At 27.2% G+C, this 144,179-nt stretch overlaps 4 protein-coding genes and 2 long non-coding RNA genes across 14 annotated transcripts; 2 read left to right on the top strand and 4 right to left on the bottom strand.

Annotated features, from left to right (window-relative positions):
- Nucleotides 1-10,627: 10,627 nt before the first annotated feature.
- Nucleotides 10,628-11,964, bottom strand: LOC135924788 (uncharacterized). The gene is made up of 3 exons (XR_010571405.1): nucleotides 11,804-11,964; nucleotides 11,621-11,760; nucleotides 10,628-11,580 (listed from the first exon to the last, which is right to left on the bottom strand). It is a non-coding gene; the product is annotated as an uncharacterized LOC135924788 (long non-coding RNA).
- A 32,401-nt stretch (nucleotides 11,965-44,365) lies between these two features.
- Nucleotides 44,366-55,362, top strand: LOC135923179 (hydroxyacyl-coenzyme A dehydrogenase, mitochondrial-like). Of its 8 annotated transcripts, none has more exons than XR_010571151.1 (9): nucleotides 44,366-44,490; nucleotides 44,532-44,657; nucleotides 44,700-44,860; nucleotides 44,902-45,028; nucleotides 45,070-45,159; nucleotides 45,240-45,312; nucleotides 45,355-45,471; nucleotides 45,824-46,524; nucleotides 46,570-46,937. XR_010571151.1 is itself a non-coding variant. In XM_065457782.1 (9 exons), exons 1-9 carry the CDS (start codon nucleotides 44,377-44,379, stop codon nucleotides 46,432-46,434), a joined length of 885 nt encoding a protein of 294 aa, XP_065313854.1. In that variant the 5' UTR covers nucleotides 44,366-44,376; the 3' UTR covers nucleotides 46,435-46,579. The 8 variants fall into 8 exon arrangements, 7 of the variants coding, with proteins under 7 accessions (XP_065313854.1, XP_065313852.1, XP_065313853.1 ...); XM_065457782.1 differs by having other exon boundaries at nucleotides 45,824-45,863; nucleotides 46,398-46,579; XM_065457780.1 differs by lacking the exons at nucleotides 45,824-46,524; nucleotides 46,570-46,937 and adding an exon at nucleotides 55,094-55,362.
- Nucleotides 55,363-62,964: 7,602 nt separating this feature from the next.
- On the bottom strand, nucleotides 62,965-127,872 carry LOC135924294 (uncharacterized). The gene is made up of 3 exons (XM_065459349.1): nucleotides 127,839-127,872; nucleotides 127,620-127,788; nucleotides 62,965-63,339 (listed from the first exon to the last, which is right to left on the bottom strand). The coding sequence occupies exons 2-3, from the start codon at nucleotides 127,635-127,637 to the stop codon at nucleotides 62,965-62,967; spliced, it is 393 nt and encodes a 130-aa protein (XP_065315421.1). The 5' UTR covers nucleotides 127,638-127,788; nucleotides 127,839-127,872.
- LOC135924720 (UDP-N-acetylglucosamine transferase subunit ALG14 homolog) lies at nucleotides 99,480-100,356 on the top strand. The gene has a single exon (XM_065459827.1). The coding sequence runs from the start codon at nucleotides 99,492-99,494 to the stop codon at nucleotides 100,245-100,247; it is 756 nt and encodes a 251-aa protein (XP_065315899.1). The 5' UTR covers nucleotides 99,480-99,491; the 3' UTR covers nucleotides 100,248-100,356.
- LOC135924787 (uncharacterized) lies at nucleotides 124,886-126,789 on the bottom strand. 2 transcript variants are annotated; one of them, XR_010571404.1, is made up of 3 exons: nucleotides 126,772-126,789; nucleotides 125,559-125,718; nucleotides 124,886-125,498 (listed from the first exon to the last, which is right to left on the bottom strand). It is a non-coding gene; the product is annotated as an uncharacterized LOC135924787 (long non-coding RNA). The 2 variants fall into 2 exon arrangements; XR_010571403.1 differs by lacking the exon at nucleotides 126,772-126,789 and adding an exon at nucleotides 126,267-126,355.
- Nucleotides 127,873-142,964: 15,092 nt separating the features above from the next.
- Nucleotides 142,965-143,516, bottom strand: LOC135924775 (protein SYS1 homolog). The gene has a single exon (XM_065459883.1). The coding sequence runs from the start codon at nucleotides 143,510-143,512 to the stop codon at nucleotides 143,042-143,044; it is 471 nt and encodes a 156-aa protein (XP_065315955.1). The 5' UTR covers nucleotides 143,513-143,516; the 3' UTR covers nucleotides 142,965-143,041.
- Between the last annotated feature and the right edge of the window lie 663 nt (nucleotides 143,517-144,179).

Genomic DNA, 144,179 nt, shown 5'->3' with positions numbered 1-144,179 from the left:
ATAAAACACGTTAGTAGATTTTAACTTTTATACTAGGAATTATATTATTTATAATTGTTTTGAGACAAGTTTTGTCTACATCCCCTAATACTTAAACACTTTGAAACCTTCAATCTTAACATATAATCATAGCAACAATATAAAACACAAATTTAGGATCAGTTTACCATGCACCTGACTAATTTCTAGTCTTTCCTTAGGCAATAAACCCAAACATAAATTTAATTCTCTGGTCAACCTTCATAAAATCTTGAATTTTTATAAATCTCCTTTTACTTAGGTTATTTTCTTATTGACTATTAAATATTTTTTATCCCCCTTATCCTTTAATACTTTTCTATAATTTATCGTCCATCTTTTAATAATTTGTTTCTTACCCCTTGGATAACTTATTATTCTTCCACCTCCATTTTGAAATTTTTCCCTCCCTTTTTATGACTTATTTTTTATTTTATTTATTTCTAGTTTCTCACATGGTTTTTGTTTTTCCCTTTCAAAATAAACTTTTTACATTTTACGCCCTCCATCTTTTAATAATTTTTGTTTTACCCCTTCTTGCATAACTTTTATTCTTTTCGTCACCATTTTGGATTTTTCCCTCCCTTTATTATTTATAGTTATTTATTTATTTTTCCCCTTTATTTTTTATTTTTGTCTCCTTCTAGTTTCCCATATGGGTTTAGCTTTTCCTTTAAAATAAATATGTAAATTTGTAAACAATTTTAAATAATACGAAATAGGATTTAATTGTTTTTTGGAAAATAAATTAGTATTGTTAAGATTTATAAACATGTATATCTCTCATGTTTCTAATTATTTTCATTGTGTTTATTATAAACAAATTAAAAAATCATTAAAAAAAACTTTAATAATTTTCTGCAAAAATTTTATTTCGCTAATTTTACTGTTATAATAATTTTTGCCTTATCTTGTTGCTTACCCAATTGAGTCGGATCCAAACTTACACATCGAAACAGGTTAATTTCTTTTTACTACTTTACTTCCCTTAATATAATTCCTTCGTATTTTCTTCCCCTGTTTTTGGCCCTATTAATTTTTTTTCTAGTTTATCTTAGAATCCATTATAATTGGTATCAAGTTATATTATGACGTTTCCCTATGACCTTTTATTAGTTCTTATGTGACGTTTCCAAAGGACTACACCCTTTATTGATGACTTTTTACAAGGTGACCCAATTTTTCTCTAAGCTTGAATGTATAGCTACACTATTTGCTCCTCGACAAATTTCTTTTATCCCCTACAAAATATTTACTTGTATTCTAGTGTATACATTAGAATAGAGGTTTCGTAATCACGTTAGAAGAGGCAGCCTGAATCTGGGTCAAAATTTTTTTTTTTTTACTTAGCTAGGTAATGGCATTTAATGTACTTCCGTTCGTATTTTTTTCTACCCCTGTCTGCCCCTCTCAAATTTTTCTTTAATGCCTGTCTTTTCTTCTGAATTTATTGATCTTCAATCTGTTATGATTTCTATATAGTTCATGTACTTTACTCTCTGCATTGGTGCCTTTATATGTGATCCAATTTCACAGCTATCCTATCAGCTCCTCAATTTTCTATCCCCTAAAAGACAAACTCTGCTCGGTCCAAACGTATACCTTTGAATAGAGGGCAATATAATATAATATTACTTTTGCCACATTACTATAAAAGGCCTCTATCTTCTCAAATCTGCATTTTGTAAAAGTTTTACTTTTATTTTTCCCTTCAAATTTTAAATCTTTTTCTACTAATATGTCTGTCAATTCGATCTTTTTCAAAGAGCAGTAATTGGATAATCTTGGGCGACTTGAACATTAGGATTGGGAAGTAGGAGTCCTACCTTTAAATATTATTTGACAGTATTTTGGGAAGTTTCTCTTATTATAAAACTTAAACTATTTATGAAATGTTATATACCTTCAAACTACAGTTATACAGGATTTCTCATTTATTACTTTAAATAGGTAGTTGTTTAGGTTGTTAATAATATATTTCAGTCTTTCTAATCTTAGTTTCTCCGTATTGTATAATAAAAAATAAACTTACAAATTAAATAATTTCTTTTTAATTCTTCTAAGGTATTTAATATGAACAAACTACAGTTATACAAGATTTTTCATTTATTACTTTAAATGGGTAGTTGTTTAGGTTGATAATATATTTCAGTCATTTTAATCTTAGCTTCTCCGTATTGTATATTAAAAATTAACTTACAAAAATGGATGACATCAATTATACTAAACTTCCCTAAAAATAAGTCCCCAAACTGCCTTAAAGATTACAGAGGTATTGCACTAATTCCAGTCACACTAAAAATGTTCACATACATCATATCAGTCAGGATTAAATCAATCATTAACAGATTCCTTTCTAATGCTATCACATCATACAGGAAGGGCAGAAATACTACGGAGTTGACCATGGCACTTAAGGTCATTCTGGAAAAGGCCAGAATGCATAAATCCCCCATCTTTGCCCTGATCATTGATTTAAGTCAAGCCTTTGACTCCATAATTCAGAATAAGATATGGCCCTTGCTGGAAAACATTGGAATAGATAAACATCTGATAGCGCTAATTAAGATAATTTACGACAATCATAGCGTAGTTCCTCAGCATTTAAATATGAAGTCGCAACCTTTTATGGCAAATAGAGGCCTCAAACAAGGATGCATCCTTTCACCGATTATTTTTAATGTAATAATGAATGATATCCTAAATAAATCCTTTAAACAGGAATATGCACTCAACACATATTACAGTGAGCAACAACACCTCAATGGTATGCACAACTCTTTAAACTTTCTATGTTATGCTGACGACATATGTATTCTAGCCAACTCAGAATACAAATTAAGAAATATTTTATCATTATTTGTCAACAACTGTGATGGATATGGTCTAAGAGTAAACTACACAAAAACCAAACTAATCACCTCAAATACTGATGCGAGTCACTTAAACCCCTATAACTTTGAGGGTAATACGATAGAATTAGTGTCAGATTTTAAATACCTAGGAACCAGGATAACGTCATTAGGCCTCACCTTTTTAGATACGAAATCGAGAACGAATAATGCTAGACTCCGCTATCATCAACTGTCGAAATTATGGTCATCCAACCAAATATCAACTAATTTAAAAATAAGACTCTCCAAGTCCCTAATTGTACCCATTTTTAAACCTCTATAGGCTTAAATTTAAAAGGAGTGGGACAAAGAAAAAGCCTATACCCGAGAACTACAGTATAATTTAATTACTTTAAAGGTGGGTGATGGCTGATTTTCAGCTTAATTTCTTTAATGTAAGTTATATCTGTAAATAAATATGATTAAAATAAAATAATATTTACCACCAATTACCATTTTTTCCATTAGATAAAAAAAATACGTAAAAAAATTTATTAAAAATAATACGTAAAAAAATTTATTAAAAAAAATAATAAACAACTTTTTTTTAATATTTGTTTGTAAAACAAGCGTGTTGAATAAAAAAATAAAATAACTTTATATGACACCATTTATTGCTGTTAAATAAAGGCGTTCCAATTATACGTGATACGTGATATTAAGCGCACTAGCCCTAAGATGTCATATATATATCAAAGATATATATATGAGATATATATATAACAGAGCAACGCTTGGTCTCTTATAAGAGCCCATCTAACTGGGATAAAAAGGGGAAATATTTAACTAAATAAGAGAAAACCATCCACGTTTTTTGGGCAGGCCGCAGTTACCTGTGCGCGCAAGAGGCAAAGCCCCTTACTTAAAAGCCCATGGAAGTAAAAGGAGAGGTCAAAAGGCCCATGCCCGATTAAATAAAAGTTTATTTATGGAAGGGCTATATTGGCTATGTTAATTTTACTTTCAATTTGCATTGTAAAAAACCTAGAAATAATAACCTAGAAATAAGAACCTAGAAATAAGAAATGATTATAATAATCATCTATCGTAAATAAAAACCCATGCCCGATTAAAATAAAACTAGATTATAGAAGGATAATATTGGCTATATTGATTTTATTTGAAATAATATAGAGAAATAAATAATAACTCAGCTTAAATAAATATAATAACATAATGTTAGAGTAGTATGCTAAAACTAAGGTTAAAGAAAACTTACGTTGAGCAATAATAAATCGAATAACCATCCAATGAGTGTACAGTATTAGGTTAAGGAATATAAAGGTTATGTAAAAAAATTTTGGAATGGGCTTGAAAATGGTAAAGAGGAGAATGAAATTTTTAAAACCCCCTAGAGGGATTGAATGAATACATAGGAAAAAACTATCGATCTATAAGGTAGTTGGTTTTCATTTTAAGAAGTTTATTGATTGAACTTTTATTATTATTCAGATATGTAAATTGAGTTAGGCTTATGTTCAAATTCAGAATGTCAAATATAGTTTTATTTAACCAGTATGTTTTATAATTACAGTATCTTTTGTTTTTGTAGATAGGTAGCCAGTCCAATGCTTCATAGGCCAAATTATTTCCCGCATTTCTCAGAATATGCGCAAATAATTGAATTCTTCTTTTCTTTAGCTGTACTGTGACTGGAATGTGTTTGGATAGTTTCCATAGACTAATATTTGTAATGACTCTAGGATATATATAACCATTTATAAGTCTTAGGCATCTATTGATAAAGACTTGAAGTTTTTTTAGTTTGAGTTTTATTTACATCCCAAATATCGCTTCCGTATAGAAGAATGGGGATGATCAACGAATTGAACAGCTGTAGTCTGCTTTTGACTGATATTTCCCTTGTTATCCATAGTTTAAAATATTTGTAGAATATCGATTTTGCATGTTTGAGTCTTAATTCTATTTCGTTCTTTATATGTCCTTTGTTGTCTAGATTTACTCCAAGATATTTGAATTCCTCAACTAAATTAATCCCTAATCTTTCAGCAGTATAGTTTGGATTTATCTCTACCCATGGAGAGGGCATTATAACTGTTTTTTTAAAGTTAATCATAAGTCCGATTTCGCTGCTATATGATTTAAGAATATCGAGGATACATATAACTTCCCCCATAGATTTCGTAATGATTACAAAATCATCAGCATAGGATATGATACGGTGTTTTAAGTACAGGTTATCTTGGTGAGATAGATTTAGTAAGTTAAACGCTCCTAATGTATCTGCGATAATTTTATTCATAACAATATTAAATAGGATAGGAGACAGAACACATCCTTGTTTAACTCCTTTACGTACCATAAAGGAAGGAGATTGGACATTCTCTACTTTAAAGGTAGACATCAGTGAGCCATAATGATTTCTGAGGATTCTTATTATGTTTAAGTCCACACCACTATCTGTTAAGATATTCCATAGAACTTCATGCTTGATGCAATCTAATGCTTTTTTAAAATCTACAAAGATGAAGAAAAAAGGTAGTTTATATCTGAAGCATTTTTGTAAGGTAATTTTTAGCGCTAAAATGGGTTGAAGGATGTTTCTACCTGGTCTGTAAGCACAAATATTGTTTGATAATAAATGGCTAGTAGAGTTTACTATTCTATCTTTTAGAAGTACTATGAAGACCTTAGATGCTATAGACGTCAGCACAATCGCCCTATAGTCATCAAAAGTGGATGGATTGGAAACTTTTGGGAAATTGCAAATAAAGGATATGTTCCTTTCTTTTGGAGTAACACCGGAAACCCAAATTTTATTAAACAACATCAGTAAAAACACTGATATATAATCTGGAGCGACTTTTAAGTGTTTCGCTCTAATGCAATCAAGTCCGGCCGCCTTGTTATTTTTCAGTTTTAGTATAGCCTTCTGACGTAGTAAAATTTGAGTTGGCTGGGAGTAGGTCATTCTCCGTAGGAAGTATCACATGATTGGAGTTGAACATCTCAGAATAATGTTCTAACCATAATTTCATTTGTACTTCAGGGTCTCGAATGTTATTATCACCAATTTTTAATCTGGGAAGACATTTAAAATTTGAAAGTTTTCCGAACATTTTCAATTTCTTATAAGCATCAAATAATCTGTTGCATCTCATATCTGCCTCAATTTCATTTGCTCTATTGACCACATATTTCCTTCTATCTGACCTTAGAAGTCTCTGTATAGTTTTCCATAGATCCACATCTCTAAAGCTTTTGGTTTTTAGTTCCTTTATTTTGTATTCTGTGGTCGGGGATATCCATTCTTTAGGGGGAGGGCCTCTAATTTTTGTAAAATTCTTACAGTTCAGTAATAGGATGTTTTTGAAATCACTCCAGCAGCTTTCCAGGGTTGAATTCCGATTAGTTTGCATGAAACGATTTATTTCTAGAGAGAGCTTAATCGAAATTTCATCTTTGACTAATGGACATTTTAAATTATTATAGTTTTCCCGACAGCTTAGTTGGCGGGGAGCTACTCTCTTAGATGCACTCAGTGGCGTAGCTAGGGATTTTCCTTAGAGGGGATCCATACATATAAAAACTGGGGGGCTTCGCCCCCCCCCCCAGACCCCCTTTAACGGCCCTTCGGCCCTTTTGCCCGGCCTTCGGCCGGGTTTATCTTTCAAATCATAACCATATCTTCGATAATATAGAATATATATTTTTTAAATGCATCAATAATATGTTATTGTAATTTAGTAGATTATTCTCAATGACTTTATAATAATACTATCCAGAATAATTTCAATAGTAATATAATATCCTTCCACAAACATCAAAACCAGAAAAATAAAATTCATATAAAATCACTTTTAAGTGTTTTGAACGTATAATCTAAAAAAAATTTTTGCTCTGGGAGGGGTCCAAACCCGAAAACCACCCCCGTAGCTACGCTACTGGATGCACATAAAGTATTTTTGTTTCTCCACAATTCACTATTGATCATTAAATGTTCTTTCACCATTTTGTGGTCAGAGATGTTGACTGTAGTAATCGCTCTCACATCCAGAAATCAGTTATATGAATGTTTGACAAAATAAAATCAATTTGTGAGGAATATTTATTTCTATAGAAAGTAAAAGTGTGTTGAATCTTATGTTGAAAAAAAGTATTTTCTATTTTAAGGCCCTTACCTTTACATAGTTCTAATAAAGACAAGTTGTCAGAATTATTTTGGCAAGATAGCGTAGCATTGCCAATAGTGTTGTTTGTTAAGTAAGACTCCATTTTACCGATTTTAGTATTGAAATCGCCAAGAATAATCAGGTTGTATCTCTTGGGTAGTGAATCAATAATGTTGTTTAACTCATCAAAAAAAAGCATCCTTTCCCTCAGGGCTGGGGGCGAGTAAATATTTATGATGATAGTAGGTTTGAAGGCTGTATTAATGTAAAGGGCTGCCATTCTTTCCGAAATAGGGATAAACTTCCTGATATATTGGCAGATATTATTTTTAATTAAAAATGCCACTCCGGACCATTTATTCATATTAGTTCCAGAACTTAACAATGTAAAATCTTTAAATACAGCTTTTAAGTCATTGCACATATGGGTTTCTTGTATGGCGATTATGTCCATATTCTCATTAGAGAGTAATTTAGTAAGGATAGAGATTTTATTATAAAGACCGTTTATATTATAAGTGGATATATATAATTGTCCCTTAATTTCGAACATGATATAAATATTATAACTTCTTTAAAAATCAAGAGGGAGGAAATTCTAAAAGAAAGGAAATCGAAATAAAATGGAAGTATACTTCAGAAGGGGATTTGTAAGGATAGCTATAATAATAAAAGATACTTCAGGTAAATCGGCCAGTAAAAGAATTACAACTGAAAGGAAATGTAAGACATCAAGGTTGATATATGAAAGTTATACCAACCGAAAGTTACACCAACCATGGCCAGTTTAAAGATTTTAGGCCCAAATTTAATTCAGCCAACCTATAGTGTAGTAGAAAAAGATGCACAGGCTTTGCTCACTTATCATTGAAAGTATAGCCATATTTTACTTTATTTATTATACTAAATTTTATATTTTAAGTGGAAATTCATTGCAATCTACAAACAACTCTCTAATAACTCAAGCATTCACTGTTGAGAGTATAAAAATTTTTACCAATTGATTTTAGTAATTTTAATGATTTTAGGCCCAAATTTAATTCAGCCACCTAAAATGTAGAAGAAGATGCTGAGGTCATGCTCACTTCTGCTGAAGGTATCGATTTATTTTATTTTACTTTATTGATTATATTAAATTTTTTAAGTGCAAATTCAATTCAGCTTGCAAATGATAATAAATCAGCAGGAGGAGCAGCTATTGAAAGATTTTAATCCTTTGAATAAACATAATTAATAAATCTATTTTAGATGATAGTGATTTTCCAATAGATTTAGAAATGCTCTAATTGATTTACATCAATATTGTTTATATATATATATATTTATTATACAATATAGATATGAATCATATCTATTCAGTGTTAATACCTTATATGAATGCATATTGTATTATGATTGTTATTACAATATTATATATTATTCAGTACAAATATAAATGGTCAATCTGTCTATGCAATGTATAAATACTTAAAATAAATCATTTATTAATATATAAAGAAGACTTTAACACTAAAAATAAAAAATCTAAAGCCTGTTAATTTAATAGGGACATTTATCAAAGAAGTGAATGTAAAAGTTATTATTTAAAATATAAAAAATTTAAATAACCCTTCATTTACTATGAATAAATTTTTATAAGAAAGAGAGATATATTGTTTGCCATGCTTTTAAATTATTAGAAAAAATCAGATTGAAAATATATAAATACCATGTTTAGGATTTAAAAATGATTCATATTATATTAGGCACATTAGGCAATAACAATTGTGAAAAAATTAATAACATATTTATTGCTCATAAGTAAGTATGTATAAACATTTTTATAACATATATTTAAAAAATTATAATTAAACATTATATTTAATTAAAATTCACTAAATAAAGAAAATATTAGTATTTTATTGATAATATTTAAAGATAGAGTTTATCTAATGGCCATATATATTAATGTAATATACAAAAAATTAGTATTTATAAATTGACAATAATTTATTTGGAAAAAATTAACATATTTATTAATATACTAAATATATTTATAATATATATAATATTTATATTTATGACTTTTTAGTAGTGCTGTAAAAATTTTAAAAAATTCGAACGCGTTCAACGTTCATTGACAAAAATCGAACGCGTTCACGTTCAAATTCAAAAAAAGGAACGCGTTCAAGTTCATGAACGCGTTCATACGTTCAAAATTTTATGATAAATTTTTTTTAAAATTTAATTTAATATAAATAAATGCCTTATATTTTTCAACACAATATATTAGCCATGATAAAAAATAAGTTTTATTTTGATAATATAATTATAAATACAATATAATAGAGCGATAAAAAAAATAAATTTATAAAAAAATTTTCTTATTAATTTTTAATAATAATTGCTTTTCAAAATTTTCATCTGATGATAGGCATGAACGCTTGTCAGTTAATACAGCGTTAGCTATACTAAAAACTCGTTCAACAGGGGCGGATGAAGGGATTGCGGTGTTATACTTGATTAACAATTCTTTTAAAAGGGGGAATTTATTAAAAACATTTAATGTTTTATCCATTGTTTCAAAAAATTGAGCTATGTTATCATCCTCCAATCTGCCCTCTTCTTCCTCGTCAAATAAAAAGGATATCTCGGAATTGATTTTAAAACAGTGAAATATTTTTGATATTTGGGCCATGGTAATTCTAATTCATCTAATATTGAATTTTGATTTTCAGAATCTGATTATGAAATATTTATATCCATGCAAATGCTAATCTATTAAATTAAAATATAAAATATTCAAATTAATAAACTTTAATCTTATCTTCTCTAGCAGTAGCACTATGGTACGTTAATTGCAATATGAAAAAGGAAAAAGTAAAAACAGCTGATTAAAAAATATAAGACTTTTTTGTTAAAAAATTGGATTAAATATTAATTTTTCAAATAAATAAAAATATAAGACTTTTTTGTTAAAAAATGCGGATTAATATTAATTTTTCAAATAAATAAAAATAAAAAGTGTTTTTAAAATTGAACGAACGTAAAATTGAACGCGTTCATCAAAGAAAAGGAACGCGTTCACGTTCAAAGTTCGTCAAAAAAAAGGAACGCCGTTCATCACCTTTTTTCAAAAAAACGAACTTCGTTCATACAACACTACTTTTTAGTGGAGTAATACATTATGGGAACATTTACTTATTTTTTTATTTTTTGCTATTCTGATTTTCGCTGTTTCGTACTGAATTCGATGTTTATTTACCATTTTTAAAAAAAAAATTGGATTGAGTTAATTTTTTGTGATTATTTAATGATTGTATATTAGAGATCTGCAAAGGCCAGCCAGCTGAAAGACTCCCCAGGAAAATTAAAATAGGCTAGGCAAGTCATACATAAAAAATTTTGGGCCAGGCCTGACAATTTATATATAAAAATCAAGCAGAGTATCACAAATCTCTGATTTTTTGTAAAATTTTAATATAGCCTTGGCATTAAAATTTTGATATATTTTTTTTGAATTTCAAGCATATATTTTGATTTACTATTTGAAAATAAATTATATGTTAATCTTTATATTTTAAGAGCTGTCTAAAAAGAATATTTAATCTATTGATAATAAAGTAAATTAACAATAAATTAAACAATTTATTTGTGATATGATCCAATTACAAATGCTCAATACAGAATCATAATAAAAAGGTCTTGTAAAAATAGATAGCAATGGAGGAGAGATACTAGGGCCTTAAATGGCATTGGGGAAAAATACGATATATATATTAAAAATGTTATGGGCAGAAAATATGTATAAAATTGGGCCATTTCTAATAAAATTGGGCCATTTATAAATTTTGACTTTTTGAAAAAGACAAATTTTAATGGGCCAGGCAAGTTGCACAAAATTATTATTGGGCTGGAAAACTTGTGCAAAATATTTTAATGAGCTCTCATATATACTAAAATTATGACTTTTTATTTTATACATAATTTCCTAATATTAAGAAATAAAATTCAGTTCACTTGTAATGTATAAAAAATTTATATGAATTGAAAGAAGGGATAGATAAAAATGTGATATTATATTATATGGAACAAGAAAGGGATTCAAATTTTAGCAAGTTATATCCAGCCATAAACATTGCCAACATTATATTTCATTTTGGGGAATAAAAAAATACTATATCATTTGTGACAATGCACCAAATATTGCCTCACGAGAAACAAAAAATTTCAAAATGTTTTTTGCTTTGCCCATAGTTTATAGTTAACTTTTTTGTAAAGAAAATATGAATTTTTTTATATAACATTGTTTAAAGATGTAAATAAAATCAATCTAAGTATTGAATAAGTTTTGTATAAATTTCAGAAAAATATCAATATAAATTGCAATTCTTTTTATTCTACTAGCAAAAAAATAATTATACATAATTAATAATCTTTTTAATAAAAGAATTAAAGCATAATTTTAAAAATTGTTAAATAAAATTTTCAAATGGTTGACAATTTTCCCATTATGCTAAATTATTTCTCCATATCAATAAGCTCTAATTTTGGATCTAAAGATTTATCAAAATTATAGAAACCAAAAAATAATACCTTCAAATGTAAATTCAGGAAATTTATCCAAATCTTTATCCTTTTGCCCTTGTGAATATAGATTGGTTAGTTTTGTAAGAGCATCACTTATCCTTTTTTCTAATTCGGGAGATGCATCATACAACATCTTACTCGATTTTCTTGTTAATGAAGATTAATATTTAGATTTTTTTATTTATTAACTGTTTGTTTTGAGTATATTCTCTAATTTTTTCGAGAAATAATCTCTGAATAGGATCGGATTCTGTGATATTTTTAGTTTTTTGAAAATGATAAATAGATGTCGATATGCACCGTTTGATAATCATATTGCAATTAGTTAATTCGACATAATATCGAAATATTAATAGATTTATAAATGCTGTAACCCTGAATTCATAGGGGCGCGATTGTTATTTAAACGCGACAAATAAAAAAAACAGTAAATATCAATGACATATAATAATACCTAGACTGACAATTCATTCATTAAAATGCATTTTAAGCATGTATCAATTGAAATCAGCTGGAACACCATGTTGAATACAACGGTGATAATTTGTTTTAAAACCAATTCTTAATATAAGTAATACTATAGTTATATTTATAATAATTATTTTACCCTTAGTAGCTAGTTCTTAATATCATGAGTTCATTATTTATTTTTATTTTATATTTAATTTGCTACTGATACAATTTTATTAATCAAACATTATATTTTATCAAAAGCATTTATTTTTTATTTTCTTAATTATTAATATTTACATAAATTATAATAATATGGTGATATCTTCTAAAATAAGTTTAAGCTCTTTGCTTGTAATATGCAGGTTAGCAATATCAGCAATTATTATTATATGTCATTGGTAAATATTATATCGCATTTATAGTTACCGATCGCGTGATTTGAGTCGCAAGTCACCCGACCCATTTTGTATTTGTCGCGAAATTTTGAAATATTCATTTATTCATTACCACGCCTAGAAATTGCACGAAGTACAATTTCATCACCCACCAGGAGTTGGGCGTGCACCAAGTATATTCACTAGTATATAGATCCTATACATGATGTATATCCGTTTTATTATAGTGGAGGGTACCACTATGTAGCCAGCTAGCAAAATGAAGAAGGGAGAAGTACGAAAGTGGGGATGTATTAGTTCCGTTACCAGCAGAATGGTGTTAAGAAATATAATGTCATGTAATAATGTACCTGAATCCTGATATGATTATTTATTGAGGCAACAAAAAAACAATAATAACTCTTATACCTTGGTGAGTATTGAGAGTTTAAGTTAGGTTTGCATGATGAGTCCCTTCTTTGTTTGTTGTTCTTGGAGTCGATAGCGCGTGTCATGTAGACCTTGTACGCGCTGTGCAAATGATATTTGGGTTCGTCGGTGTTATTGCGTTATCATCATAACCAATGTTCGTTATCATTATCTATTATTCTATTTGTTGTTGTTGTAGCTGTTGTCGTTATTGTCGCCGATATCGTATGTCCAGAAGAAGAAGTCTTGGGTTCATATGAGGAAAGTTGCGTTGTCCAGATTATTATCATCATCAAACATGCTTTGTTCTAGCCATTGCAAGAAAAGAAAAAGAAGAGAACGGTTCCTATTTTAATTTAGGCCATATTTTAGATGTTCTTTTAGGTGTTTCTTGTTTTTGCTGAGTGCCATGAAATCTGCAAGCGAGAGGTTGTTCAGGTCCATATCCATAGTATTTAGGGGTACTTTTCTTCCTACCGTCAGGGGACCATTTCATGGACGAGAATATCATATTTTCCTGCGAGTGTCTTAAGCTATGGCCTAGTAATTCTAATCTCCCCATGGGAATGAGTCGATTGATTGGTAGGATGTCGCATCTATTTCAGAGCGTTGAATTTGAGGTGTTGTATGGGTAATATGTTTTGGTGATTCTTCTTAGGCATTTGTTTATAAATGTTTGAGTTGCGTTGATGTTGCTTTTAGTGTCCTGCCAAGTCTCCAGTCCGTAGGTAAGAATGGGTACAATTAGGGACTTGTAGAGTCTTATTTTTAAATTAATTGATATTTGGTTGGATGACCATAATTTCGACAGTTGATGGTACTGGAGTCTAGCATTATTAGTTCTCGATTTCGTATCTAATATTGTGAAGCCTAATGATGTTATCTCGTTTCCTAGGTATTTGAAATCTGACACTAATTCTTTCGTATTACCCTCAAAGTTAAAGGGTATAAGTTACTCGCATATGTATTTGAGGTGATAAGCTTGGTTTTTGTGTAGTTAGCTCTTAATCCATATTCATAAGAGTTGTTGACAAATAATCATAAAATATTTATTATCTTGTATTCTGAGTTAGCTAATATACACATAGAAAATTCAGAGAGTTATGCATGTGGTTGAGTGCATATTCTTGTTTAAAGGATTTATTTAGGATATCATTCATTATTACATTAAAAATAATTGGGGAGAGAATGCATCTTTATTTAAGGCCCCTATTTGCTTTAAAAGGTTGTGATTTTATATTTAGATGTTGAGGTATTACGCTATGATTGTCATAAATTATCTTAATTAGCGATATCAGATGCTTATCTATTCCTATGTTTTCCAGCAAGGGCCATATCTTGTGCTGTATAATGGAATCGAAGGCTTGACTTAAATCAATCATTAGGGCAAAGATGGGGGATTTATGCATTCTAGCCTTTTCCAGAATAACTTCAAGTGCCAAAGTCAACTCCGTAGTATTTCTACCCTTCCTGTATGATGTGATAGTGTTAGAGAGGAACCTGTTAATGATTGGTTTAATCCTAACAAATATAATGTATGTGAACATTTTTAGGGTAACTGGAATCAGTGCAATACCTTTGTAATCCTTAAGGCTGTTTGGAGTCTTGTTTTTATGGAAGTTTAGTATTATTGATGTCATCCATTCTTCAGGAAATTTACCCGTATTCCATATCTCCCTAAAGAGGGGAAGTATTAAACAGGCACTTAGGTCTACATCTATCTTCCATAGTTCTGCAAAGATCCCATCGACTCCAGCATGCATTTTCAGTCGTTTAATGGCACCGATTATATCCAACTTGTTCAGGTTCTGACTGGGTGATTAGAAAGGGTAGTCACATATAGGTCTGGGCCACCTCGTTCTGTAGAGCTTCATGTAATGGTCTATCCATATGTCTAATTGTTCCTTTGGGTCAATTATAATTTTATTGTTATTTAAGTGTAGTCTTGGTAAAGGATTGGTCTTGAAGGTGGTGAGTAGTTTAAGAGATTGGAAAGCCTTTTAAATGTTATTGTTATCAAAATTGAATTGGATAGATTTAGATAAATTAGCAATAAACAGCCTTTTGTCGGCCCTTATGCGGTGAGTAATGTACCTCCTGTGATGTTTAGCGTATTGGTAATGGGATATATTTATTGTTAGATTTTTAATTATTTGTATAGTTGAAGGGGTGAGCCACTCTCTGCGTTTAATGCGTGGTCTTAAACATGATGTAATACTAACTAATAAATTCAGCTTAATGTCCTTCCAGGTCAGATTTGGGTTAATCATGCCATTTAATGTATTCCTCCACGTTGCTAATTTAGTGACGAACTCTTACTTCACCTCTATGTCATTGAGCTGTGCCAAGTCTTTTCTGGCTATAAATCTTACACTGGTGAGACAGTTCTGTTTAATGTGATTTGGGAAAATGCTATTGTTGATTCTGAGTTCACAGCCCAGTGGGTAATGGTCTGTAAAAAGTATAAGGTTTAGTTTACTGATTACTCTGATGTCTCTTACCCACTTGAAGATCTTTGTGGAAATTACAAAGTAATCTATTTGTGAGGTAGTACCAAAGGAAGGACTCTTGTAAGTCATGATGTGATGAATAGGATGCTTGAAGAACGTATTTCCAATTTTCATGTTGAAGAGTTCACAGATTTCTATTAACCTTTTACCTTTGGGGCTCGTACTTATTTATCGCTGTCGGAGAAGTATTTAGGGCGACGAAATTAGATTTTATTGGACGCGTTGAGACCACGGAAGGAAAGGGAAGGGGAGAAAACGGAACAGGAAAGTGAGAGAAAGTTTGAGGTGGTCATACCGTTTGGGCCAGGTTGTACGGAAGTGAAAAAAATGGAAATCAGCAGTGGTCGTCGGAAAAATGGGTATAATGTCGTACCGTATAAAGTTCTAGGATAGGAGAGTGGTTGTCTGACATGCTGACCAGTTAAGAAGGGGAATGGAAACAGGGAAGTATCGGTCAGGAATTTTTATTTTAGCTAAGTAAAAATATAGGGTAAAAAAAAATTATTTGCCCATTGTGTTTTGAAGGCGGTTGAGAAAAATGGCCCAATGGTTTTTGCGGACCGGTTGAGAAGTTCAATGGGTGTTGGGGAGCGGTTAAAATGGTTTCATTTCAATTCAGCGAAACCTTTATCGCGAAACACTTTTTAGCGAAACTTTTATCGCGAATGTTGTTTATCGCGAATGTATTTTATAGCGAAACTTTTATCGCGAATCCATAATAGCGAATACTATTCCACGAATGCAATATCGCGAAACAAATATCGCAAATTTTTTATAGCGAAACCTTTATCGCTAAACTTTATAGCGAATACATTACCACGAATACAATATAGCGAAACAAATATCGCAAATTTTTTATAGCGAAACTTTTATCGCGAAACCTTTAATGCGAATACATTACCGCGAAACTTTTATCGCGAATCAATATTCGCGAAACTTTTATCGCGAATCAATAATCGCGAAACATTTGAAACGAATACATTACCGCGAAACTTTTATCGCGAATCAATAATCGCGAAAATTTTATAGCGAAACCTTTATCGCGAAACCTTTAAAGCGAATGCATCACCGCGAAACTTTAATCGCGAATCAATAATCGCGAAAAATTTATAGCGAAGTTATTATCGCGAAACTCAAATCGCGAAACCCAAATCGCGAAACCCAAATCGCGAAACCCAAATCGCGAAGACAATGTAGCGACAATTATTTCGCGAAACATATATCGCGAAGATATTATAGAGAATTTAATATCGCGATAATTGCTAATAATGACTAATTTATTTTGAATCATTTTTTTATAATTATATTATTTGAATAATATTTTTTTAATTCACATAGTTTGTAATTTTCTTTTAACCTTAAAAAATATATATAATGATTAATTAACTTAGATCTGGTTTATGAAATTTGTTATTGAAATACACTTTTTTCCCTATCCTATCCTTTCCTTCGAAGTTCTTATTTTATAATAATCGCGCACAAGGAACTCAGCTTTATCAATATATTAATCATTGAGTTTATTAGTTAAATCTTGATATTTATTGGCGAAATTGATACCTGGGTAGCATTCCTATTTATTGTCTGATGACTTAATATTTATAAATTTATCAATCAATTTTGGCCAGGGTTAACAAGTCAGTCAAATGACTAGATTTTGACGGGTCAATTGAACTGGAGAATATTTGACCTGGTCAAGTGGTCATATAATATATAAGATCTGAATATAAAAATATGTTTGAAAAAGAAAAAACGATATAAATACATGTGAAATGTGATCACAATGCTTATTGAGTTCCTAATATTAAGGAGAGCATTTTAATCATAGTGAATTTAATGAAATATGTAATATAATAAAAGAATTAGGCATACAAGGTGGTGATCAAAATATTTCAAGCTATATCATAAATTTCAGAAATAAAAGCGGCTTGTTCAATAGAAAATCATGGGGATAGCAGTAACTTCCATAAGAAACAATCAGATTTCAAACTCAAGCAGTGGAATTAGCTTTGACCACCATGGCCATTAAGAGAAGTGACATTACTAACAATTTCTAGATCTACTTCTTCTTCAGAAAGAAATTGGTCGATTTGTGTCAATAATCTTACTAAAACAGAAATCGATTGAAGATTTAGACAAAAAGAAAATTGATTAAAAAATATTAAAGAAAATGATGATATTCAATATAAAATAATATTTATTTGATTTTAACTATATTTGATCTGTTAAATGCACAACCGTGGTTTTGGCAGTCTATTCTTAAACAGTGTAGATGAATAAAGTCTACAACATTACTGTTTAGAATATCAATTTTGAATGGCAATTCAAAAATAAATTACATCTAAGTGAAATAAGGGATTTCCCCAATTTAAAATATTTATTAATTTTATTATTTTCGATCTTTATAGATATCTTTTTATCTTTTCTGTTTATTTGAAGGGGGGGGGGGAGGGGGGTGATTAAATTTTTAGATAATAACTCGGCATTAATTTCAATTAATTAAAATATAATATTTTGATATGGGTTCTTATTGAATCTTAAATAATTTTAAAATATAAAAAAAATAAATAGCTACACTAAAAATTAACAAATAATTAATGACATATTTGATAAATTTTAACTATTTTAAAAAAAAATTATTGCCGAAATTTAAAAAAAAAAATTTCTCGTCTGGCTGGTGCCATTCCTTTGGTTATAAATAAATATTTTCGCCATTCTTTCCTCTTTATTTATGAGTCTTATAAAATATGTTATCAAGCAAAAATAAGGAGATCTTAACCTTTAAAAATTATTTGTTCCGCCTGGATAAAGTAGTCTCAGATACTAATTATTATAGATGCATTAATCAGGATATTTTTAAATGTCCCGTACGACTTACAAAAAAAAATGGTAAGATAAAAGATAATAAAGAAATACACAATCATCCAGAAAATCCAATCGAAATGGAAACCAAGAAAATAATCAATTCAATTAAGAATGAAGCTTTGAATAATACTATGGAAACTCCAAACTTTATTGTGGCGAAACACGTATCTCAATTAAGTGATTCCATATCAATGGCACTACCATCACCGAATCTTATGAAACGTATAATTCACCGAACGGAGTTCAAACAGTTTTGCACCTCCAAATCCTAGCAGCCTTATTGAGCTGGTAATTCCGCATGAATATTCAATTACAGATAAATATGAGGATTTCATACTTCATGATGATGGTCCGGTAAGATTTTCTATAAATTTTTTGAACAAATATAACTAAATCCTTCATATTTATTGCCATAAGCTGCCCGATAAGAAACACTTTATTATAATTGCTTATTTATTTATCATGTGTGTCAGGTTCCCGACCGTGTTATCATATTTGGAACAAGAAAAAATTTGGACTTCTTAGCTTCATGCGAACATTGGTTTTCTGATGGTACATTTAAATCGTCGCCACCTTTATTTACGAAAATTTATACAATTCATGGGATTAGAAATAATAATGTTTTATATATATATATTGACCAATAGAAAGGATTATGAAACTTATAAAAGAATATTTACTATTATAGGTGACAACTTAATATCAACTCCAAAAAAAATTATGACGGATTTTGAAATGGCTAGTGTAAAAGCTTTCAATGAAGTGTTTCCCAATTCGCAACACAAATGTTATTTCCATTTTGGCCAATCCTTTTGGCGAAACATTCAAAAATATCCAGAAATATCGCATAAATATAAAACAGATGTAGAATTTAATATACAACTTAGAATGATGGTTTGTTTGGCGTTTGTGCCACCAAATGTAGTTGAAACATTTGAATTACTAATAATCTCCGAATTTTATTCTAATAATCAATTGTTACTTCAGCCTCTAATTGAAACTTTTGAAAAAGCTTATATTGGTAAAACGTTTGGAAGAGGCAGACTACCTGCTTTGTTTAATATTGAACTCTGGAATTGTTACCAATCAACACTGAACGGGGAAGCGAAAACCAATAACGCGGTTGAAGGGTGGCATAGATGCTTCAGTTCCCTCCTAACAAGTTACCATTCAAACATGTGGAAATTTATATCAAGTTATCTATATATCTATTATTTTAAAATGATTTAAAAACTATAAAGATTTACTAATAAACTATATAATTTTTTCAAGGCTTAAAAAAACAACAAGGGTTGACAGAGTTAAAAATTGCTCAATATAATTCTGGTGAAACACCCTCTACCCCAAGAAAAAAATATCGAAATCTACATGCGAGAATAGTAACAATTATTTCTGACTTCGAAAATCGATCAAGATTAGATTATCTTAAAGGAATCGCTATTAATGTAACATTGAATGTTTAATTTTTTAAATTCTTATCTACAATAATAAAAATTTTGTTTGTTTTTATATAATAGACTCAAAATTTTTATATTTTCATTATTTTTTTGCGACAAAAATATAGGAAGGTCTACTTTGGTATAAAATTTAGCTAGTTACATAAGACTCATTCATCAAGAAACAGATTTTATGAGGGTATTTACAAATTCTTTTATATGTGACACAATCTTTCTCTACCACATCAATCCCACGATTAATATTTCAAAAATAACTACCTTTCGTCATGCATTATAAAATTATTTTAAAATTCATATTCCTAGCCCTTGAGTCATATAATTGTTTCCCCTTACAAATATGATCATTTTTGATGAGCAATATTATTAGAAAAGTAATATTATAAAATAATACTCAAGTATTACACTAAAGGGCAAAGTTTAAAACGAGGATTACAATTTCCTTTTATTAAAGCATATAAAATTATATCGGGGTGTTTTTGTCAGATGTTTTTTTTCCATGGTTATTTTTAACCAGTCTTTGTTCAAATCAGTGATTCTTTTAAAATTTTACACTTCAGTTATATATTAACCTATTGGTTTAGACGATATGATATGGCAAATGCTCTACTTTTTCCTTTACATATTCAATAAATAAAAAAATCATTTTTTCAAAAACTTTTTATAATGAAATTTATTATTTAAGGATATTTATTCTATATGTAAATTAGATATAAAAAAATATGACCTAAAGGGATCTATTAAAATAAGATAATACTTGCTATACCATTTCCTATTTTAACTTAAGAAAAGGACTGCGGAGAATATAATCAGGGGCTTGTATACATATCTATAAATAATATCAACCCTCTCAAAACTTTTAACCTCCTACCAAATATAAATAATTTTAAAAAAAAATACCTTTCATCCCTTTCCAATTTTTCAAATAATGATAATTATTTCATAACTAACTATCCCCCCTCTAATTTCAATGATGCTCCTCTAATGAGTTCGCAGTTCAAGTTACGATATTGATATTGCTATAAAAATTTGGAAAAAAATTGGGTTGTATTAATTTTGTTATATAGCTTTAAAATTCCTTAAGGTTATTAATTATTTAAATATTGGAATTTGGTTAACTTTTTTTTTCTCATTTGATTTGAAAACAATGTAAATGAGCTTGGGTGGCTTTATGTCATGTCATAAATAATAAAAATAAAATTAAAATACATCATTTTTTTTGGTTATATTTTTTTGAAAATTATTTTTATTTTTTTTACGGCATTAAAATAATCTAAATTTTTTTTATTAAACAATAGCTCAACCTATTCGCGGCTTGATGAAAATAATTAGCTATCCTATTTGTTTTAAATTTTACCATAACCAATCCATCTCATTTTGATATAACATTTTTCAAAGTTGCCGCAAGTTATGTCATCTGTCGGAAAAGTTTCCAAGCTTAATTTTCTTTTGGCTAAAATGACGAGTTAGCCTTTTATCTTTGTCCTCATATTTTGAAATAAGGAGAAAAGTTGATTTTATAAATAATGATAATTTCATTTAATTTTTTTATTATAATTGCTTTCTTTAGATTCTTTGTTCAATCTAAATTTGATAATTTATGAAATTCTAATAACTTTTGGTTCATACTCAGGGTTGCCAGGTAATTTTCAAATTGAAGGAGATGTGGGAGAAACATGAAAATTGCGGTAGAAATATTAAAATTGCTAAAAAAAAAAAATTTGCGGGCGGCCTTTGGCCGGGATTTTGAATTGATTTAATTATCCGGCTATTATTTTTTATAATTAGTTATATAAATACAAAGTCGGTAACTATTTTTCAAAAAACAATAAAATCTTGATTTATTAAATTATATTAATTTATAAAAAAAACCAACGATCTTTTTTAAATATAAAAAACGATTTTAATTTTACAATTAAAAATATATTTTAAGCGAATGTCCCTCAAAACGACCGCAATTGGAAATCTACCGTGTGTATAACATTATAGGGATATGCTCTTAATTATCACGTATCACGTTTTAATACATAATAAGGTACTCCAAAATAAGATATAATACAGATGCATCTACAGTTGCGTCAATTGTATTTTTCTTGTAATTCACAGAGATACTTATCATCACAATGTTGGTAGAATCTTTTTTTATAATATTTAACGACTCTAATATAAATTAAAATTATACTTGTAGAACAAATAAGCAAGGCTATCATTAATGTTTTAAGACCTAAATCCAGGAGGTCAATTTTTAACGATTTGAAAGATGGGCATATATATGCAATTCTAACAGATGCATCTAATAAGGGATTTCCCTTGATCTTCCGCTATTTCAATAAAATTAAGGTCATTTCAATAAAACTATTAAATTTTTTCCCCTCGAATAGTGAAAAATTCAAAGACATAGCTAACCATATAATATCAGATTCGAGATGATCAATAAATTGCATGTCAGCTTTCTGATCTGATAATGCCTCAGTGAATTTGGAAAAAACAGAGTGTATTTACAGAAGTGAGTCAGCACAATGTTGGTTGCGATATGTTCCTAATACCGGCCATCGATAGAATTTTAAAATTTTATAAACCTTTAAAAAATATTTCTTATAATGAATGGCAGTGGTATATTTAGGAATGATTTCACATGTAGAATGTGCAGTTGCAATCAGAAGAATCTTTTAAAGATTCACAAAATTATGCTGCAGATGTGTCCATCTTTACAATTAAAAATTGACAATAAATTTTATGGCGCCCTTGCTAAAACATAATTATATTTTATTTGAGATTTAATTAATAGAACTAAATGTTTACCGTCGTTATTGAGATTATAAAATTCCTGGCATGACATATTATACAGTATTTAACCATTAGCTCGTTCTCTAATGTTGTTAAATCCGATTTCTCTCCTTTTTTCAGGCAGTCCTCTTCAGGCTAAAAATACGCTCGGATGAGGCATTAGAATGAGGTAAGGAGAAGTTTTGGCGAATCATAAAAAATAGAGAGAATTAAAATCTCCTCAAACAAGACATCAATGTCTTTCGCTATTTTTAATATATTTATTAAATTACAAAAACCTTAATTGATAGTTTCTGTTCCAAGGTTATAATATTTATACAATTGTAAATAGAGTTATTAAAATCAAATTTTGATCGTAAATATTTTAAAATTGTCTTAATAAAAATATCTGCTTCATTTAAATATGTATTAATTAGAGTATTATTTGAACATTATAATATTTTTAGCAATAGCGCCATAAAATTTATTATCAATTTTTAACTATAGAGATGAACAGAGCTGTAGCATGATTTTGTAAATCATTTTTAATAAAGAATATTCTGATTGCAACTGAATATTAACTACATGCAGTAGATTTCCTACATGTGAAAAGAATCCCAAACATACTTCTGCCATTTCATACTAGAAAAATTTTTTCAAATTTTAGGACAGCCTTTAAAATCTTTATTTAAGAAGTATTTTTTTAAGGGTTTGTAAAATTTTAAAATTCTATCGATGGCAGGTATTAATGACAACCACCTGATAGGTATATATCGCAACAACTCACACCATTCCAAGTCAGACCCCTTCACCAACTCTTTTAATTCATTAACTCTTTTAGTTGAACTAAATTCGTTAAAACATTTCATCACAATTATTTCGACATCCACAGACAGTATTCATTGCCTTCTTGCAAGAATTATGTAGTATATATGGCATATACAGCTAATTGGTATTAATTCATTTGTGCTGCCTCAATTCGGTATTTAGTTTTGCCTTACAAAGGCGTTATCAGCGCAGAAATCTGGCATGCAAATCATTGATATCTTGAATCAGCTATATTTACCCTTATGTGGCTAGCTACATCGTTGGATTTTTCACTATTTGTGTAGTATGACACTCAACTATAATTAGATAGTAGCATAGTTAGAACCACATACGGTTTTCCACCGAGGTAAACCATAGGAGGGGGGGTTTCAGGTTATGCCAAAACACCTACCTGGCTATAATTCCATCCCAAACTTCTTAATAGGGATAAAACTTTAAATTCCAGCTGCATATATTAGATAGTCTCTCACCCTTTCTTGAATATATGTTCTAAGATAAACAATTTTAAATTTAAGGGAATGAATTATAAAAATAAAATAATTAATCTTGCTTCATTAACCTTAAAAACTAGCAAAGTCCTAAACCCGTACTACCTATTAGTTGATGAATGGTTTGATATATCTTGTATTCTAATAAAAATTAAGTTTATATTGAATATAATTTCTTCAAAATATATCGGGTTAAAAATTTTTTTTTTCCCTTTATACTATTAAATATAACATATAACGAGTAAATCAATATTTCACTCTAATGTTTATGTTTTCTAAATACCTTATAATATAAGATAATAACCTGATCGGATGGCTCTGCCCTCCCCTTTTACAATATTTGAAACCAAAGTATATCATCCGGAATACATCTTATGAGTAGCACAAAAAAATGAAAATGAATATATAGTTTGGTCTCTTTATCTCCGATAAGGATTATCACTCGAAATATATCTTGTGGGTAGCACACAAATAAGTAATGAAACCTTATAAACTATATTTACATCAGAATGACATAATTGAAATGAATATATATATATATTACTTTTTTTCTCTTTCCCTTTCTCTCTGTTACAGAATTGGCACGGTAATCATCAATATATATTTTTTTTAAATTTTTCCAATGAAGGACCAGAGTATTAAAATGATCTCTAAATATAAGATCCCTGAATGACAGATTAACTATATTTAGGCAAGTCGTGAATGATCAACATTACGATATTCTCCTTTTACAAGAAACCTACCTTAAAGTAACTGAAGTAAGGAACCTCTTAGATTATACCTTATATTGCAGCTCGAACGCTGAACACGTATCGGCTGGGGTGGCGATTCTGATACATAATAAATTAATAAAATTAGTAAGCTTCAACCCAATCTCCAGTCGAATATGCTATCTTACCTTAAACTTAGGATACAAAAAAGTTCATTTGTTTAACGTATACGCACCTCACAATTAGAATATCTTAAAGGAACTACCGCGTCGGGATGGTATCATTTTAGCAGGCGATTTCAATGCTTCGGTAAGCAAACCTAATAATTCATCCTGCCTTGGAAACGCCGCATTAGTACAAAGTACGAAAACCAACGGTAAAAGGTTAATAGAAATCTGTGAACTCTTCAACATGAAAATTGGAAATACGTTTTTCAAGCATCCTATTCATCACATCATGACTTACAAGAGTCCTTCCTTTGGTACTACCTTACAGATAAATTACTTTGTAATTTCCACAAAGATCTTCAAGTGGGTAAGAGACATCAGAGTAATCAGTAAACTAAACCTTATACTTTTTACAGACCATTACCCACTGGGCTGTGAACTCAGAATCAACAATAGCATTTTCCCAAATCACATTAAACAGAACTGTCTCACCAGTGTAAGATTTATAGCCAGAAAAGACTTGGCACAGCTCAATGACATAGAGGTGAAGTAAGAGTTCGTCACTAAATTAGCAACGTGGAGGAATACATTAAATGGCATGATTAACCCAAATCTGACCTGGAAGGACATTAAGCTGAATTTATTAGTTAGTATTACATCATGTTTAAGACCACGCATTAAACGCAGAGAGTGGCTCACCCCTTCAACTATACAAATAATTAAAAATCTAACAATAAATATATCCCATTACCAATACGCTAAACATCACAGGAGGTACATTACTCACCGCATAAGGGCCGACAAAAGGCTGTTTATTGCTAATTTATCTAAATCTATCCAATTCAATTTTGATAACAATAACATTTAAAAGGCTTTCCAATCTCTTAAACTACTCACCACCTTCAAGACCAATCCTTTACCAAGACTACACTTAAATAACAATAAAATTATAATTGACCCAAAGGAACAATTAGACATATGGATAGACCATTACATGAAGCTCTACAGAACGAGGTGGCCCAGACCTATATGTGACTACCCTTTCTAATCACCCAGTCAGAACCTGAACAAGTTGGATATAATCGGTGCCATTAAACGACTGAAAATGCATGCTGGAGTCGATGGGATCTTTGCAGAACTATGGAAGATAGATGTAGACCTAAGTGCCTGTTTAATACTTCCCCTCTTTAGGGAGATATGGAATACGGGTAAATTTCCTGAAGAATGGATGACATCAATAATACTAAACTTCCATAAAAACAAGACTCCAAACAGCCTTAAGGATTACAAAGGTATTGCACTGATTCCAGTTACCCTAAAAATGTTCACATACATTATATCTGTTAGGATTAAACCAATCATTAACAGGTTCCTCTCTAACACTATCACATCATACAGGAAGGGTAGAAATACTACAAAGTTGACTTTGGCACTTGAAGTTATTCTGGAAAAGGCTAGAATGCATAAATTCCCCATCTTTGCCCTAATGATTGATTTAAGTCAAGCCTTCGATTCCATTATACAGCACAAGATATGGCCCTTGCTGGAAAACATAGGAATAGATAAGCATCTGATATCGCTAATTAAGATAATTTATGACAATCATAGCGTAATACCTCAACATCTAAATATAAAATCACAACCTTTTAAAGCAAATAGGGGCCTTAAATAAAGATGCATTCTCTCCCCAATTATTTTTAATGTAATAATGAATGATATCCTAAATAAATCCTTTAAACAAGAATATGCACTCAACCCACATTACAGGGATCAACAGCACCACAATGGCATGCATAACTCTCTGAATTTTCTATGTGTATATTAGCTAACTCAGAATACAAGATAATAAATATTTTATGATTATTTGTCAACAACTCTTATGAATATGGATTAAGAGTTAACTACACAAAAACCAAGCTTATCACCTCAAATACATATGCGAGTAACTTATACCCTTTAACTTTGAGGGTAATACGAAAGAATTAGTGTCAGATTTCAAATACCTAGGAAACGAGATAACATCATTAGGCTTCACAATATTAGATACGAAATCGAGAACTAATAATGCTAGACTCCAGTACCATCAACTGTCGAAATTATGGTCATCCAACCAAATATCAATTAATTTAAAAATAAGACTCTACAAGTCCCTAATTGTACCCATTCTTACCTACGGACTGGAGACTTGGCAGGACACTAAAAGCAACATCAACGCAACTCAAACATTTATAAACAAATGCCTAAGAAGAATCACCAAAACATATTACCCATACAACACCTCAAATTCAACGCTCTGAAATAGATGCGACATCCTACCAATCAATCGACTCATTCCCATGGGGAGATTAGAATTACTAGGCCATAGCTTAAGACACTCGCAGGAAAATATGATATTCTCGTCCATGAAATGGTCCCCTGACGGTAGGAAGAGTACCCCTAAATACTATGGATATGGACCTGAACAACCTCTCGCTTGCAGATTTCATGGCACTCAGCAAAAACAAGAAACTCATAAAAGAACATCTAAAATATGGCCTAAATTAAAATAGGAACCGTTCTCTTCTTTTTCTTTTCTTGCAATGGCTAGAACAAAGCATGTTTGATGATGATAATAATCTGGACAACGCAACTTTCCTCATATGAACCCAAGACTTCTTCTTCTGGACATACGATATCGGCGACAATAACGACAACAGCTACAACAACAACAAATAGAATAATAGATAATGATAACGAACATTGGTTATGATGATAACGCAATAACACCGACGAACCCAAATATCATTTGCACAGCGCGTACAAGGTCTACATGACACGCGCTATCGACTCCAAGAACAACAAACAAAGAAGGGACTCATCATGCAAACCTAACTTAAACTCTCAATACTCACCAAGGTATAAGAGTTATTATTGTTTTTTTGTTGCCTCAATAAATAATCATATCAGGATTCAGGTACATTATTACATGACATTATATTTCTTAACACCATTCTGCTGGTAACGGAACTAATACATCCCCACTTTCGTACTTCTCCCTTCTTCATTTTGCTAGCTGGCTACATAGTGGTACCCTCCACTATAATAAAACGGATATACATCATGTATAGGATCTATATACTAGTGAATATACTTGGTGCACGCCCAACTCCTGGTGGGTGATGAAATTGTACTTCGTGCAATTTCTAGGCGTGGTAATGAATAAATGAATATTTCAAAATTTCGCGACAAATACAAAATGGGTCGGGTGACTTGCGACTCAAATCACGCGATCGGTAACTATAAATGCGATATAATATTTACCAATGACATATAATAATAATTGCTGATATTGCTAACCTGCATATTACAAGCAAAGAGCTTAAACTTATTTTAGAAGATATCACCATATTATTATAATTTATGTAAATATTAATAATTAAGAAAATAAAAAATAAATGCTTTTGATAAAATATAATGTTTGATTAATAAAATTGTATCAGTAGCAAATTAAATATAAAATAAAAATAAATAATGAACTCATGATATTAAGAACTAGCTACTAAGGGTAAAATAATTATTATAAATATAACTATAGTATTACTTATATTAAGAATTGGTTTTAAAACAAATTATCACCGTTGTATTCAACATGGTGTTCCAGCTGATTTCAATTGATACATGCTTAAAATGCATTTTAATGAATGAATTGTCAGTCTAGGTATTATTATATGTCATTGATATTTACTGTTTTTTTTATTTGTCGCGTTTAAATAACAATCGCGCCCCTATGAATTCAGGGTTACAGCATTTATAAATCTATTAATATTTCGATATTATGTCGAATTAACTAATTGCAATATGATTATCAAACGGTGCATATCGACATCTATTTATCATTTTCAAAAAACTAAAAATATCACAGAATCCGATCCTATTCAGAGATTATTTCTCGAAAAAATTAGAGAATATACTCAAAACAAACAGTTAATAAATAAAAAAATCTAAATATTAATCTTCATTAACAAGAAAATCGAGTAAGATGTTGTATGATGCATCTCCCGAATTAGAAAAAAGGATGAGTGATGCTCTTACAAAACTAACCAATCTATATTCACAAGGGCAAAAGGATAAAGATTTGGATAAATTTCCTGAATTTACATTTGAAGGTATTATTTTTTGGTTTCTATAATTTTGATAAATCTTTAGATCCAAAATTAGAGCTTATTGATATGGAGAAATAATTTAGCATAATGGGAAAATTGTCAACCATTTGAAAATTTTATTTAACAATTTTTAAAATTATGCTTTAATTCTTTTATTAAAAAGATTATTAATTATGTATAATTATTTTTTTGCTAGTAGAATAAAAAGAATTGCAATTTATATTGATATTTTTCTGAAATTTATACAAAACTTATTCAATACTTAGATTGATTTTATTTACATCTTTAAACAATGTTATATAAAAAAATTCATATTTTCTTTACAAAAAAGTTAACTATAAACTATGGGCAAAGCAAAAAACATTTTGAAATTTTTTGTTTCTCGTGAGGCAATATTTGGTGCATTGTCACAAATGATATAGTATTTTTTTATTCCCCAAAATGAAATATAATGTTGGCAATGTTTATGGCTGGATATAACTTGCTAAAATTTGAATCCCTTTCTTGTTCCATATAATATAATATCACATTTTTATCTATCCCTTCTTTCAATTCATATAAATTTTTTATACATTACAAGTGAACTGAATTTTATTTCTTAATATTAGGAAATTATGTATAAAATAAAAAGGCATAATTTTAGTGTATATGAGAGCTCATTAAAATATTTTGCACAAGTTTTCCAGCCCAATAATAATTTTGTGCAACTTGCCTGGCCCATTAAAATTTGTCTTTTTCAAAAAGTCAAAATTTATAATTGCCCCAATTTTATTAGAAATGGCCCAATTTTATACATATTTTCTGCCCATAACATTTTTAATATATATATCGTATTTTTCCCCAATGCCATTTAAGGCCCTAGTATCTCTCCTCCATTGCTATCTATTTTTACAAGACCTTTTTATTATGATTCTGTATTGAGCATTTGTAATTGGATCATATCACAAATAAATTGTTTAATTTATTGTTAATTTACTTTATTATCAATAGATTAAATATTCTTTTTAGACAGCTCTTAAAATATAAAGATTAACATATAATTAATTTTCAAATAGTAAATCAAAATATATGCTTATATTAAAATTTTACAAAAAATCAGAGATTTGTGATACTCTGCTTGATTTTTATATATAAATTGTCAGGCCTGGCCCAAAATTTTTTATGTATGACTTGCCTAGCCTATTTTAATTTTCCTGGGGAGTCTTTCAGCTGGCTGGCCTTTGCAGATCTCTAATATACAATCATTAAATAATCACAAAAAATTAACTCAATCCAATTTTTTTTTTAAAAATGGTAAATAAACATTGAATTCAGTACGAAACAGTGAAAATCAGAATAGCAAAAAATAAAAAAATAAGTAAATGTTCCCATAATGTATTACTCCACTAAAAAGTCATAAATATAAATATTATATATATTATAAATATATTTAGTATATTAATAAATATGTTAATTTTTTCCAAATAAATTATTGTCAATTTATAAATACTAATTTTTTGTATATTACATTAATATATATGGCCATTAGATAAACTCTATCTTTAAATAATATCAATAAAATACTAATATTTTGTTTATTTAGTGAATTTTAATTAAATATAATGTTTAATTTTAATTTTTTAAATATATGTTATAAAAATGATTTATACATACTTATGAGCAATAAATATGTTATTAATTTTTTCACAATTGTTATTGCCTAATGTGCCTAATATAATATGAATCATTTTTAAATCCTAAACATGGTATTTATATATTTTCAATCTGATTTTTTCTAATAATTTAAAAGCATGGCAAACAATATATCTCTCTTTCTTATAAAAATTTATTCATAGTAAATGAAGGGTTAATTATTTATATTTTAAATAATAACTTTTACATTCACTTCTTTGATAAATGTCCCTATTAAATTAACAGGCTTTAGATTTTTTATTTTTAGTGTTAAAGTCTTCTTTATATATTAATAAATGATTTATTTTAAGTATTTATACATTGCATAGACAGATTGACCATTTATATTTGCACTGAATAATATATAATATTGTAATAACAATCATAATACAATATGCATTCATATAAGATATTAACACCAAATAGACATGATTCATATCTATATTGTATACTAAATATATATATATATAAACTATATTGATGTAAATCAATTAGAGCATTTCTAAATCTATTGGAAAATCACCATCATCTAAAATAGATTTATTAATTATGTTTATTCAAAGGATTAAAATCTCTCAATATCTGCTCCTCTTGCTGATTTATTATCATTTGCAAGCTGAATTGAATTTGCACTTAAAAAATTTAATATAATCAATAAAGTAAAATAAAATAAATCGATACCTTCAGCAGAAGTGAGCATGGCCTCAGCATCTTCTTCTACATTTTAGGTGGCTGAATTAAATTTGGACCTAAAATCATTAAAATTACTAAAATCAATTGGTAAAAAATTTTATACTTTCAACAGTGAAGGCTTGAGTTATTAGAGAGTTGTTTGTAGATTGCATTAGTATAATAAATAAAGTAAAATATGGCTATACTTTCAATGGTAAGTGAACAAAGCCTGTGCATCTTTTTCTACTACACTATAGGTTGGCTGAATTAAATTTGGGCCTAAAATCTTTAAACAGGCCATGACTAAAATACACGCCCCCTATCAAAGAAGCTTAATTTAAATTATATTAATACAGAGTCGTATATAGCTTTATAAGATGAGTTAGAAAGTGTTTTTTTTATTTTTAAAAATCTCAATAAGTTATAAATAATTTATAAACTTAGTATTAACATTTTTTGATTCCTTTTAATAAGTTATATATTATTCTGAGATCATTTTTTTATATATTAACCTTCTTTGATAGGGGGCGCATAGTTTAGTCATGTAAAAAAATATTTTTTAAAAATTTTACTATGTTGCCATTTTTTTTAAATAAAGAAAACATTTTCTAACTCATCTTATGAAGCTTAATACGATTCTGTAATAATATAATTTAAATTAAGCTTCTTTGATAGAGGGCGCGTAGTTTTCGGGGGCGCGTATTTTAGTCATGCCCCTTTAAACATAATAAAGACAATTGGTAAAAAATTTATACTTTCAATAGGAAAGGATTGATTATCTCTAATGAGAGGAATGAATTGAATTTGCCCCTAAATTATTATATTTAATTACTCTATCACATTAAATTTATGTACCTTGATTTAATTTGCAAGTTATATCATGTTTCATATTAATGATAAATTTGTAATCGGCCATCAATTTTCCTCGGCCTCCACACCTTTTTCTACAGGTAAAATAAGTTGCATTCTTACCTTTCTTATGGTAGATATATTCATAACCTTTATAGATTATGAAATTATTTCCTTTTTGAGTTTTCTAATTAATCTTTTATTTACAAATAAAAGTTTATATAAAGTTATTATACTTGAATATCTAATTCCCTACGTCTAATAATTGTTTTTAAATTTTCAGAGACTGTTGGGATTTTCATTGTAAAATCAATTATATACTTTTCTCATATCAAAAATTTTCGCCATACTGGGAACATTAAAAATGTTCCCTGATTTTCGCTGTTTCGGTCTTCGCTATATCGTGACCAGGCCATTGAACCCCACTACAATATTTAATATCGGCATAGCCTTACCTGATAGAATTCAATACGAGAACTATAAAATATTTAATATATAGAAATAAAATCTTTTTAAATTTATTAATATATCTATAAAATAATAGAATAAATATAATCGATTGTTAATATTTAATATTTTATTTATCTAGAGATTAAAAATTTATTTTAATAGAACTGTCAGTGTTAATATTTAATATTTTATTCATCTAGAGATTAAAAATTTATTTTAATAGAACTGTCAAAGCTAACCTGATCCAAATAGGGAAGGTCTGGTAATGGAACCTGAATTTGGTAAGCCCTACTTTATATAATCTGGCTTTGGACCTTATTTCGGTTTTATTATTAGCTATACTCATAAATTTAATTATAAGCTTCAATCAATCACTGGAAAGGAAGGGGGAGGGGTTGCTCATGGACTTGAGCTCCCCAAAGAATTTGAAGGGTCCCTTTAAATTTTTATATAATATTTAGAAATTTACTTAAAAAAGGTAATTTTATATTTAACACATTTCCTCCCTAGAGGTCGTAAAGGTTAGTTATTCCACTGATTTCAATTCTTAGTCTTTTAGTGGCCCTTATCCAGGTTTACCTTGATAGACCATTTTCCCTTTTCATCCCCTTTCTCCATTTTCTTGGTCATGGGTATCACCTCAGGTCAAATCTAGCATTTTCATGTTATCGACCACTTTCATCCAGCTTGTCTTTGGTCACCACTTCCAACCAAAGGCATTAATTCAATCAATCGTCCTCTGCTTTTTGTTCAACGTATCTAGATTCCGCTCATTTCTTCTCACATCACCTATTGCTTTTATTCCAATCCTTTCTCAGTTATTTGCTCTCTATCAGATACACCCCACATATCCATCTAACCATCCTCGTCTATGTTCTTTCGAACTTGGCTTGGTGAGTTGCCTTAATTGCCTGTGTATCACTGCCATATTTCATAACTTCTCGCATAGCTTGCATAAAATTTTCCCTTCAAAGCTAGAAAAACATATTTTCAATTAAAAAGTCATCTCAGAATTTCTTCCAAGTATACCTTATCCTTGCTACGACTATCAAACTAACGTCTCCGCGCTACGTGATGAACTCTTACTTTTTTTAAACTTGTCCCTTTTCCAATATAGAAGCTAGTCATATTGCAACCCTTTCACACACATTCTACGAACAAACGTCACGCTTGCCTTCAGCACGCTTCCCTTTATACTTGAAACTATATTAATCTTTAAAAAAGTTGACATCAAATAGAAAAAATTGCGAAAATTACCATTACTTGGCTTTTCAACAAATATGAATCGATTGGTGATATCAACGGATTGAATAATTTATATCTATATCAATAATAAAATTTACAGCTTACTACAATCAACTAATTTTTTGTAACATCAATATCAATTTTTACAATTATACCAAAATCAACACATTTTAATATGTTGATTTTTGATAAAAAATTTTGTTACACTTATTTTATTTAATTTACATCATTAAAATGAACTGTTGCCCTAAAAAGGGAAACTGAATTTTGCTGTTCCAAATATATGATGATAAAGTAATCGGATTATTATTTTAGTATATTATGTTCATTAGCAACTTATCTTTTTTTGCAAATGTTAAATATATTATGCATATGCAAGTTGATAATGTTGGAGTATATTGTTTATTGTCTTTACCAGTGAATCAATATCACAGAAATATTTAAAATTATTTGAATTTACCGTTTTAAAGTATATATATTGATTATTATTTATGCCTAGTTTTTATAAATATAAAAAAGTTGCTTTTATCTAAATTTCTATTAGTCTATAATCACCTGACATGCCAGATATTTTTGGACATCTACCCCCTATTTTCCCCAATTCTCAATAATTAAACTGAAGAATATCATTATACTCTCGTGTCACGCTCTGTAATTTTTTATCTCAAGCACAATGTCACTCAGCAACTCTCCAATCTTCGTTCCTTAGTATTGGATAAAATTGGCCACCAAAGTTTTCTATCAGTAAATTAAACCAATTTCTTTAAACAAATGACAAATCTCGGTATGCATTGCCAGTGTCTGCATGATACCAGAAATTTTGATTAGATATAGAAAAAGATAGAAGAGAATAATGGATTAAGAGATATATAGTTAATAGAGGTAACTCCAGTCAAAATCAACAAACATATAATTGAGAATAAAGTAGAACAGGAAGAGGCTATTGAAAGGAAATTCAACCATAAATAAATATTATTTCAGATCAGTACAAGGAAGTTTTTAAAGAGGAATTTGGAACTCTAAAAAACGTTGAAGTAGATATAAAGTTATTAGAAAACTACCAGGCTAAATTTTGTGGATTAAGAAGATTACCGTTTTCTTGGATAGAAGAAATTGATAAGGAAAGATAAATGGTTAAAAGAAGGTATAATACTACCAATAGTGCATAGTGACTGGGCAACACCGTTAGTCCTCATAAGAAAACCCATAAATTATAGGATTGCTAAATCCTTGGATCATCACAAGGTGAATAGAACAATATTGGCAAATCTAAAAGGAGCGACATTTTTTTCAAAGATAGATTTTCCTAATGCATATTTACAGATTAAGATGAATCAGAATACATGTAGAATGTTAACAATTACAACACATAGAGGGATTTTTGCATTTTATCGTTTACCATTTAGGTTGAAAGTATCTGCTCCGATATTTCAAAGAACTATGGCTGCTTTATTTCAAGGATTAAGGGGAATAATGTATTATTTAGATGATGTTTTGATATCAGGTAGAACAGAAGAGGAATATAATACTAGATTAATTAAGATGTTAGATATAATATTAGAAAATGGGTTAAGAGCTAAAAAAAAGAGTTTTTGGAGTAAGTGAAATAAAGTATTTACGATAATAAAAGGAAATGAAGTTACTCCTATTGCAAAGAATGATAAGATAGTAAACATAAGAACACCGAATAATAAAATTGAAGTACAAACGCTTTGAGGAGCTACGAATTATTACCATCGGTTTATATAACATTACAGAAATTGCTACACCGTTGTATAAATTATTGAAGAAAAATAAAAAGTTTGAATGGGGAGTAGCACAGAAGGAAATTTTCGAAAAATTGAAAATAAAGATGGTAGAGAAACCAATTTTGAATTGTTGAGAAACTAGATATTATTTTAGCAGTGTGCATCAAATAAAAATATAGGGCTTTGTTATAGATGGTTGATAATGTAGAAAAGCAGATTTTATTCTTGTCAAGACAGTTTAACTTTACTGAAAAAAATTATTCAACAATAAAAAAGGAAATAATAGCAGTCAAGTTTAGTTTGACCAAGTGTATAGAGTATTTATTAGGCTGTTGATATATTTAAATTATATTAACTTAAATTTTACCTTACGGACTTGTTATATTATTTCTTTCACTTAACATAATATTAATCTAATAGTTACATTGATTGTTATTTACTTTTGAAAAGTATATATATAGTCAGTTAGCTATATTTTATAATAAAGAAATTTAAAATAAAGAAATTTTGTATCGATATATATTAATTATTACACCATATTAGCATGGTGGCAATGGAGGGATCCGACACTACTTATTGTTAGGAACCAAATAATAAATCAAAAGAAAGATATAAAATATTAAATCTAAATTATCTTCGTAAAAAACTATAAAATCCAATAAATCAGTCTGCAGATCCCATCTAAAAAATATATAAAATAAACATGCTGGCTTCTCAATAAAAAAAAGGTAAAAATATATAAAACATATATTTATTGTTTTTATGATATTCTTATTATCATTCTTTTAGTCAGTTATTTATTTGATTTATCAAGTTAGTTAATATTTAAGGCAATGTCATGGCCATCGGGATATCTTTTTTTAATCGTCATTGTTAAAAAAAATAAAATATATAATACAGATAAATAAAATAATTAAATTAAATAAAATAAAATTTAACGAAATAAATATTTTCTTAACCATCCTAAAAGTAGTTCAAAGTACAAGGTCGATGAACTTGAACTTATTTTAATAAATAAAATAAATATTTTCTTAACCTTCAAAGGTTATCTTAAAAATAGTTCAAAGTACAAGGTCGATGAACTCGTTAAAAAAATATTACATAGAACAAAAAGGACACCGTTAAGCAAAGATATTTTCATATATTATAAAAATAAATAATGTGTATAAACGAACCGATAAATGATAAATTTAATATTAAAACAATGATCGAATTTCCCAAATTAATGGGTAAAGCTAAGAGGTTGAATAAAAAAAAACTTAAAATTTTATATCCAAACATAGTAAATTCCTAGAATTCTATAGAACAAGTTAATCTAAGGACAAAAAGTTTATAAAATAAAAGATTTACATAAAATTAATGAGATGATAAAAACTGTATGTGAGGCAGAAGACATTGATACTAAAGTTATAACCAAAAGATGGTTAGAGATAAAAATAATGTGTTATACAATAATATAAAAATAATGAAATAACTTAAAGATCAAAATAGATATGAATTATCCAAAGTGGGATCAAAAACAATATTTTTTGATCTAAAACTTATAGTTACAATAATAACTATAAACAAAATTCAAAATAAATTTTGCAATAAAATTACTGAGATAAATAAGTTAGTCGTTTAAACATAATATCACATTTATTTGAGTCTGATTTTGATTCAGACTCTTATCAAAATTGGAAAGGATGTTGTCAGTACTTCGACACCGAGTCTTATTCGAATATCATCAAGACCGGTTCGAAGAAACCTGAGATGTTTAAAGATTTTATCATGTCCATAGATGAGACATGTATAAGATCTCACTACATAAAACACTTGGAAAAATACCTAATAAATAGTACATTCTACTAAAAAATAAATTCAAACGTCAAACTAAAACCAAAAAAATAAAGATAAATATAAAAATAAATTTAATGCAAAATATAAAAATAAATTTAAACGCTAAACTACTCCAATTAGGCAAAAGATACAAGTATCTTTTATCTTGTATCTTTTTGATATTTTGAAAAAGATACTAGTATCTATATTTAAGTTTCATTTTTTAACAAAGAATCTGTATCTAGATTCTTTTTTCGGAGGACCTGCCCAACTCTGATTATATTTGAATTCTCTTTTTGTCAAGGTTTATTATTGTACATACTAATTATAATTTGAATATTTGTTTGAGTGAATAAATTTTTTTCATAAAAACAGATCAAATTTTAAATAAAAGCCAGTATTTCAATTCTAATTCCGTATTATTTCAAAATTCAATTTCTAGTTCGATTGGTAATACAACAAATTATCTGGTTTGTTTACCAATATATGTAACCATTTTTAATTCATATTCTGTTTGAAGAAATAATTTTAAATTTTTCACCTTTATTTAAACACGTATGAGGCTTGCAAAAACTGATACAATGATATTCCTCTATTTATATTGGATACTTTTTTAAGATCCAATTAAAATATGGATGGGTTCATTTTTAAATTAAAAATGTATAATTACATTAATATACTACCATTTTGTTTATAAAATATTTTATAATGTTTATTTCATATAAAAAAATAGGCTAATAATAAAAAAATTCAAACTTTTTAAAATGAACTTTATAAAATTTATGACGATGGCATACTAAAAAAAATAAATAAGTGCCCCCCCCCCTTTACTCCTGAATACATACCTGTTTATTAGGTGATAAATCGTGGGGTTTAAGTTTTGATGGTACTTAATTTAGTTTCATCTTGTTCATTCTAAAATGATGCTAATATTTTTATAAACTATTTACCCAACTTTAAAATCCTCTATTTCAAGAGTCTTTCTAATAATAGTGTTGTTAAAAAGCCCAATTCGGGTTTATTTTAAAAAAACTATCCGATTAGGATTATAACCAAAATAACATTATGTAAGCCTAGCGATTGCATATAGCTGGTAGAAATGCTTGGACATCTATTTGCCAAATCTCGATGCTTACATAATATTATTTTAGCTAAATTCTTAATCGAGACTATTGTAAAAGTGACCCAAATAGGACTTTTTAGCAACACTAAGTCTTAAAGCAAAATTAATTTAGAAATTAATCAAATTTATCAAAAAATTTTAATCATCATGTTCGGCATATGAATATTTCTTTTTTTTTTCATAATTACTTATTTTTTATAAATATAATATTATTGCTGTTAATGAAAAATGAAATATTGGTAGTCTGTATTACAAGGAATTGCTTTGTAGAATGGAAATTAGTAGTAGGAATTTAGCTCAATTTAAATATAAGAATTTAATTAATCAAGTGAAAAAAAGTTTCTTTATTTGAAAAAATAATATGAAAAATCATAAGTAAAAATAAAACTGATTTATTTTATTAAATAACAAATTTTTCTGAGTGTAAAAATAACTGATTAAAATGTAATTTTCTCATGAGCCTTATCACGGGGCTAGCCTTTACAATCTCAGGGAGCTCAACTAAAAAAAATTTTATGAGGGGCTTCGTCCCCCATACCCTCCAATTTGCGGGCCTTCGGCCCGCTTTTGCGCGGCCTTAAGCCGGGTTTTATATTGGTATATTATACATTTTTAAAATTTGTTAACTCAGAACAATTATTCTGAATTTAATAATTTATCATTTATTATATTATACATATAAAATAAACTGGCATATAAATAATTATAACAATACAAGGCATTTCTAAAATAATATTTTTTAATACAACATCTATTTATTAGAGTATAAAATATTTACGATTGCTGATATAAAAAATTTTGCGTCAAAGGTTAATTTATTCATACATATTCCTCAAAATAGTTTTTAAAAACCACATAATGCAATAATATAATTCTTAAAAACTTTAATTGACAAAAGATTATGAAACTAATATAACTCTCTATTACCATTTTAGAAGTTGTTTTAAAGAATGGACTAATAAGTAAAAATTTATAGGCCTAAACAAAATCAACAATTCTTGAAGAAGAGAGTATAAACGACCAATCAAATTCATAAAAGCATAAAGGTTAGAGCTTGATCTTAGATGACATGATGGAAGCTAGATAAGTAATAAAGAAAATTATTGTGAGATATTAAATTTCTAAAATATTATCTTCCATTTTTAATGATATATAAACGACCACACAGTTGACCATTATTGTTTATCTAAAATATGAAATCATATGCTCTCAGCAGCTGTAATAATAATCTTAAATTACATAGCAACGCAAAGAATAGATGCTGATTAATTTGCAGTCATAGGCATGACACTCACTATGTAAACTCAGAATTTATTATGTTGGATAAAATGATATAATATAAATACTAAAAATCTTAGAGGAAATAATTATGCAAATATCTAATTTTTTACATTACATCCATTGTAAGATGAACAATAAAATGTTTAATATTTAAAATTATTTAAAACTAAATAGATGGCGTTAAATACTTAAATGCAAATTGTTACTATATTTATTATCTTAAGCATTTATTAGTAAAATTTATTATAATATTAACTGTAATATATTATATAACTGTCAAATACGTCTGTAAAACTGGCATTTTACCTAATATTATTTTATAATCAATTTTATATAATAGAAGATTATCAACTATTACTACTTACTTTATATAAAGAAATCTCTTATACTTATTTGGACCTTAAAAATATTTTTAGGAAGAAGCATGGTAATTAAATTTAAAAATGAATAATATAGTTGTTTAGTGATTTTGAACTCGGCTAATTAGAATATTAAATTTGTTAGTTTTCAATTAATAAATAATCATATTTATTTAATTAGAGTTATATAATAATTTAAATAATAATAGTCAATTAAGCTTCAACTGTTGATGCTCAATTAATATTTAGTGAGTGATATTGATATTCTATTTTTAACAATTTGATTGCAAGCTGACTTAGTGAAAATATAATTTATATGTATTAATCTAATCTAATATGCCGTAGCCAGGAATTTTCACTTAGGGGGGCCAAGTGCTTATTTGGGGGGGGGCACTATTTTTTTAAAATCAAACAAATAATTACGCATTCATATAAATTTTTTCCTATTTTTATTAAAAATTTAGTAACAAAATAATACTATAATATGAATATACAAAACAAAATAATACTATAATATGCATATACAAAACAAAATATTACTATAATAGAATACGGCGATTTTTATTTTTAAATTTTAATATAAATGAACTAAAAGATAAATTCTGCGTTATTCTTTTTTCATACGCCATTAATACTTTATTATAGAGAACGAGGCCTCACAAGAAGCCGTTGATATCCCAATGATTATCGCTGCTGAGTAGCATTTATATAATTCTTTAAATGCATGATTATATTTTGTTTTATACATAATATGCAAGATATTTTCAAAATTATGATTTTCTTTAGCTTCCGAAGCTAGCAATCCTTTTGCTATCTTCATTTCATGATGCAGTGTTTCCATATTTAAGTTTAACAGGGATTTTAATGGGGCCATTTTATCTGATAAAAAATAATCAGGGTCAAGGGGGGACAATGTATTAAAAGATGAAAAAAGATTAAAATCATCTTCTGTAAATCGATCTAAAAAACGATCCACAAAGTTATCTATAATTTCATAATATATCCTTTTTAAAGAACTCCAATTGGAGTCTTTTTCACAATCGAATTCTAGTTTGCTATCAACTAAAAAATCTTGGAAATTTTTAGGCGTTTTACGTACCCGTGATGATTTTTGGGGAGTAAGATTAAATTTTGATAGAAGTTTTTCAGCCTTAATCATAATCAAAGCAAAAGAATTATCACTTCTTTTATTTTTTAATATATTTATAGTAGAATCAATACAATTTTTAGCATCCACTAGATTAGTACCTACTGATTGTAGATACTTATTTAGTGGATCTATTGTAATTAATATCTCATAAATTATGATGGCTAATATAATGTAATTTATATTAATACATTGAGATAAAAGACCAGAGGCTTCGACTGAATCATGAATTGAAACCTCTGAATTAAGAGTTCTATTAGAAAAGTAAAATAATACTTCACCAATAGCCTCAAAATTCTCATAAATAATGCAAGATGTTTCCAAATGACCAGGCCACCTCTGGTCTAAAAGTCTCTTAAGGGTGTGGCGTGTATATTTACAGGATACGTTAAAACGCCTGAAAAAATTATACAATGCATTTGATAAATTAAAAAAATTAGAAATAATAACAATATTATTATACCAATTTTGAACCACAAGATGCAACTTGTGGTTGTAGCAATGTATAAAAGGAACATTTTTATTAATTTTTTTTTGAAGAAGTGTTTGCACTCCTCCATTTCGGCCAGACATAACGTTTGCACCATAATATGCCTGGCTTATTATATTAGCTGAATTAATATTTAGATCATTAAGTTGCTTTAAAATGCAATCTGTAATGCTTTCAGCAGAAAGACACTCTAAATTAATGATTCCTATTATATTTTCTTGGATTTCTCCAGAAAAAATATAACGAATTATTATGCTCAGGTTTTCACAACCTGAAGCATCTTTTGTCTCATCAGCCTTAAGACAAAAAAAGGGCATCTCGCTTTTATTATATTTGTCTGAAATATGTTCAAGCACCATATTTGCCATAATGAATATTACTTCGTTTTGAATCTGTGGTGATGTATACTGGGTATTTTGGGGTATAAATTTCATAATTTTATTTAATTCAGGGTCTTTTTGGATGGTGTAGGAAAATATTGCTATAAATAGCCCAGAAGAATAAATTATGTTCTCATCTTTTGCAGCATCCGTAATATTTGTTGAACCAGTCCCACGGAAAGGTAGCTCTTGTATGCTAAGAAATAGCATCAAATCAAATATTGATTTAATATAATATTGATTACGATTAATTTGATCACCTCCCAACATTTTAGTTATTTCTGTACCTTTGTTTATATTTTGATTTTTATCATACAATATTGTAATTGAATTTAAATGAGCTTTTGAGCTCTCGTGTTAGCAGTCCCTTCTTGGCAGCTATCGCATTTTTCCAATTTCTGAATCCCGTTTGTCCAAATTCATCACTTGGATTACACAAGTATTTCCTACATGGAAAACAAAAGGCAGCGTCAGCTTCTACATTATACTCCAACCAGTCTCGGCCTTTATACCATGATTTTTGAAATGATCTTTGCCTTCCATGGATATCTTTTTTCACGTAATTGTTTAATTTGATTTGATTTGGTTTATTCTGGCCAAAATCACCTGGGATTTGAATTGAACCATTAGAGGACTTTTTTGACACTAAAAATATTATAATTAATAAATTGTAATAAGGGAAAGGGTCATAAATAATAATGGTCATCAGGATGGGCGAAGGAAGGGCCTGCTGAAAATGAACAAACACAAAATTTACTTGTATTTAAGATACAAGTATTTGCTATACTGTAGTGCCCAACCCTGATGAAGATTATCAGTAAAATTATAGATATTCAGTATTAAAAACTAGAAAAAGGTCATAAACGTTATATCTTTAAAGATTAACAAAAAAATATAATATTTTTACATTTATAAATCAATTACTAGTTGCCTCTTGACAATGAGAGACTGAGCTGCTAGATGAAGATGATTGAGTCTCTTCTTCGTCTTTATTTGTTTTAAAATCAAAATGTAATAATGAAACACCATAATCTCCTACTACTATTGATATTGTCAAAAATATAATAGAAAAATTTGGGTTAAATTTTAAACTATTTACCATCTTCCTCCTCCTGAGTGTAGTGAGGATCATTTTCTAGATTATTAGCTTCATTCATATCTTGAAATATGAGTGAATATATTTATTTTAATAATTAAAATTATTATACAAAAATGATAATATTAATAATAAATGTCTGTCTCTTATCTTATATAAAATAAATATATATGAAATAATAATATATAGGTAACACCCTATATCAATATCATATAAGTCATAAAATAATAATATAAATTTATACTATGAGAAGAATCAGTTTCTGAAATTTCTGATGTAGTATTACTAGATGTTTGTAGAGGTGATGTTGCTTGACATTTCTTTAACTTTAACTTAAAATAAGAGTTAATAACTGATTGTTTCTTCATAATTTTAAAATAAACGTTGTAAAATAAAATAACTGGTTATATATTATAATATAAATGTGATACCTATAGAGAATGTTATACACAACAAAAAAAAATGAAAAAAAATGAATGAATGATAATTTAATATTGGGTAAAAATAAAAATAAAACAGGATAGAAAAAAATTTACAAACTAGACATGTTTGTAGAATAAATATTCAAAATTTATTTTAAAAATATAAAAATAATCAATTCTAAATAGACATGTTTTTCGAATATTTTTGAATAAATATTCAAAATTTATATTAAAAATATAAAAATAATCAATTCTAAAAAAAAATTTCAAATTTGGGGGGGGGGCAGAAAAATTTTTGGGGGCCACTTTGGGGGCCAAAGATTTTTTCTGGGGGCCAGATTTGGGGGCCAAAAATTTTTTTAAGGGGGCCGAATATTCAAAATAGTATTCATTTAATAAAAATCTTATTTATTTTTAAATAATAAAATTAAATCTACATATTACTTAATAGAATTATAAAATAAATCGTTCAGAGGACAATCAAAAAAATTTATTTTTAGTTCAAGGGGTTAAGATTCCATTAAAAAAAATTTTTGTTTCAGGGGGCTATTCAAATTTTTCAGGGGGCTCGAGCCCCTGTGCCCCCCCCCCCCCAGTGACGCCACAGCTTTATATATAAAAAAAATATATCTTTTTTTTATAAAATGTAAATCAATTACAATTATAAAACATAGCTTCACACTCATATTAACAATTTAAAAGTAATATAAATTAAGTAATAATAAAAATAAAAGTTAATATAGAACACAATTTGTTATAAATATATAAACGCTGTATAAATATTATTATTTATATTTACTAATTAATAATTTGCCTAAAAAGTCAAATATGATAGGCATGATGCAGCTGATAAATTTAGCACATAAACGATATTGCCACCATATGAAGATAAAGAATGTTTTGATAATTGGAGGGGGTTTAATGGGTTCTGGTATTGCTCAGGTTATATTTAAATAAAATAATTAAATGAATAAGTTTGATAGGTTAATGCTATAGCTGGTTATAATGTTACTTTGGTTGATCAAAATAAAAATATTCTTGATACTTCCAAAGAGAGAGTATTAAAGAACATATCAAAATTAGCTTTAAAGAAATATACTGGAGATAGTGTAATCTTTATTATATTTGAGCTGATTATAAATATATTTAAGGTTAAAGCGAATATATTCTGTAAAGAAAAAATGGAGTATTTAACATTTATTGAATCTCATGATCAAGCTGCAAAAAAAAGTGATCTAATAATTGAAGCGATTGTTGAAAATATAGAGAACAAACAAAAATTGTTTGCAAATTTGGATCAACTTGCTCCAAAGTATTTTTTATTTTATAAAAATATTAAATTTACATCTCAAGACAAACAATATTTACATCTAACACATCTTCCTTACCAATCAAGGATATAGCAAGGGTTACAAATAGAGAAGAAAATTTTGCTGGACTTCATTTTTTTAATCCTGTGCCTATTATGAAATTAGTTGAAGTTGTATTTAATTATGGAATAATATATGAATATTTTTATAGATTATTTATTTGGATTCCACATCTAAAGAAACAATAAAAACGTTAACAGATTATGTAAAAAGTCTTGATAAACATTCAGTTAGATGTAAAGTATAGCAAAAGTTCTTATTTATATAAAATAGCATCACTAAAGAATATGTTATTTTAAAAAATTAACAAACTTTTTAAAGGATACTCCTGGATTCATTGTTAATCATCTTTTAATTCCTTACCTTATACAAGCTGTACAAATGTATGAAAGAGGTCTTTTAATGTATTATTTAATTATTTATAATTTTAATATAGGTGATGCAAGTAAAGAAGATATTGATTCTGCAATGAAATTAGGTGCAGGTTATCCCATGGGGCCTTTTGAATTGCTTGATTTTATTGGACTGGACACGACAAAATTTATTTTGGATGGTAAATTTAATTATTTTATATATATATTACCAGATTACAATTTTTTTATATTAACAAACATAAAATTAATAGTGTAATAACAATAATTAACAATCTTTAAATTAACATTAAAAATGGAGCAAATGAAGATCATGGTTTGGTCAGGAGCAAATTTTCAACAAACCATAAACCAAATTGTAAAGAAAGACTTAACCATAAATATGAAAACCTAACTAGATAGAAGTGGCAATCATGATTTATTTTCTAAAAAAAAATTTAAAAAACTGATTTTTGATTAAATTATGATTTTTAATATTTAAATCAATTTTTTATAATAGTAAAAAAATCAAATTTTTTACAATATTTATTCTAGAGAGAAATATCACCCAAGAAGTCGAAAATCTATATCTAGAGTTAGACATTTTTTAAAAAACGATTAAATAGATATTTTAGCCAAAATATTACCTAAGCCTGGAGATTATATAGATGGCAAAGAGGTTCAGCCCTCTTTTGACCAAATCTTGAGGCCTAGACAATATAATTTTGGTATTGATTTATCCAGTTTTAAATAAGCCTCCTCGATCTAATACTACATCGGCCTAGAATTGGAGTGCTCCACTTGGCAAATGTTTGAAATGAGAAAATCAACATTAAAGTTTAAAATCAAGTATAAGAAAACCTTATTGATCAATTTTGACAAAGCTATAAATTTTGCAAAAATATTATTTTTTTTAATCTAGTTTATATTTTTATAAATATTGGGAATAAATAAGTTACTATCGATTTCTAACTCAAGAAAATGTAGAGTAGAGCACTCCAATTCTAGACCGACGACAAGTTGAAGCACTTTAATTTCACATTAAATTTTAAACAAAAGAAAATAATTTTAATTTTGAAATCTTCATTTTTAAAATAAATATGTTAATTGATGTATTTTTTAAATAAAGAACTGGCTATTTTAAGAAAACCACCAGATTCAAATAGAAAAGATCCGGGCTCGATCTGATATCAGATCATCTGGTTTTATCATAACTAGATTTCATAAAATCGAATATTCGATTTCGAATGCATAAAGTATATAATATAGTTCTGGTTCAAACTATTAGAAATGCGAGATAGATATATAGAATTTCTACAGTCAAATCTGTATTTTTCCAGAAGGAAGAGGATCCTTCCATGGCTACATATATGTTTAAACCAGGGGCATGAGAACGTTTCGGACGTTCATGGAACGGAACTTGGATATAATTTTGGAACTTGAAAAGAACGGGGGGAACATTCCGAAAAATAATATTAAAAATTCAATTTATTAAGAGTTATCATAAATATTCGTTTTTTTTCAGTTTTTTTCTTGTAACAATATATTCCTATTATTTAGTATTATGTGATTTGAATCAAAATTATGAAAATAAATTTAAAATCATATTTGAAATAATTATGCGTTTTGTTATAAAATTAATAATAAAAATTTTATATTTTAATGGGTAATATTGTTTACAAGTTGTGTTAAAGGTAGTGTTGTTAATCGGCTTAGCCGAGTCGGCTCGAACAGAGCTCACTCAAATTTTGGGTCGTTTTTTTCGACTCCAACTCAAAGTTTTGGTCGTTTTTTACGACTTCGACCAGAGTTCAAGCCGAAAAAAACGACTTCGACCCAAAATATGGGTCGTTTTTTTCGACTCCGACCCAAGTCCAAGCCGAAAAAAACGACCTCGACCCAAAATATGGGTCGTTTTTTACGACTCCGACTCAAAATTTGGGTCGTATTTATTTTCGACTTAAACTTGAAGTTTGGGTCATATTTTTCGACTCAAACTTGAAGTTTGGGTTGTTTTTTCGACTAAAACATGAAGTTTGGGTCGTATTTTTTGACTCAAACTTGAAGTTTGGGTCGTATTTTTCGACTCCAATTCAAAGTTTGGGTCGTTTTTCTGACTCAGACTCAAACATCGGGTCGTTTTATTCAATCCGACCCAAAATATGGATCTTTTTTTTAAAGACGACTTAAAGTTAGGGTTGCTTTTTTTCACCCCTAACCCAATTATCTAGATCATTTTTTTCGACCAAAAGTCAAATAACATTTAGTATATATTAATATTATAGGCGGGAAAGTTACTTAAAGCTTCTTTAAATTATAATGCTCTGATTAACTATTCATCATAGTTATATTTTAAAATTTTTAATTGATGTACCATAGAAAAGTGCCATTTGTCATGATAATTATTTTTGAACTTTTTTAAATGAAATAGATAAAAATATATATTCTAAACATGTTAAATTAAAAATTCAGTGAGGATGTATCATATTATATATAGGTGACAAATGTCATAATCGCTGATTTTGAACTTTTTCAAATTTTTTTAAAGGAAATAGCTAAAAATATATATTCTAAACATGTTAAATTAAAAATTCAGTGAGGATGTATCATAGATAGGTGACAATTGTCATAATCACTATTTTTCAACTTTTTTCAATTTTTTTAAAGCAAATAGCTAAAAATATATATTCTAAACATGTTAAATTAAAAATTCAGTGAGGATGTATCATATATAGGTGACAATTGTCATAATCGCTATTTTTGAACTTTTTCAAATTTTTTAAAGGAAATATCTAAAAATATATATTCCAAACATGTTAAATTAAAAATTCAGTGAGGATGTATCATAGATAGGTGACAATTGTCATAATCGCTATTTTTGAACTTTTTCAAATTTTTTTTAAGGAAATATCTAAAAATATATATTCTAAACATGTTAAATTAAAAATTCAGTGAGGATGTATCATAGATAGGTGACAATTGTCATAATCGCTATTTTTGAACTTTTTCAAATTTTTTAAAGGAAATAGCTAAAAATTAATATATATTCTAAACATGTTAAATTAAAATTTCAGTGAGGATGTATCATAGATAGGTGACAATTGTCATAATCGCTATTTTTAAACTTTTTCAAATTTTTTAAAGGAAATATCTAAAAATATATATTCTAAACATGTTAAATTAAAAATTCAGTGAGGATGTATCATAGATAGGTGATAATTGTCATAATCGCTATTTTTGAACTTTTTCAAATTTTTTAAAGGAAATATCTAAAAATATATATTCTAAACATGTTAAATTAAAAATTCAGTGAGGATGTATCATAGATAGGTGACAATTGTCATAATCGCTATTTTTGAACTTTTTCAAATTTTTTAAAGGAAATAGCTAAAAATATATATTCTAAACATGTTAAATTAAAAATTCAGTGAGGATGTATCATAGATAGGTGACAATTGTCATAATCACTATTTTTCAACTTTTTTCAATTTTTTAAAGCAAATAGCTAAAAATATATATTCTAAACATGTTAAATTAAAAATTCAGTGAGGATGTATCATATATAGGTGACAATTGTCAAATCAATATTATTTAACTTTTTCAAATTTTTTAAAGGAAATATCTAAAAATATATATTCCAAACATGTTAAATTAAAAATTCAGTGAGGATGTATCATAGATAGGTGACAATTGTCATAATCGCTATTTTTGAACTTTTTCAAATTTTTTTTAAGGAAATATCTAAAAATATATATTCTAAACATGTTAAATTAAAAATTCAGTGAGGATGTATCATAGATAGGTGACAATTGTCATAATCGCTATTTTTGAACTTTTTCAAATTTTTTTAAAGGAAATAGCTAAAAATATATATTCTAAACATGTTAAATTAAAATTTCAGTGAGGATGTATCATAGATAGGTGACAATTGTCATAATCGCTATTTTTAAACTTTTTCAAATTTTTTTAAAGGAAATATCTAAAAATATATATTCTAAACATGTTAAATTAAAAATTCAGTGAGGATGTATCATAGATAGGTGACAATTGTCATAATCGCTATTTTTGAACTTTTTCAAATTTTTTTAAAGGAAATATCTAAAATATATATTCTAAACATGTTAAATTAAAATTATGAGGATGTCATAATAGTCACATATAGTAGGTGACAATTAGTCATAATCGCTATTTTTGAACTTTTTCAAATTTTTTAAAGGAAATAGCTAAAAATATATATTCTAAACATGTTAAATTAAAATTTCAGTGAGGATGTATCATAGATAGGTGACAATTGTCATAATCGCTATTTTTGAACTTTTTCAAATTTTTTTAAAGGAGATAGCTAAAAATATATATTCTAAACATGTTAAAGTCATTTATCTATGATACATCCTCACTGAATTTTTAATTTAACATGTTTAGAATATATATTTTTAGATATTTCCTTTAAAAAAATTTGAAAAAGTTCAAAAATAGTGATTATGACAATTGTCATCTATATATGATACATCCTCACTGAATTTTAAATTTAATATGTTTAGAATATATATTTTAAGATGTTTCCTTTAAAAAAATTTGAAAAAGTTCAAAAATAGCGATTATGACAATTGTCACATATCTATGATACATCCTCACTGAATTTTTAATTTAACATTTTTAGAATATATATTTTTTCCTATTTCCTTTAAAATAATTGATAACAAATAATTGAAAAAAGTTCAAAAATAGCGATTATGACAATTGTCACTTTTCTATGGTACATCTTCACTGAAATTTTATTTTAACATCTTTACAATATATATTTTTAGCTATTTCCTTTAAAAAAATTTGAAAAAGTTCAAAAATAGCGATTATGACAATTGTTACCTATCTATGATACATCCTCACTGAATTTTTAATCTAACATGTTTAGAATATATATTTTTAGATATTTCCTTTAAAAAAATTTGAAAAAGTTTAAAAATAGCGATTATGACAATTGTCACCTATCTATGATACATCCTCACTGAAATTTTAATTTAACATGTTTAGAATATATATTTTTAGCTATTTCCTTTAAAAAAATTTGAAAAAGTTCAAAAATAGCGATTATGACAATTGTCACTTTTCTATGGTACATCTTCACTGAAATTTTATTTTAACATCTTTACAATATATATTTTTAGCTATTTCCTTTAAAAAAATTTGAAAAAGTTCAAAAATATCGATTATGACAATTGTCTTCATCTATACACTCATTCTATCGATACATCCTCACTGAATTTTTAATTTAACATGTTTAGAATATATATTTTTAGATATTTCCTTTAAAAAATTTGAAAAAGTTTAAAAATAGCGATTATGACAATTGTCACCTATCTATGATACATCCTCACTGAAATTTTAATTTAACATGTTTAGAATATATATTTTTAGCTATTTCCTTTAAAAAAATTTGAAAAAGTTCAAAAATAGCAATTATGACAATTGTCACTTTTCTATGGTACATCTTCACTGAAATTTTATTTTAACATCTTTACAATATATATTTTTAGCTATTTCCTTTAAAAAAATTTGAAAAAGTTCAAAAATAGCGATTATGACAATTGTCACCTATCTATGATACATCCTCACTGAATTTTTAATTTAACATGTTTAGAATATATATTTTTAGATATTTCCTTTAAAAAAATTTGAAAAAGTTCAAAAATAGCGATTATGACAATTGTCACCTATATATGATACATCCTCACTGAATTTTAAATTTAACATGTTTAGAATATATATTTTAAGATTTTTATTTAAGATGTTTCCTTTAAAAAAATTTGAAAAAGTTTAAAAATAGCGATTATGACAATTGTCACCTATCTATGATACATCCTCACTGAAATTTTAATTTAACATGTTTAGAATATATATTTTTAGCTATTTCCTTTAAAAAAATTTGAAAAAGTTCAAAAATAGCGATTATGACAATTGTCACCTATCTATGATACATCCTCACTGAATTTTTAATTTAACATGTTTAGAATATATATTTTTAGATATTTCCTTTAAAAAAATTTGAAAAAGTTCAAAAATAGCGATTATGACAATTGTCACATATCTATCATACATCCTCACTGAATTTTTAATTTAACATGGTTAGAATATATATTTTTTGCTATTTCCTTTAAAAAAATTGAAAAAAGTTCAAAAATAGCGATTATGACAATTGTCACCTATCTATGATACATCCTCACTGAATTTTTAATTTAACATGTTTAGAATATATATTTTTAGCAATTTGCTTTAAAGAAACTCAAAAAAGTTCAAAAATAGCGATTATGCATATACAATTACCACTTATCTATGGTACATCATCACTGAAATTTTGATTTAACATGTCTACAATATATATTTTTCTATTTCATTTAAAAAAGTTCAAAAATAATTATCATGACAAATGGCACTTTTCTATGGTACATCACTTAAAAATTTTAAAATATAACTATGATGAATAGTTAATCAGAGCATTATAATTTAAAGAAGCTTTAAGTAACTTTCCCGCCTATAATATTAATATATACTAAATGTTATTTGACTTTTGGTCGAAAAAAATGATCTAGATATTGGGTTAGGGGTGAAAAAAAGCAACCCTAACTTTAAGTCGTCTTTAAAAAGAAAGATCCATATTTTGGGTCGGATTGAATAAAACGACCCGATGTTTGAGTCTGAGTCAGAAAAACGACCCAAACTTTGAGTTAGAGTCGAAAAATACGACCCAAACTTCAAGTTTTAGTCGAAAAATACGACCCAAACTTCAAGTTTTAGTCGAAAAATACGACCCAAACTTCAAGTTTGAGTCGAAAAATATGACCCAAACAACTTCAAGTTTAAGTCGAAAAATACGACCCAAATTTCAAGTTTGAGTCGAAAAATACGACCCAAATTTTGAGTCGGAGTCGTAAAAAACGACCCATATTTTGGGTCGAGGTCGTTTTTTTCGGCTTGGACTTGGGTCGGAGTCGAAAAAAACGACCCATATTTTGGGTCGAAGTCGTTTTTTTCGGCTTGAACTCGGGTCGAAGTCGAAAAAAACGACCCAAACATTGAGTCGGAGTCGAATAAAACGACCCGAGCTTTGGGTCGGGGTCGCGACTCGCGGCGTTTTAACAACACTAGTTAAAGGGTGTTTATATTAACTTACAAACATAAATGATAATCTTTTAGAAAATGTCTTAATTAATACATAGATATAGATGCAAAATTTGGTAATTGATATATTATAAAGGTTAAATGATTGTATAATTAAAAAAATAGAAATAAGAAAATAAATTTTTTAGGAACGCGTTCTGAACATTTTGAAACATAAAACGGAACGGAAACGGGACATTTTTTGGCCGGAACAAGAACGCATAAATACTTTTGTACCTGGTCACTGGTTTAAGAAAAGTGCATGTATAGAAATTAATAGCAAATTTTTTAAAGGTATTTTCTATTAATTAAATATTAGTGTTGTAAACGCTACTTCAAAAAGGAAACGTTATTAGTTATTTTTGAAAAAACCTTTTAAAAAACGCGTTAATTAAAAAATATTATATATACATAAATTTTATTTTTATTTATTTTTTCCTTATAGATAATAAAAATAAAATTATATAATAATCATATATTATAAGATAAGATCTTTTTGTAATAATTTATTATTTTGATTGATCAGATATAAAAGAGCGCTTAGTGCAGAACACAGACTTCGTTGTGCTAAACACACGTTCAACTGGCGCAGAGGATAGGAGGGTTGTGTTATATTTAATAAATAAAAATTTTAATTGAGGGAATTTATTAAAAATATTTAAAGAATGACCTTTATTTTCTAAAAAACTTATAGATCATTATCACCAGTATCTTCAGATCTTTATCGAGTTTTTTAAAAATCTTTATCAAAAATTAATCTGCCATGTGCGTAATTTAAAGAAACGAAGTCTAATTTTTATGTGTATTTGCCAAGATCTTTTCTCAGGGTTAAAATATTTTAATTAGGACACAATCTACATTGACAAAGTTTATATCTAGTTCTTCTAACTTTCTTTATCGTTATAAAAAAATGAGGCCAGGGTAAGGTTAAATCATTTTTATCTGAAGAAATAAATAATATTAATACATGTTCTTTATAAAATAAATTATAATATATAAATTAACATACCTTGATTAATTCAATATAAATTAGATTAACAATTTAGACTGTATAAAATTCAACAACTAAATAATAAAAATGGAGAAATTTGATGGCTGATCTGAATTAAAAACTCGGCTTAAATTTTTATGAAATTTAAAAAAATATATTTTTTAAGAAAAGGTTTAAAGTAATGGCGTTACATCATTATCCCCCCCCCCCCCCAATAAATAAATAAACGCGTTACTCTGTACCTTTTTAAACAAGTAAAGAATAACGTTTCTTTTCCTCAAAAAATAACATCGTTACTTTATTACAGCACTGTTAAATATTCGTCGAATACGTATAAATTGGAAAAACTAATCGAATATTTTGCTTAATCGTCTAGCTCTAACTCCACTTCTATCAATTTATATAGCAGATCAAAAAAAATAATCATATACCGACTGTATAAGAAAAACATTTAGAATTAACTATTAGATAAGCTTTTGTATGGCCATTACTTAATCTTGGTGCATACAATTACTCATTCATTAGTATAATCGTTTATAATTTATATATTAGTCATATAAATTCGTAGACTAGGTCAAATATATTCTATCTGAAAACTATAAAGCGAATTATTTGTTATTCGATATTCGATTCGATTCGTGTTTTATGAATACGAATAGCACAATTATTCGATTGAAAATTTGAATCGAATATAAATAGTGAAAAAGTATATTCGAAATTATTCATATTCAAAATTATTAATAATTGAATTTTGAACAATTACCTACCTCATATAACAAATAAAATAACTTTATTAGAAAAATTTAAGGAAATGTATAATAAATACAAAGTTAAATATAATTACCTCATATAACAAATAAAATAACTTTATTAGAAAAATTTAAGGAAATGTATAATAAATACAAAGTTAAATATAATATGAATACATCATCTGATAAAACATTAGTCCAGTCAGGATAAAATATTCAAACAAAATATAATCTATTCAGTATGTAAACTTGAAACATATTTTAATAAATTAAGAATTGCTTTTAGCAAGAGCCCATTAGAGTGGATCATTTTCTCATGCTGTCGCTGATATATTGTTGCGTTTTCGGCTTCAGGTGAATGGTTATTCTCAGTAGGGACAAATATGATAATGAAGAATAGAATGCCTTCGAAGGAACAAATTATTAGAAAGACTTTATGCTTGGAAATTGGTTGTTGTCAAATTCGGAATTATATTTTGATGTTTATAAAATGAGATCATTCTGCATTTTAGAAAATTTTGATAAAATTGGAGAATATTAGATTGAAGAAATAACGTATAGAAAAGAATTTAGTTATTTTTATAAGCAATTTTAATTCTAAAAATCGGGCGTTTTTGGCCAATTATTCGGATAAAATAAAGTTATGAAAGTATTGGGTTATATTTAATTTGTTATTTTCTGGTTTTAGTAGAATCCTTAAAAGTGTCATTTTAAAACATCCACATCTGTTTATATTTTTTTTGAAAATATAATCATTTTTATAAGCTTTAGAAAACTTTCGAATCGAATTGAATAATGATTTTATTATTCGTATGAATAATAATGAATTATTCGAATCATGTGAATACGAATAGCACAATTCAATTTTTTTAGGCCTATTAAAAAACACAATATTTTTTAAAATGTATAAATATTTATTTTATGGTTTAGGTTGGCATAAAAAATTTCCAAATAATCCATTGTTCGCAAAATCGAAAATTTTGGAAAAACTTGTCAATGAAAAAAAACTTGGCAAAAAGTCTGGTGCCGGATTTTATGAGTACAAATAGAATTTTTTTTAAAAATTAATATTTTATGTAAAATTATAATCATTTCTATTTACAAAAAAATTCATAGCGCATTTATTGAAAATTTATAATTTGTTATGTTAATTTGCCCAACGAGATTGTGTTATTAACCCATTTCTTTATAAAAAAAATCGTGACAATAAATTATTATTATTATTTGTATAAGTTACAAAATTTTTAGTTGAGACTCTTGGGGGACATATTTTTATAGATCTAGCAGCTGTTTGTTTCTAGGCTGCCTGTTGCTCTTTGTATATTATTTTTCACGATTTTCGGAGAGGGTGACTTGACATACTGTCTTTCTTAGGCCTTCCATGGGGCCTCTTCTGCATCATGGCTAATTAAAAGGGTGAGAATCTGAACCCTTAGAATCTCCTTATTTTACTGAGTCTGCCTTAAAAAAAATTAGCATTCAGATTGCAAGAATTGTTATTCTATTTATTATTGAAAACTTTTATCTTGGAATCATTTTTATTTTATGCAAACTATTTTGAGAAAATTTTATATCATAAATAATAATTTCTAACAATTTGTTGGTTAGACTAATCAGATTAAGTAAGATCCAGGAAAAGAATTAAATCAACAAGGTAGTAAGTTTTATTAAACACATGCAAGTTAGTCCTGTCTGTCATATAGGTTAAGAATTTTATAACCACTAAAAAGGTTTGGTATCTGCATTATTCCCTTAGCATTAAGTATAGTAGTATCTAGTGCTGTAGACATTTTAAAAAAAACGAATTCGCTATCGTGTCGTTCATTGGCAAAAATTGAATATATTAGCATTCAAAATTCATTTACAAAAATATTTTTTAAAAATCATTGGATTTAACATTCTTTTGTAATGTGTAATAGAAATATATGTTAGCGGCAATGTGAGGTAGTGGTAGGCAGGGTAATTTTGTTATTTCGGCAAAGTATACATTGCCTGGTTAAATCAGGCAATGTGTAATTTTTGTAATATTATATTATTAATAATTTTTTCGGTATTATTAATAATTTTTTAAAATTAATATTATGTTTGAATTTTAAATATATTTGAATTTTAAATATATTTGAATTTTAAATATATTTGAATTTTAAATATATTTGAATTTTAAATATATTTGAATTTTAAATATATTTGAATTTTAAATATATTTGAATTTGTTACAATATATTTTTGATTGATATTTTTTTTTAATATATATTTTTTTAAATATATTTTTTTGATTGATATTTTTTTTTAAATATATTTTATTTTTTGTGTTATATGATTTCTTTAATAAATTTTTTTAAATATATTTTTTTGATTGATGATATTTTTTTTTATATTTTTTATTTTTTTGTGTTTATATGATTTTTTTAAATAAATTTTTTAAAAATATTTTTTTGATAGATATTTTTTTTTAATATATATATATATATTTTTTTAAATTTATATTTGATATATCTTTTGATCGCTAATTTTTTTAATTTTTGTGTTATATGATTTTTTTAATAAATTTTTTTGATTGATATTTTTTAATATATTTTTTTAATAAATTTTTTAATATACATTTTTAAAATGATTATTATATATTTATATTTAACGTAATTTTATCTATTATATATCTTTTGATAGATAATTTTTTAAATAATAGTAAAAAAATGGTAAAAGAGAGTTATATTAGTTTCATCACCTTTTGTCAATGTAAGTTGCTAAGAATTATATAGCCTTATGTGGTTTTTAAAAACCATTATCAACATATGTATGAATTAATTAACATTTTTTATCACTTGTAATTCTTTAGAGCAAATTTTTTTTATATCAACCATCGAAAATATTTTATACTGTAATAAATAGATTTTGTATTAAAAAATATTATTTCTAGATATGTCTTGTATTGTTTTAATTATTTATATGTTAGTCAATGATTGATGTTAGTTTATTTTGTATGCAAAATATAATAAATGACAAAATATAATAAATGACAAAATATAATAAATGACAAAATATAATAAATGACAAAATATAATAAATGACAAAATATAATAAATGACAAAATATAATAAATGACAAAATATAATAAATGACAAAATATAATAAATGACAAAATATAATAAATGACAAAATATAATAAATGACAAAATATAATAAATGACAAAATATAATAAATGACAAAATATAATAAATGACAAAATATAATAAATGACAAAATATAATAAATGACAAAATATGAAATTCAGAATAAATGTTTAAAGTTAACAAATTTTAAAAAAGTTTAATATATTAATATAAAACAAATTAGGGGTATAGGGGGCGAAGACCCCATAAAAATTTTTTAGTTGAGTCCTCTGAGATTGTAAAGGCTAGCGACGCCCCTGATTAAAACAATACAAGACATTTCTAAAAATAATATTTTTTCATACAAAATCTATTTATTACGGTATAAAATGGGTAATTAATTCATATTTAGCCTCAATTAATATGATTCTTAGCAACTTACATTGACAAAGGGTCATGAAACTAATATAACTCTCTGTTACCATTTTAGACAATGTTTTATAGAATGGACTAATAAGGAATAGGCCTAACCAAATCAACAATTCTTAAAGAAGAGATTATAAACGACCAATCCAAATCATAAAACTATATGGTAATTAGAGCTTCCTCTTAGATGATATGATGGAAGCTAGATACGTATCGAGAAAATTATTGTGAGATATTAAATTTCTATAAGATTATCTTCCATTTTTAATATTATATAAACGACTACATAGTTGACCATTATTGCTTATATAAAATATGCAATCATATGCTCTCAGCAGCTGTAGTAATAATCCTAACTTACATTGCCACACAAATAATAGATACTGGTTAATTTGCAGTTAACTCATAAAATAATTTATAATGTTAGATAATTTGATAAAACAAAAACCAATTATATCATTGACAAAAACACTATCAATCTTTGGAAGAAATTATATATATATTGAAGCCTTAAGTTAAAAGGAAAAGATGCCATATTAGAAATGAAATATTTTAACCAGAATGATATAATGAAAGCAATTAAGATTTTATATATTATTGTTGCACCACCTCGAGTTAGTATATTATATCTTAAAATAATAGTAGTTTGCAATAATATCAAAAAACATACTCGTATTAAACATTTAACTCGAAACTGTTTTTCAAATAAGAAAAAAAATGGCTTTCCTAAAAACTCGTAAAATCTTCTATACTTATTTGGACCTTGAAAATATTTTTTAGGAAGAGGCATGATAATTAAATTTAAAAATGATTTTGATTAGGAATTTTGAACTCGGCTAATTACATTATTAAATTTGTTAATTTTAAATTAATAAATGATTGTATTTATTTAAGGTTATACCATTGGGTTATACTAATAATTTAAATGAAAAAGTCAATTAAGCTTCAACTGTTAATGCTAAATTAATTTTTAGTTAGTGATATTGCTATATTTTTAACACAGAATTTGATTGCAAGCTGACATAGTGAAATAATTTATATGTATTAATCTAATCTAATAATTAAAATCGTATTCATTTAATAAAAATTTAGAGAGACTTATTAATTTTCAAATAATAGAATTAAATCTATATATTACGTAATAGAATTATAAAGAAATCGTTCAGGGGGCAATTAAAACAATTTATTTTTAGTTCAAGGGGATATTAAGGAGCCATTAAAAAATTTTGCTTAAGGGGGCTATTTAAATTTTTCAGGGAGCTCTAGCCCCTGCGCGCCCCTCTAGTGACGCCACTGCCTAATATTATTCAACCTAGAGTATCAACATCAAGAAATTATATGGTAAATTTCAATTATTCTAATAACAATAAGGGTACTAGAAAAGGCGTATCACATTCACATTGTAACAAAAATAACAGTCCAAATGCTAGACATATTATACTCAAAGTTTCTGAATTTCATTTACAGATATTAGTTCCTAGAGAAATGGTTAGAGCTATAATTGGTAAAAAGGAGAAACTATTAGGGCCATTGTTCAACAAACTCATGCAAGGATCCATGTGATTATGTTGAATAATGATTTTGACCTCTTCTCATTTTTACTTTCAATTTTGTTTTTTATAAAAAATACTATTTGATAGATTTGACCTCGTCTTATTTTACTCTTAATTTTTTTTTATAAAGAAAGTATTTTTGATATTCAGATTAATTTGCTTTTCTTTTTTATCTTGATTGTATATAATATAATTATTTTGCGAATATATAGATGTTTTGATGATGATTTAAAATAAAATTTTTCATTTTTTAAATTTTGTGTGTAAACCTCGTGCAAGTTCTTTGCATGGTGCCCCGCAAATATATCTCCGGTAGTAAAAAATTTTCTTCTTCCTTTTTTCCAATACTTTATTGATTCTTCCATTTCGTTGTAATGAGAAAATTAACATGCAAAAATTAAAATAAAAAAATACATTCAAAAAAAAGAATTATTTTCAAAATAAATCCCAACTTACATAACGGTAAAAAAAAAATTATTATATTTTTTAATAGTTTCTTCTAATTTTTTTGGATCATAACTGTGTTTTTATGTGGTATAGTCATTGAATTAACCGTCACCCAGGACATGATTTAAAAGAGATGTTACGCATCTCTGAATATGAAGTTTTATGTCTATAGTAACAGAATTCCTTAAGATATTTTGCATTTTTGTTAAATTATAAATTTAAATGTATCACTTATTTTAACACTGAAAATATTTATCAGAAAAATTAATCAAACGTAAATAAAAAATTTTTTTCATGAAATCTAATGACATTATAAATTATGTAGTTAATAATAAAAAGTTTACTAAGAATACATAACATTGTTGAGAACAAATATAAGGATCCAGATAGAACTTCAGATATTACTTTTGATAACACTTTTCCTAGATATACTTGCAGGAATGAGAATACTAATAATTATAATAGAAATAATAACAATTTTAGACAAAGTTATGAAAACAGATATAATAATAATTATAGGAGTAGGAATTGCAATAATAATAATTCTACATATTATGACAATAATAGAACTTTCAGAATAGTAACAATTACAATAATAGCAATTTTAGAAATAGTAACAATTACAATAATAGCAATTTTAGAAATAGTAACAAATACAATAATAACAATTTTAGAAACAGTAACTGTTAATTGAGATTTAATTTTTTGTATATTTAAACTTGTTTAACTTAAATTGCTATTATTTGAACATAACCTATTTAATATGTTAGGATTATTTTTGCCTGTAACCTTGTTTTCGTTTAAATCGTTTTTTTATAATATACCTTATTTGATATTTAGTTTTTTAGTTATTTTTTAGTTAGTATATTTTATAATAAATAAATCAAATATAAAGAAATTTTTGTATAACATTTTCTAATCTTTCCACCATATTAGCATGGTGGCAATGGTGGGATCCGACACTACTTATAGTTAGGAACCAAATAATAAATTTAAAGAAAGATGTAAATTATTAAATTTAAATTAACTTCGTCTGCAGATCCTATCTAAAAAATATATAAAATCGACATGCTGGCCTCTCAATAAAAAAAAGAAAAGGTAAAAATATATAAAACATATTTATTATTTTATTATTTTTATGATATTCTTATTATCATTCTTTTAGTCAATCATTCATTTGGTTTATCAAGTTAGTTAATATTTAAGGCAATGTCATGGCCATCGGGATATTTTTTTTATAAATCATCATCAGGCGCGTAAGCAGGAATTTGATATGGGGGGGGGAATAATAAATTTTTTTAAGGAATATTATTGTTTTTTAAAAATTTCAAGCATAAATTTATTAGAACTAATAACTATTTCTAATACACAATTTTAAATTAATGTGAATTATAAAAAAAATTATATGTATAAACCGTCATATAAAAACTATAAAATAAATGTGAATTAAATTAAACGGATATAATTGGCGGTATAGAAAAACTATAAAATAAATGTGAATTATAAAATATAAAGTGAATATAACCACTATATGAATCATTTAAATGACCCAAAATAGAAATTTGAATTTTTTGAGCCCTTTAAAATTTATATATATAAAAAATTTAAATGTTGGAAATATAAATTAATACACAAAAAGTTTCTTAAGAATAATTGTATTTTGTATATTATATATTTACATGTAAAATCCAATCTTCGTTGGGATTGAGCTAATTTTTTAATTATCTCATCCTTGCTTGTCGTCAAATGCCTATGAATATTCAAAAGATCCAAACCTTTCAATCTACTTTCAGAAGTTGTACTTTTTGGAACATTTTTCACCGACTTGGGGGCCGGACCGTATTTTAATTTTTTAAATATACCCAGGCCATGCCCGAATTTTTTTACAAAATATCCGAGCCGGGTTGTATATTTTAAAACAGCCTATATTTGAAATCGTTATTATTAGTTATAAAAATCAAAAAGAAATGTAATTTATTTTAAAAAAATCCGGGTCGGGTCTAAAAATTTTATTTTAAAAAAAGCCGGGGCGGGCCTAAAATTGTAAAAAATTCTAAAAAAAAATTCGGGCCGTGCCCTGAAAATGGTACCTCTGCCAGGCTCTGTTATTCTTCTCAAAAAAGAGAATGTTCTCTCCTTAGTTTACTAATAGGAAGAGTTGCTAATATATATAAACCCTTTTAATACATTGGGAATATAATCTAAAATGTGTTTGAAATGCAAAGCATCCATAGCATTTTTTGGAACTATATCAACCATAGTTAATTTTATAAATATAGTTATTCAGCTAATAAGGCATCATAAGATACTTTAACATCTTCATGATAAAAATCTAACAAATATTTTTTTTTATCACCACGGAAAAAGGTTGGTAAGGCTTTTGTGGAAGTAATATCTGCAGATTGGTAAGTGCTGCATGATGAATTAAAAACCATTTATTTATTTGGGTTATAAATGTATCTAAGAGAGGGGACATTTGTTTTATAATACACTTCTACTGATCCTATATTAATGTTTTAACGATGAGCTTGCCTTGCTGAAAGTCGAGGGAGACAAATTTTAAACACGTATAGCTCTACTTTTGACTCAACAATATCATATAAAATATGAAATTTTTCTTCAACATTAGCCCTAATTTCCTTGAGTTCTAATAAAATGCTTTCCTATATTCTCTTCTTCTAAATCAAGTCAATGTCATGTTTTTGAAAGATATTACATATAGTTGTATAATTGAATAATACATTCTAACGAGAAAAAAAATTTGGAATAAGCATTGAATCCAATAATTTTCTTGCTCTGAGGAAATATTTCTTTCAGGCCATTGTGATATTACAGTAATAGCAAATAATCGGCTCTTCTAACTCCATAAAAGCTGTTATTGCTTGATGGTCTTTCTCCCTGTTGGACAAAGAGTTTCATAAATAATTATTATTTGACTAGAAATTTGAAAATGGTAGATAAATATTACGCCACTAAAAATTTGAAAATAATAAGTAAATATTACGCCGGAAAACTCGAAATCGAAATTAATTGATAAAATAAGTTAATAGATGAATGTGATAAATAAATGTAATTTAATATTTAATATGAGATAGGAATAAATATTAACAAATATAAATTAATATAAACAATAATATTTTTGAAAAATATATCCGGCATCTGCATTTGCGTACGCTCCTGATCATCATATAGGTCATTGTTAAAAAGAAAATAATATATAATACAAATAAATAAAATTCAACGAAATAAACATCTTCTTAACCTTTAAAGACCATAATAAAAAGTTCAAAGTAGAAGGTCGATGAACTTGAATTTATTTTTAAAAAAATAATAAATAAATTTGCGTTTGGTACTGAAAGATTTTTTGAAATGGGAAGTGCTTTTGCTCTTCATGATTTTCGCCTTGAGAATGTTGTTGTAACCCGGGATGTGACGATTCCCCAATTTCATATTTTGAATTTTCATGGCTTCTACGAGAGCGTATAATCGTTTAAGTTCAGTCGCCGTATCCTGGTCCTTGATGTTAACGTAACTTGTATCACCGCTTTGAGACAATAAGGATGCCGCTTGGCTCTTATTTTCGGTTCCACCAACTTTGCCTTTGAAGAACTTGTTCTTAATTGCCTGATCGATGGTTCCTCCGGCTTTGTTTCCCAAACCCTTGAATATCGAGTAAATTATTAAAAAAAAGAACGGAGATGGTGTGACGCAGGGAAACAAAAATGAAAAAGGGACGTAAGCGTTGTCTATGATAGCTCTTTGGCTAGAAGGCAACCATTGAAACTGATATAATTAGCTTTGTGAATCGCTATGGATAATCGTTGACGAAGAAAAAAACCCTCTCGTGGTTCTTCTGAGAGTTTGCTGATTTGTGATCCTAAGTTTTTGAAAAATGCTAAGGCGAGTTTGCCGAAGGTGAAAATAAATTATTTTTTTTAAAGTACAAGGTCAATGAACTTAAATTTTTTTTTATAATAAGAGTTCAAAGTTCAAGATCGATGAACTCGGTTAAAAAAAAGACACCGTTAATTCTAGCTAAGAGAAATTTATATACGAAATAAAACAAATAAATAACGCGCTCAACGAAGCGATATGTGATAAAATTATACTAAAAGTGATCAAATTAGTATCGAACTTTCCAAATAATATGATTGAGGCTTTTATATAATAATTGTCTGCGCTATATATATGTCGTAAATTTTAAAGGGATCATGACTATCCGGGATCTTCACGGGTTTTAAAGGGATAACTAAAAATTTAGGGTTTTAAGTTAAGGAATGATAATACGGTATTATCACGTTTTACCGTGATAAAGAGGAATCTTATTTTAAAAAGCGTTTTACGCGCGTTTCGTTTTATTTCTTTTTAATTTTATTGTTATTTATAAATTTTCAATGTTGTTTTATTGGTCTTATGAAATAAGTTAGGTCTAACATAGGGTATCAATCGAGAGCTAATAAAAAGATATATTCAACTGGAGGTCAATCTCTCCGCCGTAATGGGCGAGTCTAGGTCTGGGGTCAGGAATATTTTTATAAACATAAAATATCGATATGGGTATCAAACAAAAGCTAATTTAAATATCTTTTGACTGAAAGCATTTATTTTTGGTCTTGGTGGGTTATGACTTGGTCTTGGGGGGGGCGGATAGAGGGGGGTGGGGTTAAAAAATAGTTTTTTTGATATGGGTATCAAAAAAAAGGTAATTTAAATATCTTTTGACTCTAAGCATTCATTCTTGGTCTCGATGGGTATGACTTGGTCTGGGGGGTGGATGAAGAGGGGGGGTAAAAAATATAGTTTTTTTGATATGGGTATCAAATAAAAGGTAATTAAAATATTTTTTTATTGTAATAATAATAATCACTTTAAGCGGGTGGGTCTAGGTCTTGGGGGGTCAGGAATATTTTTATAAACATAAAAATCGATATGGGTGTCAAATAAAAGCTAATTTAAATTTCTTTTGCCTGAAAGCATTTATTCTTGGTCTTGATGGGTGTGACTTGGTCTGGGGGTGGATGAAGGGGGGGGTAAAAAATAAGTTTTTTTGATATGGGTATCAAATAAAAGGTAATTAAAATATTTTTTTATTGTAATAATAATAATCACTTTAAGCGGGTGGGTCTAGGTCTTGGGGGGTCAGGAATATTTTTATAAACATAAAAATCGATATGGGTGTCAAATAAAAGCTAATTTAAATTTCTTTTGCCTGAAAGCATTTATTCTTGGTCTTGATGGGTGTGACTTGGTATGGGAGTTGATGAAGGGTGGGGGGTAAAAAATAAGTTTTTTTGATATGGGTATCAAATAAAAGGTAATTAAAATATTTTTTTATTGTAATAATAATAATCACTTTAAGCGGGTGGGTCTAGGTCTTGGGGGGTCAGGAATATTTTTATAAACATAAAAATCGATATGGGTGTCAAATAAAAGCTAATTTAAATTTCTTTTGCCTGAAAGCATTTATTCTTGGTCTTGATGGGTGTGGTCTGGGGGTGGATAAAGGGGGGGGGTAAAAAAATAAGTTTTTTTGATATGGGTATCAAATAAAAGGTAATTAAAATATTTTTTTATTGTAATAATAATAATCACTTTAAGCGGGTGGGTCTAGGTCTTGGGGGATCAGGAATATTTTTATAAACATAAAAATTGATATGGGTATCAAATAAAAGCTAATTTAAATTTCTTTTGCCTGAAAGCATTTATTCTTGGCCTTGATGGGTGTGACCTGGTCTGGGGGTGGATGAAGGGGGGCGGGGTAAAAAATATGTTTTTTTTGATATGGGTATCAAATAAAAGCTAATTTAAATATCTTTTGACTCCAAGCATTCATTCTTGGTCTCAATGGGTATGACTTGGTCTGGGGGGTGGATGAAGAGAGGGGGGGGTGTAAAAAATATAGTTTTTTTGATATGAGTATCAAATAAAAGATAATTAAAATATTTTTTTATTGTAATAATAATAACCACTTTAAGCGGGTGGGTCTAGGTCTTGTGGGGTCAGGAATATTTTTATAAACATAAAAATCGATATGGGTATCAAATAAAAACTAATTTAAATTTCTTTTGTCTGAAAGCATTTATTTTTGGCCTTGATGGGTATGACTTGGTCTGGTGGTAGATGAAGGGGGTTGGGAAATAAGTTTTTTTGATATGGGTATCAAATTAAAGGTAATTAAAATATTTTTTATTGTAATAATAATCACTCGGGTGGGTCTAGATCTTGGGGGGTCAGGAATATTTTTATAAACATAAAAACGATATGGGTATCAAATAAAAGCTAATTTAAATTTCTTTTAATGCATTCATTTTTGGTCTTGATGGGTATGACTTGGTTTGGTGGGTGGATGGAGGGGTTTGATTATATTGATTTTATTTCTCTAAGCGGGCGTATTAAAATGTTATGAATATTATTATTCTTATAGAACATTAACATGGGTAAATAAAATTAAATACAACATATTTAGACTTCAATATTAAATATCACTATAAGCAGAGCTCATTGTCAATGCTTTTTAAAAACTTATTGTAACCTAATAAAATTATTTGCTCGCAGCTTATTCTAATATATTATATATTTAAATCTCAAAATTTCTGGCTATATTTGAAACCATCGATTCACAAATTTTAAAATGACATATTAAATTTTTTTTTCTACAGTTATAAATTATTACACATCTTTAGAAGCAAATCATCCTTATTATTATATTTTTCTTCAAACCATATAATCAACACATATTTTATTTTATTTTGATAATTGAAATTTAAATATAATTTTGAACAGTTATTTATTAGTACAAGTAATATTTAAATGACATTTTGTGGAACAATTAATCCCATTTTTAAAACATTGGCATCTCTTATTGTTGCAACTTTTTTGGCAATTGCAAATTGATTTACAATTACCATAAGAAGATGCACTTCTTGATGCTGTTATTATGGAAATAGTCTTATGGAATGGTTAAATTGGAAAATTTTATTGATTTATGAACACTCGTTTTTAAAAATGGTGAATCAATTTTTCCCAATTGAGTTCCAACCCATAGTTTATCGCCCTATTTGGGTAATTTTGGTCTCAATATTTTTGGGGCATATATTAGATCTATCATTTTTATTTATTGGGATCAGTACGTGATCCCCAATGGATAATTTTATTTTTTTAATTTTATTTTTATAAGCATTGTGTTGCTTATTCCTATCCAATAAATATCCAATAAAGGAAGGCAATCTTGCTAAAATATTTTCTATAGTATTCCCAATTGAATTAGTTGTATTTTTATCTTGCCATGCAATTGTGTTTCCTATTTTATATTTCGTTTTGTCCGAAAGAATATATTGAATATTATAATATGATTCGTATGAATTTTTCTTTTTATTTTTTGTGCAATAACTATACCTTCAGGAGTATTACTACTATTCTGGTTATAAAGAAGAAATAAAGTATTTGTATATGTTGAATTTGAAACACTGGGGAAATCTGGTTTAAAATAAAATATAAAAATGAAGAGTTAAATTAGTAGGCTAGAGTTAGTAAAATATTCATTAAATTTACTATATTCATCAGATAAAAGAATAATTTATCAATCCATTGACATTATACGATGAACTTCAAATAGAATTTTAAATTAAACCTTTTAATTTTAAGTTTACAATATTTATTATCATTCATTTTTTACTCATTTCATCGGGACTAGAATCGATCAATAAGTTATCATTTAACGGTGAGCTTGGTGTAACATTTTGAATTAAACCTTTAAAAATTTTTAGGCGTTACTATTATATATTAATTCTGACATATTTTATTATTACTGATTTCATCAGGATCATATTCTATCAATGAGTTTCCGCTTGACGATAACCTCGGAAGAGTATGAACCAAACCTTTATTGAATTAGGGGGTAAATATATTTAAATATAATGATTTTTTATTTGGAGGCTAGTGGCGATGCAGAAGTTTAAATATTCTGAAAATTATAAAAAAATTTTATTTAAAAAATTTAGGAGTTACAATTTATATATTAATTCTAGCATATTTTATTATTACTGATTTCATCAGGATCATATTCTATCAATGAGTTTTCGCTTGATGTCGGAATCGTATGAACCAAATCTTTATAAAATTAGGGGGTAAAGATATTTAAATATATAATGATTTTTTATTTGGAGGCTGGTGGCGATGCAGAGGTTTAAATTTTCTGAAAATTATTAATTTTTTTTATAAATTTTGAATTAAACCTTTAAAAAATTTAATAGTTACAATAATATATTTAATTCTAACATATTTTATTATTACTGATTTCATCAGGATATTCTAATGGGTTTTCTCTTGATGTTAACCTCGGAAAAGTATGAACCAAACCTTTATAGAATTAGGGGGTAAATATTTTTAAATATAAAATAATTATTTTTTATTCGGAGGCTGGTGGCGATGCGGAGATTTAAATTTTTGAAAATTATATAGCCCTTAAAAATTTTAATTTTTTTTTTATAAATCTCGATATATTATTTTTTATATTGAGCCCTCTTAAATATTATAGATTTTTACTCATTTCTTCATGATCAGAATCCACATTAACTATTTCTGGTATCACTTCCGGTTCGCTATCAACCGAATAAGGTGTTCTAGCGAAAAATACATTAAATGGGGTATTTTTAATTGTTCTAGAAAATCCTAGATTGATATTAAATACAATTTTAGGGAGCGCAGTCGCCCAATCATATTTTTTTGTTTCCAACATGTAACCGCTTATTCGCGACTCTAAAGTTCCATTTGCTCGCTCAATTAAACTATTGGTTTCTGGGTGGCGTGGTCGCGAATGTGCGAATATTACCCCTGGAAAATCATCCATTAACATAGATTCGACCATTTTATCTATAAATATTTTTTTAGACAAATCAATAATTTTATTTACTTTTAAATTCTCGTCCATTATCACTTTGTAAAATTTTTGGAGGACCGAAAGTAAAAAACAAATTTCGTATAACCCTTACTGTTTGTTCCCCTTGTTTTGATATAAGAGGCTTTGCGTATGTAAATTTAGAAAAATGGTCTTTAAAGTGAATTATGTATTTAAATTCTCCATCAGGAGTGCTACTAAAATCAATAAGATCCATTACAACTCGACCCCATACTGCCGTTGACTTTATAGCTTTACCAGTTGGGGCCTTCGGCAACGTCGTCTTCAATGAACATACCTCACAATTTTTTATATAATCTTTGAACTTATTCACTGGAACAGTTGCATATATTGTTTCAATTGATTTGATAGTTGTGTTCACTCCTAAATTTTTGGGAAAATAAAAAGATTACTAGTGCAATTTTACGAACCGTGTTTTTTATTCACATAATATTTATTAATTATAATTAGTACTTGTATATTCGATTCGTTCATATTAATATTAATTTAAACAAATTTGAATAAATAATATTACAGTTAATATTCTATAAATTTTGAAATACTACTAGAATAAACATAGTATGTATTTTCAAACGAGAATATATTATTGTCATAAAAATAACAATACACAAAGAACACATGTTGAACTAATTTATAACATGGTTCAGTTGAATCCAAGTTATTAGGCCAAAATTTTAAAACGGTAAGTTGAGTTTGTTTTTACATTTCATTTTGGTAATGATGATAATCTATTATATTGATAAAACTAATTTACATATATCATTTTAATAGTATTATTTCTACAAAAATTAACCTAGTTCCCTCGAAATAAAAAAAAACTTTCATTTCTTTTTTTAATTATAGATTTTTTGTTGATTTAAAATTTGTCACTTTTTATTATTATTTTTTTAAAAATTATATTTCAATTCATCCGCAAATTTTGTCAACACATTCCTATAAGATCTTATTTTATTCCTACAATACGAGGTATACCCTTTTATTTTATTTTTTTAAAATGATTTTTACACTATATTTTTATAATTCAGCATAAGAGTGATAGGGGCCCGTTAATTTCCCGAACCATTTTTGAAATAAATCATGTATCTTCATTCTGGTTTTGGGAAATTGATATTATTTTTTGTTTCGTTTCGGTTTATATAAGTTTTTTCATATAGAAAAAATAAAAACCGAATAAAACTAAAAAAAATAAGCTGAATTTCGTTATATTTTAGTATAAAACTTGAAGAGAAATAACAAATGTAATACCCATTTCTTTTTTAATTTTTAATACTATAAATAAATAAAATTTAAAAACCTAAGGGTGTGTCTTAGTTCGACTCATTTTGATACTTATTTCTGTTTAGCCTAGGCTAGACAGTTTTTGAACTAGGAAACTCTATTTTGGTATGTTTAGTATTTCATGGCATTGTTATTTTTCATATTTTTTTTGTGTTTTTCGATTTGTTTCTTTCGTTTTTTTGTTTATATCTTACTTTTGAAGCTGTTTAGACGAAGCTATTATAGCTATCCAAACAGTCGGCTGTTTACCAATAAGTCGAACCAGGACATTTAGATATTTATAAAGTTTCTCTTCCTTTTCGATTAAATTATAACCATGCGCAGAAAGTAAAATATTTTCCAAGATCCGACGCAACCAGTTTTTTCCTTAAATTCCTAATCCGAACATAATTGACAAAATAGATTTACCCTATTTTTTTGTATATTATTAAAAAATATCTAATTGAAAAATTATTCTTATAATCTTTAAAAAAAATTGTAAAATAATCTTAAATGAAAATTGTAAAATTATCTAACATTCAAATTATAAAATAATATACAATGAAACCATGATTTATTAACATTTGCAAATTCCTGGTCCGCCTCCAGCCCTGCCTGGTGTTATTCTTACAAAACAATTTAGGTTTGGGCTGGGTAAGGTCTAATATTTTTAAAAAAAATTCTGGCTGGGTCGGGCTGTTATTATTCAATTTTATGAAATATATATTTTAAAATTCTTGCAAGAAATAAGACGCAATATTTTTTATTTGTAGATTTTTTTTTACAATTAAAAAATTATTAATGTTTTCTATATTTAAATAAATTCGGACCGAGCCAGGCGGACAAATAATTTTTATATAGGGTCACATTTTTTGGGAAAAATATGAGAATAATACTAGTGAATATTTATTTAAATGAAGTTATTGGAATACAAATAAAAATAATAGTATATATTATAATTTGAATCGTTAGAAGCACGTGCACTACTTAAGAAAAATAGTAAATCAAATTTACCTGTATGATTTTTATCATTGTGATGTTTCTTAAATATTTCATCCAATTCGGATAATATAATAATTGGCTTGTTTTTTTTCGAGCACATTATAATATTATTTTTTAAATAAAAAAGTCCTTTAATTTTAGATTTTAGTTTGGCATCTATTCCAGGAATGGTTGTATAGTTGTTAGTCATTAGAATTTTTTTATAAATTTCATATTGGGTTTGATTTTCAGGCAAAACTAATTGGGGCATAATTAAAAATGGTAATATTTTGAATTTATTAATATATAAAAAAGAAATTTGAAATTAAGTAAAAAAAAATATTCTAAATTTTGAATTTATTAATATATAAAAAAGAAATTTGAAATTAAGTAAAAAAAAATATTCTAAATCTTCACATCTCCCCCCCCCTTTATAATTTTTTTATCTTTTCCTTTTTTTGATGATAAAAAAAATTTTTCTTGGAAATATATTATTAGAAAATATTCCAAAATTGAAAGAATATGTTAGTTAGTATTTTTATCATTAATCATTTCTTTAAAAAATAACAGACATATTAAATAAAATGGAAATGACATTTAATAATATTATTAAAAATTTAAAAAATATTTTAAAATAGAGAAGGAGAAAGAGGAAGATAAGAAAAAAGGAAGCATTTTATCAGTGTTGTTAAAAGCTACTTTAAAAATAGCGCACCTATGTTGAAACATATCATGTTTAGACTGGGGCAGAAAATCAACTTTCATATAAACTCAGCTAGCTCAAAAACTATCATAGATGCTCTAATTTTATTTTAGAGATTAAGGATTGAGCTACTCATTGACATTGAATTTATTTGATATATTACCGTTATGTTTTTTCATGTTGAAGCTACTAGTCTTGTTTGATGATAAAACCTTCTATCACATCTTACGGCAAAAATTTATACCCTGTGTTAATTTTTTTATCAAGAATTAATAATTTTAATACATTGGAAAAATAATCTAAAAGATGTTTGAAATGATGCAAAGCATTCATAGCATTTTTTGGGACTATATCAACCATAGTTAATCTTTTATACCATAGTTGGCATTCAGCTAATAAGGCATCATAAGATAATTTAACATCTTCATGATAAAAATCTGCTAAATATTTTATTTTTTTCTATCACCATCTGAAAAAGGTTGGGAAGGTTTTTATGGAAGTTATATCTGCAGATTGGTAAGTGTTGCCTGATGAATTAAAAACCGTTCATTTATTTGGGTTATAAATGTATCTAAGAGAGGGATAAAGACATTTATTTTATAATTTCTACTTACCCTATATTAATGTTTGGACGATGAGTTTGTCTTGCTGCAAGTCGAGGGAGACAAATATTAAACTCGTATAGCTCTGCCTTTGATTCAACAATATATAAAATATGAAATTCTTCATCAACAATAGCCCTAATTTCCTTGAGTTCTAAAAAAATGCTCTCCGCTACTCTCATCGTCTCAATTAAGCAATGTCATGTTTTTTAAAAGTATTACATAAAATATTTGTATAATTTGGTATAAGGATTTAATCCAATAATTTGCTTGCTTCTGAGGAAATATCTCTTTCAGGCCATTGTGATATTTCAGTAAGAGCATTAATAATCGGTTCTTCTTACTACATAAAAGCTGTTACTGCTTGATGGCGAGGACTCCATCTCGTTGGACAAGCTTTTTGCAATTTCTTTCTCATTGTTGGACAAAGATTTTCAGAAATAATTCTGTTTAAAATATTATGTTGCTTGGGTTTACCATTAATGCAGAATCCCCTAATGCTTTAAATTTTACAAGACCACGAAAGTTATCTTCAGTATCTTTATTATTGAAATTCAAGCTTCTTGAATCCGAATGGCTACGTAATGCTATGACCTGCAATCCACAATATAGAATGGCCTCTACTTAGTTTGATCTTACATCTATTTTCTTTTGCTATTTTATTTCTATTTTTGTCAATATGTGATAAAATGGGAATCATATCCCCACTTTGAATTAATTTGAAGAAATCATCAGTTCACAGCTTTTGTGATAATTTGTTTTTTGATGATTGTCAAAGATTTCTCCAGCATCTTTGTACTTGTTGAATGGAGTCTTAACAAGACTGTTAAGCATAACTAAATTTCTTCCAGCATATCTTGGGTCAAACAAGATACATATCTTGCAATAAGCTCCATTGTCTTGGATAGAGTATGCTAGCCATAACCATCTAGTAAAATAGCTGTTTTGAAATTTTAACTTTCGATTAGCACATATAATTTGTGGATATTAGGGGTGAAATATATATCTATTATTAAATAAAATATTTATCATAGGTATTTTTTATGCCTTTTTAAGAAGTATATGTCTTTCTTCTAGGCTAATTATAAAATGTTATAAAAGTATTTGTACTTTTTTGCTTTTTTGTAAGATTTAGGATCAATATGTTTAAAAAATTTCTTATGTCCATAATTATTATTTGACTAGAAATTTGAAAATGATGGATAAATATTACGCCATTAGAAATTTGAAAATAATAGATGAATTTACGCCAAGGAAAACTTGAAATCGAAATTAATTGATAAAATAACTTAGTAAATGAATGTGATTAATTAAATATATATTTAAAAAGAAAGAGATAGGAATAAATATTATAAAATATAAACAAAAATATTTTTGAAAAATATATCCGGCATCTGCATTTTTTGGCTTTGGGGGGGGGGATTTGTCCCCCTGCCCCCTCCCGCTGCGTACGCGCCTGTATCAAAACCAAGAATGAATATTTTCAGTCAAAATAAATTAGCTTTTATTTGATATCCATATCGATATTTTATGTTTATAAAAATATTCCTGACCCCCCAAGACCTAGACCCACCCGCTTTAAGTGATTATTATTATTACAGTAAAAAAAATATTTTAATTACCTTTTATTTGATTCCCATATCAAAAAAACTTATTTTTTTTACCCCCCCCCCTCTTCATCCACCTCCCAGGCCAAGTCATACCCATCAAGACCAGAATGAAGGCTTTCAGTCAAAAAATATTTAAATTAGCTTTTATTTGATACTCATATCAAAAAAACTTATTTTTTACCCCCCCCCTTCACCCCCCCCCCCCAGAACAAATCATACCCGTCAAGACCAAGAATGAATGCTTTCAGTCAAAAGATATTTAAATTAGCTTTTATTTGATACCCATATCGATATTTTATGTTGATAAAAATATTCTTGACCCCACAAGACCTAGACCCTCCCACTGATTATTATTATTATTACAATAAAAACACTTTTTAATTACCTCTTATTTGATACCCATATCAAAAAAAATTATTTTTTTACCCCCTACCCCACCCCCTCTTCACCCCCCCCCCCCAGACAAAGTCATACCCATCACGGCCAAGACTTTCAGTCATAAGAAATTTAAATTAGCTTTTATTTGACACCCATATTGATTTTTATGTTTATGAAAATATTCCTGACCCCCCAAGACCTAGACCCACCCGCCTTTATTATTATTATTACAATAAAAAAAATATTTTAATTACCTTTTATTTGATACCAATATCAAAAAACTTATTTTTTTACCCCCCCCCCTCTTCATTCACCCCCCAGGCCAAGTCATACCCATCGAGACCAAGAATGAATGCTTAGAGTCAAAAGATATTTAAATTACCTTTTTTTGATACCCATATCAAAAAAACTATTTTTTAACCCCACCCCCCTCTATCCGCCCCCCCCCCCAAGACCAAGTCATAACCCACCAAGACCAAGAATAAATGCTTTCAGTCAAAAGATATTTAAATTAGCTTTTGTTTGATACCCATATCGATATTTTATGTTTATAAAAATATTCCTGACCCCCCAGACCTAGACTCGCCCATTACGGCGGAGAGATTGACCTCCAGTTGAATATATCTTTTTATTAGCTCTCGATTGATACCCTATGTTAGACCTAACTTATTTCATAAGACCAATAAAACAACATTGAAAATTTATAAATAACAATAAAATTAAAAAGAAATAAAACGAAACGCGCATAAAACGCTTTTTAAAATAAGATTCCTCTTTATCACGGTAAAACGTGATAATACCGTATTATCATTCCTTAACTTAAAACCCTAAATTTTTAGTTATCCCTTTAAAACCCGTGAAGATCCCGGATAGTCATGATCCCTTTAAAATTTACGACATATATATTTTAAAAAAAAAAAATTTTAAATTTTTTTTATTAACATGTCAAAAAAGGACGAGTCTACTGTTCCTAAGTTCCTTTGAGACATAGACATATATTTTGATAGAATCATAAGATATTTAATTAAAAATAAATATAACGACAAAGCATACATTTTAACACAAAATCTTACCGATAATCTTTACTTAAAATTGCAATCTATAAGTTCAGACGCCGAATTTAATAATTTTGATTCAATAATAAAAAAAACTTAAAATTTTATATCGAAAAAAAAAATCAACACTAAAATTTTAGAATTTTATAAAGCAAGTCAATCTAAAGATGAAAAATTTATTGAAAACAAAGAGTGCAATTATTTAGATGACAGGGCAATAGAAAATTTGTACCTTTTCTAAAGATATTAAGTATAAAATAAAAGATTTGGATAAAATTGATGAGATTATAAAAATAGGATGTGAGGCAGAAGACATCTATACAAATATTACTTTTGATAAAGTTAACACCAAACCAGATACTTTAGATTCGGAGGAAAAACTAAAAGATGAACTCGAGATAAAACGCATCTCAGATACCAATAAAACTTTAATGTTCAGCAGTGGGCTCTACGACCGTATTTTGACACACAAAGATTTCATAGCCAAAACTACAACTTCACACCACGTTGCCAAAACTAGAACAGATGCATCAATCAGAGCAAATTCGACACTTATTACAGACCTTATTATCATGATCATCAAAGGCACAAAATAAATTATGGTAATTTTAATCAACATAGCCATGGAAAATTCAGCAACAACAATAGACAAACAACTCATGATGATCGATACAATTATTATGACAACCAAAACAATCATTACAAAAGTGGTAATTTTAACAACAACCGTAGACAAACTTGCGACAATCAAAACGGTTATTACAGAAATGATAATTTTAACAACAACAACAAGCATACCTCAATCGAAACAACCATCATAACAGGTCGAACCCAAGATTCGACAACAGAGACAACTGCATACATAACAACTTACCAACAGATATAATAATAACAAAAATTATACATCAAACGGCAGCAAGATAAACATCATCAATTTCGAAGAATTGGAAAATGATAAAACTACGATGACGTAAATAAAGATTATGACTTACTAAACGTAAGTGTAAATAATATGTGCGAAGGTTTCGATGAGAATAACGCTTATGAAGTGGTACTCAAACTCAACGGCATAGTAACGAGGATGCAGGTGGATACGGGTACAAGATACTCCATTATACCGCATTATATAGCTAACAAAATAGGCATTAAAAACATTAAAAAATCTCACATCAAATTATAGGGCTATGACGGGAATACCATAAAAGTATAGGGCATCGCGCCCATTGATGTTAATTATGAAGGCACTTTAAAAAGCTTGGAAGCCTTTGTTGTGGAGAGCTCGAAAGGCCCATTGCTTGACAGATTTTGGCTCAACGCGTTTAAAGGCATTTTAAAAAAATTTGTAGGAAACATAGACGACGATTTTTACAATGATAAACTTACCAAACTCATACGTGATTGCAAAATTAAAACGGCTAAAAAACCCATCTGCAAAACCACTATTAGACTTCGCTTAAAGGAAGATGCCATACCAAAGGTAACACCGCCAAGGTTATTACCATACTCCAGAATAGAAATATTGAGTAAAGAACTAAACAGGTGGATACAAGATAAAATAATTGAGCCTGCAAAAGATGTACGGTTGGCTAGTCCGTTAACCCCACTCTTTAAGGATGAAGTCTCAGGCTGTGTGCCGACTTCAAAGACACTGTCAATCCGGCTCTCGAAGATTTCAAATATCCCATACCAAGGATAAATGATTTGATTGCGAAATTATCAAAAGGGAAGTTAGGAAAATTTATTTCAAGCAATCATTTCTGCAATTGCCGATAAAAAAGAAGTCAAGGGACATACTAACCATATCTACAACGATATCGATGCAGAGGGTATACACCCTAATCGTGACAAAATTAAAGCTATAATCAATATGCCGGAGCCGAAATCACATGACGAACTCGTAACATTTCTAGGCATGGCCAGTTACTACAGAAAATTCTTAACAATTTCGCGCATTTAGTCGATCCACTATACAAGAGGATAAATATAAAGGAGTGTTCATGGAATGACGAACACAAGAAAAGCTTCGATGAATTAAAACTATTGATATCTCAACCTCCGACGTTAGCTTTTTTCAATCCCTATTGGCATAGCTGCCGATACCTCTAAGAAGGGACTAGGAGCAGTTCTATTTCACTTTGATACCGATGGAAAAGATAAACCCATTGCATTTGCATCCAGAGCATTATTAAAAGCAGAGTTTAATTACACTAATATCGAACGTGAGGCATTAGCTATTATCTTTGCTATAAAAAATTTCAAGAATACTTGATCGGAACGAGATTTACAATTATAACAGATCATAAACCGCTAATATACATCTTTTCAAGAGGCCTTAAGGAAGATACTTCCATATCTATGAGGCTGCAGAAATGGAATTAAAAAACATATGGCGGGTAAACACAATATAGTACCTGATTGCCTATCACGAACGACTACCCTGAAAGAAGGAAACAATACACGAGCTAGAGGAATTAAATAAAAATAATTTATAGGATGTACCGTTGAACTACGAAAAAATAGCAGGGGGAACCATGTATGACAAAGAACTATCACAGGTTATAAACGATGTGAGGAAAGGCGATTCAATAAAAAACATGATTTATAAAAAAATAGAAAATGAACTAAGTATAGTTGTCTCTACAAAGAAGAAAAAATAAATGATCTAATAGTTAAACTTTCAGAAGGAAAGAAATAAACGATGTGAGGAAAGGCGATTCAATAAAAAACATGATTTATAAAAAAATAGAAAATGAACTAAGTATAGTTGTCTCTACAAAGAAGAAAAAATAAATGATCTAATAGTTAAACTTTCAGAAGGAAAGAAATTTTCCAAGATAGATTTTATGAATCCCGGAAAATTCCCCGGAAAAAAATTCCCGGAAATTAATTCCCCGGAAAAAAAATCCCCGGATAATAAATCCCCGGAAATTAATTCCCCGGAAAAAAATCCCCAGGAAAATAATTCCCCTGAAAAAAAATACCCGGAAAAAAATTCCCCAGAAAATAATTCCCAGGTAAATAATTCTCCGGAAAAAAAATCCCCAGAATAAAATTCGCCTGGAAAATAATTCCCCGGAAAAAATTTCCCCACTATACATTGAATTGCTAATGCATTGCTAAACTGCATTGCTAAACTGCATTGCTAAACTGCATTGCTAAAAGGCAATCAATCATTATCAATTATAAATCAATCAAAAATTTATTACGTATATTTTTTTAATGATAATTTTTTAAACTTTTTTTAAAATATATTTAAATCATTTTTTTATTATAAATGAAGAATACTGATTAAATGATATAGTATATATTTTTATTTTATTTAATATTATTAATAAGAAATTTATTTTTCTAGCTTATTAAAACAAATATACATTTTATTCAATTTTAAAAATTAACAAATATATATCCGTAAGAGGGCGTTATATGTTTTAATATGTATCATTTTAGGAAACCGGAATGATGATTGGATAGCACTTTTTTTATATTTGGGTATATATATACATATGAAAAACCTAAAAATTAAAATTTTTTTTTAGGTTTCTTAGATGTTTAATGAGTAGGTTTAGAATAGTAAAACAATGGAAATTTTTTAAAGTAAATATTGCTGGCGTTATTTATCAAAATCTCTTCATTTTTGTTCTATACGTGTATATTTACGTGCTAAGCATTATTCTAAAAAATATTTTGAAAATAATTTGATTTGACCGATTGCCGAGCTCAAAACCGACCACTCACTAAATATTCGATTGACCAAATTTATTAGGAATATAATTTGAAAAATGTTGATTTTCGTTTTATATATCTATAAATACGTATAAAACATAATCCTAATAATTCTTCAGAATTAATTTTATCAAAATTTTTAAATATTTTATTTGAGAATTATTATTTCGTTGATTTATTTATAGGGAATTTTTTCTCCTAATTTTGTAATTTTAATTATCTTAAAAACGGAGATTTTTTTTCCGGGGAATTATTTTTCTAGATTCTTTTTTAATATAGCTTACATTTAATATATTTATTGTAGCTTTCGTTCTCTTCGCTACACTGCACAAGGTACGATTCCCAAACAATTTATTTTAAATGAAATAGTTACATTTCTCATATTTAAATAAATATATTATGCTAAGCTGACCTATCTCATATTTTACTTTTAATAAACCTTTTATCGGTCCGTTGTCTCACCCCCTCCTTCATTATTATATAGGATTTAACTTGTAATATACAATAAATTTATTGAATTTAAAACAAATTAAACAATAACATAAAATTTATCGAATTTAAAAACATTTAATGGTAAATCTAAATATATTTCCGCGAATATGAAGTTGATGATTTATTTTCAAAAAAGATACTCCAGCAGTAGTCCGCCAACATATTTATACGATTCTTGCCGGGAATTTAAATTGAAAACTTAAGACCCCCCAAAACGAAATTCTTTACCATTTTTCTCAAAAAGCAATCGATAAAAAATTATAAAAATTAATAAATTTATAAGGAAATATAAATCTAACACTATCACCAATTTTCAGGGATTTTCATTTGATACTTTTTAAAATATATCCGTATTACCATTTTTGAGATTTCGAAAAGTTGCCTTTATACGATAATATTTTTAAAACTTGACGTGAAGGGAAAACTTAGAAAACGAATTCGAACTCAATGTCAAATTCTGCACCAAAACTTGTTTTTATTAATTTTTTCTCCCATTTTTCTTGTCACACAGTACAATTAATAAAAATTGATAAAGACATAAATATTAAATAAAACCTATACAATAATTTTAATCTATATTTTTTCAACTTTTAGGTAGAGATATCAACATCCAAGGATGTTTTTATCATCTAACTCAATCAACTCATAGAAAGATTCAGGAATTGGGATTAGAATCATCATATCGGAATGATCCAATGTTATGCTTATTTGCAGCTATGATCGATGGATTAGCATTCTTACCTATACACGATGTCAATATGGAGTATTTAAAAACCATTGTATCGGATGAAAACAAAGAATTATTGTTTTATTTTGATAAAAATTATGTGAATGGAGAATTGAGACATGGGAAAAACTCTCAAAGGCAAGTAGAGCCATTGTTCCCACCAGAAACATGGAATGTGTTCAACGTTACGATTGCTGGGGAAAATCGAACAAACAATGTATGTGAAGGATGGAATAACCGATTTAAGCATATTGTAGGCAACAAAAAACCGAAGATATGGGAACTACTCGAAAAAATAAGGATGGAAATAGCGGTTGATATGGGAAAAATCGGCCAATGGAATATTGGGACATACACTCCCAAAAAAAATCATATTTATGCAACGAAACAAACTATTTTAAAAAATTTATGCATTGATCATTTAGAAGAGAGAAGGGACTTGCCCAATTTTCTCTCTTCAATTGGAGAACATATACGTTCTAGAATTGTTTCTTTTGAATAATATAATTTATTATTCTATATATCATTTAATAAAATTATAATTATTTCTTTTCTGTAACTTTTGAAAAAAATTCATAAGCAAAATAATAATTGTTAGATTAGAAAAATATAATACTCACTGCTGATAATCACCTCTGGATGTATTTTGATTAAAGTGGTCAGCATTTTTCATTACTTTTGGCAGTATTTAATTAAAATTGGGCAGTAAAAAATATAATTTTGCAAGTATAGTGATTTTGTATTCAGTCAGTTAAATTCTTAAAGTAGGTAAATACTTCAGTAAAATAATTTTTATCAAATAGAGGGTATCAGATTGAATTGCTAATTTCCTATTTAGCCACAAAATTTATAAAATTATATTATTTAATAGCTTATCCTTGTAAAAACAAAAAGGGGCGCTATTTAAGAGTCAGTAAACTGTGAAAAGCCTTTTATCATATTTCTAAAAAAATGATTAAAATTTGTGTAAAAATAATTTTTCAATAAATACCTAAAAGTTGATAAAAGTGTGTAAAGGTGAACTAGATTTATTTAACTTTCGTTTTATTATTTAAAATCTCAAATCCTCGAAGAAATTTGACTTTAAAAAACATTTCTATTTAATTAAATACTGCAGAGCAGATCCGGGTCACGGGATTTTTTTTCCGGGGAATTATTTTCCTAGATTCAAATTTACTAGTAATATAATTTGAAAATTGTTCATTTTTGTTTTATATATCTATAAATACATATAAAACATAATCCCAAAAAATATTTTAAAAATATCGTGGTTTGGCGGATAACCGACTCGTATATGTTTTACTCGTAATTATAGATATATAAAACAAAAAATGAACATTTTTCGAATCATATTACTAGTAAATTTTATCAATCGAATATTTAGTAAGTGGGGTTTTGAGCTCGGCAATCAGTCAAATCAAATTATTTTCAAAATATTTTTTAGGATAATGCTTAGCACGTATATATATACGCGTATAATACAAAAATGAAGATTTTTCCATGGATAACGCCAGCAATGCAGTATTTGGTCATTCGGTCGGTTTTCGGGTCAAATCACGATATTTTTAAAATATTTTTTGGAATTATGTTTTATACGTATTTATAGATACATAAAACAAAAATCAACATTTTTCAATTTATCTTAATAGCAAATTTGATCAATCAAATATTTAATAAGTGGTCGGTTTTGAACTCGGCAATCGGTCAAATCAAATTATTTTCAAAATATTTTTTAGAATAATGCTTAGCACGTAAATATACACGTATAAAACAAAAATGAAGAGATTTTGATAAATAACGCCAGCAATATTTACTTTAAAAAATTTCCATTGTTTTACTATTCTAAACCTACTCATTAAACATCAAAGAAACCTAAAAAATTTTTAGTTTCTAGGTTTTTCATATGTATATATATACCCAAATATAAAAAAAGTGCTATCCAATCATCATTCCGGTTTCCTAAAATAATACATATTCAAACATATAACGCCCTCTTACGGATATATATTTGTTAATTTTTAAAATTAAATAAAATGTATATTTGTTTTAATAAGCTAGAAAAATAAATTTTTTACTAATAATATTAAATAAAAATAAAATTATATACTATATCATTTAATCAGTATTCTTCATTTATAATAAAAAAATGATTTAAATATATTTTAAAAAAAGTTTAAAAATTATCATTAAAAAAATATACGTAATAAATTTTTGATTGATTTATAATTGATAATGATTGATTGCCTTTTAGCAATGCAGTTTAGCAATGCAGTTTAGCAATGTATAGTGGGGAAATTTTTTCCGGGGAATTATTTTCCAGGGGAATTTTATTCCGGAGAATTATTTACCTGGGAATTATTTTCTGGTGAATTTTTTTCCGGGTATTTTTTTTCCGGGGAATTATTTTCCTGGGGATTTTTTTCCGGGGAATTAATTTCCGGGGATTAATTTTCCGGGGATTTTTTTTCCAGGGAATTATTTTCCGGGGATTTTTTTTCCGGGGAATTATTTTCCGCTTACCAGATTTTATAGATGCTTTTCTACTGATTTTTGATAAAAGTTGTAGAAATATTTTGACAATATCCACGCACATGGGATACTACCAATTTACTAGACTTCCTTTGGGGCTAAAGACCTTATCTGCAATTCAACAGATCATGGACCAGATCTTCGGTAATATGAAAGATGTCATATTTTATATTGATGATTTACTTATGATGGGAAACAACGATGAAGCTCACTTAAACAACATCAAAAAAGTATTTGAAAGAATATCATAGAATGGGTTAGTACCTAATTTTACCAAAAGCTTATTTTTCAAAAACAAAGTGAGGTTCCTGGTCATAATATTGACGCCAAGGGGATATGCTAACCATGACAAAATTGAAGCAATAATAAATATGCCAGAGCCAAAATTAGCTGTGGAGTTATCAACCTTTCTGGGATGGCTGGCTACTATAGAAAATTTTTAAACAACTTTGCAGAAATTGCTGATCCTTTATACAAAATTGTCAATAAAGAAAAATGTGCTTGGAACTTAGAACACTCTAGAAGTTTTAATTTTAACGATCTAAAACATTGATTAGTCTTCCTCCAGCTTTGACTTATTTTAATCCTGAGTTGCCTATAGGAATTGCTACTGACGCATCTAAATGTGGTTTGGAAGCTGTATTATTTCATATGAAAAAGACGGCAAAGAAAAACCAATGGCTTTCGCATCGAAAACCTTATTAAAATCTGAATGGAATTATACCAATATTGAGCGTGAGGCTCTCGCTATTATGTTCGCTATAAATAAGTTCCTGGAATACTTAATAGGGTCTAAATTTACAATAATTACTGACCATAAACTTCTAGTCCTTATCTTCACCAAAGGACTTAAAGATAACAGTACTATTTTCTTAAAACTGCAGAAATGGGATATATAAAATTAGGAGGTTATGATTTCAATATAAAGTACAAAGCCGGGAAATATAATGTGGTTTCAGATTGTCTCTCAAGATTATCACAAGAAAGCAACGATGAATTTTTTGAGAATATAACAGTTACAAATTACTTTGTGGATATACCTATTAAATACGTGACAAAATTCACAAAGATATTGAAATAACACAAGTCATCAATAATATTATGAAGAATGAGTCTATAAAAAAACAAGATCTATAAAAATATTGAATTGGAATAGAGTATATAATTAAGGATTGCCTTTAAAAACATCAATGCATGAAAGTCATTTGGGAGTAGGCAAATCCTTAGCCAAAATCATATGTGGTGATCTGGTATGAATAATGACATAGAGATGGAAGTAAGAAGTTGCGACGAATGTAATATATATCATGACAATCCTAAAAAAATACAAAAACCATGTATTTTGGCGACCAAACCATTTGAAAGGATACACATAGATTATGCGGGTCCATTTTTCACAAAAAATTGGTTAATAATGGTAGATGCCTATAGCAAATTTCCAATTAAAGTTCCTGTTAAAAATATTACGACCGAGATCATGTTAAAAGAAATTTTTAAAACTATTTCGCTATTCGGAATACCTGAAACTTAAAACTATAATCACTGATAATGGTACTCACGAGTAATGAGAAAAATTTTGCAATGATTATGTTATTAAACATGTACTTACGTCCACATACCACCAGCAATCAAATGGCCAGGTAGAACGTATGGTAAGAACGTTTAAGGCATATATGAAAAGAAATAAAAAGATTAACTTAGATACTGCACTTGACAAATTTTAATTCAATCATAGAAACACACAAAATAATGCAACAGGAATTACACCTTCCAAAAGAATGTTCAATCGCGACATAAGAATTAAATGGGACTTAATAAAACCTTTGGAAGAAAAAGAGGATAGAGTTAACGTAACATTACCACGCAATAAAACCTTTAATGTAGGAGATTATGTTTGGTACAAAATACAAGGCGATGACAAATGGTGGAAAGGCATGGTGACATATAAAGAAGGTGACATGATGTTCCAAGTTAAAACAGATAAAGGTATATTAAGGAGACATTTAGATCAAATAAGAAAAAGAGATTGTTATAACACATTTTTAAATTACGACAATAACTTTAAAAATTATTTTAAGGATAGAAGTGTGGACATAAATAAAAATATCATTAATAAAGACAATGTAATACCGAATTCTAGACCAGTATTAAACATAAACCAGCTTATTTAAAAGATTACATAACTTAACATATAAAAATATATATAATAAATTTAGGACACTAAAACGCCGAATATAAATTAATCGTTAAAAATGTTATATAATATAATAATCTTACTGATTTATCATTCCAATATTCTATTATTCCATTTATTCATTTTGATTCTATTCTATATATCAGAGACCTAGGGCCTTGCCTAAAAATTTTTTTTAAAACATATCCGGGCCGGGCCTAAAAATTTTTTTAAAATATATCCGGGCCGGGCCTAAGATTGTTAAACCCGGGCCGGGCCTTAATATTTTTTATAAAAATTTTTACATTATGAGTTAATGGTTATAAGATTATATTATATTATAGTTATGATTAATATAATATTGGGTGATGGTTAACACTCACCCACAGATCGATCTAATTATTAATTTCCTGCAAATTTATTCAAAGTATTAATATATTTTTTTATAATTCATATCTAAATTTTTACAACATATTTTACCAAAACAATCAAATAAAGGAATATCTTAAATATGCCCCAATATTCAAGTTTTATTAATATATTTTTTTATAATTCATATCTAAATTTTTAATATATTTTACCAAAACTATCAAATAAAGGAATATCACTTCTTGAAGTTTGTAATACCTTTCAAAGCGAAAAAGGAGAAATAAAATTGATTTATATAAAGCATATTTTAATTGAAAAATTTGTTTTACACAAATATCATTTTATTTCGCTTTTTCTCTGTCCCAAATTCAAGCAATTACGTATGTTGTCAGGGACCGATCGCAAGATGACGGAAAACTATATAAAAGATTAAATTAAAAGAGGCTCAGGAAGTAAATGAAATACCATCGACCAGTCAAATTACGACTGTTGTTAAACAAACTGAATCTTTTTATGACAAATGGGGCGATGGTAATTCTGGTAATATGTCAATACCCGATGATGAATATTATAATTACATAAATAAAAAAATAAAAAAATAGATGAAACATTTAAGGTGGATAATTTGTTAGAGTGGTGGGCGGCTCATCAAAGCGAATTTCTAATTTTAGCAAAATTGGCAAAACGGGTATTGGCAATTTCTGCTTCAAGTGCAAGCTGTGAGCGGAATTTTTCCACTACTGGGAGAATTCTTGAAATAGAAGAAGTAATCCAACCTGAAAAGGTAGATATGCTTCTCTTTCTTCATGATAATTTGTGAATTTTTAATATCTTTCTTGAGTATAGGGTTTCGTCAATCATGCTGGTTTTTTACTTTGCAAACCGTCAAATATTTATTGCATTTATTATATTTACCTTGAGTCATGAAAGTTTTTAATCCAACATTTTTCATTATTTTTTTTTACAATATTATATAATTCAATTATCTTCTTTTGTTAAAAATTAAATAGTAAATTAAATGCTATATTATATTCTCAAAATATTTTCCATTTTTATAAATTAAATATTAGTTTTATTTTTTTTTGCAATATAAAATATAGTATATGCTCAAAATATTATTACCATTTTTATGAATATTAGTTTTATTTTTATAAATGCAATATAAAATATAGTATATGCTCAAAATATCCATTTTTATAAATAACAGTTTTATAATTTTTATAAATTTAATATAATATTCTTAAAATATTAGCTTTTTACATGTATTTTTTAAATAATAAGCGATAATACTCGCTAAAAATATGGTAAAATACCTCATAGGTGAATTTTTATATATACCAGGTCAAATATAATTTTAAAAAATTCCGAGCCGTGTCTGAATTTTTTTTTTAAAAATTATCCGGGCCAGGCCGTAAAAAATTTTTTTAAAAAATATGCGGGCCGGGCCGGGCCTAAGAAATTTACAACCGGGTCGGGCCGTGCAAATGGTACCTCTGCAGGTCTCTGCTATATATTAATCCAAATTCATATATTATTCTGATAATTCACTTATTCTAATATCCAATTTGATCAATTGTTATTTCTAATTATCCACGACTGAATTTTGATGATAACAATTTTGAAACTAGATAATAATAACAACCGAGTACCAAGCTATATGACGAAATTGCGATCAATGAAAACAATTAAATCAACGTAGAAACTCAAAAAACGATTTAATCAAACCCACGTGTGAAATCAAATGCGATACAGACAAGCCAACGATAACTATGACTTATGCTACAACGTGAACATCAGAACGATAAACCATTTGGACGAAAAGCTCTCGATGATAGTTTACATAAAATTGTGGGAAAGCTTTTCAGAAGAGAGAGAGAATGTTGAACAATCATTTTGACCTCTTCTCATTTTTACTTTCAATGTTTATTATAAAAAATACTTATTTGATAGATTTGCTCGTCTTATTTTACTCTTAATTTTTTTTTATAAAAAAAGTATTTTTGATATTCAGATTAGTGATCTGCATAGGGTCTAATTTTTCAAGCCCGGCCCGGCCTGAAATTTTTTTAAAAAGATTTGCCGGCCCGGCCCGAACCCGAAATTTATTTTTAAAAAATTTACCGGCCCGGCCCGAATTTATTTAAATATAGAAATTAATTTTTATAATTACTCAAAATAAAAGATATATATTATATGGCGTTTAGTTTCAATAAATTAAATCAAAAATTTTTATTTTACATAAAAAATTCAATATAAAATTGATAAATTTAGATATATTTAAAAAATGTTCCAAGGTCTGACCCGACCCGAAATCTTTTTTAAAATATTAGGCCCGGCCTGAACCCGATTATTTTAAATAGAATTAGGCCCGAGTCCGGCCCGATCCGTAGCCTAACTTTGCAGATCTCTAATTCAGATTCATTTTCTTTTCTTTTTTATCTTGATTGTATATATATGTCGTAATTTTTAAAGGGATCAGAACAATCCGGGATCATCATGGGTTTTAAAGGGATAACTGAAAAATTAGGGTTTTAAGTTAAGGAATGATAATACGGTATTATCACGTTTTAATCGTGATAAAGAGATATCTTATTTTAAAAAGCGTTTTACGTGCGTTTCGTTTCGTTTTATTTCCTTTTAATTTTATTGTTATTTATTAATTTTCAAGGTTGTTTTTTTTGGCCTTATAAAATAAGATATGTCTAATATAGGGTATCAATTGATAGCTAATCAAAAGATCTATTCAACTGGAGATCTTTCCCCCTTAATAATCGAGTCAGGTCTGAGGGGTCAGGAATATTTTTATCAAAATAAAATATCCATATGGGTATAAAACAATAGCTAATTTTAATATCTTCTGACTGAAAGTCTTCATTATTGGTCTTGATGGGTATGACTTTGTCTGGAGGGTTGATGGAGGGGGTGAATGTAAAAAATAATTTTTTTTGATATGGGTATCAATAAAAGGTAATTAAAATATTTTTTATTGTAATAATAATAGTCCCTCATACCGGGCGTGTTTAGGTTGGGGGGGGGGGTCTGGAATATTTTTATCAACACAAAATATTGATAAGGGTTGTCGCATTTTTGAGTTACAAAAAAATGCATTATGCAAATCGTAAACAAAAATGTTTTATTAAAATATCCCCGTCTATGTAAATGAGAGAAAAAACGCGTGATATTTGTAGACGTTTTCATACTTTAACAGTTTTAACAAGTGGGATGCAGAACTTTTTATTCTTCGCTAGGGAGACTATGCAAATGTTGATTAAAGAAAAAGGATATATAATGGAAAAATTATGATGCGAAAAAGGATCATTTTTTTTAACTAAAATTTACTTTTTAATTTTTTACTTTTATTTTTCTTATATTAATTTTAATTTTCTTTTATTTTGATTTTATTTTTCACTTTGTATTTAATTATATTTATTATTATTTAATAAAGGATTCAACTATAATTTTAGTATATATTTCTTTTTATATTTAGGTTTTGATTTCCAATGTCAAATCACGCATTGTGACAATGGTGTTTGAGAGAGGAGGCGACAGGGCAATTACAACTTTTCAGTCTAATGCAAATCAATATATACGGTGGGACAAGGAGAAGTGTCAAACTGTATTCTAATACAAAAAAAAAAAAAAAAATTCCAGAAGAACGTAAGAAAAATATGTAAATAAAAGTGAAAAAGTAAAATTATTTTGATAAGATTATGTTTATGTAGAATATAAAATCGTAAAAACAAAGAATTATAAAGGTAGCATTCATAGTAGATAAGATATAAAGAAGTTTGTGTTTAGTTATTTAAAGGTGATAATTAGGAATTTTATATTTAGAAGTTACTGGTAAAGTAAAAACCATTTGAATGTTGAAACTTATAGAGACTGATATTTTAGATTTTAGAATTATTATTAATTGATCACTAGAAATAACTATGACAAAGAAAAAGAAACATAAATTGCGAAAGTTAATATTAAACTAATAGTTTGCTAAGATATAATAATTTAAAAATTCGGCGAATAAGATTAGAATATAATTTATTGTAAGGAAATAGTTGATGTTGTAATTAAATTCTATTGGAGATTTACGTTTAACTTTTATTTTAAGGGCTGCGAGAGATAAAACAGCCTCAAGGATTTGATATGTGAATGTAGTATATTAGGTTGTAGATTAACCAAAAATCTTCATAAAGAGAAACGGCTTTCGTCATTAGAAAATTTATGCCGCAATCGTGCTCATTTAGAGATCGGATTTTTATTGAATCATAAATAAGATTTGAGATCAATTATGCAACATTATTCTAATAATAGCAGAAAGAAAAACATGCTTTAGAAATAAGAATTCATCGTGAATCATGATAACAGAAGTGAATCGAGTTCGTCAATTGCCTATAGAGATCAAAAGATAATCGTTTACAAGGGGTTGACAAGAAACAGAAGGATTCAAGAATTTCAGATTGTAATCGGATACAAACAGTCCTTAGAAGTGAAGAATATTAGACAATAGACCGCGTCGTTAGAAACTAGAAGACATTAAAGATTAAGACAAATAGATTTGGTGGAGATACAAGATCTGTAAAGTCGAAATCGAAAGAAGTTGGTCATTCGCTGATTGGTGGGTCTAACTTAAGTGGAAGGGTGTTGCATTTTTGAGTTACAAAAAAATGCATTATGCAAATCGTAAACAAAAATGTTTTATTAAAATATCCCCGTCTATGTAAATGAGAAAAAAACGCGTGATATTTGTAGATGTTTTCATACTTTAACAGTTTTAACAAGTGGGATGTAGAACTTTTTATTCTTCGCTAGGGAGACTATGCAAATGTTGATTAAAGAAAAAGGATATATAATGAAGAAATTATGATGCGAAAAAGGATCATTTTTTTAACTAAAATTTACTTTTTAATTTTTTACTTTTATTTTTCTTATATTAATTTTAATTTTCTTTTATTTTGATTATGTTTTCACTTTGTATTTAATTATATTTATTATTATTTAATAAAGGATTCAACTATAATTTTAGTATATATTTCTTTTTATATTTAGGTTTTGATTTCCAATGTCAAATCACGCATTGTGACAAGGGTATCAAATAAAAGCTAGTTTAATTATCTCTTGATTGTAATAATTATACTCTAAGTAGGCGGGAGATCTTAGTTGGTCAGGAATATTTATATAAACACAAAATATTGATATAGGAATCAAATAAAAGGTATTTTAAATATCTTTTGACTGAAAGTATTTATTATCTTAAAGGGTAGGACTTGATCTGGGAATGGGGCGGGGGTAGGGTAAAAATAAAAATTTATATGGATACCAAATAAATAGTAATTAAAAAATCTATTGATTATATTAATTTTATCAGGCTAAGCGGGCATCTTAAGATAAAATGAATATTATTATTAACGCAAAACATAAACATGGGTAATAAATAAAAGTTAAATACAAAATATTTAGACTTCAATATTAAATATAATTATAAACAGTTTTTAAAAACTCACTGTAGCCTAATGATAAAATTATTTGCTAGCAACTTATCTAATTTGTAATATTTTTAATTTCAAAATTTCGGCTATATTTGAAACCATCGATTCACAAATTTTAAAATAACATTATAAATTTTTCTTATTGCAGTTATAAATTATTACACTTCTTTATAAGCAAATCATCTCTATTATTATATTTTTTTTCAAGCGATATAATCAACACATGTTTTATTGATTTTGATAATTGAAATTTAATTTTGAACAATTATTTATTATTTACATAAATAATATTTAAGTGACATTTTGTGGAACAATTAATGGCATTTTTAAAACATTGGCATCTCTTATTGTTGCAACTTTTTTGGCAATTGCAAATTGATTTACAATTACTACAAGAAGATGCTATTCTTGATGCTTTTATTATGGATATGGTCTTATTAGGAATGATCAAATTTGTAAATTTTTGATTTATGAACGTTCGTTTTTAAAAATGGGGAATCAATCTTTCTCAAGTTAGTTCCACCCATAATTTCTCGCCCACTATTTGGATAATTTCGGCTTCAATATATTTAGAGCATAGGTTTGATCTATCATTTTTATTTATTGGGATCAGTACGTGATCCCCAATGGAAATTTTTATTTTTGTAAACATTATCTTGCTTATCTCTATCTATTAAATATGCAATAAACGATGGCAGTCTAACTAAAATATTTTCCATGCTATTGCCTATTGAGTTTGTAGTATTTTTATCTTTCCATAATATTGTGTTGCCATTTAATATTTCGTTCTCTCTGAAAGAATATATTCAATATTGTAAAATGATTCGGACTCGACCTTTCTGAGTGATTACTATTATTACAATAAAAAAAATTATCTTTTATTTGATACCCATATCAAAAAAAATATCCCCCCCCCTCCACCCACCCTCCAGACCAAGTCATACCCATCAAGACAAAAAATGAATACTTTCAATCTAAAGATATTTAAATTAACTTTTATTTGATACTTATATCGATATTTTGTGTCGATAAAAATATTCCTGACCCCCCTACACCTAGATCCGCCCTCAATGAGTGATTATTATTATTACAATAAAAAAATATTGTAATTACCTTTTATTTGATACCCATATCAAAAAAATTATTTTTTATACCCCTCCCCCTATCCACCCTCCAGACCAAGTCTTACTCATTAAGACAAAAAATGAATACTTTCAATCTAAAGATATTTAAATTAGTTTTTATTTAATACACATATCGATATTTTGTGTTGATAAAAATATTCCTGACCCCCCAAAACCTAGACCGCCTTCTATGAGTGATTATTATTATTACAATAAAAAAATATTTTAATTACCTTTTATTTGATACCCATGTCAAAAAAATTATTTTTTACATCCCCCCCCCTTCATTTACCCCCAGACTAAGTCATACCCATCAAGACCAAGAATGAGGACTTTCAGTCAAAAGATATAAATTAGCTATTATTTGATACCCATATCGATATTTTATTTTGATAAAAATATTCCTGACCCCCCCCCCCCAGACCTAGACTTGCTCATTAATGGGGAGAATAGATCTTTTGATTAGCTATCGATTAATACCCTATATTAGACACATCTTATTTCATAAGGCCAAAAAAACACCATTGAAAATAAATAAATAACAATTAATTTTAAATAAATAAAGCCCCCCCCCCTCTCAGATTTAGACTCGCCCAATAATGGGGAGAATAGATCTTTTGATTAGCTATCGATTGATACCCTATCTTAGACATATCTTATTTCATAAGCCAAAAAAAACACCATTGAAAATAAATAAATAACAATTAATTTTAAATAAATAACAATTAATTTTAAATAAATAAAGCCAAACGCGCTTAAAACGCGTTTTAAATTAAGATTCTTCTATATTATGTTTCAAAAAATTGAATTCTTAAAGGGATCCCTTTGAAACCTGTGATGATCCCGGATAGTTCTGATCCCTTTAAAAATTACGACATATATATAGTATAATTATTTTACGAATATATAGATGTAATTTTTTGATGATGATTTAAAATAAAATTTTTCATTTTTTAAATTTTATGTGTAAACCTCGTGCAGGTTCTTTGCCTTTTAAGGGTAATTTTTTATACAAAGTAGAGACTGACAACGGTATCATCTTGACCATATTAAGAGTAGATCTTTAAACAAAATTTAACTACAATAGATTATAGTCAAACTACTTAGATCAAAACCAGAGCACATCAGTAAAGATAAGAACGGTCAGCAGCCCTTTTCTTTAAATAGGGGAGAATGAACAACCAGGAGCAATGTACTAACGAGATAACACAGATCAACCCGAGACTTATCAGGATCAAGATGTTACCTAAACGTATCAAGACAACGTGATGACCTTAGAGGCGCATATTACTGGCTTCATTTAGATGAATATGATGAAAAATACCTTCAACATTCGTTTTTTTAAACGCCCAGGGAGGACGTTAGGAGGGTTTTTTTGAGAGAGCAGAACGTTAATATTTTTCTATTAAACCTGTTATTTTTATTATTATTATTATTTTACTTTAATTTCGATCGATTTTATATCCTTAAGATACACTTTCACTTGAAAATTAAATTAAGGATTTAACAAATGATTAACATTTTTTTATATATATAAATAGTCCAAAAGAAAGTTGCATTCCATGATTATTAAAAATGTAGATTTATATTGTTCAAAAGGAGGAAAAATAAAAAGGTAATATAGCTATTTTAAAATGCAATTGTTTATCTTTTTGATGAAAAAGTTATTATTCTTAAAATCAAACCGCTTAGATTTCTTGAGATGACCGCAATTTCATCTTTCAGACCGGATAATTATTTAGGCCAAGAATTACCAATAAACATTAGTTGGATAATCAACTAGTTGTTACTCGCACTAAAGATTAGCCACTAACTTCAAACGTATTAAAATATTATCAGGGAATGAATGAGATATAAATATATATTAATGAATTTAAAAAAAATTTTATTAGTTATTTCCATCTTTGCGTAGTGTTTATTTTTATTTCACCCATCACCTTTAGATTTTTGAGGGTAGTAGAGGATAGGCATTTAAGGGGAAGGAATATTAATTTTATACACAAAACTAACTACACATGGTAAAATCTAAAAGACATTTAGGTTGGTCATGTTAAGGGTTAGTTTATGGGTAAGCAACAAAGATAAGGGCGAATGTTTATATTAGATGAGGAGCAGGGGCGTCGCTAGCCTTTACAATCTCAGGGGGCTCAACTAAAAAATTTTTATGGGGGCAAAGCCACCTATACTCCCTAATTTGCGGGCCTTCGGCCGGGTTTTATATTAATATATTATATTTTTAAAATTGTTAATTCTGAGCAATTATTTTCATATTTTGTCATTTCTTATATTATGCACAGGGTCTACATGACAGGATTTTCACTGGATGCAAACCCCCTTCGAAAACTTTTACCTACCCCCCTAAAAAATCCCGCCATGCAATATATAGATTTGGTCGATGAATTGTATTATAATAGTTCTATAATAAAAATTTTTACAGCAATAAATTTTGTCCTATTTTATCTCAAAATAAAATAGATAACCCCCCAAAAAATTTATCCTACCCCCATTAAAACTGCGTACCCCCTCCAAAAAATATGATGCAAACTGTTTCTACCCCTCCCGTTCATGTAGACGCTGATTATGCATACAAAATAAACGAGCATATAAATAATTAAAACAATACAAGACATTTCTAAAAATAATATTTTGTAATACAAAATCTATTTATTACAGTATAAAATATTTTCGATTGCTGATATAAAACATTTTGTGTCTAAAGAATTACTGGTTATAGAAAAGGTTAATTAATTCATACATATGCCTCAATTGATAATGGTTTTAAAAAACTATATAATATAATATAATTCTTAGCAACTTACATTGACAAAAGTTCATGAAACTAATATAACTCTCTATTTTAGACAATGTTTTATAGAATGGACTAATAAGGAATAGGCCTAACCAAATCAACAATTCTTGAAGAAGAGAATATAAACAAACAATCCAAATCATAAAACTATATGGTGCTTAGAGCTTCATCTTAGATGACATTATGGAAGCTTAAGTAATCGAGAAAATTATTGTGAGATATTAAATTTTTAAAAGATTATCTTCCATTTTAAATGATATATAATGGACTAGACAGTTAAAACAAAAACACTAAAAATCTTTAGAAGATAATATGCAAATATATTGAAGCCTTAAGTTATTTCTACGGCAAGGATGCATATTAGAAATGAAACATTTAGTAATTGAAAAATAAGGACTAAAGGGCTATGAAAAGCAATTAAGATTAGAGGATTATAAACTATATGTCTACTTACTTTTTCTAAAGAAATTATTTATACTTAGACCTGTGCACCGCCGGTATTTTTATTCACGCCGGAAAAGCCGCCTATTGAGATCATCGGCGCAAGCCGGCTCACCGCCAATTTTTATTATGGCAGCGGCGCGGCTTGTATAATTTTTAGAAAGCATATTAATTATATTTATATATTACATTATTATTATTCTAATTTGAATACTAACATTAATAAAATTAAAATATGAATTGTATTCTATTGCTATATGTTAGAGATCTGCAAAGTTAGGCCCGGCCCGAACGGACTTCGGGCTCGGGCCTAATTCTATTTAAAATAATCGGGTTCGGGCCGGGCCTAATATTTAAAAAAAACTTGGGCCGGGTCGGATTAAACCTTGAAAATTTTTTTAAATATATATAAATTTATTTATATTGAATTTTTTATGTAAAATAAAAATATTTGATTTTATTTATTGAATTGAAACTAACGACATATAACATGTCTTTTATTTTGAGTAATTATAAAGATTAATTTCTATATTTAAATAAATTCGGGCTGGGCTGGGTCGGTAAATTTTTTTAAAAAAAATTTCGGGTTCGGGCCGGGCCTGCAAAACTTTTCTAAAGAAAATTTGGGTAGCCGGGCTTGAAAAATTAGGCCTGATGCAGATCACTACTATATATAATAGACTACACATCATATTTTATTTCCACAAACAATTCATATTAACTATTTTTATGGATTTGCACGTTTTAAACCACCCTATATACAATTATGAAATAACAAATCTCTCTACTAATCTCATAAATCAAGTTATGTCTGGAGGTACTTTGGAAATCTTATTTTGAAGAATGAAAATAAGAAAAGCACAATAATGCCTGATTATATTTATTGTGAACCTTGCTTAAAATTGGCGAAAAAAGATGAGGAAGATTCGAATAAACATAATTCATTTTCACAGTAATTTATTTTTATTTTAGACTTATATTTATATATATTTTAGTTATGAAATAAAATGTTTTAGAAAAATATAAGTACAAGTAATCTATCTTGGCACTTAATTAATTATCACAAACTATCAGAAAAAATGAATAATTATAAATCCATTCAAAGTCTAAAAATGTTTTTAATGCCAACTAAAAATACAGCAACAATATAAAAGATAAAAAATGGCTCTTAGGTTTGTAATATTGTTTATTATTTTTCATTTAAAATTTTTAACTGGTTTGTTAAATTAATTTTATTAAGCTTTATTTTGAAAGTTCAAAATAACTAAATTTTTAATTTATTTATTGCCAGCTCTATTTTGAGATCTTTTTTAATATTTAAACTTTAATTAATTATGAAAACTTTATTTTGAAAGTTACTACTAAATCGAATTCATAATTTGTTTCATTCCACTCTAATTATTATGTTTTTTAAATGTCTTTTTAATGTATAAACTTAATATATAATTTATTAAATTAATTATGTAAAACTTTATTTTGAAAGTTAAAACTAAATCAAATTTATAATTTGTTTCATTCCAGCTCTAATTATTTTGATGTTTTTTAAATATCTTTTTAAAGTATTACTTAATATATAATTTATTAAATTAATTATTTAAAACTTTACTTTACTTTAGCTTAATTTTTTGTTTTTAAATATCTTTCTTAGTAATAAACTTAATATATAATTTATTAAATTAATTATGTAAAGCTTTGCTTTATTTTGAAAGTTAAAACGAAATCTAATTTATAATTTGTTTCATCCCAGCTCTAATTATTTTGATGTTTTTTAAATATCTTTTTAATGTTTAAAATTAATATGAAATCTAATAGGGCGAAATTATGTTTTGATATGCTGCTTAGATTTAATGTCATTTGATTCTATAAATAAAGGAATGACAGATTTTCTTAAGGTTTAAAATTTATATAAAATTAGTATAAAAAATAAATTGCCTAAAAAATAGAAATATAAGATAATTGATTCCTCGTCGTCAGAATTGCCAAATAGGACAACCATTAGTCAGGGTGCACTAGACGATGTTTATTTATCTATAAAGGCCCATGTTTTAAATCTTATTGATTCTAGACCTAAATTTTTATTTTATCACTTTTGATTTATGGACCGATCATTTTAAGCATCGAAATTTCACATTTAGTCTTCATCATTTAGATGAAAATTTTGATTTAAAATATTTTACCCTAGCAACTAGAAAGTGACTCAAAAGCATACTGTGGAAACAATATTATCTGAGATTGATAGTATTGAAGAGGAGTTCCATTTAAAAGCCAAAATAATACAAATGGTAACTGATGCTGGGGCCAATTTCAAAAGAAGCGTCAGATTAGGTAATTATGAGCATCAGTTATGCTTAGGACTTCATAATTTGGTTACAATTGATGGCATAAAGAAAGTTACTAAAATTGATATTCTCATTAAAAAAATTAGAGAAATTATTTCAGCCCTTAGATATCGAGTAGCTATTTGGAATGCGAAATTGAGACTGAACATCGTAAATGTCTGCAGTCAATTTATGAGACAGGTAATATCTTGGATATTGATGATTCTGATCTATACCTTGATGACCATTTTGATATGCCTGATAAATGGGATAATAGAAATGGCATTACACCAACCAATCTAATTAATGCAAAAATTAAATTGCCCTACCCACTGGCTTAGCATATTAATTATGCTAGAAAGTGTTCGCAGTGTAAACAAAATTCCTATTCTAAATAAAATAGGAACAATAATAGAATATTTCTTATATGTGTTGTTGATGTGACTCTGATATGAGTAAAAATGCAATTCCTTAGTCTATTTCTGAGAATGAGAAAATACATAAATTTAAATTGGAGTGAGACAGGAAATAATTTAAGATCAATTAAACTATGTTAACAATTTGTTAGAAAAGATCGCCCAAATAAATTATAAAAAATGTAATACATTAATTTATAAATTAAATTCATTAAAAAATTAATTGATTTTTAAATTAAATTCATTAAAAATTTTTTTAAATAAATAAGGCGCCGACGCCGCCTAAATTTAGTAGACGGCGGCAAAATCGGCGCGCCGCCGAACGCCGTTAAAAAAACTGCCGCCGTTGATTGAGACATCGGTGCACAGGTCTACTTATACTTATTTGCATCTTGAAAATATTAGAGGCATGGTAATTAAATTTAAAAATGAATAATATAGACTAATGATTTTGAACTCGGTTTAATTTTCAATTAATAATGATTATATTTATTTATAGGGTTATATAATTATTTAAATAATAAAAGTCAATTAAGCTTCAACTGTTAATACTAAATATATATTTAGTTAGTGATATTGATATTCTATTTTTAATAAAGAATTTGATTGAAAAGCTGACATAATGAAAATATAATTTATTAAATATTAATATAATCTAATAATTAAAATAGTATTTATTTAATAAAAATTTAGATAGTCTTATTAATTTTTAAATAATAAATTAAATCTATATATTACTTAATAAAATTATAAAAGAAATCGCTCACGGGGCAATCAAAAAAATTTCTTTTTAGTTCAAGGGATATTAAGGAGCCATTAAAAATAAATTTTTTGCTTTAGGGGGATATTCAAATTTTTTAGGGGCATCTAGTCCCTGCGCGTCCTCCTCTAGTGACGCCACTGATAAGGAGATGTACTAATTTTATGACACTGAATCTATTCAATTTGGTAAAATCAATTTTATTTCGTATATATAATATATAAATTCAATAAATATTATATAATATCAATTAATAACAATATAGATCAAAAACCTTAATATAATTTTAATCCAATATAATTCAGTAAACTGGGACAATTGATTTTAGCAATATTATCAAGAAAATTAATATTTTATAAAATTATTGTTGTATAAGTTTTTTATTTCATTATCTGTAACAATATATTTATTTTTCTTGGGATTTCCATCCGTTTCAAATTGAGTTATCATAATTATGGTTCTATTTTGATATTACTTTTGTATTTTCAAAATAGATGATTGTTCTTAATAGATCTTTTTTTTCCTTGAATCTATGTATATGAAGTTTTCTAATAACTAAAAAAATATTTTGTATATAATTTTCAAATTTTTATTGTATACTGCTAAGATCTACCACAAAGTCAGCATAATATTGTGTCTACTATTTTTATTGCCAATATATTAAAATTTGTAATAATTTGTAAATCTTTTTATTATACTAATCTAAATCATAATTGGACATAACTATCATAAAAATTTAATACACAATCTTCGTTGATTATAATATGGCCCATAGGATTTCTTCTTCAATAAAAAATTGACTATTAAAATAGTTGAAAACTTCCAATGTCAAATAACAGATTCTAGTCACGTTTATTTTCTGAATGTCAATTATTTCATTTTTAGAAACGACCGTAATTTTATATCACTTTTACAAAACTTTGTGCGGTCTTTGAAAAAATAATTATGGTGTCAAAGTATATAATTTGCGGATTTTTGGTTTTCTTGTTAAGGGTTATTATGGTTAAAACAATTTTACGGAAAAAACGCAAATTTTATGTAATTCAAACAAATTCTGATGGTACATCCTCAAAAGTCTTAATTCCAGTAAAGACTTTAATTATTTTAGGTTCTGGAGGTCATACCATGGAAATGCTTAGATTAATTAAATATTTAACACCTGACAAATATTCTCCCTTAGTTTTTGTAATCGCAGAAACAGACTATCATAGTTTAGCAAAAATTAAATTACATTGTAACAACATTTTTAAAAAAACTGATAAGATTAAAATTGATAATAGCAATGATGATCAACATAAGGCATTAGAATCTGAAAATGAATTGACCAAGTTAAATGATAAAAAATATAGTGTTGTAAAAATTCCACGTTGTAGAGAAGTTCAGCAACCATGGCTCACTATATTTAAACCTACTACTCTAGCATTATATAAATCTTTTCTATTATTATATAATGAAAGGCCTGATATGATTTTAACAAATGGCCCTGGAACATGTATTCCAATATGTTTAGCTGCCTTGGTATATCAGATTTTAGGATTATTTAAATTGCCTACTGTTGTCTATATTGAAAGTGTCTGTAGAACACACTCACTCTCATTATCTGGCAAAATTTTATATATAATATCTGATTTATTTTTTGTTCAATGGCAGTCATTAAAAAATCAATATAACAGAGCAATATACATAGGTAGAATGATTTAATTGTTATTGTATACAAATTTTTATACACTTTTTTATATTTTAGAAAATTTAAATATATGTTTTTTTAATGATAAATGAGAATGTACTAATTTTTTATAATATAAGTAAATGCCTGATTGTAAGAATATTAAAACTATGTTGATAGAGTATTATCTTTTAATAATTTATATTTAATAAAATTAAATTTAAATATAGATCAAGGTTAAAATGATTAAATCAATTTTTTATTAAATAAAAATCAATTTATTCTCTTGCTTGATAATGGTTTAGTTTGGTCTTAGATAAAAATAATGGCTCAGATGGTTTGAACTATAAAAGCTAGTTTGAACTCTTATATGCAAACTTACATTATAATTATGCAGTAGTGTCAGTAGGTGGGGGAGGGGCACACTGAGGCTCAAGCCACCTAAAATTTGAGAAGCCCCCTTAAAATTTTGAAATAAAAAAGGTCATTGAAAATGTTAACAAAAAAGGTCATTTTATAACTGTTACCAAAAAAAGGTCATTCTGAAAATAGTAAGCTAAAAAGTAATTTTGATTATAATTTAAAAAAAATTTTTTGAGCCCCCTTAGATTGTAAAAGTTTAGAAGCTCTATAAAGGAGAAGCACATTATTTCATCAATAAAAAATAATATGTATATTAATATAAGAGATGTTAAATGAAAAGAGCATAATAGAAAATAACATGGTGAGCAAAATTTTAATATATAAAGAAAAGCTTTGAAATAGTAGCTTTTAAAGACATTATTAAACTATTGCAGATTCTGAAACTCTCCTCAAATTGTATATTCAATAAAAGAAGGGAGAAAAAACAAATGGGATTATAATCCAGATTATATTCTAATCTATTATCTTATAATAATATAAATATTCTCATTAGTACCATAAAAAATATGGTTATAAAAAAAATTAAAAAGATAGTGAATTTAACAGGTGTTCTTCAATTACAGTTGATGTGGTACATATGATGTTTTGAATCAGAGGCAATAGCTTTATTACAGATATATTGGAAACTTGATATTGAAAAAAATAAATGCAAACCTAGTTCCATGAATCTACTCCTCTAATTCTTAGTTGGGCAAAGCTATGATAGTGCCTTAGAAATGAATGGAAAGATTATAGGAGATCAGGCGTTGATTAGAGTTGAGATCTCAAGGGTAGCTTTTATTATGTGATGTAGTCATTGATTATATCTAATCATTGTTAAATTATGCCAATTGATAAAAGAACTTAGAGATGTTTTAAGGATTTTAGACCAGATTCACATGTATTTCAATTGTGTTAAAAAATACGCAGTGCTGAAAGGATGTCAGAGCAGGGACGAAGCGTCCATAGAAGCAAGGGAAGCATTGCTTTCCTTGGAATTTTTTTTACAAAATTCTTAGATAAACTTAGTATAATCTTTACACTATGCTAAAAAAAAAAAATTACTTGCTCAAAATAATTAATATATTTTTTATAACGTTAAAAAGATTTATAATATTTTACTACGATAAAAAATTTACTATGTTAAAAAATGATGGAAGCAAATTTAATATTGCTTATTTTCCTATAATAAATCATGATTCATACGATATTTTTTTGGTGTAATTTTTTTATTAAGTTAAAAAAAATATACAAGAGGGAAGCAAATCTAATATTGCTTATTTTTTTAATAAATAAATAGAAAATCATGTTATGATATTGTTTAATTTTACGATTAAAAAATAAGCATTAGGAAAGCAAATAAAAAATTGCTTATTCTTTTATAAAAGAAAAATAAATTTTTTATAGGTCCGTGAAGTTGTAAGAACGATGTAAGGATCAATTAACAAAACCTATGCCATTATTTAGAGTCTTAATTGATCTTCAAACCAGACATCAGCAGAATTAAAGGTTATTGAGTTATAAGCAAAATAATGAAAGTGCGAAGAATGATTTGAGGATCAATTACCGAAACTTATATCATTGTATAGCCCGTTAATTGATATTAATTGATCTTCTATCCGGAAAACAGCGGAATGAACCGTTACTGAGTTATGAGCAAAATAAGAAAGTGTTGGCACTTTGCGAAAACCGAAAATATAAAAGATCACGATCTGAAACTTGGCAATTATTTAGGCTTTAATTTGTGCGTTAATAATATTCAAACCGGATATCGATATCACTAACCGCAACTGAGTTATGACCTGTTTTTATAGCGTGAAGTTGTAAGAATTTTTTTAAAAAGTAAGGATCAATTACCAAAATATATGCCAAAGTGTGGTGCGTTAATTGATCCTCCAGAATCTTTAAACCGCATATCAACAGAATGAACCGCTCGTGAGTTAAAAGCAAAATAGAAAGGTTTTGGCACCTTGCCAAAATTAAAAATTTGAGCAATCATTTTTTTTAGTTATAGCCAATATTTAGTACCTTAATTGATCCTCCATATTCTTTAAACGGAATGTCAAAAAAATTAAAGGCTATTGAGTTATAAGCAAAATAATGAAAGTGCGAAGATTTGCAGCTGTAAGAATGATTTGAGGATCAATTACCGAAACTTATATCATTGTATAGCCCATTAATTGATCCTAATTGATCTTCTATCCGGAAAGCAGCGGAATGAACCGTTACTGAGTTATGAGCAAAATAAGAAAGTGTTGGCACTTTGCCAAAACCGAAAATATAAAAGATCACGATCTGAAACTTGGCAATTATTTAAGCTTTAATTTGTGCGTTAATATTATCCAAACTGGATATCGATATCACTAACCGCAACCGAGTTATGACCTGTTTTTAAAGCGTGAAGTTGTAAGAATTTTTTTAAAAAGTGAGGATCAATTACCAAAAACTATACCAAATTGTGGTGCGTTAATTGATCCTCCAGAATCTTTAAACCGCATATCAACAGAATGAACCGTTCGTGAGTTATAAGCAAAATAGAAAGGTTTTGGCACCTTGCCAAAATTAAAAATTTGAGCAATCATTTTTTTAGTTATAGCCAATATTTAGTAGCTTAATCGATCCTCCGTATTCTTCAAACGCAATGTCAAAAAAATTAAAGGAAAATGAGTTTATCAACAATAAATATTTCAAGGTCAAATTTCGACCTGACAAATTATGGATATTCATTTTTTAGTTCTCCGTTGATAACAAGAAGTTTAATAGCCGAAATTAAAATGTAAAAGTTAATAACAAAATTAATAAAAACAAATTACGGTACACTAAAACAAAATCTAGTGCAGCGACAGACATTCTATTAATTTTGCCATTATTTAATCATTGTAAATTTTTTTTATGAGCTTACTAAATGTTTCAAGGTCAAATTTATTCCACTGAAATTATATATGCACTGATCTATTAAATTTTATCGTTTAAAAGGCCAATGATAAAGCTCGAAAGCCTATTATATTATTCTTATAAAAGTATATTCCTTTTTTATTGATAGATCTTAACTATTTTAAAAAATATTAGAAGAATGTAAGTAAACTTGAATTACAAGTAGCTATCTAGAAAAATTATGTATTATTTAATTTAGCCAAGTATATCGGCCTTTATGGCTTTTGTACTTGACGTTATATTTTAATATAAGTCGAAGATTTTTTATGTAATATAATAGTGAAGGAATGGTGAATTATATTATGTACGAATAGTAATATATAAATCAGAAAAAGCAACAACAGTATAATTTGTTTTAATCACGATATATATTTATAAGCGTGGGGCAGGGTTGGGCAGTATCGCGGATATTTGTATCTAGGATACAAGATACAAGATACTTTTCTATCTTGTATTCAGTATCTAAGATACATGTTATTTAAAAGTATTTGTATCTTAACCAACTTTGTATTCAAAAAGATACAGATACTTTAAAAAAAATTTATATTGGTTAATTTAAATAGTATTAAAATTTAAAAAGATATTGTTTAAGATTTAAATGAAAAATTTAATCAAAATTTAGATATTTTAAGATAATTTTTGATATATGACGTTGGTCTTCATATAGCAATTTGCTAACAATTAGAACTACCATATTTGAATCGTTTTATGTCTATTTTAAAATTATGGAAGAAGAAAATAGAATAATATGTTTATCTTCGTCTTCAGATGATTCTTCAACCGAAAATTATAACAATAAATTTAAACTAAGCATACTTAATGGCAAATTTTTTGAAGTACTTCAAGATGATCATAATAAAGAAATTCATCGTGACTTTGGTATTGACGAAAAAGTTATAGCAACTGTTACAGATAATGGCTCTAACTTTAAGAAAGCTATCAAGGAGTTTGGATCTATGGAAGCTGTAGAGAATGACCTTGACAACAATGATGATGAATGTATAGAATTCGAAATCATTGAAAGTATTATTTAATACTTCTTTAAAATTTATTATATATTGTAAATTTAGTAAAATTTTTATTCAAATAAAATTATTATTTGTTTATTTAAGGGTCTAAAGAAGCCTCAATAACATTGCCTCAACACATTCGTTGTTTGTGCCATACGATAAGTCTAATTGCCACAACAGATGTCGAGAGAGTTATTATACTAACATTTCTAAAATTCATCATCCTGCAATAGCAAATGTACTAAGCTATGGAATGCAAATAATAGGCCTAAAACTGCAGAACTTATCAAAGCAGTTTTAGGAAAACAATAAGTTACGCCTTGTTGCTCTAGATGGAATAGTTTGTATGATAGTCTTCATAGTTTATTAAAATTTAAAAGCGAACTTCCTAAATTATGTCAAAAATTAGAATTTCCTAAATTAAGAGATATTGAATTCAATATTTAGAAGAATATTGCAATATAATGGCCCAATTGGCTATAGCGATTGATAAATACAGAGTGAAATCAACTGCTATTATGGAGAATCAGCTCCAATTTTAAATGTCGTTAAAAAAAATTACAAATTTAATTCAAACCAATCTACAATTTTGCAAACCATTAGCTGTTGCCATAGAAAATTATTTAAATAAAAGATTTAAAAATATATATGATTTTGATAACAATTTTAAAAGTGCATTTTTGGCAACTATTTCTCATCCCTATTTTAAAAATCGTTGGATTGATGGTGAAAAAGAAAAAAATACCTTCAGGATTTGTTATTACATGAAGTTTTAATTGTTTTTAAAAATAATATTGAAATTAATACTTCAACAAAATCTTCAATTGATGAAGATGATGATTACTTTTGCCTTAAAAGTACCACATCCAATTCTAATAATTCAATAAATGATATTGAAATAGAGGTCCTAAATTATATGAAAGATGACAGGCGGAGTATAAATATGTTAAATAGTTATAAATATGAAATATTTATTAAATATAACACAATATTACTCTCCTCAGCCCCCGTTGAAAGATTATTTAGCTTTGCTAATATGGTTAATAGACCAAATCGTCAAAGATTGAACGAAAAATTAATAATATTAAAAAATAATGCTGATTTATGATGCTGATTTATTATTATTTACTAATTATATAATTATTAAATGGAATATCGCATTATCTTTTATAATAAATTTGTTATTTTCTACAATTTATTTTAAATTTTTTTTATAAATTTATATTATAGATAAGAAAATAAAGCTTTTATCTTATATCTTATCGAAATTTTTCAAAAGTATCTTGTATCTTAAATACAAAATTTTATAAAGTATCTGTATCTGTATCTGAATACAATTTTCTGAAAATTTGCCCAACCCTGGCGTGGGGGCGTTGTGTTCTAATTAATTACTGTTGTTGTGTTTAATATCATTTTTTTCTAATATTAATAAATATGCTAGAAATTATTTTTTTATTAATTATAATGTTTAATTAATTTTAAATATTAACCAGATGTGTTAATAAATCAATCTTTTTCATTAACTAAAATTCTTTTAAAAATCATAAATAAATATTCCATCGTAATTAAATTTGGTAAGATTTTATTTTATTTTTTAAATTATATGGGTACATTTAGTACAGGGGAACGTTAGGACACTCTGATTATAATTTGAGCTATTATTTATAAGACTGGAAATTTGAGCTTAACATAGATAATTACGTCATACATGATTAGCTAAAAAAAATTTGAAAAATATTTAGTATTTTAATTTTTACAGAAGAAGTTTTGGCATACCAAAATTAATATAAAATATTTGCCTTTATCGTTTCAAAAATCATAAAGTTGGGATACGCCATTTTAGCTCATTTTATAATTTTATTATTAATTTAGTATTTTGAATAATGAATAATTAAATACCTATCTTTCACTATGTTTATGATTAAATGAAATTTTTTTTTACAATTTTTTTTTTCTCAAAATAAATTTGCTAAATTTTGCTAAAAATTTTTTTATATAGTTATTGATTATGAATTACACTATCAATAAAATCATATGTGTCATATCTAGTCTTACTGGATTATTGATTTTAAATTTATTTAGACCTCTATTTCACGAGTGTCCCAACTATCACATATGTGTGTCCCAACGTACACAAAGTCTGTCATGGTTGGGGCAAAAAAATTTTTTTTTTTAAATTAAATTTTCTAAAAAAATATAATCTTTATAAAATATATATTAATTATTTCAAATAGCCAATACTTCTGGGATTCAGAAGATGTTTTAATTATTCAGATAAGTCTATTAATATTAAAATTATTAAGGTTTGAAAGTGTCCCAACCATACCCGCTCTATTATCATTCAATAAGCAGGCATATTAGCTAATCTTGTTTAACGGTTAGTTATAAGCAAAACAAAGATAAATTTTTATCGAAATGTTTTTTTACAAACTCAAAAAATGATATAAATATACATGTGTTCATAACATAAAAAAACTATTTTCATTCTTAACTTCTTTGACGTTCGTGTTAATTAAAGTTTAAAAATATCAAAATTTTTTACAAACACCCTATAAAAATTTACAAATATTGTTTTTAATTATAAAAAAAATTAACCAGTTCCCACATGTGATTAATAAATCAATTATATATTTATAATTTTTTAGTGATTTCTTAAAAAAAATATATTTAATTAACACATTAAGAATAACTAAAATTTTTAAAGCATCTAATCAAAATATCAAGAAAAAAATTTTTTTTTTGTACTTAGACTAGAGATCAGTCCGGCCCGTACCTTGGTTTATTTTTTAAAAAATAAATGGGGGGCTGGATCGGATTTAATATTTTTTTTAAAAAAATCTAGCTGGTACCTGGTCTTGGAAATTTTTTTAAATATTTGAATTTTACGTTATATTTTTTATTTAAAATAAAAATATTTGATTATACTTATATAGCAATATCTTTTATTTTGAGTAATTATAAAAATAAATTTCTATATTTAAATAAATTCAGGCCGGGTCAGCAAAACTTTTTTAAAAAAATTTCGGGCCCAGCCGGGCTTGAAAGGCCCGATTTATACCTTTCTTAAAGAAAATATATCAAACAACCATTTCCATTACGTCACCAAATTCCTCTTACATTACAATTATTCATGCAAAAACTAAATTCAGACTCCCTCCCATTAGCTTCAGTATGGCCATTTAATCCATAATGGCTAAGATTTTAGTTCTGATAAAAATGCTCAATTTTTTAAATTATATAGCGTAAAGTCCAAATATTATATTATGAATAAAATCCGTCAAAAAAATAACAGTAGATATGGAAATCTAGCCTGGGGCATATCTGCACCACATTAATATAAAAAATAAAAATATGCTGTGTGATGCTATAAGATCAAAAAACAACGATCTTTCTTATTACTTTGAAGAAATTCATAATAAAAATGAGAAATAGTTATAATTATGAAAATTCTCATTCTCTAGTCGACGACTTAAGTTTCTAGTCGATTTAAGTAAATAGACTTGAGTTCACGACTCGAGTTCATAACTCAAATCAATTTGGGTCAATTTTTTCGACCCAAAATTTGGCTCAAGACTCTTTCGATTAACAACACTAGGCTAAAAATCTTATAATTTTCAAATTTATAGAAATTAAAAAAAAATATATAATATTGTTAAACGATTCTATTTGTGCCCATTTTTTAAAACGGCTAACTCAATATGTTCCGAAAAAATCTTAGCAAGCCTGAAAATTTGTTCATACATGGTACAAAGGTTTGGACATTTATTAGACAAATCTCGAGGCGCAGTCAATTTATTTTGGCTAAAATATTAGTTAGCCTTTTTTATTTTAAAATCGGCTCAAATCAAGCCCATTAACAACACTAATAATATGGTATATTATAAAATATTTCCCCATATTTTTTAAAATATAAATAATTTCTGAGGATCGAAAAATTGGAAATAGGAAAAATAATAAGTGAATGAATATAATACATTGTTTTATGATACGAAATTTTTATATATTTTTTATTTTTAACTTTTATAGACAATAATGGCGTTTTAAAATATTTGGCCCCGGTCGGGTATCGAAATTTTTTTGTTAGGGCCGACTCTGCCCTGATATATTTAAAAAATAATTATACGGCCCGGCCTGTGAAAACCAGGGATGCAAACCTGGCAATCAAATTTGTAATAAAAAAATATGTCAATATATGAGTAAAATTTATTTTATTAAGAAAATTCATTTCAATTATTCGAATAAGTCGAATCGAATACAAATGGTAGATTTTATTATTTGTACCTATTCAAATAGCTTTCACATTCGATTCGAATTCGTTTTTGAAAAGGACTTATCTTTATGAATATTTATCAATATATCTTCTAGATTATAATGGCATCGCCAGGGAACAGCCAGCGGTGCCACTTCCAATTCTAAAATCTATCTTTTCTAAATACAAATTTGAGATTCAACAAAATCTAAACCACTCGTCAGCAACAATCTGGAAGATAATAAGCAAGGAGTTATTAGCTATGATGAGCCCAAAACTACTCTATAATTATGCCTCACAAAATCGAAATAATTATCTAGATATTTTGGAAATACCGAAAGAAGTAAATATATCATTATTTATATATATATCTTCTGGTGAAAGTTAAATAAGGTTAATTTTGTGATTTCACTTATTTTAATTTATGTAATGATTTTAACTGCCCCCACTGCATTTAATGAAGATGCCCTAGAAATCTATCATTTTAGCTTATAAATCATAATATATTTAATTATTTCTTGTTTCAATTATATAAATTTTAAAAAAGTTGTTTTTTAAAAAAATATATTTTTTTGCTACGTAAAGAATAACACCCTCCCCACCCCTGGTAATGTAAATCTTGGTAACAAATATAGTAAATAGATATTTGCAATAATCTAACCTAACCAATAAGTTTGCAATTTTTAAAAAAAATAATCATGTGGGGACATGTTCGGGACTAATAAATTTTGGCCGCATGGATATTTTAATAAAGATGAGGAATAAATACTTTTTTATTTTATTTTATAAATATATTAAAATATTTCATATTTGTAAGGTAAATATTATTGATCCGAATATGCCTGATAGTCCCTAGTTAATAATACAATTAATATCTTCTTAAAATATAATAAAATATGATACATAGAGATCATGGAGAGTCGGCGCAAGCGGCTTGTCAGTTCAGCGATTTTTATTTAAAAACCAGACATGTTTAGACATTCAAATTTAGTGATATAATTTACATTGGTAAGCGGAAAATAAATCCCCGGAAAAAAAAATTCCCGAAAATAATTGCCCAGGAACAAAATCCCCCCCAAAAAAATATCCCCTGGAAAATAATTCCCCGAAAAAAAAATCTTAGGAAAAAATTCCCATAGAAAATTTTTCCCCGGAAATAAATTCCCTATTTTTTAGATTTTAAATTAAATATAGAGGAAAATCAATTTCCGGAAAATTATACCGGGAAAAAGATCCTCGAATATTTTTTTTTTAAATTATCAAAAATAACCTTGCCGCTGATTAACGAAAATATTTCTAAAAAATTATAATCAGTATTTTCTGAAAGTTAAGTATTTATTCTCGACACGTTTAAGGATTTTTTTTAGCATTATTTATGTTTTAATTCTAAGCGATATAGGGCTGTCTTAAAATATGAGACATCTCGGAAAGAAAACATGATAGCTTTTTATAGAAATAGATGTAAATTATGCGTGCAATTTAAAATTGAAAAAAAAGGTGAAAACAAATTTTTTCCTAGAAATAGGGAGATTATTTCCATAATCTAGTTTAAATATATATTTCAATTAATCTATTTTTGAAAACAATGATTTAAATTTTTAATATATTTTTAAAAACTTCTTGGAAAATGATTAATAATTTGTGTAAAAATAAATATTTTTTTAAAATTAAAATTTGATTTTCAATAATAATATCTAATAGTAGATGATAGGATTTAATTTCGTTGATTTTCTCGAAAATTTAACATATTTTATTTAGGGATTTTTTTTCCTACTTTGTTAATTTTCTAAAAATAATTTAATATTTTATAAGGAACAAAAACTAAGGGAATTTTTTCCGGGGAATATTTTTTTAAGAATTATTTTCCTGTGATTTTTTTGGGGGGAATTATTTTACGCAACCTCTGGTTGCGCTATAATTACCTATTGTATATTACTAATAAATTGAATAACTGAGAACCAAGTATTATATAGTTAAAATAATTTATAATCTTTATAGATAGCTTTCTAACGGATATTACACAATATCCGTTAATCGAATTGAATAACCAGGGATATTACACAATATCCGTACATCGAGTTGAATAACTGAGAACCAAGTATTATATAGTTAAAATAATTTATAATCTTTATAGATAGCTTTCTAACGAATATTACACAATATCTGTAAATCGAATTGAATAACCAGGGATATTACACAATATCCGTACATCGAATTGAATAACTGAGAACCAAGTATTATATAGTTAAAATAATTTATAATCTTTATAGATAGCTTTCTAACGGATATTACACAATATCTGTAAATCGAATTGAATAACCAGGGATATTACACAATATCCGTACATCGAATTGAATAACTGAGAACCAAGTATTATATAGTTAAAATAATTTATAATCTTTATAGATAGCTTTCTAACGGATATTACACAATATCTGTAAATCGAATTGAATAACCAGGGATATTACACAATATCTGTACATCGAATTGAATAACTGAGAACCAAGTATTATATAGTTAAAATAATTTATAATCTTTATAGATAGCTTTCTAACGGATATTACACAATATCTGTAAATCAAATTGAATAACCAGGGATATTACACAATATCTGTACATCGAATTGAATAACTGAGAACCAAGTATTATATAGTTAAAAAAATTTATAATCTTTATAGATAGCTTTCTAACGGATATTACACAATATCTGTAAATCGAATTGAATAACCAGGGATATTACACAATATCTGTACATCGAATTGAATAACTGAGAACCAAGTATTATATAGTTAAAATAATTTATAATCTTTATAGATAGCTTTCTAAGGGATATTACACAATATCTGTAAATCGAATTGAATAACCAGGGATATTACACAATATCTGTACATCGAATTGAATAACTGAGAACCAAGTATTATATAGTTAAAATAATTTATAATCTTTATAGATAGCTTTCTAACGGATATTACACAATATCTGTAAATCAAATTGAATAACCAGGGATATTACACAATATCTGTACATCGAATTAAATAACTGAGAACCAAGTATTATATAGTTAAAAAAATTTATAATCTTTATAGATAGCTTTCTAACGGATATTACACAATATCTGTAAATCGAATTGAATAACCAGGGATATTACACAATATCTGTACATCGAATTGAATAACTGAGAACCAAGTATTATATAGTTAAAATAATTTATAATCTTTTTCTAAGGGATATTACACAATATCTGTAAATCGAATTGAATAACCAGGGATATTACACAATATCTGTACATCGAATTGAATAACTGAGAACCAAGTATTATATAGTTAAAATAATTTATAATCTTTATATATAGCTTTCTCAGGGATATTAGATAACGTTATGATCTTTTCCCTGATCTCGGGCCTTCCCGTACCTACAACAACAACCTGACGATTGGATGAAATCTCAATCAATTCCACATATCTCCTATGAAATATCCAAGGGTACTCAAGCCGAAAAATTTAAACAACATTAATTAGAACACAACGCCCCCACGCTTATAATAAATATATATCGTGATTATAACAAATATATATTACTATTCGTACATAATATTATTCACCATTCCTTCCCTATTAAATTACATAAAAAATCTTCGACTTAGATTATAACGACAAGTACAAAAGCCATAAAGGCCGATATACTTGGCTAAATTAAATAATACATAATTTTTTTAGATAGCTACTTGTAATTCAAGTTTACTTACATTCTTCGAATATTTTTTAAAATAGTTAAGATCTATCAAAAAAAAAGGAATATACTTTTATAAGAATAATATAATAGGCTTTTGAGCTTTATCATTGGCCTTTTAAACGATAAAATTTAATAGGACAGTGCATATATAATTTCAGTGGAATAAATTTGACCTTGAAACATTTAGTAAGCTCATAAAAAAATTTACAATGATTAAATAATGGCAAAATTAATAGAATGTCTGTCGCTGCACTAGATTTTGTTTTAGTGTACCGTAATTTGTTTTTATTAATTTTGTTATTAACTTTTACATTTTAATTTCGGCTATTAAACTTCTTATTATCAACGGAGAACTAAAAAATGAATATCCATAATTTGTCAGGTCGAAATTTGACCTTGAAATATTTATTGTTGATAAACTCACTTTCCTTTAATTTTTTTGACATTCCGTTTGAAGAATACGGAGGATCAATTAAGGTACTAAATATTGGCTATAACTAAAAAAATGATTGCTCAAATTTTTAATTTTGGCAAGGTGCCAAAACCTTTCTATTTTGCTTATATCAGCGGTTCATTCTGTTGATATGCGGTTTAAAGATTCTGGAGGATCAATTAACGCACCACACTTTGGCATATATTTTGGTAATTGATCCTCACTTTTTAAAAAAATTCTTACAACTTCACGCTATAAAAACAGGTCATAACTCAGTTGCGGTTAGTGATATCGATATCCGGTTTGGATATTATTAACGCACAAATTAAAGCCTAAATAATTGCCAAGTATCAGATCGTGATCTTTTATATTTTCGGTTTTGGCAAAGTGCCAACACTTTCTTATTTTGCTCATAACTCAGTAACGGTTTATTCCGCTGCTTTCCGGATAAAAGATCAATTAGGATCAATTAACGGGCTATACAATGATATAAGTTTCGGTAATTGATCCTCAAATCATTCTTACAGCTGCAAATCTTCGCACTTTCATTATTTTGCTTATAACTCAATAACCTTTAATTCTGCTGATGTCTGGTTTGAAGATCAATTAGGATCAATTAAGACTCTAAATAATGGCATAGGTTTTGTTAATTGATCCTTATATCGTTCTTACAACTTCACGGACATTTTTTTTCTTACTTTTTTTAAAAAAACATTTTTTTCTTTAAATTAATGTTTAATAATTGTAATTGTATTATTGAAAATTTATTAATATTATCATTTAGCTCAAGAAATTTTGATACCAAAAAATTAATTATTGAAAAAGGAAGACCAAAGCCAATTTTAAGAAATTTAAAAAAAGAAATAAAATCTTGCATTTCTAATTTTTCTATCGATAAATATGAATGGCTCACTGGATGTGAATTTTTTAATTCTCTATATTGTTGGTCATGCTTATTATTCCCAAAGGAAAAATATGTTTGGAATGATAGAGGATTTTCGGATATGAATAATTTTTCAAAGGCAGTTAAACGACATGAAGAATCAACAGCTCATTTGCAGTCGATGATTCAATCAAAAAAATTTGGAGAAATTCGTATTGAAAATATGATAGATTCGATGCGCAAAATATCAATCGAACAGCATAATTAGAAAGTTAAATCAAATAGAAAAATATTGAAAATTTTAATCAATTCTATATGTTTTCTTGGAGTTCAGCAGCTCGCATTCCGTGGTGATGATGAATCACCTAATTCAGTAAATAGAGGAAATTATATTGAATTGATTTATTTGCTCGCGGAAGAAAATTTGCTATTAAAACATCATTTAGAAAATAGTACAACTTTTATTGGACTATCAAGTGATATCCAAAATGATTTAAAATTCCATTTCATATGTCTTACACCAAAAAATATTAGATGAATTGGAAGAAACGGAATTTATAACAATAATATTAGATGAAACAATTGATATAAATAATAAATCCCAACTGGTTGTAGTTCTTCGATATGTTTTAAATAACGGGACATTATATGAAAGATTTATTGAATTCTTTGATGTTACAATGCATCGTGATGCTAATTCTTTATCAAAATTTGTCATTAAATTTTTTGAATGATAAGAAAATTATGAAAAAATTGATAGGTCAAAGTTACGATGGCGCAGCTGTTATGTCAGGTGATTCACATGGACTGCAATCAAAAATTAGAGACGTCAATCCTTCTGCACTTTATATTCATTGTTTTGCCCACAAGTTAAATCTTATATTATCAAAATCTTGCAGCAAAATTAAAGAATGTAAGGTTTTTTTGCAACTTTATCTGGTTTAGCCAGTTTTTTTAGTACATCATCTAAGCGTACAGCAGAATTTGATAAATATGTTAAAAAAAGATTACCACGAGTAGCCCCAACAAGATGGGAATACAATGGCCGGCTGGTTCAAACAGTTGTCAATTATTTGAAGGATCTAGTCGTTTTTTTTGAAAGTATGATTGATGAAGAATCTGATATTGTTTGGGATAATGATGTTCTAATAACATCTCGTGGCTATTTAAATATATTAAATGATGTAAATTTTCTAATTTTGTTATATTTTTTCAGAATCTGATTTATTATTTGATATACTTCAAACTAAAATTAACGATGTATCATATTGTCTTAAAAGTATTAACGATTTCAGAAATTCAGTTAAATCTAACATAGAAAACTTTGATGTTTTTTGGAGAAATTTAAATGTAAAGGAAAATATTGAAGACAATTTAGATAAAAAACGTAATAGATCCGGATTGCCTAATACAAGAGAATTTTATAAAAATTTGATAATTAAAATAATAGATACTATAATCAATGAAATTGATTTTCGGTTTGATACATTAAAAAAATATCAAATACGTCGAATTGTTAGATATTAGTAAATTTCAAATATTTAATCAAAATTTCCCAAAATATTTATTAGACAATTTAAATGACACTTATTCCCAATTTTTCGACTTACACAAGCTGGAAACCGAATTAAAGGTAGTGTTTCGTGACGATGAATTTTGAAAGAGAAAAAATGTTTATGAAATACTTGAATTTTTAATTAATACCGATTTGATGAAAAGTTTAAAGAGTTTTTAAATTATGCAAATTCATTTTAACTTTGCGGGGGTTTTCATCTTTAAAAATAATCAAATCTTATTGTAGAAACAGAATGAGTCAAAATCGATTATCGAATCTAGCTTCGATTTCTATTGAAAAAAAATTATTGAAAAATTTAAAATCTAGTAATAACTTTTATAATTCAGTACATCATTTTACTCAAATACAAAGACGAATTCCGCTTATTTATAAATCTTAATTTTTTATGGTTTGACTAATAAATAAAATAAAAAATTTTTTTGATTGCTTCCCTAGTAGTAAACTTGACGCCTCGTCACTGTGTCAGGGTAATGTACTGATAAAATCGCTATAATTTTTACTCATCAAGAATACCACTCGGTAATAATGTCTTATGTTTAGATTTAAAATGTTTATCTTATATTTATAGAAGCTGGCTATCATCATAAGACATTGTAAAATTCTTTCTACTTTATAATACCCTGTTGGCAACTTTGATAAATTTAAAGGATTCTGAAGATTATGTTATTTCTACCGTTGCTAGTATAGTAAGGTAGGAATATATTGTAATATATTATGAATTATTATATTCGTCAATTAGATGGTTATTATAACGATTATATATATGGTGAATTCCATATCAAATCAACAAAAAAAAGTCGATTTTCAACCCGACCCCCTTCAATTTTTCTTAAATTTTGCATACTGGTAGTATATACTATAACTAAGGAAAAAATTAAATTTTACCTTCCAACACTGTTTACCCGCTAAGATATGGCCGTTTAAAGCGCGGAAAAATGGTTTTTTGACAAAATGCACCACATTTATTTTCAAATATCTCCAGAAATAATTATGTTAAAAAAATAATTTAAATTGTATTTTGTAGCTTAATAAAAGTTCTTTAAAATGACATAAAAATAAATATGATGGACATTTTATTAATATCGAAAACCGGATTGTAAAACCGGAAATGGCCATAGAAAAATAGGTATTTTTTTCAAATTTATTTTTCTGTGGATAGATATCACACTGCTTTATATTTTCACAAAATCCTAGACTGGGATCAACATGAATTTAGGAGTTATCACTCTTTATATGGCTAAAATTGAACAAATTTAACATTAATATCATATTTTAATTTAATGAATAGTTATGAAATAATGTTAATTTAAAAATTATGTCTAAATGATAGGCCCTTACTCTTTTTTAACTTTATAAAAAGATTTTGAGAGGTGGCTAGGATAATGAGCTGTTTAAAACTTTAGTTAAATTTTATCTCGAAGTTACTTGACAAAATAATTCTAAACATATTTATAACTTTATTTGCTAAATTGTATTACATATAATACAATCAAAAATTTATAATTAAAATATATCATATATTATAATCATCCAAGGAATTATAATAAATTATGACTTTTGTTTTCGTCTAGGGAAATAAAAGCTTGGAACTTTGTGTTCCAGAAATTCTCTTTGCTCTCAAAAATCTGCTTTCAAGATAACTTTCTATGTTCATATATTTATTAACCCCCTATATATTATTTCTTGCATAGTTAAATAAATCTATTATTGTCAATATGTGATGTTCATATGGACGTTGCAAGCATGCTCGAGCTGCTAACCGTTTAGTAACGGCCCCTAAAATGTCGCATGGACTTTTACCTTGTGCTGTTTCAAAAAATGTCACTCAGCCTTTATCCCAAAATCATTTTCATGATTGTAGAGATTAATGAAATCTTTTATTTTTGTATTGGTTAATGCTCCATCAGAAAAATAATAAATTTTAGCCACTCTATTAAATCTTTCCTTCAAGAATACGATCAATTTTTAAAATAAATAAAATGCACATGCATTGTGCTTTAAACAATCTGATATAACTACTAAATTTACATGTTTTATTATGTTGTTCTCACGGTAATAAATTATAAAAGAGTTGATAGTGGCTTGATTATTGGTCTGATTAAATCCTTGTGCATGGTTCTGCACTACAAATGCATAGTTTTCTGAAAAGTCTGCAATAACTAAGAACTCGCCAACATTTAAATTGAATTTTAAAAAGTTTCGAATTAATGATTATCGTGAAGCTATAAACAAATGAGGATTAAATTGTTTAATTATTTAATTAAATAATCTACAAATTCGTCAGCGGATTTTGTCAGTGTTTCGAGGGTAGTTCGATTAACTGCTATCCATTGTTTGAATGTTTTATAATCTATAGTATTCTCGTCAAATAATATATTAAGCCTTTCTTTTTTTTGAATATATGGGGGAAAATTTATTGTTGAATTTCAATTTTGGTAGATTATCGAGATAAAATTTAACTAAAATTTTAAACAGCTCATTATCCCAGCCACTTCTCAAAATTTTTTTATAAAGATAAAAAAAAGTAAGGGCCTATTATTTAGACATAATTTTTAAATTAACATTATTTCATAACTATTCATTAAATTAAAATATGAAAATATTAATGTTAAATTTGTTGAATTTTAGCCATATAAAGAGTAATAACTCCTAAACCCATGTTGATCCCAGTCTAGGATTTTAATTTTGAAAAAATAAATACCTTTTTTTCTATGTCCATTTCCAGTTTTACACATTTGGTTTTCGATATTAATAAAATGTCCATCATATTTATTTTTATGTCATTTTAAAGAACTTTTATTAAGCTACAAAATAAAATTTAAATTATTTTTTTAACATTATTTCTCGAGATATTTGAAAATAAATGAGGTGCATTTTGTCAAAATGTACCATTTTTCCGCGCTTTAAACGGCCATATCTTAGCGGGTAAACAGTGTTGGAAGGTAAAATACATTTTTTCCTTAGTTATAGTATATACTACCAGTATGCAAAATTTTAGAAAAATTGAAGGGGGTCGGGTTGATTTGATATGGAATTCACCATATATTTATGATTAATATAATATTGGGTGAGGTTAACTACCTAACACTCATAGCCTCAATGATAAATATAATTTGCGTAATCGATTTATATGATTAACAACCTTGTGAAAGAATATATTATAGATTGAATAAACCAATGCATTATAGTTTAATATAAGCGGATTAGTTTATTGGCGCAATAAGGATTCTATTATTCCAAAAACAGGTAAGAATATAGTTTAATAATTCAGTGGCGTAGGGGGCGCAGGGGCTTGAGCTCCCTGGAAAATTTTAATAGCCCTCTGAAGCAAATATTTTTTTTCAAAATGAAATTTTAACCCTTTGAACTAAAAATAAATTTTTTTGATTAGTCCCTGAAAAATTTCTTTTATAATTCTATTAAGTAAAATATAAATTTATTTTTATTATTTAAAAATTATTAAGACTATCTAAATATTTATTAAATGAATACTATTTTAAATATTAGATTAAATTAATACATATAGATTATATTTTCACTATGTCAGCTAGCAATCAAATTTTGTGTTAAAAATAGAATATCTATATCACTCACTAAATATTAATTTACCATTAACAGTTGAAGCTCAATTGACTATTATTATTTAAATTATTTTATAACCCTAATTAAATAAATATAATCATTTATTAATTGATAACTAAAAATTAATATTGTAATTAGCAGAGTTCAAAATGACTAATTAACTGTATATTTATATCATACCTATTCCGAAAAATATTTTCAAGGTCCAAATAAGTATAATAAAAAGTAAGTAAGTAGACCTATAGTTATAATCCTCTATTATATATAGGTGTTTATATAATATTAGATAAAATGCTACTTTTATAGACGTATTTGACAGTTATAATACATTACAGCTAATATTATGATGAATTTTTGCTAATAAATGCTTTTGATAATAAATATAGTAACAATTTGCTTTCAAGTATTTAACGCCATCTATTTAGTTATAAATAATTTTAAGAATTAATAATTTTATTATTCATCTTAAAGATGATATATAAATTAAAAAAAAAAAATAGATGTAATAAATTTGATATCTTTTCTTTTCTTTTTTACGTTAGGAAAGCTATTTTTTTTCTTTTTCAAAACACAGTTTTGAGTTAAATTTTTAATACAAGTATATTTTTGATATTTTTACAAACTACTATTATTTTAAGATATTATATACCAACTAGAGGTGATGCGACAATATATAAAATCTTAATTGTTTCATCATATCATTCTGGTCCTTATTTTATAGTTCCAAAATGTTTCATTTCTAATATGGCATCCTTGTTATGTAAATAACAAGGCTTCAATATATTTGCACAATTATTTCTTCCAAAGATTTTTAGTGTTTTTATTTTATCAATTTATCTAACATAATAAATTCTGATACTAACTTACATCGTGAGTGTCATGGCTATTACTGCAAATTAACAAGCATCTATTATTTGTGTTGCTATGTAATTTAAGATTATTACTACAACGGCTGAGAGTATATGATTGCATATTTTAGTATAATATATACCATTAAAATGGATGATAATCTTCTAGAAATTTAATATCTTAATAATTTTCTCGATTAATTATCTAGCTACCATCATGTCATCAAATAAGAAGCTCTAACCACTTAATAGATTTATGATTTGGATTGGTCTTTTATACTCTCTTCTTCAAGAATGTTGATTTGGTTTAGGCCTATAAATTTTTTTTTATTAGTCCATTCTATAAATGTGTATATTGGTAACAGAGAGTTATATTAGTTTGATAACCTGTCAATGTAAGTTGCTAAGAATTATATTATTACATTATGTGGTTTTTAAAAACTATTATCAATTGAGGCATATGTATGAATTAATTAATCATTTTTATCACTTGTAATTCATTAGACGCAAATTTTTTTTATATCAGAAATCGAAAATTTTTTATACTGTAATAAACAGATTTAGTATTAAAAAATTTTATTTTTAGAAATGTCTTGTATTGTTTTAATTATTTATATGCCAGTTTATTTTGTATGCATAATATAATATAATAAATGAGAAAATTAAAATTCAGAATAATTGTTCAGAGTTAACAAATTTTAAAAAAGTATAATATATTAATATGAAACCCGGCCGAAGGCCAGGCAAAAGCGGGGCAAATTGGAAGGGGGGTGGGAAGACCCCCATAAATTTTTAGTTGAGCCATCTGAGATTGTAAAGGCTAGCGACGTCCCTGTATTAATTATTAAAAATTATGCCTCAAACCAAAACTAATACTGTCATAAATTAGATAAAATCGAAAAGTTATTGGTATGGGTCAATCGAACGTTCGTTGCAGTTATGGGACTCAAGAATGAGATTAAAAAACTGGATATCGACCGAGTCAGGAAAATAATCATCTGTTTATGGTTAGTTTTGGTTCTGAGGGCATTGACATTCTTGAAAAATATTTATGTCCTGAAACCATTCTAACGACGAAATTTGATAAGCTAAGAAGTATTTCACTACAAATTTTTGAATAGAACAAAATCATTTTTGGTAGTCGATTAGACTTTCTATGGTTAGGGAATAACAATTAACCAATTGAAGAGTTCGCCAATAAGATCAAAGTAACTGCGAAAGCGTGTTGTTTTTCGCAGACAGAAGTTTGAGGTTAGTTGTGGGTATAGACCTACCAGGCCTTGAAACTGATTTTAGAAAATATCCGTTAGCACTTGATATGAACTAAAAACCGCTAACGTTCCAGTTTGTGCTAGATATGGCCATGCCAAGGGAAATAGTTCAGAGAACGCGTATCACGTCAATACATCGTATCGAATGCTTAGTAGCAAAAACAGTATCGCGAATGCGTTATAGCTAGCTATTGCATTACCGCGAAAACATTGGGAATGCATTACAGCGAATGTATTACCGTAAATGCATTATCGCGAAACATCATAGTGAATGTATTAGAGATCGCGAATGCATCATAGCGAATTTATTAGCGCAAAGGCATTAGAGCGAATGCATTGTAGCAAAAATATTATCGCATCACGAATGCATTAACGTGAAAATTATTATCTCGAATGCACTACAGCGGATGCATTATGGCGAATGTAATAACCTAAAAACTCGGCTAAGCCGTTTTGGAATTGAGTATAATTAAGCGATCTACACTTATTGGAGTGCATTTCTGGCAAAATAGGATTTTTAAATTTAGTAAAATGCACTCAATTAATAATTTTAATGCAAATAAAACAAAAAATAAAATAATACCCATCAAATTATTTCCTTATCAAAATTAAGTTTAGTTAAAAGATCACTAGAATACTGTCCAATATTCACATGGCTGATATGATCAATTTCTGTCAAAATCATCAAATAATTGTATTTGAATTTACAAAATACGAAATGATAGTTCAAACCCTTACCTATAAATTATACAACGACAAAATTTAATACAGTATACTTTTTTCTCAAATTTGATTTTAGTAAAAAGAAAATTTCTTATTTCAAACCGCAAACTCCTTATCAGTGTAGGGAAAGATGAATCCAAAGGTTTAAAAATGAGTTTAAGGGGATTTTCAAATTTTGAAACATTCAAGTATAATATGATTAAAAATATTTCCTGCCTTTTGGACCTCGATTAAAATTTGAAATTTAAAATATGGATCTAAAATTAAATTCAATTAATCAAGTGGTTGCATGATAAGTCTTTGTTTTATAAGTTGCCTTTTTATTAAGGTTTTATTGCATTTGTATAACCTTCCGAAGTTGACAAAATTATATTAATTTTAGGGTCCATAGACCAAATTTTATCATAACAGACTTTGAATATTGATAACAAAATTTATTTGCATATAGGGATTTTATTTATTGATACCAATTTGTTTAAATATGATTGGTTAATAGACATATACTTTATTTCATTATATGATTATAAGAAACTTTGTATCATGATATACACTGATTTCCATAGCATTGTAATGTCTTTCTTTAGAAAATGTCTAAGCTTTATATTTGCAGCAGATTGCTTACAATATTTTAGAAACTCTTTTACACATAATTGGGAAATATTATCAATAGATTTTATATCATATATTATAATACTACCCCCCTCTTTCCCCACTCCTTTCATTCACTAGCATATCAAAATTAGAACAAAGGAATACCAAATACAAACTGCCCTTTTTAATTTCAATGCCAATCTTGAGTTTTAACCTTTTCCCCCTATGGTAAAAGGGCTTGTTCGCGAACAACACTATTTGAATGGTTAAGCGTTTTTTTATTATTGGTAGTTGGTAATGTTGTTGAAAGGTTCGATTTGAGCCTATTTCTAAAAATGGCTAATTCAATATTTTAGCCCGAAAAATATTAATATTGCCTAAGCCTCAAAATTTCACTAATAGATGTCTAAATTATTTTGCCATCTATGAGCAAAATTTTTACATTTTTGGAAAAAAGCATTTATATATAAAAAAAGTGAACCAAAAATGCTTTTTAAGAAATGCATATAAGCTAAAGATAAGTCTTAAGACGTGAATGTATTATAATTATTAATAAAATATCCATAAAATTACTAAATAATCAATAATAAGTGAGTAATTTTAACTTATTTATCTTAATAAAAGTAAAATTTAATTATAAAATTATTGATAAAATTTAATCATAAATTAAATAAAAAAATTAAAGCACAATACAAACAATGGAATATTATATGTCGTAGATTTGCAGATATCTAATTTTATCCATTATAATATGACAATTCGCCATATTTTTACCAATATGGCGAATTATATATTTTACAGAAAACTATAAAATATTGATAAGGACATCAGAAAATATTTTTTAAAGTCATTGTAGGATGAATAATATAAAGATTAATTTTTAATATCATTTTTTTATTTAAAATAAATAGATGGCGTTAAATAATTGAATGCAAATTGTTGCAATATTTATTATCAAGAGCATAGTTTAGTAAAATTTGTTAAAATATTAACTGTAATATATTCCCTAATTGTCAAATATGTCTGTAAAAGTGGAATCTTACCTAGTATTTTGTAACTAATTCTATATAATAGAGGAATATCAACTATATGTCTACTTACTTTTTATAAATAAATTTCTTATACTTGTTTGGAATAAATTATTACCATGCTTTTATATTAATGTATATACAAGTAATTTATTATATTTTATATAAACTAATAAAAATATATTTCATATTTAAACAATCAGTTAATTTTTTACATCATTAAATTTGTCATTTAATAAAAGACTTTATTCACATTCTAAAATATTATTATCACACTACCGACGACAACAGACTACTAGCGAGTCCATTATCAGGGCAAGATTTTCCCCGCTTGTTAACTAACATGAGACTATAATATTAGATTTTAGAATTATTATAAGTTATTAAATAATTGATCACTTATGACAAATAAAAAGAAACATAAATTATGGAGAAGATGTGTAAAAAGGTACTATAATTGAAAATAGTCGGTGAATATGATTAGAGACTAAGATGAATATACAATTATTGTTAGAAAATATGTTGATGTTGTAATTAAATTTTTATTAAAGATTTACGTTTAACTTTTATTTTAAGGGCTGCAAGAGATAAAACAATCTCAATTGGTCTAATATGTGAATAAGATACGTTTAAGTTGATGATATTTAGTTTACTAATTAAAACTACATATTACTTTATTATCTTGTTGTATGAAAAATATCAATAGTGTCAATCATCATAAAAAGGCATTTATAACATTAATAATAAACTAGTAGAAAGCCCTTCAAAAATGACGGGGAATGAGATTTTTATATTTTTTTACGATAGATGTCATGCCAGATCCAAGCTCACAATATTAGGAAGCATATAATTATTAAAAAGTTTATCCAGCCTAGCTCAACCCTTAATAATTTGTTAAAGATATTCCCATGTCAGGTGCAAGCTAACATAAATTTTGAGGTTCCAAGCCCAGTCGTATCAATATAATTTTGAAAACTTTTTCCCACCTCGGAGATAGGTAAATTTTTAATTGATTTATCATCACATGAAGGGGAATTATCTGATTTACCAATTAGTTTAAGATGTAAAAAAAAACATGTGAATTCCGTATTAAGGGAAACTGGGAAGGCCTGGGCAAACCACTTATTAGAGAATCATGACAAATAAAATAAAAATAACCAACTCTTATACTTTTTGGTAATATGATCAATTATAATAATATATAAAAAATAAATTGTTGTTTATTATATAGGGTTATTGTAGCTTTTCGGATAAATTTAATGTTTATCTTGCATTTCACAAATTATTTGTCTATATTTAAGGTTAAGTAAAAAAAATGCTCTCTATTTAAATAACAAAAATGACATTAAACACTAATGAAACTTATATGCAAATTATAAAATATTTTTTATTGACATAAATTTAGGCCAATTTTTTTAAAAAATAATGAGGAATAATTATTATGTTGTGTATTTAATAAAATTAAGAACAAATCCTTGTTGAGATTTTTATTTTTGATGGAAAAAGCCACAAAATAAATCTGGAAGGTTGTCTGGAAAGGAAATAATTAATGAACAATTTCATATCATTTAGGGTTGTAGATGAAAGTAATGACGGATTAACAAAACAGTGTACAAAACACAATACGTCCTGATTAAGATGAGTCATATGCCTATGCCTTGGGATGCTGGTAAAAGAAGAACGCAAAATGTTATTTCTGTCAATGTCAGCATTGGTAGCCCCCTCTAAAATAGAATCATGAACGACAATGTTAACTCAACTATAAAAAGGTAGTAAGAATTGTTATAAAGGCCATGACAGAACTACTGCATATTTTTCCATTAATAAAGTTGATGAAAATGGCCGTATTGCACATTCAAGTTTGAACATTCCTCTAAATCATGAAAGTTTCTCAGAGAATCGGATAAAGTAATATTTATAATAACTCCTAGTGAAGTGAATGATATTACGGAATTGAATGCTTATATTTGTTGAGGTGGCATAGGGATTGTGGTAGTGGTGATAGAAATATCATTTGGAGGCAACTGGGTGAAAATAAAATAAACATATAAATATAAAACATAAGATAAAAAAAATAAATAAACCTCCAGAGGAGTTAATTTCAAGCATAGTTTTTTTATTATTTTGGCTACCAGTAACTCTAGAACGGGCAAGGCGTTTGTTCATTCGTCATTATTTTCTTTGCTTATCTTTAATAGATTCATCATATTTTGTAGCAATGTGAGGGATTAAGGATGGATTAGCCTAGACAAATAAAGAAATGAGGCAAAAATTTAAATAAACATTATTATTGAAATAAAACGAACATTAAAATTCTGTAAACCAGTAGATGGGCCAATATTAGATGCTTATATCTAGTAGTTGGTGGGATATCATCAAAAATATTGGGGGGGGGGCAGAGATATTAAATTTATAATTAATGAAGGGGAAATCTCTGATTTACCAATTAGTCTACGGGTAAAATATAATACTTTATAAAAATATTAAAATAAGACTAACATTTAACATTAAAAAATCCCAATATAGGTTCAAGCCTACAATATTTGGAAAAAATTTCCAAGCATCCAAGATCTTAATAATTTAAAAAGATTTTCTCAAGCCCGTTTCAATCCCTAATGTTTGAAAACCAAGCCAATATTAATTGTGAGAAATATTTTTTAAGCCCAGTCCAACCCATAATAATTTTGAAAAAATTTTCCCAAGCCAAGATATTAAATTTATTATATTAACTCAGTTATGAATTTCTATATAAAATATTAATAATTTGTAATATTTAGTAAATAATGTATTACTTTGACAATTGGTTTTAATATGTCCTCCTACAGTTGCACTAATTTTGAAAAATATCATGTGAATTGATAATAAGGGAAACTGAGAAAGCCTGAAAAAAGCATTTATTAGAAAATCATGACAAAATAAGGTCTGCCCTAATATTATTTATGTTTTTTTTTACATTTTAAACTAATGGGTAAATCAGATATTTACCCTTCATGTGATGATAAATCAATTAAAATTTAACTATCTCCTAGGTGGGAAAAAATTTTCAAAATTATATAGAATACGACTTGGCATGGAACCTCAAAATTAATATTAGCTTGCACCTGACATGGGAATATCTTTTACAATTATTAAGGGTTGAGCTGGGCTTGATAAACCTTTTTATAATTATATGCTTCCTAATATTGTGAGCTTGGACCTGGCATGACACTATCGTAAAAAATGAATAAAAATCTCATTCCCCGTCATTTTTAATGGGCTTTCTTAATAATTTGTAATATTTAGTAAATAATGTATTACTTTCCTATGTATAAACATTGGTATAAAAGAGAATCATGACAAAATAAGGTCTGCCCTAATATTATTTATGTTTTTTTTTACATTTTAAACTAATTGGTAAATCAGATATTTAACCTTCATGTGATGATAAATCAATTAAAAATTTATCTATCTCCGAGGTGGGAAAAAATTTTGAAAATTATATTGGATACGACTGGGCTTGGAACCTCAAAATTTATATTAGCTTGCACCTGACATGGGAATATCTATTACAAATTATTAGGGTTGAGCTGGGCTGGATAAACTTTTTAATAATTATATGCTTCCTAATATTGTGAGCTTGGACCTGGCATGACACTATCGTAAAAAATGAATAAAAATCTCATTCCCCGTCATTTTTGATGGGCTTTCTTAATAATTTGTAATATTTAGTAAATAATGTATTACTTTCCTATGTATAAACATTGGTATAAAAGAGAATCATGACAAAATAAGGTCTGCCCTAATTTTAATTATGTTTTTTTTTACATTTTAAACTAATTGGTAAATCAAAATATTTACCCTTCATGTGATGATAAATCAATTAAAAATTTAAATATCTCCGAGGTAAGAAAAAATTTTCAAAATTATATTGGATACGACTGGGCTTGGTACCTCAAAATTAATATTAGCTTGCACCTGACATGGGGATATCTTTTACAAATTATTAAGGGTTGAGCTGGGCTTGATAAACTTTTTTATAATTATATGCTTCCTAATATTGTGAGCTTGGACCTGGCATGACACTATCGTAAAAAATGAATAAAAATCTCATTCCCCATCATTGGGCTTTCTTAATAATTTGTGATATTTAATAAATAATGTATTACTTTCCTATGTATAAACATTGGTATAAACTCAAGACTTGATCAATGGACATGGGGACATCTTTTACAAATTATTAAGGGTAGCTGGGCTTGATAAACTTTTTTATAATTATATGCTTCCTAATATTGTGCCTCCTACAATTGCATTAATTTTGAAAAAAATTTCCCAAGCCTAGAGATAAAATATTAATAATTTGTAATATTTAGTAAATAATGTATTACTTTTTGGTTTTAATATGTCCTCCCATAGTTGCTGATAAACACAAGGAAGGCAGGTATTAAAAAAGTAGAAAAAGTTTAATTTATTTTATTAATTTTATTATTTCAATTTTATAAAAATTACAACTGATAAACTTACAATTTTTACAGCTATTATAATTTAAAAGGTCTTTAAAAAAAGAAAAGATTGTTACAAAAGGTAAAAGTAAAACTATTCAAATTACAGGTTATTAAAAATAAAGAAATGTTTTTTTTACAAAAAGTCATAAGTTACAAAGTAAAAAGTATTCAAATTATATATTAACAACATTTCCCCCTTTTTTTTATGTCTTCTTTCCTTAGTTTCTTATCTTCACTTCCAGTCATTCGTTTCTCAATTGCTACATTAATCATTTGTTCGTATATCTTTAGATTGTTTGTTTGACCAGTTGAATCGATTATCGAACATCATGAAACATCGTTGGTTGTACATCATTGTTAGTTGAACATTGCTTGTTGATTTGCTGTTTGTATTGATCATCCCATTTCTCTTTCAAAATTTTATATAAATATTTTTTACAAAATTTTATTTATTTATAACAATCATTTTCTATGTCGTAGGTCATATTCTCGCTTTTGAACTTGACTTTGAATTTTAGAATTTTGAACTTGAACTTGTTTGATATTTTGTTCGTTGTTTAGCCTGAGTCATATCTTTTTCATAGATTTGTTCTTATCCTGTTATCATTATCATCTAATCATTCGCTTGAACATCATCTTCATGATCAATACATCTCAAATAAAATAATTTTGGAATAATGATAATGGAATAAATAATTTATCAGAATCAATCATAAGAATCATGGAATATAGAATAATAGAATATTTGGAATTGTTTCATTTTATATTATAATTTTTTTATTTATTATTTAATTATTTTTATTTTTAAATTTTACTCCTTTATTTTTCAATTTAAACACTTTTTTTATATCATAATTTCTCTTTAACTTGTTCTTTATACCAAAATTTCTCTTTCTCCTTCCATTTTCAACATACGATCTCCATATCGTACTCCTAATCTCTCTTTCAACATCACGATATTTAATCATCTTTGTTTTAATTTTCTTTTCCAAAGTTTTTTTTAAATTTTTTATTAATTATAAAATTTTTTATTTTATTATTTTCTTCAATTTTTATTTCATTATTGTTTTTAATAACTATAATTTCTTCAATTGTTATCAAATGATTTATTTCTTCTAATTTATAAGAATTTATTTCTTTTTTAACATTTAATTTACACAATTCAATTTTATTCAAGTTTTTATTATTATGATATTTATAATTTTCATGCTTTTTATTGTAATATGTACCTTCATAATTTTTATTATCTACTTCTCTATTTTCCTCGATTATATTTACAATTTTATTAAGTATGTTCCCAAAAACTTTTATCCATGTCCTTCCCAGAATTGCAATATTGTCATTTTGGACTACATACGCATCTAAATTTTGAGTTTTGTCTTCATATCTCACTTTTATTTTAACCATTCCTAGCACCTCTATTCTTCTCCCATCATAGCCAGTCAGTTTCGTATCCGATTTATTCAAGACTTTGATTCCTATCTTTCTAGCAATATTAATCGGCAATATAGAAAATCGTGACCCGGTATTTATCTGCATGTCTACCGGTATATCGTTAAGGTATATCGTAACTTTGTAATCATCATTTGCCTTGTCATCATCATCCATTCTATTTACGTCAAATCTGTTCTTGTATGACTGATTATTGTTCTGATTATTATTGTATCTAGGTATGTATCTCGATTCGTTCTGATGTCTATAATATCTTTAATTATTTTCATTATATTTGCAATTATCATTATTATTATATCTATAGTTATCGTAGTTATAATTATTTTTATTGTTAAATCTTGTAAAATTATTATACGGTCCTGATCCATTATACCCCCTATCATTATCATAAACTCTAGGATTATAATTGTTTCTACATCTTGGTTCATAATTATTTGTATGTCTCGAATCTTCATAATTATCGTATCTCGGTTTCCACTGATATCTATGTACGTGCGACTTCATCCCTTTATCGTGCTCATCGTATTTCATCATCCTTAAATTTTTTACTAAATAATCATCTAATTAATCTATTAATTTTGTTTTATCAATATTGTCTTATTTAAAATATTTCAACATTAAAATTTTATTATATTTTTATTCAATTTTATATTTTAATCATCTCTTACGTTTTTTTAGAATAATATTAAAATCATTTTCCATAATCCTCTCTTGTCTAGCTTCACCATATTTCAGTATAATTTGTAGCGTCTTCGCTGCCACCATGATAAACACAAGGAAGGCAGGTATTAAAAAAGTAGAAAAAGTTTAATTTATTATATTAATTTTATTATTTCAATTTTATAAAAATTACAACTGATAAACTTACAATTTTTACAGCTATATATACACATTAATATTTACATGTTAACATTAATATAATTTAAAAGGTCTTTAAAAAAAGAAAAGATTTTTACAAAAGGTAAAAGTAAAACTATTCAAATTACAGGTTATCAAAAATAAAGAAATTTTTTTTACAAAAAGTCATAAGTTACAAAGTAAAAAGTATTCAAATTATATATTAACAACAGTTGCATAGAAAATTTAAGTTATAGGATCATCTGTTTGTATAAAATAAATAAATAAAATCATCAATAGTAAATAATGTATTACTTTTTGGTTTTAATATGGCCTACTACAGTTGCATAGAAAATTTAAGTTATAGGATCATCTGTTTGTATAAAATAAATAAATAAATTAAACAAATAAAAAAAATAAATAAATACGTACCGATGACATGACAGCGATGACATGACGTCACGATGACGTAGTGTGGACATCGGAAAATTATAATATAGATTATATCACATTTATAACATTACCACACACTTAAGATTTTATAACTCCTCAATCAGACGATTTGTAGGCTTCCTAGATCGTTGTGATTTCCGCTTTCTAATTCTCCGTTATCTCTTTCTCTATAGGTGATCCTTAAATTTTCCAAATTCTCAACTAATTCCGACTCCATATTTTTTTCATTGTCTTCCTCTCTCCCTGACCTATCCATTTCTTTCGCTGCATCCCGTTTTCGTAGTTGATCCGTATGCTTTCATATCGTTCTATCCTTATTTTCTACTAAATAGGAATATATACCAGTTTTTGTTTATAATTCCTTCTCTCCAGTCTGAATTGATTTTATTATGAACCCATACAGGTTGTGAAGTATCAAATTCCCTCATTTGAATGTGTTCATCGTGCGCTGTCTTTTATCGTACATTAGATCGTTCAATCTCATCCCTAACATTTGGAATCTAATCCAGTTTTTAGATTGCGCCCCAAAAATAATCTTGCCATGAACGTCCAGTTAATTGGTGCTCATCCACTCTGTATGCTGTCAAAACTTCTTCCATAGCTTCCTCTGGCTAATATCTTTTCTAGTGGCAAAATACCGACTCTTAAGTGTTCGTATTGTTCTTTCAGCTAACCCATTCGTTTTGAGAATGTATGATGTTGAATATTTTAATTTATTATTTTTCTCTAAATATAATTTTCAAAATTCTCCAGAACTGAGGGCCGTTATTTGACAAAATTTGTCTTGGCGTTTCAAAATGTGAGAACCATTTTCTTATCACCCTGATTATTCTCGACCTCAACCCATTTAGAATGTGCATTAACTCCAACTAACCATAAATACGAATATGTGTTCCCATGTCATATTAGAGATGTTCTACTAATATAGAGGAACCTGCATTATATATGACCGGTTACTTTGACATGACATACATTGACGAACAGGTTGTTCAATGTTTTTATCGCAATTAGGCCACCAACATATCATTCTAAAAATTGATTTCATAGCATATATTCCTGGATGCCCTCTGTGTAATAGTTAGTATTGATTTTCTCAACGCGGTTGGAAATACCAACTTTCCATTCAATGACATCACAATCTATTGACAATTCCTCCCGACGATTATTAAAATAAAACTAATTCTGCATCAAACCCCACCCATCCTCGCTTAATGTTTTTTATTACTAATGGACTAGCGGAAAAGGTATAGAAAGAATTAGGGACGATTGTATTGAATAAATACGGAAGATTGAAAGGTTAAGAATATAGCATCAATTGTGAAATATGGAATCCGCGAGGATTAAGAATATCTCAATTTTAAATAATTTATTTAGAGCAAATCTAATTTTACAATATGCAGTATATATAAATAAAGTTCTTTATTTTATAAAGAGATAAATAAAAAGGTTTTTAGTTCATCATAATCATCTTGGTATATATACAAAATTAACATCAATTTAATATTAAATAAAAATCAATGTATATAACGTTTCAAACATCAATTTAATATTAAATAAATATAATATATTATAACGTTTCTAGCCTTAAGTCTTCTACAATAAAAAATCCATTAATAAAATTGTTACTTATATTTAACATGCATCACCTCCAAAAAAAAATAATAAAAAAAAATTAAGTAATGACATTACAATTGATAATATGAAATAATTTTGAGAGAATATCAAAAAACTGGGGAAAGTATATCAAGTATAATAACAAGAATTAAAAATTTGTATTATGGGGTATGTATGATACATATATTATCAAAAATTTATAAGAAAATATTTGGAAGAAATAGTTAAATAACAATGTTTAGTATACCAACAAATCAAATAAATTGGGAGGGGAGTGGGGAAGGGAGGGGACAAACTAGCAATACAGTATAGTTTTTTTTTCGTAATTATACCCTTGACTTCGACTAAGAAAGGTATAATTTACACTATAATTGTGCTAGTAGTTATCCATAATAGTTCTTTTTCGTAATTATAAATAAATTACACTATATATGGCTAATTGAGAGGGGTCAACCTAAAAATAGCATATAGCTTTTTTTCGTAGTTATACCCTTGACTTAGATCTATAATAAAGGTATAACTTACACTATATAAATTGGAATAATATAATAATAATAAGCAATATTGGTTTTAATTTAATTATTATATTACCACATTCCAGAAATTGTATTACTTAAAATACTAAATCCTTGTTATTAAACAAAAAAAATTAGATTTACAAGTTGAAAAAAAAAATTTAAGGATGTTTTAATTGTAAAACAAAAAAGGTGCTTACAAAATCTTTAGCTTTTATGAGAATATAAAAAACAACGATTAAATTGAATCATTCTTTAAACAACGGTCTCTACATCTTCAGACCCATACCTAACACGCGAAGGATGTAACCAGTCTCTTTAAAACGTCTCTTTAACTTCAGAACCATACCAGCACATATGTTGAATTCAGTCTCCACGCCAGCTTCCAATAAGCTGGTGCCCCTATCCTCCACCATAATGGACTAGCGGAAAAGGTATAGAAAGAAGTGGGGACGATTGTATTGAATAAATATGGAAGATTGAAAGATTAAGAATATAGCATCAATTGTGAAATATGAAATCCGTGAGGATTAGGAATATCTCAATTTTAAATAATTTATTTAGAGCAAATCTAATTTTACAATATGTAGTATATATTAAATAAAGTTCTTTATTTTATAAAGAGATAAAAAAAAAGGTTTTTAGTTCATCATAATCATCTTGGTATATATACAAAATTAACATCAATTTAATATTAAATAAAAATCAATGTATATAACGTTTAAAACATCAATTTAATATTAAATAAATATCAATGTATATAACGTTTAAAACATCAATTTAATATTAAATATAATATAATATAACGTTTCTAGCCTTAAGTCTTCTACAATAAAAAATCCATTAATAAAATTGTTACTTATATTTAACAATTACTTTATTTAGCAATCTATCTTTCCTTGTTTCTTTCTGGAGTTCAACTTGACCAATATTTATATTAAGCAAATTTATAGCTCTAATTTTTAATGCATGTTTCTAATCGTTATTAGACTTAATACAGGCATCTGGCAGTCTAGATAATGTATCAGCTACTATGTTTTTTTTTCCTTGACGATATTCAATATCAAAATCATATGCGAACATTTTCCATGCCCAACGCGTTATCGACTATTGAATATTTTTGGTAGTTCTCGTTTATAACCAAATAATTTTTCAAAAGGTTTGTGATCTCTTCGAAATATAAATTTTCCTCCAAAAATGTCTAAACATATGTGCTCTTGTCTCTTAATTGGGCATAATTTTTCTCTGACTCCAATAATGTTCGCAAAGCAAATGCGATAGGTCTACTGACCCCTTTTTAACTACGTGAAGTAGCACAGCTCCAAAACCAGTGTTAGAAGCGTCACATACCAATATAATTGGCAAGTTTGACGAATAAGGAATTAATGTTTTATTTGGTGACATAAGCTGTTTTATTTTATCAAATACATCTTGTTCCCTGTCGGATCAATTCCAGGAACTTTTAATACTTGTTAATTTATGCAGTGGAGCGGATATACCATGAAAATGTGGTAAAAATCTCTCGTTATAATTCGCAAGTCCAAAAATGATCGCAATTGGTATATATAGGAGTTGGTATCCTTCAAATGGCATCTATTTTTTCTTTCGCTGGGTGCATGGCATTTTTATCTATTACATATCCTAGAAAAGAAACATATTCTCTTAAAGACGTATTTTCGTCCATTTTGCCTTCATAGCAAGTGTTTAACTTCATTAATAATGTTCTACATCATTTTTTCCAGTTATGATAATATCGTCCAGGTGTACTCCTGTCATTTGGCAGTCTTGTAACAGATTATCCATATATCGTTGGAAAATAGTCGGTGCACTATAAAGGCCGAAAGACATACATTGATATCGAGAATAACCAATATGAGTTAATATGGTTAGGTATTCCTTTGAACTCTCTTTTATTGGTAGCTGCAAATAAGCATCTTTTAAATCTATGACAGGTAAATTTCAACCCACCTTGTAATTTGGCCAATAGATCATCCACCATTGGTATTATATGGTAATCATATAAGATAAATGGGTTTAATGTAACCTTAAAATCCGCACAAATACTGATTTCTCCATTTGTTTTGCGCACGTTTACTGTTGGAGTAGCCCACGTTATACACGTTTTTGTTGGGTCAATCTCTTTTAATACCTAATTTAACCAATCTATGGAGTTCCATTTCATTTGGTTTTCGTAATGGGAAAGGTACTCTACGCGCTGTCCACGATTTTGGCCTTGCTGCCTCTCAGATGTATGCTAACTTCCATATCCTTCACTCGTCCTGGATTAACAACGAAGGCACTGACAAATTCTGTCGTCATCAATTTGTTTATCGATTGTTATAACATCTTTACTTGTGATACTGGGTCAGAGACCTTCATGGGCCTTAATTTTTTGACCAAGTCCGGCCCAGGCCCGCAGTAAAAAATTTTTTTTGGCCCAAACACAGCCCGGCTTATATTGATTGAGTCTGACCCAAGCCCATAATAAGTTTCACAAAAATTTCTCAAGCCCGGAAGCCCATATACAAAAATTTAATTTTTTTTTATTTAATGAAAATAATTAATATTTAAATATATTTAGGCAATAATTTTGTTTACAATAATGAAATTTATTAGAAGAAGAAAAGGCAATATTTTATTAAATTAGCAACCGTTTTAAATAATCTAAATTTAATAATTTTAGGCCCGAGCCCAGCCCAAGCCCATTAAAAAAATTTTTTAAATCCCAGTCCCGACAAACTGCTAGAAAATATGATGGGCCGGGTATGGGCCTGCGGGCCGGCCCGGCCCATCAAGTTCTCTGTACTGCGTATGGTAACTTGTCGTGGAATAGACATATTAAATGCCAATATTCATGGTAGTCCATGTCATTTGATCGGGTAACCACAATCGGTAATGATCTGCATATTTTTACAATAATTTCATCAAGTACGTCCAGCTGTTGGTTACCGTAAACTGACAATGGTTTTGTTGGTCCAAGTTTTGGTCTGCCAAATTCATCTCAATTTGTTTTCCAATCACCGTTACCTGTGCGCCCGTATCATAATTAAATTCAATCGGTGCTGTTTATCCTAGCGGATATATTAGCACTGTTTCTACCTATTTGGGGGATGTTATTAATTGAATCTGATGAGTCATTGTCATCCTGATGCATAATATGTAGCTTACGTCCCTTTCATTATTTTACATAGTGCCCCTTTTGGCAATTGTTACATTTCACCCTTGATGCAAAAGATTGGAAAGAGGTGTGGTGTGAGTTCTTCCACATCGTGAACAGTCATTGTTCTTACCCATATTATTATTGTTCAATTTACTATTATCTCTGTACTTAAAATTATTATTATTATTATTGTGATTATTAAAATTTCCTTTTGTTTTTATAGATACTTTTGATTAAAAGAATTTCCTTGATTATTCTCCACTTGCTCCTTAGGTTTATTAACTTTTTTACCATCATATTTGTAACTTCATCTACAGCTCTTTCCATTGCCAAAGCCATATTTAAAACTTGTTGAAAACTCACCCTTTCTCCCAGGTCATTTATTCCATCTGGAAATCTGGTGCTATTTTTTTCTAATGCAGCTATTTTGATTCCAGCCACCATCTGATCCCTCAATCTGTCATTGAGGTCAGATTCAAATTTACACTCTTGTGACAATCTTTTAAGCCGACCTGCAAACTCAGCAACAACTGTCACATTTTCCCTTTTTATGGTTTGGATCTTAGAAATTTTTCCAGGAAAAGGTATAGTAAATTAAATTAAAATGAGTAATATAGTTGATTAGTGATATCGAACTTGGTTAACACAAATCACAATATTAAATTAGATTTATTTTATTTTAAATTATTAAATCATTATATTTATTTAATTAAGGTTATGAAATTAATTAAGCTTAAACTGTTAGTGCTTGATGGATAATATTTTTTTTCAAACAAAATTACTTTCTGGAATTTTTTCATTTTCTTTTTTTTTAAATATACCAAATCTTCTCCTTTATACTTTCCACAATTCAAAATTAACTTCTTAACACTTTTCATCTTACTTTCCATTTACATAACTTATTCTTAAAAACTTCAATTTTACTTTAAAAAAAATTCTCATATTATACCCAGAGGCACTTTATCTCTTATAAATCATAATCCTAAAAATTTAGATATTAAACACAAACTTATGATCCCACATTAGTTATAATAGTATTACTTCTATGTTTAAATATTTTTAATTCCCCATAAATAACTCATATTACATAAAAGTTTATAATGAAACACGGGTAACATTTTAAACATTTATTCGACATAAATTATTATTTAATCACATATATAAAATATTACACATTTATATATCCGAAATTTAAACTTATAAACACTTTAATCCGTCACTTCTTCTTAACTTTCAAACTTTCTTTCTATGTGTTTAACATCATCCTTCTTATCACTCTTAAATTTCATGCCGGGATTTAACATATTTTCATTTTAACACATTATTCTTATATTCCAATCATTATAATATTCTCTTTTTAAAAAATCATATTCATTTTTTTATTTGTCAAGATATTTAAAAATTTTTCTTTACACATATTTAATTCTTTCAAAATATATTCCCTTTCTATTTATGTAAATCTCCATTTATTTTCAACAATTCAATTCTCTTAATAATTCTTTCCTTTAAATTTATTCATCACATATTACTAGTGTTGAATGCGTTTGTGAACGAAGTTCGATTTTTGAAAAAATGATGAAAGGCGTTCCTTTTATTTTTGACGGACTTTGAACGTGAACGCGTTCCTTTTTAATGACGAACGCGTTCGAATTTAACGTTCGTTCAATTTTTAAAACACTTTATTTTTATTTATTTGAAAAATTTTATATAATCCGAATTTTTTAAGAAAAAAGTCTTATATTTTATTATCAATTGTTTTTCCTTTTTCACAATTCAATTTTTTTTAACATGCCATTATTATAGTTTATTAATTAGGATATTATTGTTTATATTTTAATCTAATAGATTAGCATAAGCATGGATATTATTATTTCATCATCTCATCATCATCTGATTCTGAAAATTCAAAATCAGATGAATTAACACAATGGCCCAAATATGATAAATATTTTACAGTAACATCCTATATAAGAAACTAATTCAATACTTACCAAATGTAAAATGTGCCCAAAAAGTATATCAGTTTTAAAATCTTCAAGTTCCAATTTAAAATGACATTTGATTCTAATATTAATTATTTTATATAATATAATATAACTAAGCAATATCATTAAATTTGAAGAAAAAATGCATTTGGGCTACTTGACGCTAACGATAGTTATTTTAAATTAAAAAAATTAGGGGCCTAAAATATGGTCAACCATTGATAGACGAAGTATTAAAGGTATTAAACCTATCGCTATCAAATCAATTATTCATATATTTTATTTTTAAAGATTTGAACATTATATGAAGATCAATAAGTTCTTTCTTCAATTATACACCCAGTATTCAAGCTTCAATGGCCATGGATTAAACATCAACAGAACGAACCTATAAAAAATAAACTTATAGCTTTATTTAAAAAAATGCATTGAAACCCTAGAAATGATAATGCAAGAACTGTTAATTTCGAGATATCCTTTTTTGAGTAGGAAATAGTGATGGATTGGAAGAAGATAACTTATCTCAATTTTTTGATACAAAGGACAAAACAATAAATGTTTTTAATAAATTCCCCACGTTAAAAGAGTTGTTTATTAAGTATAATACAGCAATCCCCTCATCTGCCCCTGTAGAGCGCGTTTTTGTATAGCTAATGATGTATTAACTGCCAAGGGTTCCTGTCTATCAGAATTTTTAAAACAATTGTTAATAAAAATTAATAGGAAAAATTTTTTAAATAAAAATATTATTCGCTATATTATGTTATATTGTATTTATAATTATATTATCAAAATAAAACTATATTATATTTAACATGTCTTTGTGTTAAAAAATATAAGACATTTATTATTAAATTATAAAAAAAAATTTATCATAAAATTTTGAACGAACGTGAACGCGTTCCTTTTTTAAAAAGTCAACGTCATCGATTTTGTCAATGAACGTTGAACGCGTTCCATTTTTTTAGAAATGTTTACAGCACTTACACACCCCTTTTTTTTTATAAACCTTTATTTTCATAATATATTCACATTTAAATTAAATATTTTAAATAAATTTTTAACCTTCTTCCTTCTTTTTAACTTTCAAATTTCTCTTCTTAGAACATATTGAATTTAACTTTTATATCTTCTTCTCCTCTCCTTTTTTCTTCTATCTATTCCATTCTCCTTCTATTTTCATATTTTTCTTTTATAACATTCATTATATTATGATTCTCTTACCTTTGCATACATTGCGTTCCGAAAACCTACTGTTAATTTCGTTTCCATTTCAGTAGGTAACAATATCATAAAAAGCGTATTTCCTCCAAATATCACTAAAGCATACTATTTTATAAATTTTATTCAAGTAAAAACATACTTCCTTTTCTCCTAAGAGAAATATCATTATCTTGTAAAAATCAATTACTAATTTCCATGACACATTATAAATATATATAAACAAAACATAATCGAAAATACAAGTTTAAATAAAAATGTACATTAAAATAGAACAAACTGCTTTTCATCAAATACATTTCATGAAATAATGTCAATACTTGTTACTTGCGATTGACAGGCACAGCAATAATGATAATAAGCTATATAGTACACTTGTAGTGTATTAAATTTTTATTTTATTATTGTTATATTTTTCACATGTAATTTGCATAAAGACCTTGATTAGACCTTTCAGATTTAACCCAATGAGAGAAATTTTTTTTATCTGACTGATGCGATCAATATTTCATTTAAGAATAAGTGTGAGTTCTACCAGTTTCGAATTTTATTTGACTGTTAAGCTAGTATGATATTTTATTGCAGGCAAAAAATTTCCAAGCACTGATGAAAAAAAATTTGGTATCATTATTGAAATGGTAACTAAAAAATTATATAAAAATAAAATTAATTTTTGCCACAGTCTGCAAAATAAATTTAAAAATTAAGGTCCAAATTTGACCAATGGAAAACTGTGGTAGGCTAAGTAGATCATATTATATATTCAGTTTATTTTAATTATAATCAATATTTTTACATTTTAGATACAATAATTATCTTTAATGTTCTTTTTTTACATAAATAATCTCATTTATCCAAATCTAAGAGAAGCCTGTCCAAGTGAAACCAACTCAAATTCAGTTTAATCAGACTCATATGAATCCATACAATACTCTACTTTGCATTATTAGAAAATTCGATATTTTGTAACAAATAAAATATATTTCGCAACTGAAATATCGCCAATCTAAGAAATCTACATTTTTTACATGCCATCACATTAAATATTTAAAAATTTGGTTTCTCCTCACTCTTATTATACCATTGAGATATTGAACCCAAATTATTCTTGTTATATTAATGTTGTTTAAAATTTTATTTGAAAATATTGCAAATTAATATCAGTTATGTTAATATATAAATGTTGAGATAATACAGAATAATGCCTTATTAATAGTTAGCGTGAAATCGAAGCGAATTATACAAAATACGCTCTATTTTTATATTCTCCGCAGCAAATTCACGCTAAATATGAAAAGGTCACTCTTCATAGTTAGCAAGAAATCGTGGCAAAATATACAAAATATGCTGTATTCTGAGGTGTTTTTTATATACTTCGCCGTGAATTCGCGCTAACTGTAAATACAGGGTATTGGTACAATATTTGAATTTAAGACTAAACCATGACCGTTACTATTATCAAACAATATTGACAGTGTCATATTGAATAAAAATATCAAAAAATATGAAAATATATAATATTTTATTATTAATATGAATAAATTCTTTATTTATATTATTTTAAAATAAAGGAAACGTTATCACCGATATCTATGGAAATTAAAAAAATAATATAAATATGAATTTTATTGTTAAGGTTGGCAGGGAATTAGACAAAGATTAAAAAAGTAATTTTAAAATTTTTATTTATTAAATTTATTTAAAAAATATTTAATTAAAAATACAATATATTTTTCCTCTTTATATAGTTTATAATATCAATTTATATAAAAAAATCTATTAAATAATTTATATCAAACTATTGAGTTAATATTATAAAATGAGTCCGTGAGATATTAAAGAATAAAAAAATCAATCTTTAAGGTTAATATTGAGTTATTAGATGAAATTTTCGCTATCTATGAACTCAATATTAACCTTAAAGATTGATTTTTTTATTCTTTAATATTAACCTCATGGACTCATTTTATAATATTAACTCATTAGTTTGATATAAATTATTTAATAGATTTTTTTATATAAATTGATATTATAAAATTGTATTTTTAGTTAAATATTTTTTAAATAAATTTAATAAATAAAAATTTTAAAATTACTTTTTTAATCTTTGTCTAACTCTCTGCCAAGTGCCAACCTTAACAAAAAAATCCATAATTCTTTAATTTCTTTGGGTTGTATTATTTTTGAAAGATTTTATTCACCCGCGATGATAAAAATTTCATAAATTTTTTATTTCTTCCTTTTTAGGTTGTAATTTTCTTTGAAGAGATTTTATTCATCCGCCATGATTCTTTTCCCATATTTTCTGGAATTCATTCTGAAATCAAAGATCTACAGAGTTAGGGAGTTTTTAAATTTTGCATTAGCAAAATCATCATCGATATATTGCCGAAACCCAGTAATCGTTTTCATTTATTATGAATCTTTGGCAGATTTTGCTTTTCGTCAAATCGTGCATTTAGATTTGTAGGCTAATTTCTTTTTTAATAAAGAATATATGGAAAAAAATTTCTAAAATAAAAAAAAAATTTAATTCAAATTTTTCCCTCGTTCAAATAACATACAGCTACATGAAAAGGCGGATAGGAACGATTTGCTTTCATTTTTTTTAAAGAGTGGTAGGAAAATAAACTCTATTTGTAGATTAATAAATCTTTTAAATTTATTAGATATTTACTTCTCATTCTTTAAAAGATAACAATTTAGTCCAGGTTGAAGTTATAAATGCTCGTGGCTAATGTTTAGAATACAGTTAGCAACTAGTTATTATCACCAACTAATGTTATTTGTTTTTCCAGTACTAAATAATCATGAGGTCTGAAAGTGCTTAATTAGAATTGTTTTAAAGTTATGGTTTATCATATGATTTTTTAAATTAGTATCAAGGAGTTGTTATAGCAATGGGAATTTTTTTAGGGGGTGGGGGTAGATTTTGGAGGGGATTTGCTTCCAATGACTTTTCTGTCATGTAGATACTGCTTATGTAATATTTTATTGTCAACATGTTATTTATTTTTTTAAATATCCATCCAAAAATTGTTCATTGGCAAAAGGACACTGAAGTACCTGATAAAAAAAATATGCCAATTTATTATTTCTTTCAAAGTAAATTGATTAATCTTAGCAACTAATAACTTACTAATTTGAAAATTTTAAATTCCTATTAGCCTTTAGTGTTGTTAATAGACTCAATCTTAATAGTCAAAAAAATTAACTAAAACTTGAGACAAGACACAAGAGTATATTTTTTTCAAGATTTAGCCATATTTTAAGTTTAAACTTCGATAAAGGCTAAGATGGTAGTTTTTGTTTAAAATAGTTTGCCTTTTTAAAGGTGGCTCAAAACCTGCTGATATTTATCACCACTACTTGGTGGTGAACCTTCTATACTTTAAGTAAACAATAGTGGTGACATAAAATTACTATAATAAATTGAAAAATAAAACCTTATACATTTCTATCATCTATGTGGCTACAAAAAAATACATGGAAAAGATTTTAACTATTTAAAAATTTTAATAAAATATAAACCTTTTTTTATTTGGGGGATGTGAAGGGGGGGGGGCTAAAAGTTAGAAGAGGGCTTACTCCCCCTCACAATACTCCCCTGAATATTGAGCAAATTAAATTCTTGCAAAAATATCAAGCTTTATGTTCAATTCTTTTCCTAAAAGTTTGATGATCTATTCAATATTATATAAATTTAAATATATAACCTAGCATAATAAAATAAACTAAATTAATTCAAAATTAGATGTCATAGTACTATATGTATTATTAAACATTTAAGATTAGTTGTTAAAGGTATATTTACAAAATAATCTTTTTATTCACTATAAAAGAATACATTTATATATTGTTTAAGCAACTATATTCAGTTGGAATTTGTTTCAGTTCAGTTTTCATGCATAGATATTCTGCCACAACTGTGCATAAGGTTAGGCATGTAACATTGATAAGCCACCAAGCAAATGTTGAAGGAATTTGTTTTTTGAGTAAGTATGAAATTATTATATGGATAATTATAATAGTGGTTGAAAAATCTAAACATAATTTCGTTCTTTTAACTAAAAACCAAATAGCCAGGGATGATATTAAGGAATTTAGTATAAACAAGCAAGAAATTACTTTGCCTAAAGTGTCAGAAAAATTTATATTTTCATGTATAAATATATAATGTATTGATGGTGCTTTAAGCTCAAATCGTAAGAAAATTGACAAAAGTATCCCCAGCATGGCATAATAAATGGATTGCAATATGATTATTTGTAACATAATATATATTGGATCCCAAACATATGGACGAAATTTATTAACCATATGATTTATTGGATATATTTAAAAGTATTAACAAATTATTCATAATAACGGGTGTTGCTCAATGATAGCGCTGTTAAATTTTAATTTAATATAATATTAAGTGATAAATTATGGTTATGCGAATGATGTTATAAATGATTATTCAGAGAATATATTATTCATATTTTGATGTGTTTAAAGAGAAAATTGTGGAGTTAATAAAAAGAGGAAAATTTATTGCTGTATATATTGTGGGATAAAATTTAAAAAATTTTAAATTATTTTCTAAACTACCTTTTTTTAGTAACATTATCTAAAATTACCTTTTTTTGCTAACAATATCAAATATTACTTTTTTTGGCACATTTTCAAAATTACATTTGGCATAAAAAAACCAAAATTTTGAGGGGGTGTGGGGCTCTTCAAATTTTTTAGAGGGACCTAGCACCCCCCCCTTCCCCCCCCTCCCCCCTTCACCACTTACCTTATCATTCTATCTCAATGGTTATTAGTAAAGAGTATATAAAGTCATATTAAATAAATCGATATTTTCAACTAGTTTGTTCGATCGTTACTACCAAATTTTATTTTAAAAATGATTATTTTTCACCGAAACTTATTGCTGCAATAATAATGTTACCATCACTGCTAATTTTTAAAATAAGAAGCATACATAGCATCAAAAGTA

The sequence above is a fragment of the Gordionus sp. m RMFG-2023 genome, chromosome 2, assembly GCF_954871325.1.
Source record: "Gordionus sp. m RMFG-2023 chromosome 2, tfGorSpeb1-WG-v2, whole genome shotgun sequence".
NCBI lineage: Eukaryota > Metazoa > Nematomorpha > Gordioida > Chordodea > Parachordodidae > Gordionus > Gordionus sp. m RMFG-2023.
Note: the sequence above shows the minus strand (reverse complement) of the source record. Positions and strands in the feature narration are given on the sequence as shown.

Bases quoted from the DNA above. Each gene is read 5' to 3' on its own strand.
- LOC135924775 (XM_065459883.1), bottom strand. From the start codon at position 143,512: ATGGTTAATAAATTTCGTCCATATGTTTGGGATCCAATATATATTATG.
- LOC135924720 (XM_065459827.1), top strand. From the start codon at position 99,492: ATGGTGTCAAAGTATATAATTTGCGGATTTTTGGTTTTCTTGTTAAGG.
- LOC135923179 (XM_065457780.1), top strand. From the start codon at position 44,377: ATGATAGGCATGATGCAGCTGATAAATTTAGCACATAAACGATATTGC. The intron at 44,491-44,531 runs GTTATATTTAAA...TAAGTTTGATAG, and splicing joins TGGGTTCTGGTATTGCTCAG to GTTAATGCTATAGCTGGTTA. The intron at 45,160-45,239 runs GTATAGCAAAAG...AACTTTTTAAAG, and splicing joins AACATTCAGTTAGATGTAAA to GATACTCCTGGATTCATTGT.